This window comes from Podarcis pityusensis (genome assembly GCF_964106645.2).
Source record: "Podarcis pityusensis genome assembly, chromosome: 13".
Lineage (NCBI taxonomy): Eukaryota > Metazoa > Chordata > Lepidosauria > Squamata > Lacertidae > Podarcis > Podarcis pityusensis.
In genome coordinates, this window is record NC_138038.1 from 42,618,599 (window position 1) to 42,759,729 (window position 141,131).

General features: G+C 43.7%; 5 protein-coding genes across 5 annotated transcripts in view; all 5 read left to right on the plus strand.

The window, feature by feature from the left end:
- The window catches only part of LOC308461340 (vomeronasal type-2 receptor 26-like), a 4,789-nt gene extending 1,716 nt beyond the window's left edge, over positions 1-3,073 (plus strand). Inside the window, exons 3-4 of the mRNA XM_080978194.1 lie at positions 793-919; positions 2,155-3,073. Coding sequence (XP_080834320.1) covers positions 793-919; positions 2,155-3,056 — 1,029 coding nt within the window. The 3' untranslated portion in view covers positions 3,057-3,073. The remainder of the gene's footprint in view (positions 1-792; positions 920-2,154) is intronic.
- A 13,081-nt stretch (positions 3,074-16,154) lies between these two features.
- LOC308461348 (vomeronasal type-2 receptor 26-like) lies at positions 16,155-21,165 on the plus strand. The gene is made up of 4 exons (XM_080978202.1): positions 16,155-17,009; positions 17,533-17,760; positions 18,773-18,899; positions 20,153-21,165. Exons 1-4 carry the CDS (start codon positions 16,173-16,175, stop codon positions 21,052-21,054), a joined length of 2,094 nt encoding a protein of 697 aa, XP_080834328.1. The 5' UTR covers positions 16,155-16,172; the 3' UTR covers positions 21,055-21,165.
- A 12,016-nt stretch (positions 21,166-33,181) lies between these two features.
- On the plus strand, positions 33,182-38,924 carry LOC308461370 (vomeronasal type-2 receptor 26-like; the record flags this gene model as incomplete). The annotated part of the gene is made up of 4 exons (XM_080978240.1): positions 33,182-34,038; positions 34,563-34,790; positions 35,813-35,939; positions 38,023-38,924. The coding sequence occupies exons 1-4, from the start codon at positions 33,202-33,204 to the stop codon at positions 38,922-38,924; spliced, it is 2,094 nt and encodes a 697-aa protein (XP_080834366.1). The 5' UTR covers positions 33,182-33,201.
- Positions 38,925-52,358: 13,434 nt separating this feature from the next.
- On the plus strand, positions 52,359-57,791 carry LOC308461895 (vomeronasal type-2 receptor 26-like; the record flags this gene model as incomplete). Its single annotated transcript, XM_080979063.1, has 5 exons — positions 52,359-52,418; positions 53,344-54,204; positions 54,999-55,226; positions 56,372-56,498; positions 56,890-57,791. Exons 2-5 carry the CDS (start codon positions 53,368-53,370, stop codon positions 57,789-57,791), a joined length of 2,094 nt encoding a protein of 697 aa, XP_080835189.1. The 5' UTR covers positions 52,359-52,418; positions 53,344-53,367.
- A 3,379-nt stretch (positions 57,792-61,170) lies between these two features.
- LOC308461896 (vomeronasal type-2 receptor 26-like) lies at positions 61,171-121,644 on the plus strand (the record flags this gene model as incomplete). The annotated part of the gene is made up of 12 exons (XM_080979064.1): positions 61,171-61,403; positions 62,355-62,646; positions 64,208-65,068; positions 67,366-67,593; positions 68,818-68,944; positions 105,245-105,399; positions 113,314-113,426; positions 113,970-114,261; positions 114,871-115,671; positions 117,083-117,310; positions 119,132-119,258; positions 120,746-121,644. The coding sequence occupies 12 exons, from the start codon at positions 61,171-61,173 to the stop codon at positions 121,642-121,644; spliced, it is 4,356 nt and encodes a 1,451-aa protein (XP_080835190.1).
- Positions 121,645-141,131: the final 19,487 nt, after the last annotated feature.

Genomic DNA, 141,131 nt, shown 5'->3' on the forward strand with positions numbered 1-141,131 from the left:
TAGATAATTCCAAAGAGATTCAATCTTGCATAAGCAATGATCATTCACCTGCATGTCTACTCACTGTCTTTTAAACTGCAGGTTACTATGTAGAACATGACCGATGCATCCAAGTACCAGATTAAGAGCCAAAAGCTTGCTGCTAGAAGCCACAAAATGAGTAAAGGAAAATATTTTATTAAGGATGATACAAACAGAACACAGAGAGCATTCATGTGAATATGGGTACTTTGATCTAGGTCAAATACCAGTTTTTCTATGAAAAGGCCTCTAGACAGGAGTGCAGGGTTTTTTCCCAGCCAATCAGGGCCTCTGCATATATTTCGCCTGCACAAGAGGTTGTACGTGGTGAAAGACCAGGAAACTATGAAGTGGATGATCTGTTTGACCTTGAAGCAATCTGACATCAGAGAGTGCTCACAAGTGATTAGTTGGAGTAACTAAATGGGTTTTCCTTTCCTCTGGAAGACTGCAACCTGAATCTTAAGTAAAAAGAGAAATATATATTAAAATAAGGGTGCCATAGCTCTTGGATAGCTTCATGTAAATGTCCAGAATTTTTGTTGTTTTGGCATTCACCAAGATTGCATTCCTCAATAATGCCTTATTCCCAGAACAATAGAGGGGATATCAAATTACTCCAAACATTACAATTACTAAAAAAAATTGCCATTCCACATATCGCTGAAATGCTGAGTCAGCTTCGTAACATAGAGAGGGGCCCAGGAACATGAAGATTTCCAGACTCATTGTTCTCTTGCTGACCCTTCTGCTCTTTCATTTACGGAATAGACTCGGCCTCTTTCTGTCTGTACTGAGAGATGTCTTCCAGGATCCAGCAAGAAAGTGAAGGAGGGACAGCCCCCTTGCTGCTACGATTGCATCCCATGTGCAGAGGGGAAGATTGCAATCCAGGAAGGTAGGAGGAATAAATAGATTAAATAGATCCAGACTCAGCACTAATAACTGAAAGGTGTCGTAAGGACGGCTGAGTTTACTTTTCAAAAGAGATAATCTACTGTGTGTGTGATCCTGCCTCTTTCTGATCATTGCCTTTCAGATAGTTTAAATATGCTAATCAAATGAGAATGACCATGCATTCAGAGTAGTTCGATGGTATGTGGTTCAAAGCACTTCTTCTTCTTCTTCTTCTTCTTCTTCTTCTTCTTCTTCGTCTTCGTCTTCGTCTTCGTCTTCTTCTTCTTCTTTGGCAAGACCCACAAACCAGCTTCTTGTTAGAATAAAATTCACACTGAAACAGAATCTTGGTTTAAGGCTATTGGGCAAAATTTTGGGCCACAACTTTATTGATTACAGAAATGTGAGTGGTATTGGCTGAGGCATTGGCAAAGGGCTATATCAGACCCCTTTGCAGGAAGTCAGTAAGGGTAAACCACCCAAAGAGGAAGCCACATCAGGGGAACCCACCTGCATCTCTCCTCGGTGTCCCCAGAGGCCTGCCATGGCCCCTCAAGTGGACTTCAGACAGGATCCAGGCCCTGGATTCCTTTAACAGAATACCCTTGGTCAATGGAGGGGCAGGAGATGGCTGACCTCCCCTTCTCCACAAATCAATGAGCCAATGCCTCACCGCCAAACCTTACAAAGTTGTGAAGTCCTGCCCGGCTCCCGATGGCCGCGCAGAGCTGCCTGCTGTCCCGGGCTCAGCGCACTTCTCCTTATCGCCAGCCCCACAAGCTCGGGGGACAGCGGGTAGGCGGAGCGCGCCTTCCCGCTGTTCCCCGACCTGGTTCTTCCAGCCCTGCACCTGGGGGGGAAATAATTTTTTTCCCTTTATTTCCCCCCAAAAAAACTAGGTGCGTCCTATGGGCCGGTGCGTCCTATGGGGCGCAAAATATGGTACATAACCTGAAGCACTATTTCTGGGTTAGCAGAGTCTGTAACTTGAAGCGCATGTAACCTGAAGCGCATGTAACCTGAGGTACCACTGTACTTTTCCCCTCACGGTCTCATGTGGTTTATTGGCATATCCATGACATAGAGAAAGCTTAGATTGCAACAACACCACATTACAGAGCATCAGGCAGTACTAAACATGTGCTTTGATTTAAACAGAGCTCTTTTCTTCTCAGACAGAAAGTCAACATTTCAGGAAGCTAAAATATATGACCTAATATATTCTTTTTCCACCAGATATGAATGACTGTCATAAATGCCCAGACAAAGACTATCCAAGCAAGAACCGGGATGCATGTCTACCCAAGGACATAAGCTTCTTGTCTTATGAAGAACCCTTGGGCATCAGTTTGGCCTCTTTCTCTTTTTTCCTTTCCTTGATCACAGCTCTGGTACTAGGTATATTTATGAAACACCATGACACACCCATTGTCATTGCAAACAACCGAAACCTCACCTACGCTCTGCTCATCTCTCTCCTGCTCTGCTTCCTTTCTGCATTGCTCTTCATTGGCCGACCTGAGAAGGTGACGTGTCTCCTCCGACAAACAGCTTTTGGCATCATCTTCTCAACTGCTGTTTCTTGTGTCCTGGCAAAAACCTTCACAGTGGTTTTGGCCTTCATGGCTACAAAACCAGAATCCAGGATGAGGAAATGGGTGGGGAAAGGACTAGGCCACTCCATTCTCCTTTCCTGCTCCATAGTCCAAGCAGGCATATGCACTGTGTGGCTGGCAACCTCTCCCCCATACCCAGATGTGGACATGCATTCAATGACAGAACAAATGATACTAGAATGTAATGAAGGGTCTGTGGCCATGTTTTACTGTGTCCTCATCTACATGAGCTGCCTGGCCACTGTAAGTTTTGCTGTGGCTTTCCTTGCCAGGAAGTTACCAGACAGTTTCAACGAAGCCAAGTTTATCACTTTTAGCATGTTGGTCTTCTGCAGTGTTTGGCTGTCCTTTATTCCTTCCTACCTGAGCACCAAGGGAAAATATATGGTAGCTGTGGAGATCTTCTCCATCTTAGCCTCTGGTGGTGGGTTGCTGGGTTGCATCTTCTTCCCCAAATGTTACATTGTCATTCTGAGGCCTGAGCTGAACAATAGGGAACAGCTAATAAGGAAGAAAAATTAAAGAAATGAGGAACCTGTCATCTGCTGTATTTTGTGTTTTTCTCTGTGTTTACAGTAGAATAGTTGGAAATATAAGTTCAGCTGCTCCCCTTAACAATTCTTTCTAGACTCCAAATTCCCATAGTTGAAATTTCCTTTGTAAAATTGACTTATTTGCTTTGAGGAAAACAATCATACATTTGTTGTTGTTTAGTCGTGTCCGACTCTTCGTGACCCATGGACCAGAGCACGCCAGGCACTTCTGTCTTCCACTGCCTCCCGCAGTTTGGTCAGACTCATGTTTGTAGCTTCGAGAACACCGTCCAACCATCTTGTCCTCTGTCGTCCCCTTCTCCTTGTGCCCTCAATCTTTCCCAACATCAGGGTCTTTTCCAGGGAGTCTTCTCTTCTCATGAGGTGGCCAAAGTATTGGAGCCTCAGCTTCACAATATGTCCTTCCAGTGAGCACACAGGGCTGATTTCCTGAAGAATGGATACGTTTGATGTGCTTGCAGTCCATGGGACTCTCAACAGTCTCCTCCAGCACCATAATTCAAAAGCATTAACTCTTTGGCGATCAGCCTTCTTTATGGTCCAGCTCTCACTTCCATATATCACTACTGGGAAAAACATTATTCTCTTGTAGCATGTGTTGACAAGGTAACAGAGCAATTCTTGTCAAAATATAAATGTAAGCAAATCTGTATCTAGCCTTAATTCTCACAGCTTTCAGCATAATGTGAAACTGTACTATTGCAGCCATGGAATATTTGAGTATTCATTTATGGTCTATTGTTCTCTACTGCTCACCATCAGATTTCATCATCAACCTATCCATACTCAAGATCGTAGAAATGTACTTCCGGGGTGGCGCCATTGGTAATGGCGGATTCCCTCTGATCCGGAGGGACTGGCTCTATGGAAAACGGGTCTGTTCCGCTACAGCGAAGTGGGGACACTTTAAAAAATCACAGGCAGATGAAGCCTGCGACCATGGGACTCGGCGGGCACCTTTCGCACCCCCCCCCCAATTCGTAAAGGAACCCAATTTCGGGCTCCGGAGCGAAGAGGGGCATGTGGCGCGGTGCTGAGAGTCAACTGCTGCTTCCGTGGAGCGAAGCCGCACAGCCGTTGCCGGAGAGCGCTACCTTTTTCCTGGGACAATTTGGCTACAAAAACAACTACCCATGAGTAGATTAAGTTTGGACAATTGGACCTGAAACAACAACCTGTGAGTAGAACGGAAAATTGGATTAAGAAATTCCTCTTAATTTGGCACTGAAGCGGGAAGGTCTAAACAGGAAGTCAGCCTTCCATTTCTTGTAGATAGATTAAAGCAAAGACATGGCAAACTAGAGTTCAGAAAATCGTTTGTAAAGGATCAACTTTCATAATCTAAAATTACTGAACCCCCTTCAGAAGCAGGAGAAGAGGGGGGATTTTTTCCGGATTGTTTAAACCTGCAGAAGAGAGTGTAAAGAAAAGTAATTTTCCACCGTCTTGAACCTGGGAGCGGAGTGTCAGGACAGACGTTTTTGGGAAGTTCATTGACTATAGACAAATGTTTTTGACAGACAGTTAAAAGAAGAGAAACATAGTGATTCCATTGTTCTCCTTCGCATTTTAAAGGAACAAATATTGACAAAATATCTGAAAAAGGAAACTTTGTTGTTAGATCTGCTTTTTAAAAAAAAGAGAGAGAGAGAGAGATGGATACAAATAGAAGTTCTTCCCCTAGAGGGAGCTTGTGAAACTGTTATTAAATTTGAACTGGGGAGCTTCGCAGCTGCAATAGATTAAGATCGTGGGAACAGACTTCTGACCTTGCATAACAATGTACTCAGAGGCTCTGGTTCGTGCTTTCTGCAAGACAAGTGCTTTATTGGAACAGTTACATGAGAAGACGGATTTGATGACTGTTGCGATCAGAAATTTTGGACAGGTAGTGGGTATCTATATAGAACCCACCCAGGAATCAACTCAGGAGTGTGCTCTGACAGTTCAGATGAGGGAGGAGGTTGTTGCTGGACCTCGGGTGGCAGAGATGGAGGGAGCTGTGGCCCAGCAGGAACATGAGTTGTTGGATCTGACAAATGAACTTAGAAAAAGCCAGATTTGGAGGGATAGAGTTTTGTTTGGCTTGGAGATGGGGGGCTGGGTAGACCCCCCTATGCAGGGATGTTTTGACTTTTCAAGTCTGGCAATGGGCCGTGAGGAGTTTGGAGTTGTGGGGGTCCTCAACTCTGGAGGGACCTTGAAACATGCTTTTAAATACCACATGGAGTTCAGTGTGGACTATGGAAAAGGGGATGATCTGTCGAGAAGGGACAAAAATACTGTCAAGTTGGAGTTTCCACGAGTGAAAGGAGCAGGAGACAAAGTAAAGTACAGGTATAAATATGAAGAAGATCTGCGGATGGGACATGGAAGAGACTTAAGGGCCTCGGACATCAGATTACCAGGTTAATGAACTAGATGGATGGGATAGAAAGGACTGACAAAACCCGAGACCAGGAGGAACAGACATTGGATGAAGATTGGAAGAAAGTTTTAAAATTTTTATTTGGGATTGTTTTCTAAAATTAATGAGTATTAGAAAAATGTTGGAACGAAACTATTTGGCTTTAGCAGAAAGGTTAAAAAGAACTATGTAAGAATATGCTATGGTTATGAGAAATTGGTATAAATAAGATCTAAGTTTTAAGTTTTAGGGTCTTTTATAGTAAGATAAGGTTAAAATAGATTAAGGTATTTTAATGACAGAATATTATGAAAAATGGAAAGGATTTGCTGTGATAATTAACAACTAGAATACAAAAAAGGGAGGGGTGAGGAGGTCGATGAAATAAGGTAATGACAGTTAAGGATTTGGGAATATTGGATCTGTTTTTAAATTTTTGTGGTTTATTTTTGCTTTTTGATTTTGATGTGTTATGTGTTTTGTTTTTGTTTTTTGATTTTGATTTCTATCGATTTTTATTGTTTGATTGCTGTTTGTTTTTCCTTTGGTTTTTCCTTCTTTTTCTCTTTGTTTTTTCTCTAATTTTAAAATTCTTAATAAATATCATTTTTTTAAAAAAAAAAAAAAGATCGTAGAAATGTAAGATGATTCTCTTGAGTCAGGCCAATGGCCCATCTTGTATGGTAGCCTGTACTCACACTGACCAACCAGATTGCTGTGGGAAATAGAAATACTTTATTGTAACTGTACCACTTGTTTACAGTGAGATTAAACCTTCAAGAGAGAGCCAGTGTGGTGTAGTGGTTAAGAGCGGTAGTCATGTAATCTGGGGAACCGGGTTCGTGTCTCCGCTCCTCCACATGCAGCTGCTAGGTGACCTAGGGCCAGTCACACTTCTTTGAAGTCTCTCAGCCCCACTCACCTCACAGAGTGTTTGTTGTGGGGGAGGAAGGGAAACGAGAATGTTAGCCGCTTTGAGACTCCTGAAGGGGAGTGAAAGGCGGGATATCAAATCCAAACTCTTCCTCTTCTTCTTCTTCAAGCCGTATCCAAAAGCAAATGCAGTGTCTCCACCATTCCTTCCTATGGCAGTGAGTTCCATAGATTATCTATGTACTGTGAAATAACATACCCCCCATTGAATTGGGTTCCCTCCCCCCAAGATTTTGTCTGAATCAGGTCTCCTTGGTGAAATTCAGAGAACTAGATAAGAAAATGTGAATGATTTCTGCCCTGGTGCTTGGAAAAGATGGCAACAAAGAACCATGCACAGTTCACTGGGCAAAGCATTCGATAAAGCCACAACTGAAACGTTTTATTTTCACCAACACAAGTGATGGATCAGAACACTATATTCTTAACACAAATATGTATTCAGTTACAGATAGGTAGCCGTGTTGGTCTGCCATAGTCAAAATAAAAAAAATCCTTCCAGTAGCACCTTTAAGACCAACTAAGTTAGTTCTTGGTATGAGCGTTCGTGTGCAAATATGTATTGTATTTGTGGAAAGTATATTTTTGGACTTTCCACTGACTGTTGGCATCCTTCAGCAAATGTTTGATGAGCAGATAAAATTGATTAGATCTAACCATGATGAATGGAGAATAGAAGTAAACCAGAGCTTAATCAGATTGAAAGTAGAATTAAATAGGACAAAGAGACTTCAGATTGCATCTGTATTCCCATAATGGACCTCAGCTTTCTAGAATCCAGGCTTAACCTCTGAATTATACCTCCTGTTATACAGCTCTTAAGGGCACAAAGCCACAGCTTTCCCTAAATTTCAACCATAAACCAGAGCCTACATTGCCAGCTTGTGCTCACTTTTCTGGGAGCAAGGCCCATTAAATCTTAAAACACTTATTTCTGAGTAGACATCTGTACTGTTATAGAGCAAGCGAACTATGCTTGTTAATGAGTGTCTATAAGATTATGCCCCCCTTGCAGAAGGTCCAGGTATTCAAGTGGTGACAGGAATGGACAGAAGTAGGGCAAATAATGATGATAATGATAGTAAAAATTTTATTATTTATAACCCACCCATCTGGCTGGGTTTCCCCAGCCACTTTGGGTGGCTTACAGCAGATATAAAAACACTGTAAAACATATTATTTCTTATCTTGCTATCTGCTTTCCGTCCCCCTAGTGCAGGGATGGGAAGCCTATAGCCCTCCAGATATTGCTAGACTACAGCCCTCATCATTGCTGACCATTTTCCATACTGACTGGGGTTGGTGGGTTTTGGAATCCATCAGCATCTGAAGAAGCCAGAGACATCAGCATCACTGAATGCATTTGGATGCAGAATTAAAATTCACCAAAAACCTGGAAAGTCAGGCTCAGCAACTTTGGGAATCTTATCCACCCTCAGCTGCATCTGGATGAACTGTGGGGTCCTCTCCAGAGTTACAGAGGCATTTGCCCATGGGGGTGTGGGCAAGCGTGTGTGCCTAGGCCATTGCGGAAGGAGGCTGAGAGGAAGGGGACACAACTGTAATCCCCCAGAACAGCCAAGAGTGGCCATTGCACACATACCACATGGCTGGTGTGAATCCAGGTCCACTCAGCCAAATTCCAAGATGCTGACCACACCATGCTAATTTTGGAGTCTTCTATCAGCAACGCTCTCATTTTCTCAGCCATTTTCCAGGATGTCTTTCAGATTCACCCATGTTCTTTTTGCTAGGTCACTTGGCTTTCCTGGACCTCTGCCTATCCTCCTTTGCCATCCCAAGATCTCTCTTGGATTTCCTTGCCCAACATCAGATCATCTCCTTCCAGAGCTGCATGGCACAAATCCTCTTTCTCCGTGTGTTTGTAGGCAGTGAGATGCTCCTGCTGGTAGCCTTGGCAATTGACCGGTATGTGGCCGTTTCCCATCTCCTCTGTTATGCTTCATGAGCCGGCGTCATTGCATGGCACTTCTCCTTGCCTCCTAGGCTGGTGGGCTCCTCCATGGCACTGTGCAATTGCGTTTCATCATTAATGTGCCTTTCTGTGGGCAAAATCAAGTGGACAGCTTCTTCTGGGACCTCTCCATGGTCATCAAGTTGGCTTGCATGGACACAAATCCCTTGGAAGTCATGATGGTCACCAACAGTGGAATTTTGTCACTAGTTTCTTTTATTGGCCTGCTCATCTCATATGGATTCATTCTCTACACAATCTGCTCCCAGGGTCCCACTGAAGAAACCACCAAGGCTGCCTCCACATGCACCTCTCACCTCATTGTGGTCACCATATATTTGGGCCCTGTTTGTTTATTTACCTGCCTCCATCAGCCCAGTTCATGATCGATAAAGTGATTTCTGTCTTCTGTATCTGTGTCAGCCCCTTGCAAAACCCAACCATATATGCTTTGAAGAAGAAGGAGAAGGAAGTCATTCTTTATATTGCACACTTTGGAACAATAGACTTTGCTTGAGCCAAGTCGAGGAAAGACAGGCACAGATTGTCCCATTATGGGGTGAGATACGCAGTGTGGACTTCCGGGGTGGCGCCATCGGTAATGGCGGACTCCCTCTGATCCGGAGGGACTAGCTCCGCGGAAAACGGGTCTTCCCGCTACGGCGAAGCGGGGACCCTTTCAAAAATCACAGGCGGATGAAGCCTGTGACCATGGGACTCGGCGGGCACCTTTCGCGCCCCCCCAACTCATAAATGAACCCCGTTATGGGCTCCGGAGCGAAGAGGGGCCAGTGGTGCGGTGCTGAGAGTCAACTGCTTCTTCCGTGGAGCGAAGCTGCACAGCCGTTGCCGGAGAGCGCTGCCTTTTTCCTGGGACAATTTGGCTTTTAAAACAATTACCCGTGAGTCACTTAATTTTGGACAATTGGACTTTAAATAACGACCTGCGAGTAGAAAGGAAAATTGGACTAAGAAATTCTTCTCAATTTGGCACTGAAACGGGAAGGTCTAAACAGGAAGTCAGCCTTCCGTTTCTTGTAGATAGATTAAAGCAAAGACATGGCAAACTAGAGTTCAGAAAATCGTTTGTAAAGGATTAACTTTAATCATTTAAAATTGTTGAACCCCCTTCGGGAGCAGGAGAAGAGGGGGGATTTTTTCCGGACTGTTTAAACCTGCAGAAGAGAGTGTAAAGAAAAGTAATTTTCCACCGTTTTGTACCTGGGAGCCGGGTGTCAGGACTGACGTTCTTTGGGAAGCTCATTGACCATAGACAAACGTCTTTGACAGATAGTTAAAAGAAGAGAAACATAGTGATTCCATTGTTCTCCTTCGCATTTTAAAGGAACAAATATTGACAAAATATCTGAAAAAGGAAACTTTGTTGTTAGATCTGCCTTTAAAAGAAAAGAACAAATAGAAGTTCTTCCCCCAGAGGGAGCCTGTGAAACTGTTACTAAATTTGAATCGGGGAGCTCTGCAGCTGCAACAGATTACGATCGTGGGAACAGAACTCTGACCTTGCAGAACAATGTATTCAAAAGCTCTGGTGCATGCCTTCTGTAAAACAAGTGCCCTATTGGAACAGCTACATGAGAAGACGGACTTGATGACTGTTGCGATTGGAAATTTTGGACAGGTAGTGGGTAACTATATAGAGCCCACCCAGGAATCAAATCAGGAGTGTGCTCTGACAGATCAGATGAGGGAAGAAGATGTTGCTGAACCTCGGGTGCCAGAGATGGAGGGAGTTGTGGCCCAGCAGGAACATGAGTTGTTGGATTTGATAAATGAACTTGGAAAAAGCCAGATTTGGAGGGATAGAGTTTGGTTTGGTTTGGAAATAGGGGGTTGGATAGACCCCCCCTATGCAGGGATGTTTTGACTTTCCAAGTCTGGCAATGGGCCGCGAGATGTTTAGGGTTGTGGGGGCTCTTAATTCTGGAGGGACTTTGAAACATGTTTTTAAATACCACATGGAGTTTAGTGTGGACTATGGAAAAGGGGCTGATTTGTCGAGAAGGGTCAAAAACATTGTCAAGCTGGAGTTCCCACGAGTGAAAGGAGCAGGAGACAAAGTAAAGTACAGGTATAAATATGAAGAAGAGCCGCGGAAGGGACATGGAAGATACTTAAGGGCCTCGGACATAAGATTACCAGGTTAATGCGCCAGATTGATGGGATAGAAAGGACTGACAAAACCCAGGACCAGGAGGAAGAGACGCTGGATGAAGATTGGAAGAAAATTTGAAATTTTTTTTAATTAGGATTGCTTTATAAAATTGATGAATGTTAGAAAAATGTTGGAACGAAATTATTTGGCTTTAGCAAAAATGTTAAAAGAATTATGTAAGAATATGTTATGGTTATGAGAAATTGGTATAAATAAGATGTAAGTTTTAAGTTTTAGGGTTTTTTATAGTAAGATAAGGTTAAAATAGACTAAGGTAATGTAATGATAGAATATTATGAAAAATGGAAAGGATTTGCTGTGATAATTAACAACTAGGATACAAAAAAGGGAGGAGTGAGGAGGTCAATGAAAGAAGGTAATGACAGTTAAGGATTTGAGAATATTGGATTTGTTTTTAAATTTCTGTGGTTTATTTTTGCTTTTTGATTGTGCTCCGTTACGTGTTTTGTTGTTAATTTTTGATTTTGATTTTTATCAATTTGTATTGTCTGATTGTGGTTTGTTTTTCTTTTGTTTTTTCTCTTTCTCTTTCTTTTTTGTTTTTCCTGTAATTTTAAAATTCTTAATAAATATCATTTTAAAAAAAAGAGAGAGAGATACGCAGTGTGATCCGGAATTTTCAGGGTTTGAGTGGTGGGTGGAAAGACTGCCAGGGTCTATTTCATGACCATGTTCCCTTCAGAAACTTCTGCTTAGCAGCTGGTTTGGGGGAGAATTCGATCCAGCTGGTTTCATGGTGCTCCTATGCAAGCAGCACCCATCGGGATTCAATTCCTGTTCTCATCTGGGGGTGGAGGAAGGGGACAAATCATCTCCTTTTTTAATACATGAAATAACACAAAAAATATAAATTAAACTTTGATTGCTGTGCACGTATTGCATTTTTAGTATAGATGTGTGTGTTATGCTATAATAACATATTCCCTTTATTCAAAAACAATTGCCTCTCCATATCCAGGGAGAGTTTTCTGTCTAAACAGCCACAGGTTCCCTGAACCTGCAGTTGCCAGTTTGTTACAGCCAGGATATTTAATTATTAATCACCCATCCTTCACCCTATTAAAAACAGTTTAAAACAACATTAGACAATCTTTCAGGTTTCTAGGTCCCAGGCTTTAGGCACCAGTACCTGGTGAAGTCATTTGGGTAATGGGTGCAGAAAATGGCACAAATATGAAGGCTTTACACAGTCCCATCACCCTCAGCCTGGAGTGACCAACCAGGCAGGACTCAAGGTAATTTTGTGTGCAGGTAGAGCTAATGGGGTACCCAGAATACATCACTCATTCGGTACTTGGTGAGGCGCTACTTCACCCAACACTTGAAGACTGGGATTACACCCAATGGCTTAACCACCAAAATTTTTGACGTTTTGCAATTAGGAAGGCAAAACCTCCAGGCCAGCCGATTTCTCTACAGGCAAATTCCTTCCCAGCTCCGAATATGGCACCCGTAAGCAACCATAGTAAGGTCAGCAGGCAGAAGTAAAATAAAGTGGTTAAACGGAATGACGCTTTGGGAGAAAACCTGTGTTAGATCATGACCTGAAAAGGAAAATACATTTTATAAGCACGATAATTAATTGACCTGAATTGTGAATAGAAGTAAAAAGGGAGGGTGGGAGGGTGTTGCTCTTCACCCAGCCGTGCTGTGAGAGCCTCCTGCAACCGCCCTTTTAAGTCTCACTGCCAGGCCAGACAAGACAGCAGCCAATGGCCACAGCCAGCAATGCACTGCCCTCCAAGAGGCACCAGTGAGTGGCCCATTTATGGTGCCTTTTGGGTTGGAAAGACCCGTCCCTTTGAGATCCACCAGCCAAGGAGAATTCCCCTCCAAAGGCCAGCAAATTTGTGTGCCTAGGCCATCGGGGAAGGAGGCTGAGAGTGAGGAAACGCAACTGTCGCCCCCTGGAAAAGTGGTGAGGGGTCATTGCCACATGGTTGATGTGGATCCAGGTCCACTCAGTCAAATTTCAAGATGCTGACAACACCGTACTACATTTTGGAGTCTCCATTGTTTACAAGGTCTTCTATTATGAACTTCTAACATCACCAATACACCACTGGTCCCTTATTATCCACTGAAAGGCAATAAAACACAATAGTTCTGAATATGTGACAAACACATTTTCTTCTGCAATTCCACAGGGGTTCGCAAGCATTGAATAAATAACTAAATTCCAGCTTGGTTATTAACAGGGCTATAATTAAATCTGCTGCTCCTCAAAATTCCCTCTGGACTTTCAGGGGCCACTTGCAAAAGTAACGGAAAGGATACTAACATTATCCAGAATAATTTAAATAGGGTCTGGGATCCACAAGTCTGATCATTCATACTCCCAGATTGCATCGTCTCAGAAACTTAACTACCATTCAAATGAGACAATTTTTATTTTGGAGAAGCTAATTATAATATTGCCAGAGAAATCATGGGTTCCATGTAGAACAGACAGTTGCCTTTGTATTGAGAATGGTGGTTTTAGTTTTCTGGCTGCTGGAACTGATTTCTTACAATGTATGTCTGGCTCACATAGCGAAATGCATCCTCCAATGTCCACACCATCCACTTCACACGTATCATCAGCCAGGAGAGTTCCTCATTGGTGGCATTGTTTCCCATGGTGGATTCTTCTCCTCTCCAGCAACATTCACCGAGGAACCCCCACCAGCGCTGCCTGAAGAGCTTGTGTAAGAACTAAGCCACTCATTTATTACATTCATGTAATGATCAAACCTAGAGTTGCAGCCTCAGAATAATGACTGAGACTGCAAACTTTCACACTTTTACCTAGGGAAATCCACTTTAGATATGAATGGAATTATGCTGGGGCAAAAAATAGGAAGGAATCTCTTGTGAATTAAGAGAATACAGGCGAAATTCCCATTTCTGGATAGAGAAATGTATGAAAATGTATTGAAATGTATGCATGTTTGTGTGTCTGGGAGAGCCCATTTGAACAGCAAATTTTGATAGACTTTATCTGAACTACTGGAGTGTTAGTAAGAATGATTTTTTAAAAAACTGAAGGTTCATATACTTTCATTTTCTATTAGTATTTTCTATTAGCAACCCCTAATCTAGATACTATTAAACTTAAAATATTGGAAAACTGGGACAAAAGTAACAACATGAAATTCAATAGGGAGAAATGCACAATTCTAAGATGAGGAACACTTGGCTTGCCAGTAGTAAATGTAGAAAGGTTCAAGGGATCTGCATCAACAGAAGTATAGTGTCCTGATCAAAGGAAGTAATAATACTGCTCTATTCTGCCTTGGTCACCTGGAGTCCTGTATCCAGTTCTGACCACCACAATTTAAGAAGGATACGTATTAGCAAGCTGAAATATGTACAGAGGAGGGCAACAAAGATGGTCTGGAAACCAAGCCTTATGAGGAATGGTTGAGGGAGTTTGATATGTTTAGCTATGGTGAGACTGAGGGGAGGAATGATAGCCATTTTCAAATATCTCAAGGGCTGTCACCAGGAAGATGGAACACACTTGTTTGTTTTTTGCTCCAAATCAGGGTGTTCAAGTTACAAGAAAGCAAATTTCAACTAAACATCAAGAAGAACTTTCTACTGATAAGAGCTATTCAACAGTAGAACGGGCAGAGTGTAACCCCCCCTGAACTTAGTATGATTAACTATTGTGTAAAAGGAAGTTGAAGTTCCTGCTGATACAGTTTGCAACTCTCATTCTAGGGTGGTGACTAAGGGTTACCAGCACATCGTGGCCTTGGCATTTGCAGTCAAGGAGATCAACAAAGACCCTCACATCCTACCCAATATCACCTTGGGCTTCCACTTATATGACAGCTATATCAGTGCAAGGAGCACATATCTTGCCACACTGCTGCTTTTATCCATGGTGAAGAAATTTGTCCCTAACTATATATGTAATGTTGAAAATAATCTGACTGGGGTCATTGGCGGACTGGATTCTGAAATCTCCTTTTATGTGGCCACTGTTTTGGATATCTATAAGATTCCGCAGGTAGGACACCTATGTAAAGGTAAAGGTACCCCTGCCTGTACAGGCCAGTCGTGTCCGACTCTAGGGTTGTGCGCCCATCTCACTTAAGAGGCCAGGGGCCAGCGCTGTCCGGAGACACTTCCGGGTCACGTGGCCAGCATGACAAAGCTGCATCTGGCGAGCCAGCGCAGCACATGGAAACGCCGTTTACCTTCCCGCCAGTAAGTGGTCCCTATTTATCTACTTGCACCCGGGGGTGCTTTTGAACTGCTAGGTTGGCAGGCACTGGGACCGAGCAACGGGAGCGCACCCCGCCGCGGAGATTCGAACCGCCGACCTTTTGATTGGCAAGTCCTAGGCACTGAGGTTTTACCCACAGCGCCATCCGGGTCCCTATTAGGACACCTATGTACAATACCTCTATTAGCTTGCGTAGAGGAAGAGGTTCCTCAGCATCAGTTCTGGGTGAAGATGAAATTGCAAGGAGAACTATGTACACCACCTTGAGATCCTTGGAAAAGAAAGATGGTACATAATTGTAATATAAGGAAACAAACAGACAGACAGACAAACCTGAATAAAGGGGAAGGTTGCAATACCTGTAAAAATATGTAACCTTCCCTATCTTACACACACATTTAGATCACTTACAGTATATAACAAATGCCACTGATGGGAGAGTGGGCTTCTCTCTCACCAACAGTTTATCATTATGCATCATTTTCTGTTTAGTTAGGAGGGTATCTGAAATGAGTTGCTGAGGGAGAGGGATAATTGTTTACTGGATAAAAGCAATAATATTTTAGGTGCCAATGGAAAAATTAGTGAGGAGGGCATGTCAAATAAGTAGCTGGGGAAGTGGGGGAAAGGGTAACAGCTAAAAAAACCTCCTACAAGTAGGAGCCAGTACAATAACTATTCCTCTTTAGCAGACCCGACATAATTAAAGACACAGAGAGGTTATGGGAAATTGTAGATAGAATCCAGTTACGCAGGAGAAAAGTAATAGTAGATAGCAGCTGATTCACAAGTGAAATAAATGTTCATAAATAAAGTCTGAGAAGAATCAGCACAGTTTTGCTGTGTGATGGGGCATGTGCATCATGAAGAAGAAAGACGAAGCTCCAGAGAAGAAATGTGCATCTAACCCAAGTTGCAATTCTGACAAAACCAGAAAATGTCCAGGAAATCTGCTGTTTGGGGCATGGTATGTTCCCCCATCCAGTTTTATACATTTTAGAAGACCATGCCAAATTTTGCAATGACATAAAATAGTTTGTTTGTTTTTAAGTGAAGTAGACACAATGCCCTACTCCAGTCATCAATGTGTAAACAAGGTTCATAAAAATAATATAAAACAGACACATTTCCCTCTCCATTCATCAAATCAAAGGTTTAAAAATGAGAAAAGGGAGATGATCCCAATTTTCAGCCCATCTGCATGTGTGTCTTTTGTAAAACTAAGAGAGAGACAAACAAACCTTGAAACTAACTAACAGGATTTGCCTAATAATATATATGAATACTGTGAAAGGAATCTACTTTGTCTCTTCTCTTCTTCCATTTACTTTTTAGCTCATTTATGGCTCTGTTCCGGTGATGAATGATAAAAGCCCAGGGCTTCGCTTCTACCAGATGGCAGCCTCAGAAGCCCTTCAGTATGAGGGAATTCTCTCTTTGCTTCTGCATTTCAGGTGGACGTGGATTGGACTCATTACAATGGACAATGACAACGGAGAAAGATTTGTGCAAACCATCTCCCCAATATTTACCAAGAGTGGTGTCTGCTTTGCATTCCTGGAAAAAGTCCCCAGTTTAAGTTTTATTTCTGAAATTGATGGCATGCTACAACAGGGGACAAGTATAAACCATAAAATTTTTAGCAGCACAGCTAATGTAATAGTTGCCCATGGAGAATCTTATTCCATGGCAACTTTTAGATGGCTTCCATACCTATCAGAACAGGATGACATGGCATATAATATAAAGAGTAAAGTATGGATAACAACTTCCCAGGTTGAGTTCACTTCATTTGTCATTCAAAGGAACTGGAATGCAGGAATATTCAATGGCGGTATATCCTTTGAGATTCACTTCAGAAACCCACCAGGATTTCATCAATATGTTGTGCACAGAAACCCTTCCAGCCCAGATGGGGACGGTTTTATCAGGGACTTCTGGCAACAGGCCTTTGGATGTGTATTCCCAGATATGACTTCAGACAAGGTGGAGGGGAATATTTGCACCGGAGAAGAGAAGCTGAAGAACCTTCCTGGATCATTTTTTGAAATGAGCATGACAGGCCACAGTTACAGTATCCACAATGCTGTCTATGCCATGGCCCATGCTTTACATGCTATGTTTACATCCAGACTCAGGCACAGAGGAATGGCGTATGGACGGAGAGGGAAGAATCCGAATCCACAGTTTTGGCAGGTAATCGGCTAAACATCCTCAACTGGAAGAGGCCTGTTATTCCCCCACAAGGTATGGGTTTCCACAGTGTTGTCACCTTGCTCATTCATCTCAGACATGAAAAAGTGCTTCTATGAGAGAAATTTTAAGACCACTGAGATGCCACTGCATTCACAGATAAGAAGCAGTGGTAGAGGTCAAGAGAGATGTTCAGCATTCTCTGTATCCCATATACACCAAATCCTCCCTCAGATCACGTGATCATATACCACTGTGGTGTCTCCTGTGATGAAGAGGGAAAGAGGAAAAGAAGTGTGGGGCTGGGGAGATAAAGAAAGCTGTAAAAATGGGAGAGGGGAGAGAGGGATGTGGAAGAGAGAAAATTGGTGGTCTCTCCATGCTTGGACCTGAAGCCACTGACACTTGGCTGATTCACCCCCACCAATTGCTGTAGGTTTTTCCTACAGGAAGAAAAAAAAAATGCTTTGCCCTGCATTAGACTGCAGCCTTTTCCAAACAATTGCCTTTTCTGTTTTCAATCTAGCTCCATCACTTTCTGAGAAGCATCTCATTTAACAATACGGCCGGAGATGTGGTCTTCATCAACCAGAATGGAGAGGTGGTATCTAGCTTAGATATTGTCAATTGGATAATATTTTCCAACCAAAGTTTGCTCCGAGTGAGTGTTGGGAGGATAGATCCGCAAACTTCTCAAGACCAATCATTCATCCTTGATGAAGATGCCATAACATGGCACAGTTGGTTTAATCAGGTAGGACCACATTATTAGATCATTCCAAAGAAATTCAGTATTGCCTAAGCAATGATCATTCACCTGCATGTCTACTCACTGTCTTTTAAACTGCATGTTCCTGTGTAGAACATGACCAATGCATACAGAGAGCCAGTGTGGTGTAGTGGCTAAGAGCAGTAGACTCGTAATCTGGTGAACCGGGTTCGTGTCCCCACTCTTCCACATAAAGTTGCTGGGTGACCTTGGGCTAGTCACACTTCTCTGAAGTCTCTCAGCCTCACTCACCTCACATAGTGTTTGTTGTGGGGGAGGAAGGGAAAGGAGAATGTTAGCCGCTTTGAGACTCCTTAGGGTAGTGATAAAGTAGGATATCCTATCCAAACACTTCTTCTTCATCCAAGTACCAGATTAAGAGCCAAAAGCTTACTGCTAGAAGTCACTAATGGAATAAAGGCAAATGTTTTGTTTTATTTTATTATATTTACAAATATTTTATAAATATTTCTTAACAATTATAAAATACTGGTTTTTAACTGAGGAAAAGAGGATAACCCACAAGATTTTGCCTTTCTTGCTAAAAAGTGGGGAACTGCTATGTAATCACAACACCTTACACATCCCAGAACAATAGAGGGAGTATGACATCACTTCAAACATTACTACTACAGTGGTACCTCGGGTTAAGTACTTAATTCATTCTGGAGGTCCGTTCTTAACCTGAAACTGTTCTTAACCTGAAGCACCACTTTAGCTAATGGGGCCTCCTGCTGCTGCGGCGCCGCTGGAGCACAATTTCTGTTCTCATCCTGAAGCAAAGTACTTAACCTGAAGCACTATTTCTGGGTTAGCGGAGTCTGTAACCTGAAGCATATGTAACCCAAGGTACCATTGTACTAAAAATATATAACCATTTTACAAATTTCTGAAATGCTAACTCAGCTTAGTAACATAGAGAGGGGCCCAGGAACATGAAGATTTCCAAACTCATTGTTCTCTTGCTGACCCTTCTGCTCTTTCATTTACGGAATAGACTCGGCCTCTTTCTGTCTGTACTGAGAGATGTCTTCCAGGATCCAGCAAGAAAGTGAAGGAGGGACAGCCCCCTTGCTGCTATGATTGCATCCCATGTGCAGAGGGGAAGATTGCAATCCAGGAAGGTAGGAGGAATAAATAGATTAAATAGATCCAGACTCAGCACTAATAACTGAAAGGTGTCGTAAGGACGGCTGAGTTTACTTTTCAAAAGAGATAATCTACTGTGTGTGTGATCCTGCCTCTTTCTGATCATTGCCTTTCAGATAGTTTAAATATGCTAATCAAATGAGAATGACCATGCATTCAGAGTAGTTCGATGGTATGTGGTTCAAAGCACTTCTTCTTCTTCTTCTTCTTCTTCTTCTTCTTCTTCTTCTTCTTCTTCTTCTTCTTCTTCTCCTTCGTCTTCGTCTTCTTCTTCTTTGGCAAGACCCACAAACCAGCTTCTTGTTAGAATAAAATTCACACTGACACAGAATCTTGGTTTAAGGCTATTGGGCAAAATTTTGGGCCACAACTTTATTGATTACAGAAATGTGAGTGGTATTGGCTGAGGCATTGGCAAAGGGCTATATCAGACCCCTTTGCAGGAAGTCAGTAAGGGTAAACCACCCAAAGAGGAAGCCACATCAGGGGAACCCACCTGCATCTCTCCTCGGTGTCCCCAGAGGCCTGCCATGGCCTTAGCCCCTCAAGTGGACTTCAGACAGGATCCAGGCCCTGGATTCCTTTAACAGAATACCCTTGGTCAATGGAGGGGCAGGAGATGGCTGACCTCCCCTTCTCCACAAATCAATGAGCCAATGCCTCACCGCCAAACCTTACAAAGTTGTGAAGTCCCGCCCGGCTCCCGATGGCCGCGCAGAGCTGCCTGCTGTCCTGGGCTCAGCGCACTTCTCCTCATCGCCAGCCCCACAAGCTCGGGGGACAGCGGGTAGGCGGAGCGCGCCTTCCCGCTGTTCCCCGACCTGGTTCTTCCAGCCCCGCACCTGGGGGGGAAATAATTATTTTCCCTTTATTTCCCCCCAAAAAAACTAGGTGCGTCCTATGGGCCGGTGCGTCCTATGGGGCACAAAATATGGTACATAACCTGAAGCACTATTTCTGGGTTAGCAGAGTCTGTAACTTGAAGCGCATGTAACCTGAAGAGCATGTAACCTGAGGTACCACTGTACTTTTCCCCTCACGGTCTCATGTGGTTTATTGGCATATCCATGACATAGAGAAAGCTTAGATTGCAACAACACCACATTACAGAGCATCAGGCAGTACTAAACATGTGCTTTGATTTAAACAGAGCTCTTTTCTTCTCAGACAGAAAGTCAACATTTCAGGAAGCTAAAATATATGACCTAATATATTCTTTTTCCACCAGATATGAATGACTGTCATAAATGCCCAGACAAAGACTATCCAAGCAAGAACCGGGATGCATGTCTACCCAAGGACATAAGCTTCTTGTCTTATGAAGAACCCTTGGGCATCAGTTTGGCCTCTTTCTCTTTTTTCCTTTCCTTGATCACAGCTCTGGTACTAGGTATATTTATGAAACACCATGACACACCCATTGTCATTGCAAACAACCGAAACCTCACCTACGCTCTGCTCATCTCTCTCCTGCTCTGCTTCCTTTGTGCTTTGCTCTTCATTGGCCGACCTGAGAAGGTGACGTGTCTCCTCCGACAAACAGCTTTTGGTATCATCTTCTCAACTGCTGTTTCTTGTGTCCTGGCAAAAACCTTCATGGTGGTTTTGGCCTTCATGGCTACAAAACCAGAATCCAGGATGAGGAAATGGGTGGGGAAAGGACTAGGCCACTCCATTCTCCTTTCCTGCTCCATAGTCCAAGCAGGCATATGCACTGTGTGGCTGGCAACCTCTCCCCCATACCCAGATGTGGACATGCATTCAATGACAGAACAAATGATACTAGAATGTAATGAAGGGTCTGTGGCCATGTTTTACGGTGTCCTCATCTACATGAGCTGCCTGGCCACTGTAAGTTTTGCTGTGGCTTTCCTTGCCAGGAAGTTACCAGACAGTTTCAACGAAGCCAAGTTTATCACTTTCAGCATGTTGGTCTTCTGCAGTGTTTGGCTGTCCTTTATTCCCTCCTACCTGAGCACCAAGGGAAAATACATGGTAGCTGTGGAGATCTTCTCCATCTTAGCCTCCGGTGGTGGGTTGCTGGGTTGCATCTTTTCCCCCAAATGTTATATAATTATTCTGAGGCCTGAGCTGAACAATAGGGAACAGCTAATAAGGAAGAAAAATTAAAGAAATGAGGAACCTGTCATCTGCTGTATTTTGTGTTTTTCTCTGTGTTTACAGTAGAATAGTTGGAAATATAAGTTCAGCTGCTCCCCTTAACAATTTTTTCTAGACTCCAAATTCCCATAGTTGAAATTTCCTTTGTAAAATTGACTTATTTGCTTTGAGGAAAACAATCATACATTTGTTGTTGTTTAGTCGTGTCCGACTCTTCGTGACCCCATGGACCAGAGCATGCCAGGCACTTCTGTCTTCCACTGCCTCCCGCAGTTTGGTCAGACTCATGTTTGTAGCTTCGAGAACACCGTCCAACCATCTTGTCCTCTGTCGTCCCCTTCTCCTTGTGCCCTCAATCCTTCCCAACATCAGGGTCTTTTCCAGGGAGTCTTCTCTTCTCATGAGGTGGCCAAAGTATTGGAGCCTCAGCTTCACAATATGTCCTTCCAGTGAGCACACAGGGCTGATTTCCTGAAGAATGGATACGTTTGATGTGCTTGCAGTCCATGGGACTCTCAACAGTCTCCTCCAGCACCATAATTCAAAAGCATTAATTCTTTGGCGATCAGCCTTCTTTATGGTCCAGCTCTCACTTCCATATATCACTACTGGGAAAAACATTATTCTCTTGTAGCATGTGTTGACAAGGTAACAGAGCAATTCTTGTCAAAATATAAATGTAAGCAAATCTGTATCTAGCCTTAATTATCACAGCTTTCAGCATAATGTGAAACTGTACTATTGCAGCCATGGAATATTTGAGTATTCATTTATGGTCTATTGTTCTCTACTGCTCACCATCAGATTTCATCATCAACCTATCCATACTCAAGATCGTGGAAATGTACTTCCGGGGTGGCGCCATTGGTAATGGCGGATTCCCTCTGATCCGGAGGGACTGGCTCTATGGAAAATGGGTCTGTTCCGCTACGGCAAAGCGGGGACCCTTTAAAAAATCACAGGCAGATGAAGCCTGTGACCATGGGACTCGGCGGGCACCTTTCGCGCCCCCCCCAATTCGTAAAGGAACCCAATTTCGGGCTCCGGAGCGAAGAGGGGCAAGTGGCGCGGTGCTGAGAGTCAACTGCTGCTTCCGTGGAGCGAAGCCACACAGCCGTTGCCGGAGAGCGCTACCTTTTTCCTGGGACAATTTGGCTACAAAAACAACTACCCGTGAGTAGATTAAGTTTGGACAATTGGACCTGAAACAACGACCTGTGAGTAGAACGGAAAATTGGATTAAGAAATTCCTCTTAATTTGGCACTGAAGCGGAAAGGTCTAAACAGGAAGTCAGCCTTTCATTTCTTGTAGATAGATTAAAGCAAAGACATGGCAAACTAGATTTCAGAAAATCGTTTGTAAAGGATCATCTTTCATAATCTAAAATTACTGAACCCCCTTCAGAAGCAGGAGAAGAGGGGGGATTTTTTCCGGATTGTTTAAACCTGCAGAAGAGAGTGTAAAGAAAAGTAATTTTCCACCGTCTTGAACCTGGGAGCGGGGTGTCAGGACAGACGTTTTTGGGAAGTTCATTGACTATAGACAAATGTTTTTGACAGACAGTTAAAAGAAGAGAAACATAGTGATTCCATTGTTCTCCTTCGCATTTTAAAGGAACAAATATTGACAAAATATCTGAAAAAGGAAACTTTGTTCTTAGATCTGCTTTAAAAAAAAGAGAGAGAGATGGATACAAATAGAAGTTCTTCCCCTAGAGGGAGCTTGTGAAACTGTTATTAAATTTGAACTGGGGAGCTTCGCAGCTGCAATAGATTAAGATCGTGGGAACAGACTTCTGACCTTGCATAACAATGTACTCAGAGGCTCTGGTTCGTGCTTTCTGCAAGACAAGTGCTTTATTGGAACAGTTACATAAGAAGACGGATTTGATGACTGTTGCGATCAGAAATTTTGGACAGGTAGTGGGTATCTATATAGAACCCACCCAGGAATCAACTCAGGAGTGTGCTCTGACAGATCAGATGAGGGAGGAGGTTGTTGCTGGACCTCGGGTGGCAGAGATGGAGGGAGCTGTGGCCCAGCAGGAACATGAGTTGTTGGATCTGACAAATGAACTTAGAAAAAGCCAGATTTGGAGAGATAGAGTTTTGTTTGGCTTGGAGATGGGGGGCTGGGTAGACCCCCCTATGCAGGGATGTTTTGACTTTTCAAGTCTGGCAATGGGCCGTGAGGAGTTTGGGGTTGTGGGGGTCCTCAACTCTGGAGGGACCTTGAAACATGCTTTTAAATACCACATGGAGTTCAGTGTGGACTATGGAAAAGGGGCTGATCTGTCTAGAAGGGACAAAAATACTGTCAAGTTGGAGTTTCCACGAGTGAAAGGAGCAGGAGACAAAGTAAAGTACCGGTATAAATATGAAGAAGATCTGCGGATGGGACATGGAAGAGACTTAAGGGCCTCGGACATAAGATTACCAGGTTAATGAGCTAGATGGATGGGATAGAAAGGACTGACAAAACCTGGGACCAGGAGGAAGAGATGTTGGATGAAGATTGGAAGAAAGTTTTATATTTTTTATTTGGGATTGTTTTGTAAAATTAATGAGTATTAGAAAAATGTTGGAACAGAACTATTTGGCTTTAGCAGAAAGGTTAAAAAGAACTATGTAAGAATGTGCTATGGTTATGAGAAATTGGTATAAATAAGATTTAAGTTTTAAGTTTTAGGGTCTTTTATAGTAAGATAAGGTTAAAATAGATTAAGGTAATTTAATGACAGGATATTATGAAAAATGGAAAGGATTTGCTGTGATAATTCACAACTAGAATACCAAAAAGGGAGGGGTGAGGAGGTCGATGAAATAAAGTAATGACAGTTAAGGATTTGGGAATATTGGATCTTCTTTTAAATTTTTGTGGTTTATTTTTGCTTTTTGATTTTGATGTGTTATGTGTTTTGTTTTTGTTTTTTGATTTTGATTTTTATCGATTTGTATTGTTTGATTGCTGTTTGTTTTTCCTTTGTTTTTTCCTTCTTTTTCTCTTTGTTTTTTCTCTAATTTTAAAATTCTTAATAAATATCATTTTTTTAAAAAAAAAGATCGTAGAAATGTAAGATGATTCTCTTGAGTCAGGCCAATGGCCCATCTTGTATGGTAGCCTGTACTCACACTGACCAACCAGATTGCTGTGGGAAATAGAAATACTTTATTGTAACTGTACCACTTGTTTACAGTGAGATTAAACCTTCAAGAGAGAGCCAGTGTGGTGTAGTGGTTAAGAGCGGTAGTCATGTAATCTGGGGAACCGGGTTCGTGTCTCCGCTCCTCCACATGCAGCTGCTGGGTGACCTTGGGCCAGTCACACTTCTTTGAAGTCTCTCAGCCCCACTCACCTCACAGAGTATTTGTTGTGGGGGAGGAAGGGAAAGGAGAATGTTAGCTGCTTTGAGACTCCTGAAGGGGAGTGAAAGGCGGGATATCAAATCCAAACTCTTCCTCTTCTTCTTCTTCAAGCCGTATCCAAAAGCAAATGCAGTGTCTCCACCATTCCTTCCTATGGCAGTGAGTTCCATAGATTATCTATGTACTGTGAAATAATATACCCCCCATTGAATTGGGTTCCCTCCCCCCAAGATTTTGTCTGAATCAGGTCTCCTTGGTGAAATTCAGAGAACTAGATAAGAAAATGTGAATGATTTCTGCCCTGGTGCTTGGAAAAGATGGCAACAAAGAACCATGCACAGTTCACTGGGAAAAGCATTTGACAAAGCCACAACTGAAACGTTTTATTTTCACCAACACAAGTGATGGATCAGAACACTATATTCTTAACACAAATATGTATTGTTTTTGTGGAAAGTATATTTTTGGACTTTCCACTGACTTTGGCATCCTTCAGCAAATGTTTGATGAGCAGATAAAATTGATTAGACCTAACCATGATGAATGGAGAATACAAGTAAACCAGAGCTTAATCAGATTGAAAGTGGAATCAAAGAGGACAAAGAGACTTCAGGTTGCATGTGTATTCCCATAACGGACCTCAGCTTTCTAGAATCCAGGCTTAACCTCTGAATTATACCTCCTGTTATACAGCTCTTAAAGGCACAAAGCCACAGCTTTCCCTAAATTTCAACCATAAACCAGAGCCTACATTGCCAGCTTGTGCTCACTTTTCTGGGAGCAAGGCCCATTAAATTTTAAAACACTTATTTCTGAGTAAACATCTGTACTGTTATAGAGCAAGCTAACTAGGTTTGTTAATGAGTGTCTATAAGATTATGCCCCCCCCCCTTTCAAAAGGTCCAGGTATTCAAGTGATGACAGGAATGGACAGAATTAGGGCAAATAATGATGATAATGATAGTAATAATTTTATTATTTATAACCCACCCATCTGGCTGGGTTTCCCCAACCACTTTGGGTGGCTTACAGCAGATATAAAAACACTGTAAAACATATTATTTCTTATCTTGCTATCTGCTTTCCGTCCCCCTAGTGCAGGGATGGGAAGCCTATAGCCCTCCAGATATTGCTAGACTACAGCCCTCATCATTGCTGACCATTTTCCATACTGACTGGGGTTGGTGGGTTTTGGAATCCATCAGCATCTGAAGAAGCCAGAGACATCAGCATCACTGAATGCATTTGGATGCAGAATTAAAATTCACCAAAAACCTGGAAAGTCAGGCTCAGCAACTTTGGGAATCTTATCCACCCTCAGCTGCATCTGGATGAACTGTGGGGTCCTCTCCAGAGTTACAGAGGCATTTGCCCATGGGGGTGTGGGCAAACGTGTGTGCCTAGGCCATTGCGGAAGGAGGCTGAGAGGAAGGGGACACAACTGTAATCCCCCAGAACAGCCAAGAGTGGCCATTGCACACATACCACATGGCTGGTGTGAATCCAGGTCCACTCAGCCAAATTCCAAGATGCTGACCACACCATGCTAATTTTGGAGTCTTCTATCAGCAACGCTCTCATTTTCTCAGCCATTTTCCAGGATCACTGTCTTTCAGATTCACCCATGTTCTTTTTGCTAGGTCACTTGGCTTTCCTGGACCTCTGCCTATCCTCCTTTGCCATCCCAAGATATCTCTTGGATTTCCTTGCCCAACATCAGATCATCTCCTTCCAGAGCTGCATGGCACAAATCTTCTTTCTCCATGTGTTTGTAGGCTGCAAGATGCTCCTGCTGGTAGCCTTGGCCGTTTCCCATCTCCACTGTTATGCTTCATGAGCCGGCGTCATTGCATGGCACTTCTCCTTGCCTCCTAGGCTGGTGGGCTCCTCCATGGCACTGTGCAATTGCGTTTCATCATTAATGTGCCTTTCTGTGGGCAAAATCAAGTGGACAGCTTCTTCTGGGACCTCTCCATGGTCATCAAGTTGGCTTGCATGGACACAAATCCCTTGGAAGTCATGATGGTCACCAACAGTGGAATTTTGTCACTAGTTTCTTTTATTGGCCTGCTCATCTCATATGGATTCATTCTCTACACAATCTGCTCCCAGGGTCCCACTGAAGAAACCACCAAGGCTGCCTCCACATGCACCTCTCACCTCATTGTGGTCACCATATATTTGGGCCCTGTTTGTTTATTTACCTGCCTCCATCAGCCCAGTTCATGATCATAGAATCATAGAATCATAGAGCTGGAAGAGACCACAAGGGCCATCGAGTCCAACCCCCTGCCAAGCAGGAAACACCATCAGAGCACTCCTGACATATGGTTGTCAAGCCTCTGCTTAAAGACCTCCAAAGAAGGAGACTCCACCACACTCCTTGGCAGCAAATTCCACTGTCGAACAGCTCTTACTGTCAGGAAGTTCTTCCTAATGTTTAGGTGGAATCTTCTTTCTTGTAGTTTGGATCCATTGCTCCGTGTCCGCTTCCCTGGAGCAGCAGAAAACAACCTTTCTCCCTCCTCTATGTGACATCCTTTTATATATTTGAACATGGCTATCGTATCACCCCTTAACCTCCTCTTCTCCAGGCTAAACATGCCCAGCTCCCTTAGCCGTTCCTCATAAGGCATCGTTTCCAGGCCTTTGACCATTTTGGTTGCCCTCCTCTGGACCCGTTCCAGTTTGTCAGTGTCCTTCTTGAACTGTGGTGCCCAGAACTGGACACAGTACTCCAGGTGAGGTCTGACCAGAGCAGAATACAGTGGCACTATTACTTCCCTTGATCTAGATGCTATACTCCTATTGATGCAGCCCAGAATTGCATTGGCTTTTTTAGCTGCCGCGTCACACTGTTGGCTCATGTCAAGTTTGTGGTCAACCAAGACTCCTAGATCCTTTTCACATGTACTGCTCTCAAGCCAGGTGTCCCCCATCTTGTATTTGTGCCTCTCATTTTTTTTGCCCAAGTGCAATACTTTACATTTCTCCCTGTTAAAATTCATCTTGTTTGTTTTGGCCCAGTTCTCTAATCTGTCGAGGTCATTTTGAAGTGTGATCCTGTCCTCTGGGGTGTTAGCCACCCCTCCCAGTTTGATGTCATCTGCAAATTTGATCAGGATGCCCTTGAGTCCATCATCCAAGTCGTTGATAAAGATGTTGAATAAGACCGGGCCCAAGACAGAACCCTGTGGCACCCCACTAGTCACTCTTCTCCAGGATGAAGAGGAACCATTGATGAGCACCCTTTGGGTTCGGTCAGTCAGCCAGTTACAAATCCACTGAGTGGTAGCATAGTCAAGACCGCATTTTACCAGCTTCTTTACAAGAATATCATGGGGCACCTTGTCAAATGCCTTGCTGAAATCAAGGTAGGCTACATCCACTGCGTTCCCTTCATCTACCAGGCTTGTAATTCTGTCAAAAAACGAGATCAGGTTAGTCTGACATGACTTATTTTTCAGAAATCCATGCTGACTATTGGTGATCACAGCATTCCTTTCTAGGTGCTCACAGACTGTTTGCTTAATGATCTGCTCCAGAATCTTCCCTGGTATTGATGTCAGACTGACTGGGCGGTAATTATTTGGGTCCTCTCTTTTCCCCTTTTTGAAAATAGGGACAACATTTGCCCTCCTCCAGTCTGCCGGGACTTCGCCTGTTCTCCAGGAATTCTCAAAGATGACTGCCAGTGGTTCTGAGATCACATCTGCCAGTTCTTTTAATACTCTTGGATGCAGTTCATCTGGCCCTGGAGACTTGAATACATCTAAACTAGCCAAGTATTCTTGTACTATCTCCTTAGTTATTCTGGGCTGTGTTTCCTCTGCTGAATCATTTGCTCCAAATTCTTCAGGTTGGGCATTGTTTTCTTTATCGGAGAAGACTGAGGCAAAGAAGGCATTGAGGAGTTCAGCCCTTTCTGTGTCCCCTATTTGCATTTCACCATCTTCTCCTCTGAGTGACCCCACTGTTTCTTTGTTCTTCCTTTTGCTACGAACATACCCATAAAAGCCTTTTTTGTTGCTTTTAACCTCTCTAGCAAGCCTGAGTTCATTCTGTGCTTTAGCTTTTCTGACTTTGTGTCTACATGTGCTGGCTATTTGTTTGGATTCCTCTTTGGTGGTTTCCCCCCTTTTCCATTTTTTGTACACATCCTTTTTAATCTTACATAGTCTTTCACTCAGTTCAAAACCAGTATTTAATATTAAGTGATGTATCAGAACACTCTATACTTAATACATATATGTATCATATATGTGACAAGTATATTGTTGGATATTCCACTGACAGTTGGCACCCTTCATCAAATGTTTGATGAGCAGATAAAATTGATTAGATCTAACCATGATGAATGGAGAATGCAAGTAAACCAGAGTAAGCCCCATTAAACCTTAAAACATTTATTTCTCTGTGGACGTCTGTGGACTATGCTTGTTAAGTATTGTCTGTAAGATTATGCCCTCCTTGCAGAAGGTCCAGGGTATTCAAGTGGAGACAGAAATGGAAGGAAGTAGGACTAATAATAATAATAATAATAATAATTTTATTATTTATAACCCACCCACCTGGCTGAGTTTCCCCGGCCACTTTGAGTGGCTTACAGCAGATATAAAAACACAGGCAAACATATTATTTCTTTTCTTGTTATTTGCTTTTAATCCCCTAAAGTTTGGCTTTGAAGCCTATAGTCCTCCAGATATTGCTAGACTACAGCCCTCATCATTGCTGACCATTTTCCATACTGGCTGGGGTTGGTTGGTTTTGGAATCCATCAACATCTGGAGTGCCACACATCCCCAACCCTTGCCCTAGTGGAAGTGAAGCAGAATACATATTTAAAAAATAAAATTCAGAAGTTTGCAGAAGAAGCCAGAGATATCAGCATCACTGAATGAAGGTGGACACTGAATTAAATTCACCCAAAAGGCTAGAAAGTCAGGCTCAGCAACTTTGGGAATCATGACCACCCTCAGGAGCACCTGGATGAACTGTGGGGTCTGAGAGATTTCAGGAATACTTTTTCTCCCTAAGTTTCTAGCTCATGGAGGCTGACAGAATCAAGAGAGATTTTACACAAGGCTCTATAAAAGGAGTCATACAGGAGGACCTGGAGCACCAACTCAACCTCTCCAGAATCACAGGGGCATTTGCCCTTGAGGGTTTGGGCAAACATGCATTCCCAAGGCACAGGGGAAGGAGGCTGAGAGCCAGGGGACACAACTGTAATCCTACAGAACAGCAATGAGCAGCCATTGCAGACATGCCATATGGCTGGTGTGAATCCAGATCCACTCAGCCAAATTCCAAGATGCTGACTACACCATTCTTCATTTTGGAGTCTTCATTGGCTACAAGGTATTCTATTATGAGCTTCTAACGTCTAATTTCACCCATACACCACTGGTCTATTATCATCTAATGAAAGGGAAAATAAAATAACAGTTCTGAATATTTTCTTCAGCAATTTTCTTCTGCAATTCCACAGGGAATCCCGAGCATTGGATGAACAACTACACTCCTGCTTGGTTATTAACAGGGCTATAATTAATATGCTGCTCCTCAAAAATCCCTGTGTATTTTCTCTGGCCACTGGCAACATAACACAAAGGATACTACAACTTAACCAGAATTCTTTAAATACTGTCTGGGATCAGCAAGTCTAATTTTGGATACTCCCGTATTGTGTCCTCTCGGGAAATTAATCTATTATTTAAATGAGACAATTTTTATCTTGGAGAAACCTATTCTAGTATTGCCAGAAAAAACCATAGTTTCTGCATAAAACAAATAGTTGCCCTTGTATTAAGGATGTTGGTTGTAGTGATCTTGCTGCTGGAACTGATTTCTTACAATGTATGTGAGGCTCACATAGCAAAATGCAGGCTCCATGGTCGAAAACATCCACTTCACACATATCATCAGCCAGGAGAGTTCCTCATTGGTGGCATTGTTTTCCATGGTGGCTTCTTCTCCTCTCCAGCAACATTCACTGAGGAACCCCCACCAGCACTGCCTGAAGAGCTTGTGTAAGAACTAAGCCACTCATTTTATTACATCAAAGGAATGATCAAACCTAGAGTTGCGGCCTCAGAATAATGAGTGAGGCAGCAAATGTTTACCCTTTTACCTGGGGGAATCCAGTTTAGATATGAATGGGACTTATGCTGGTGCAATAAAATGGAACAAATGTCTTGTGAATTAAGAGAATATAGGAGAAATTCCCATTTCTGAATAGAGAAATGAATACTGAAATGTATGCATGTTTGTGTGTCTAGGAGAGGCCTTTTGAGCAGCCCATTTTGCTAGACTTTACCTAAACTATTAGAGTATTAGTAAGAATGTATTTTTAAAAACCTGTTCTGAAGCTGAATGTCCTTATGCTTTCATTTTCTGAACTTAGACTAAGCTTTGTTTCAGCACTGAAAGGTACTTATTAGTAAGTATAGAATTCAGTGAATTCCAACGACCATCACTGACTCACGAAAATGAAGTCACTGCAGGGAGAGACCAGAGAGACCAGAGACTTTGTAAGTGTCAGAAAAAGACCTCAGACATGTAAGGGAAAACCTCCCATTACCCCACATTAGCAACCCCTGATCTAGATACTATTAAGCTTAAAACATTTTAAAACTTGGACAAAAGTAAGAACATGAATTACAATAGGGACAAATACACAAATCTAAGATGAGTAAAACTTGGCTTGCCAGTAGTACATGTGGAAAGGTTCAAGGGATCTGCATCAACAGAAGTATAGTGTCCTGATGAAAGGAAATAATAATACTGCTCTATTCTGCCTTGGTCACCTGAAGTCTGTGTCCAGTTTTGATCACCACAATTTAAGAAGGATATTGACAAGCTAGAACATGTGCAGAGGAGGGCATCAAAGATGGTCTGGAAACCAAGCCTTATGAAGAACGGATGAGGGGGTTTAGTATGTTTATCTAAGATGAGATTGAGGGGAGGAATAATAGCCATTTTCAAATATCTCAAGAGCTGTCACCAGGAAGATGGAACATGCTTGTTTTCTCTTGCTCCAAATCAGGGTTTTCAAGTAACCAGAAAGGAGATTTCAAATAAACATCAGAGAGAACCTTCTAATGATAAGAGCTATTCAATAGTGGAACAGACTGAGAGTTAATCCCACTGAACTCAATATGATTAACTACTCTGTTGATATGTAAAAGGATACATCTTTTGAAGTTCCTGCTGATACAGTTTGCAACTCTCATTCTAGGGTGGTGCCTAAGCTTTACCAGCACATTGTGGCCTTGGCATTTGCAGTCAAGGAGATCAACGAAGACCCTCACATCCTACCCAATATCACCTTGGGCTTCCACTTATATGACAGCTATATCAGTGCAAGGAGCACATGTCTTGCCACACTGCTGCTTTTATCCATGGTGGAAAAATTTGTCCCTAACTATATATGTGATGTTGAAAGTTATCTGGCAGGGGTCATTGGGGGACTGGATTCTGAAATCTCCTTTTATGTGGCAACTATTTTGGATATCTATAAGATTCCGCAGGTAGGACACCTATGTACAATACCTCTATTAGCTTGCATAGAGGAAGAGGCAGGTTCCTCAGCATCAGTTCCGGGTGAAGATGAAATTGGAAAGACAACCATGTACACCACCTTGAGTTCCTTGGAAAATAAAGGTTGTACATAATTGTAATATAAGCAAACATTCAGACTGACAGACAGACAAACCTGAATAAAGGGGAAGGTTGCAATAGCTGAAAAAATATGTAACTCTCCCCTGTCTTACACACACATTTAGATCACTTACAGTATATAACAAATGCCACTGATGGGAGAGTGGGCTTCTCTCTCACCAGCAGTTTTTGGTTATGCATCATTTTCTCCTTAGTTAGGAGGGTATCTGAATTAAGCTGCGGAGTAAAAGGGGGAATTGCTTACTGGATAAAAGAAATAAGATTTTAGGCGCCAGTGGAAAAATTAGTGAGGAGGGCATGTCAAATAAGCTGTGGAAGTGGGGGAAATGCTTACAGCTACAAAAACCTTACAGGTAGGAGCCAGTACAATAACTATTCCTCTTTAGCCCACTGGACATAATTAAATATATAGAGAAGTTATTGCAAACTGCAGATACAATCCAGTTCTTCAGGAGAACACTAAAAGTAGTTAGCAGCTGATTCACAAGTGAAATAAATGTTCATAAATAAAGTCTGAGAATAATCAGCACAGTTTTGCTGTGTGATGGGACATGTGCATCATAAAGAAGAAAGACGAAGCTCCAGAGAAGAAATGTGCATCTAACCCAAGTTAGATGAGTTGCTGTTGGAAAAGGGAAATTGCCTGCAATTCTGACAAAGCCAGATAATGTCCAGGAAATCTGTTGTTTGTGGCAGGGTATGTTCCCCCATTCAGTTTTATGCATTTTAGAAGACCCTGCCAAATTTTCCAATGACATAAAAAAGTTTGTTTGTTTTTAAGTGAAGTAGACACAATGCTCTGCTCCAGTCATCAGTGTGTTAAAAAGATTCCTAAAAGTAATATAAAACAGACACAGTTCCCTTTCCAGTCATCAAATTAAAGGTTTAAAAATGAGAAAAGGGAGATGATCCCAGTTTTCAGCCCATCTGCATGTGTTTCTTTTGTAAAACTAAGAGAGAGGCAAACAAACCCTGAAACATTAGCAAAGGGCGTATTAGACTAACAGGGTTCACCTCATAATGTATATGAATACTGTGAAAGGAATCTACTTTGTCTCTTCTCTTCCTCCACTTACTTTTTAGCTCATTTATGGCTCTGCTCCGGTGATGAATGATAAAAGCCCAGGGCTTCCCTTCTACCAGATGGCAGCCTCAGAAGCCCTTCAGTATGAGGGAATTCTCTCTTTGCTTCTGCATTTCAGGTGGACATGGATTGGAGTCATTGCAACAGACAATGACAATGGAGAAAGATTTCTGCAAACCATTTCCCCAATATTTACCAAGAGTGGTGTGTGTTTTGCATTCCTAGAAAGAATCCCCAGTTTAAGTTTTATTTCTGAAATTGATGGCATGCTACAACACGGGACAAGTATAAACCATAAAATTTTTAGCAGCACAGCTAATGTAATAGTTGCCTATGGAGAATCTTATTCCATGGGAACTTTTAGATGGCTTCCATACCTATCAGAACATGATGACATGACATACAATATAAAAAGTAAAGTATGGATAACAACTGCCCATGTTGAGTTCACTTCATTTGTCATTCAAAGGAACTGGGATGCAGGAATATTCAATGGTGCTATATCCTTTGAGATTCACTTCAGAAACCCACCAGGATTTCATCAGTATGTTGTTCACAGAAACCCTTCCAGCCCAGATGGGGACGGTTTTATCAGGGACTTCTGGCAACAGGCCTTTGGATGTGTATTCCCAGATATCACTTCAGACAAGGTGGAGGGGAATATTTGCACAGGAGAAGAGAAGCTGGAGAACCTTCCTGGATCATTTTTTGAAATGAGCATGACAGGCCACAGTTACAGTATCCACAATGCTGTCTACGCCTTGGCCCATGCTTTACATGCCATGTCCACATTCAGACTTAGGCACAGAGGAATGGCGTACGGACGGAGAGGGAAGAATCAGAATCCACAGTTTTGGCAGGTCATAGGCTAAACATTCTCAATTTGAAGAGGCCTGTTATTCCCCCACAAGAGATTGGTTTCCAAAGTGTTGTCAACTTGCTCCTTCATCTCAGACATGAAAAAGTGCTTCTATGAAAGAAGTTTGCAGACCACTGATATGTTACTGCATTCAAAGATAAGAAGCGGCAGTAATGGTTGAGAGAGATGTTCAGCATTATCTCTATCCCATATGCTCCAAGTCCTCCCTCAGATCATGTGATCATACACCACTGTGGTGTCTCCTGAGATGAAGAGGGACAGAGGAAAAGAGGTGGGGGTGGGGGAGATAAAGAAAGGTTGTAAAAAAAGGGGAGAGGGAGAGAGAGGGGTGTGGGAAAGAGAAAATTGGTGTTCCCTCCATTCTTTGACCTGAATCCACTGACACTTGACTGAATCACCCCCACCAATTTCTGTCGTTTTTTCCTACAGGAAGAAAAAAAAATGCTCCACCCTGCATTAGACTGCAGCCTTTTCGAAACAATTGCCTTTTCTGTTTCAATCTAGCTCCATCACTTTCTGAGAAGCATCTCATTTAACAATACGGCCGGAGATGTGGTCTTCATCAACCGGAATGGAGAGGTGGTATCTAGCTTAGATATTGTCAATTGGATTATATTCTCCAACCAAAGTTTGCATAGAGTGAGAGTTGGGAGGATAGATCCGCAGGCTTCTCCAGACCAATCATTCATCCTTGATGAAGATGCCATAACATGGCACAGTTGGTTTAATCAGGTAGGACCACATTATTAGATCATTCCAAAGAAATTCAGTATTGCCTAAGCAATGATCATTCACGTGCATGTCTACTGTCTGTCTTTTAAACTGCATGTTCCTGTGTAGAACATGACCAATGCATACAGAGAGCCAGTGTGGTGTAGTGGCTAAGAGCAGTAGACTCGTAATCTGGTGAACCGGGTTCGTGTCCCCGCTCTTCCACATAAAGTTGCTGGGTGACCTTGGGCTAGTCACACTTCTCTGAAGTCTCTCAGCCTCACTCACCTCACATAGTGTTCGTTGTGGGGGAGGAAGGGAAAGGAGAATGTTAGCCGCTTTGAGACTCCTTAGGGTAGTGATAAAGTAGGATATCCTATCCAAACACTTCTTCTTCATCCAAGTACCAGATTAAGAGCCAAAAGCTTACTGCTAGAAGTCACTAATGGAATAAAGGCAAATGTTTTATTTTATTATATTTACAAATATTTTATAAATATTTCTTAACAATTATAAAATACTGGTTTTTAACTGAGGAAAAGAGGATAAGCCCCAAGATTTTGCCTTTCTTGCTAAAAAGTGGGGAACTGCTATGTAATCACAACACCTACACATCCCAGAACAATAGAGGGAGTATGACATCACTTCAAACATTACTACTACAGTGGTACCTCGGGTTAAGTACTTAATTCGTTCTGGAGGTCCGTTCTTAACCTGAAACTGTTCTTAACCTGAAGCACCACTTTAGCTAATGGGGCCTCCTGCTGCTGCGGAGCCGCTGGAGCACAATTTCTGTTCTCATCCTGAAGCAAAGTACTTAACCTGAAGCACTATTTCTGGGTTAGCGGAGTCTGTAACCTGAAGCGTATGTAACCTGAAGTGTATGTAACCCGAGGTACCACGGTACTAAAAAAATAAAACCATTTTACATATTGTTGGAATGCTGACTCAGCTTAGTAACATAGAGAGGGGCCCAGGAACATGAAGATTTCCAAACTCATTGTTCTCTTGCTGATCCTTCTGCTCTTTCATTTACGGAATAGACTCGGCCTCTTTCTGTCTGTACTGAGAGATGTCTTCCAGGATCCAGCAAGAAAGTGAAGGAGGGACAGCCACCTTGCTGCTACGATTGCATCCCATGTGCAGAGGGAAAGATTGCAATCCAGGATGGTAGGAGAAATAAATAGATTAAATACATTCAGACTCAGCACTAATAATCGAAAGGTGTTGTAAGGATGGCTGAGTTTACTTTTCCAAAGAGATAATCTACTGTATGTGTGATCCTGCCTCTTTGTGATCATTACCTTTCAGATAGTTAAATATGCTAATCAAATGAGAATGACCATGCATTGAGAGTAGTTGGATGGTATGTGGTCCAAAGCACCACTTCTTCCTCCTCCTCCTCCTCTTCTTCTTCTTCTTCTTCTTCTTCTTCTTCTTCTTCTTCTGACATGGCAAGACCCCCAAACCAGTTCCTTGTTAGAATAAAATTCACACTGACACAGAATCTTTATTTAAGGTTATTGGGCAAAATTTTAGGCCACAACTAAATGTGAGTGGTATTGGCCCTGGAATCCTTTAACCAGGCCCTGAAATCCTTTAACGGAATACCCTTGGTCAATGGAGGGGGAGGAGATGGCTGACTTCCCCTCCCCCACAAATCAATGAGCCAATGCCTAACCGCCAAACCTTACAAAGTTGTGACGATTGCTAAGAGGTAGGCGAAAGCCAAGTGGCCATTGCCAATCTGCCAAATGGAAACATTCCTACCTGGCCCCGGGCCCAAGACAGGTGACCAACCAAAGACAAAGCAAGGCCAGAGGACACATAAAATAAAGGGAGGGTGGGTGGGTGTGAAGCAGTGTGAAGCAGGTTCCTGACACGCCTCACGCTGCAGCTTTTATATCCCCCCACAATCACCCCACAGAAAAATGATTGGCCAAAAAGCTGGGGTGATCGTGGTGCCACCCTGGCATGATGGCGTTGCTCCACCCACGCTGGGGGGGGGACCGGGTTGGGGGCCTGACCGCAACCAGGAGCACCCTTAAAAATGATCCCACTTCTGTTTCTTCGATTACTCATAGCCGAGTAAGATTGTCTTCCATAAGCAAAGTTTTCACAATGAGTCCATAAGTGACTGTGGAGGCAAATTCTGGATCCACATGTCCTTCCACAGTGGGGATATTGGTTTCCGGATCAGAGTTGATCATGCATGCCTTTCTCTTTGCACATTTCTACCTTGCGTCCTTAGCATATCTAGAGGGGGCTGTGGCACTCCTTCTGACTTACACAGGCTGCACCCTGGCTAGTGTGAATAAACATTCAGATGGCAATGGCACTGGCTGTGGCACTTACAGGACACCATACCTCTGAACCAATTAAATTCAAGAATAGGGCAGTACAGATAATTATACCATATAAGGTTTTGACATACTGAGCATGCTTGGACTGTGGTCAGACTATTCACGGTAACTAGAGTGAAATAAAATACTGAAGTGGAAATCTAATTCTGCAATAAAATTTTAGCAGAAAACGAGGAAGCTCCTTTATTTAAACTGGGAGTCAGTATGCATGCTCACACTGTTTGTAATTTGGACCAATCATAAGGAGACAACAAAGTGCCTTAAGAGGAAATAGGGTGAGGGAAACAAAGCGTTTCAATTGGATAGGAAATTTAAACTTAATGGAATGTGTGGAATTTGTGCCAAACGTATAAAACTGTTTCGAAGTCTTTGTACGACGTTTAGTTGTTTTAGGTTAGTTAGGTTAATTATTCCCAGGTGAACCTTCTGCGCAGAATTAAACATTTTGGACTACAGTGGTACCTCTGGTTACATACTTAATTCATTCCGGAGATCCATTCTTATCCTGAAACTGTTCTTAACCTGAAGTACCACTTTAGCTAATGGGGCCTCGCGCTGCCGCTGAGCCGCCGCGCGATTTCTGTTCTCATCCTGAAGCAAAGTTCTTAACCCAAGGTATTATTTCTGCGTTAGCGGAGTCTGTAACCTGAAGCATATTTAACCTGAAGCGTATGTAACCCACCACTGTACTTTTCCCCTCACGGTCTCATGTGCTTTAGTGGCATATCCATGACACAGAGAAAGGTTAGATTGCAACAATACCACATTGCATTGCATAAGACTGTACTAAACATGTACTTGGATTTAAACAGAGCTCTTTTCTTCTCAGACAGAAAGTAAACATTTCAGCAAACTGAAATCTGTGACCTAATATATTTGTTTCCCCCCAGATATGAATGACTGTAATAAATGCCCAGACAAAGACTATCCAAGCCAGAACCGTGATGCCTGTCTACCCAAGGATATCAGCTTCTTGTCTTATGAAGAACCTTTGGGCATCAGTTTAGCCTGCTTCTCTCTTTTCCTTTCCCTGATCACAGTTCTGGTACTAGGTACATTTATAAAACACCATGACACACCCATTGTCATTGCAAACAACCGAAACCTCACCTACACTCTCCTCATCTCTCTCCTGCTCTGCTTCCTTTGTGCTTTGCTCTTCATTGGCCGACCTGACAAGGTGACGTGCCTCCTCCGGCAACCAGCTTTTGGTATCATCTTCTCAACCGCTGTTTCTTGTGTCCTGGCAAAAACCTTCATGGTGGTTTTGGCCTTCATGGCTACAAAACCAGAAGCCAGGATGAGGAAATGGGTGGGGAAAGAACTAGGCCACTCCATTCTCCTTTCCTGTTCCATAGTTCAAGCAGGGATATGCACTGTGTGGCTGGCAACCTCTCCCCCATACCCAGATGTGGACATGCACTCAATGACAGAAGAAATTATACTAGAATGTAATGAAGGGTCTGTAACAATGTTTTACTGTGTCCTCATCTACATGAGCTGCCTGGCCACTGTAAGTTTTGCTGTGGCTTTCCTTGCCAGGAAGTTACCAGACAGTTTCAACGAAGCCAAGTTTATCACTTTCAGCATGTTGGTCTTCTGCAGTGTTTGGCTGTCCTTTATTCCCTCCTACCTGAGCACCAAGGGAAAATACATGGTAGCTGTGGAGATCTTCTCCATCTTAGCCTCTGGTGGTGGGTTGCTGGGGTGCATCTTCTTCCCCAAATGTTACATAATCATTCTGAGGCCTGAGCTGAACAATAGAGAACAGCTAATAAGGAAGAAAAATTAAAGAAATGAAAAACCTGTAATCTGCTGTATTTTGTGTTTTTATCTGTGTTTACAGTAGAACAATTGGAAATATAAGTTCAGCTGCTCCCTTTTATAATTTTTTCTAGAGTCCAAATTCCCACAGTTGAAAATACATTTGTAAAATTGACTTATTTGCTTTGAAGTAAACAATCATACATTTCCACATACATTATTCTCTTGTAGCATGTGTTGACAAGAAGACTCAGAGCAAAACTTGTCTCACACTTTCAGCATAATGGGATCTGTGAAACTGTACTGTTGCAGGCCATGGAATTTTCAAGTATTTATTGATTTTCAAGTATTCATTCTGAGTTCAAGTAGGCGACATCCACATCGAAATGGTTCACCTTCCAACTTCTTTGTGCAGCAACAGCTAAGAGCATGCGCAGAGTTTCACTTCTGGAAGTCGGAGAATACACTTCCGTGAAATGGACTCCTTTCCTCTGCATGAAACCTCTTGCCTTGTACTCTGGTTCACCTGACTCTGTGGGTTTAAGGCGATAAACCCATCTGCAGCAAACAGCCTGTTTGCCACCCGGCAAATGTGTGAGGGAGAACACACCTAGAGACTCCATTGAGTTCATCTCCTTCTGCATCGCCTCATGCCATTTGCTAGCTTCTTCCTGAGGCAACTTCTGAACATCCTCAAAGGATTCAGGTTCACACCTAGCCACACCAACCCACACACTAGTGGCTTCATACCTGTCAGGTGGCTTCCCCTTGGTTGACCTCGCTGATCTCCTCAGCGCAAACTCTGGGCCCCCCCTCTGACTCACTGGGGCCAGCCAAACCATCCCCTGTCTCAGAGACCTCCCCCTCTGACCTGCTGCGCCTTTTGTGTCTCACAACTGGACCTGTAGGTGAGGACGGCTCAAACTTGACAGAACTGTGTAGGGGTCTTGGGACTTCTCTTTGGAGGGGTTCTGAGCCTCTCCCTTGGGGACTCCTGTTCTGAACTCTGTGGCTGCGGACTCTGCTCCCCAGCAACAGATTCAGCTTCCTCCTCCTCTTCTTCCTCATCTGAGTCAAACTGCTCTGAAAGAACATCTGGGTTCCCATGTACGCCTTTCCACCCATTTTGCTCACAGAACTCAGCACTTCCGCTAATAAACAGCCGAGACTGATTGCCACTGGGATATGCAAAACGCCACACCTTGGAACCCGGCTCATAGCCTACAAAGATCATCTTCTTGTACCTTGGTTCACCCTTTCTCTGATTGGCCTTTGGGATGTGGACCTAAGCCTCACAGTAAAACACACAAAAGAAATCCACCTTGGGCTTCTTACCGTGCAGCAGAAAATAAGGCATGTCCCCTACACTTGAATTGTACACTCTATTCTGTATGAAGCACACTGTTTTATACCTCTCCGCCCAAAAATGCTGTGGGAGACCAGAGTCATAAAGCATGGCATTAGCGGCTTCCTGCAGCGTTCTATTTTTACGCTCTGCAACACCATTCTGTTGGGGACTGTGTGGTGCTGTTAGCCTGTGGCTGAATCCCTTCTGTCGGAAGAAATTCTGCAGCGCAGAACCGGTGAATTCCGCTCCATGATCACTCTGAAATGAAACAACCCTAGTGGAAAAATGCAGCTCTACTGCTGTGATCCAATCTCTAATCAGTGCAGCTGCTTCACTCTTGTGTCAAATTGTAAACAGCCACGTGTTCTTCGAAAAATCATCAATGATCAGAAGAATGTACTTTGATCCACTTAAAGAAGCTACCTGCATGGGACCACAAAAATCTGCATGAACCAGCTCAAAGGGTTTGCTGGTCTTCCTTTCTGACCTGGGATAAGTACATGTGGTAATGTGCTGGTCCCGGGGGGAGGTTACCGTGAGGCGTGGTCAGAGTCTGGTCCTGGGTCAAGGGTCTGGAGACAGTCCACAAAGGGCGAAGCGGGGTCCGAAGCAAGAAGCCGGGCGTGGTCGGGAACTCCGGAAGAACAGGTCTGGGTGCTGGCAGAAGCAGGTTTCCAATGACGTTCCTCCCGCAACCTGGGACTGGGCTGACTGGCCTTTATCTCCTCTGAGGCCAGGGGCGGTCCTGGCCCACAAGTGACCCGCCTCTCCTGGCCTTAAGGCGAGCACTCCTCCTGAGAGAACCCAGTTCCCTCCGCCTCTCTGCCCTGAGCCTCTGCAGCTCAGGAGAGGCTGGAGGGTTACTGGACCCAGGGGCAGCTTCACCACCCCCTGAAAGGGCTGGGAGAGTTGCACCTGCAGGCAATGGATCCTCAATCACCCCCAGAGCCAGAGGGGATGCATCTGGTGTCTGCTCCTGAGGATCCGGCACAGGTGCAGGCCCTTCAGACTCAAGCCCCTGCCCCAGCTCAGCCGGCCCTGAAGGCGGGGACTCCTGTGCAGGCTGGGACTCCTCAGATTCAGCTTCTGAATCAGATTCCCAGACCATCACACCATCCCCCCCTCCCAGGCCACCCCCCAACCGAGGGTCCCGACACGGCTTGCTGTGGTACGCCGCATGGAAATCATGGAGGCAGGCAGGTGCGTGGACGTTGGCTGCTGGTTCCCAGGAACGGTCCTCAGGTCCATACCCCTTCCAATCTATGAGATACTGCAGCTTTCCCCTGTTCTATCGGGAGTCCAGAATGCATTCTACCTCGTACTCGGGCTCCCCCTGAACCAAAACTGGCTGCGGTCAGGGACGGTTCAGGTGGAACTCTTCAGACGGGGCCACCGGACTCAGAAGGGACCTGTGGAATACCGGGTGAACCTTCAGGGTTTCAGGCAACTGGAGACGGAATGCCACAGGCGTGACCTGGTCCATGATGGGAAATGGGCTGGTGAAGCGGGCGTCCAGCTTCCGCGAAGGCCGGGAGGGGTGGAGGTGGCGAGTAGAGAGCCATACCAGGTCACCGACATGTTGTTCAGGCCCCACCTGGTGGTGGCGGTCGGCCTGGGCCTTGTATGCCTCCTTGGCCTGGCGCAGTTGCTCCATCAATAGTTGTTGCTGAGACTGGAGCTCCTGAAGCCACTCTGTCACCGCAGGGACTGGGGATGCCGGCAGCACATCCGGGAACAACCGCAGATGGTAACCGTAACTGGCCTGGAATGGGGTCTGCTGAGTGGAGGCATTCACCGCGTTGTTGTAAGCAAACTCCGCCAATGCTAGGTGGTCGACCCAGTCATCCTGCTGGTAGCTGCAGTAACACCGGAGGTACTGCTCCAGCACTGCGTTTGCCCGTTCCATCTGGCCATCGGTCTGTGGGTGGTAGGCTGACGATAGACAGACCTCTGTCCCGAGGGTCTGTTGCAATGCTCGCCATAAACGGGATGTGAACTGAACGCCCCGGTCAGACACCACATGCTCAGGTAGGCCATGCAGGCAGAAGACATGCTGAAGGTATAGCTGAGCGGTTTCCTTAGCTATGGGTACGGATGGGCAGGGGGCACAGTGCACCATCTTAGTGAAATGGTCGGAGAAAACCAGGAGGCAGGTACAGCCATGAGACGGGGTAATTCCACCAAAGTCCAGCGAAACCGTGTGCCAAGGATGTGGAGGGACTGGTAACGGCTGAAGTAGGCTGGGGGGGTCACCCAGTAGGGCCCTTGGCCCACCGGAAGACATCACAACCAGTGACGTAGCGAGCCACGTCAGCCTTCAGGCGGGGCCACCAAAACTCACGGCTTATCAGATGGGTTGTCTGATACCGCCCAAAGTGTCCTGCTGCTGGGGCATCGTGGGGCATCCGGAGGACCTCAGCCCGCAGTGGCCCTGGCGGGATGTACAGGCGACCGTGGTGCAGCAGTAGGCCCTGGTGCAAGACCAGCCCCGGATTCTGAGGGCATGACCCTTCAGCCAGTTCCAGGAGTCATTCTTCAGCCCAAGCGTCGACCCACTGCTGTTCCTGCACCCGAGCCTGCAGTGGCTCAGCCTCCTGAGTGGCGGTGGTAGGATCATGGTTGGTACTGCTTGCTATACCGTGTCTGCGATGTCTTCGGGTTTCCGGGACAGGGCATCCGCCTTCTGGTTTTGGGAGCTAGGGATGTAGTGGATCCGGAACTGGAACCGGGAGAAGACCAACGCCCACCGGATCTGCCTTTGGTTCAGCTTGCGGGTGGTCTGGAGGTACTCCAGGTTCCGGTGGTCGGTTCTCACCTCCACCGGGTGTCGTGCCCACTCAAGATGGTGGCGCCAGACCTCAAAGGCCACCTTGATGGCCAGTAGTTCCCGCTTCCACACGGTATAGTTACACTCCGCCGGAAGGAGCTGGCGGGAATAGAAGGCGCAGGGTAACAGTGGCGCATCAGGTCCGTGCTGCTGGGACAAGACGGCACCGAGAGCCGTGCTGGAGGCGTCAGTCTCTACCACAAAGGGTCGAGGGGGATCAGGATGTTGCAAGATCGGCACCCTCTGGAAACAGGCTTTCAACCCCTGAAACGTCTCCTCTGCCTCCTTGTCCCAGGAAAATGACGTCTTGGGGCACAGCAGCTGGGTCAACGGGGTGGTGCAATGAGCATAATCTGCAATGAAGGTCTGGTAATAGTTGGCGAACCCCAGGAATCGCTGTAGGTCCTTGCGGTTCCGAGGTGCCGCCCATTCCCGAACCGCTGCCACCTTCCCAGGATCCATCTGCACCCCATCTGGAGAGAGTCGTGACCAAGGAAGTCCACTGACCGCTGATGGAACTCGCACTTGCTGAGCTTCGCATACTCCCGCAAGCGTTGCAGCACAGTTCAGACATGACCCTCATGGCGAGCCGGGTCACGGGAGAAAATCAGAATGTCATCTAAGTACACCACCACGTACTTGTCTAGCAAGTCCTGGAAGACATGGTTGATGTACCGTTGGAACACAGCCGGCGCGTTGCACAATCCGAAGGGCATTACCAGGTATTCGAACTGCCCATACCGGGTCCTGAATGCTGTCTTCTACTCATCCCCGGCTCAGATCCAAATTAAATTGTAGGCCCCCCGGAGGTCTAGCTTGGTGAACACCTGTGCCCCTTGCACCCGCTCCAGCAACTCTGAGATAAGGGGCAAGGGGTACCGGTCTGGGATAGTAATCTTGTTCAGGGCCCAGTAGTCATGGCAAAGACGAAGCTCCCCACACTTCTTCTTAACAAAGAGCACTGGAGCAGCGGTGGGCGAGGTGGAAGGCCGAATGAACCCACGCTCCAGGTTCTTGCGAAGGAAGTCCTGCAAAGCTTCACGCTCCGGCTCCGTAAGAGAGTATAAGCGACTCACAGGCAGGGGCGCCCCAGGCTGGAAGTCTATGCTGCAGTTGAAAGACCGATGAGGTGGCAGCTGGTCTGGCCCCCGTTGCTCAAACACGTCTTGGTAGTCCTGGTAAACAGCAGGGAATGTTGATGCAGCCTCCTCAGTGGGGGCGGCTGCTAGCTTATCGGACCGAGCATGGGGACACGGGTCTGGGAAGCACACAGTCCGATTGACCCAGTCAATCTGAACATTGTGAGACTCTAGCCAGTCCATCCCGAGCACCAGAGGAAACCGGGGCATGGTAGCAATGTCCAAAGTTCGCACCTCCCGGTGCTGCTGGTGACACAGAACCAAGGGCTGTGTCTCCTGAGTAACGGCGCCCAAGCGCAGGAGCCGCCCGTCAATTGCCTCCACCTGTACCGGTTCCGACTGATCCTGCAGTGACACCTGATGATGGGTGGCAAAGGCAGAGTCCATATATGAGCAGGTTGCCCCTGAATCCACCAGAGCATGGGTGAGAATCCAGGGCCCGCCAGGGGGGTATAGGCGCACCAGAACCATGAGGTGTCGCAATTCCACTGGTGAGGGCCTCTCTTGCATGGTTTGGGACCCCAGGTATCCAGGGCCTTCGGCTACCAGGGTTGGCGGTTTCCCTGTGGCCAGCATCTTCTTGGGACAGGATCGGGCGTAATGTCCACTCCCACCACAGTAAGGACACAGGTTCCCCTCCCGACGCCGCGTCTTCTCCAAGCGGGAGATGCGAGGTCACACTGCCCCGAGCTGCGTTGGCTCGTCCGGCAACTCGGCTGTGGCTGTGGACCAGCTGGGAAGGAGCTGGGAGCTGGGAGCTGGGAGTGCTGGCGGTCTCGGGCCTGGCGACGGTCCTCCAACCGATCGTCTATCTGCAGGCTCAGCTGAATGAGGGCGTCCAGTGTGGTGGGGCAATCCATTGTGGCCAGCTGGTCGAATATCTTGTCCGACAGTCCCTCAAGATACTGGTGCTGAAGTGCAGAGTCATTCCAAGACAAGTCCTGTGCCAACAGCCAAAATTCTGTGGCGTAGGCGGTGGCTGTGGACTTGTCCTGTCTCAACCGACGAATCGCCCGATTGGCTTGGCTCCCCCTCAGAGGGTTGCCAAACGCAGTCTCCAAGTGGTTACAAAACCCCACATAGTCTGTTAGCAAAGGAGAGTCTTGCTGAAGCAGTGGCAAAGCCCACTTGGCCGCCTGGTCCTTTAACAAACTGATCAAGAAGTGCACCTTGGTGCGATCGTCAGGAAAATTCCGGGCTCGCCCCTGAATATACAGCTTGGCCTGGGCGAGGAACATGGGAAAGCTGGCCGGGGTCCCATCAAATTTCTCTGGCAGGGCCACTGGGTACTTGCCAGAAGCGGGGGCGTCAGCCCCAGGAGCCGGTAAGGCGTCCAACCGCTGCTGAAGCACTGTAACCGCATTGCTTAGCTGCTGAACGGTGTAAGTCAAGGCCTGGTTCTCCTGGGCCAATGCCACCAACACAGCTGCCTGGTCAGCCATGGCTTCTGGCTTTTCCCGAACGCACCCCAACGAAGGGGGAGTGCGAGTGGGCGGGAGCAAACTGCTGGTCCCGGGGGGAGGTTACTGTGAGGCGTGGTCAGAGTCCGGTCCTGGGTCAAGGGTCTGGAGACAGTCCACAAAGGGCGAAGCGGGGTCCGAAGCAAGAAGCCGGGCGTGGTCGGGAACTCCGGAAGAACAGGTCTGGGTGCTGGCAGAAGCAGGTTTCCAACGACGTTCCTCCCACAACCTGGGACTGGGCTGACTGGCCTTTATCTCCTCTGAGGCCAGGGGCGGTCCTGGCCCACAAGTGACCCGCCTCTCCTGGCCTTAAAGCGAGCACTCCTCCTGAGAGAACCCAGTTCCCTCCGCCTCTCTGCCCTGAGCCTCTGCAGCTCAGGAGAGGCTGGAGGGTTACTGGACCCAGGGGCAGCTTCACCATCCCCTGAAAGGGCTGGGAGAGTTGCACCTGCAGGCAATGGATCCTCAATCACCTCCAGAGCCAGAGTGGATGCATCTGGTGTCTGCTCCTGAGGATCCGGCACAGGTGCAGGCCCTTCAGACTCAAGCCCCTGCCCCAGCTCAGCCGGCCCTGGAGGCGGGGACTCCTGTGCAGGCTGGGACTCCTCAGATTCAGCTACTGAATCAGATTCCCAGACCATCACAGGTAACCTTTGATTGCTTGCACGCTCTGCAATCTAGGAATTTGTCACACCCCTTAAACTTGCACCCCACCGTGTTCTCAGATGCTTTCTTAATGTAAGACCAGGAAACATGGGAAAATCTCATGTGCCACAAGTGTAAACCATTGTCATGTGGTGGTACGTTTGCGCACTGCACTTGTGCCTCTTCAGGGGGCTCTGCAACAGCTACATTAGCAATAGGCATTTCCACCACGAACAGTCTATCTCTGCACTCAGCATTGTACAGCTTCTTGCCATCCCTGAAAAAAGAGCACATGTTATTAGCAAGCATTATATCAAAACCGTCAGCAACGAGGGCAGACACAGATAAAGGACAATTTGCTATCTCAGGAACCACGAATGCTTGCACTTCATGATCTATAAAAGAACAATACAAAAAACCAGTCTCAGTTAATTGTCTCTTGGAGCCATCATCCAGTGACACAAAATGTCCACTTTTCACAGACTTGCAGTTTCGAAGCAAACCAGCAGAGGGCATGAGAAAATGCGTGGCTCCAGTGTCCACAACAAAAGACAAAGTAGCTCTTTGGCTGCCTTCCAACGTTGCCATAGAGACGCTGTTCCCCCGACTGGGGCCTTTGCTGTTTCCCAGAGACACCATTGATGCTGTGAGGTGATAGAGAGGCTTCTCCTTGCCTTTCTCACTCTGGCCTCCTTGTTTCCCACGTCTCTGCTGGGAACCAGTTCTTGAACTGCCACTTATCTGCTTTGTTGACATTCCTTTCCAGCCACCATTCCGGTGTCCTTGCATTCCTGGGCCTCTAGAGGACAATTGTGGACCAGCTGTCCACTGCTTCCACAACGAAAACATCTTTTGGAAGCAAAAGCTTTCACACAGTCCTCACTGCTCCGGGCTGCCCCTCCACTCCTTCTTGGGTTGCAGCCTGTGCTCTCTTTCACAGCCCTCTGGCATTTCGATTCCTCATCAATCAATCTCCCACTTATATATTCCAACGTAAGATCATTCAGCGGCATCATCTCCATCGTTAGGTCTAAGTTCTCATAACATCTGTCCAAGGAGCTTAACAACGCATAAGCCTTAAGTTCATCTGGGAAGGGCACATTGAGCTGACGCAGCTTGCTGAAAACAGTCAGCATCTGGACAATGTGGTCACATACCGATTCCCCTGGGGACAGCCTCTTCTCAAACAGAGTACGTATGACATCTTTGCCCTAGCTGTGGTCCTTTGGTGTATTCTAGCCAAAGCAGACCAAATTTGGTGACAAGTTCGCAAACCGTCTATGTGAGGAAGTTGTGATGATTCCATAGCCATCACAACATGGGACATGGCTTTCTGATCCCTCCTCGATGCGCACACTGCCCTCTCTATCTCAACAGCATTTGCACCGGCTCCAGCAGGCACTAGGTCAGCCTGTGTACATTCCCAAAACTGTTTTCCTCCCAGCCAGAAGTACATCTGCCTTGCCCAGTCTTCCCAATTTGAGCCATTAAGCCTTTCAAAAGGCACAGTAAAAGTTCACACTGTTGATCTGCAGTAATCTTCCCCCCAGGGCTAAAGCTTACTCACTCTGTTTCAGCTGCCAGCCCCTCGAAGATGCTTCCTTCAGCTAGCTCCTCTGCTTCACCAGCGAACTCAGAACTGCCTTTGTCCTCTCCAGCAGGAGTTCAAAGCTGGCAGCCTTTCTTGTACTCAATTCTCACACTTGGCAATAAAACATTGGCTTCCATAACCTATTGTAAATAAATCTGCCGTCCAGCTGTTTCCTCTTGCGCACACTCTGAGGAAAAAATGACCTAGGCAGGAAATATTCAGAGACGCAGCAGTTTGCCTTCCATGTGAGGAAAAAGGAGTAATAAAGTCCAGAGACAGCTTCTTCTATCTATAAAGCGTTTATTTACAGCAGTGAATCACCTTCAGAGCTTTCCGACATCCTCTCTGTGCAGAAAGCACTCTCAGACTAAAACCGAAAGCAGCTCACACAATAAAGCCTGTGATGATAGCAATAGCGTCGTGTAGACACTCCTCCCCCCAGATACAGAACATCAAGGAGGTTAACCCTATAACCACCATACTCTACAGGTCTATTGTTCTGTACTGCTCACAGTTAGATTTCATCATCAACCTATCCATACTCAAGATTGTAGAGATGTAAGATGATCCTCTTGAGTCAGGCTAATGGCGCATTCGCGTACGGCAGCCTGTACTCACACTGACCAACCAGATTCCTCTGGGAAACCTTCAAGCTGTATCCAAAAGCAAATGCACTGTCTCCACCGTTGTTTCCTATGGCAGTGAGTGCCATAGTTTATCTATGTACTGTGAAATAATATACCCCCCATTGAATTGGGTTCCCTCCCCCCAAAATTTTGTCTGAATCAGGCCTCCTTGGTGAAATTCAGAGAACTAGATTTCTGCCCTGGTGCTTGGAAAAGATGGCAACAAAGAACCATGCACAGTTCACTGGGCAGAGCATTCGACAAAGCCACAACTGAAAAGTTTTTTTTTCACCAAGACAAGTGATGGATCAGAACACTATATTCTTAATACAAATGTGTATTATATATGTGGCAAGTATATTGTTGGACTTTCCACTGACTGTTGGCATCCTTCAGCAAATGTTTGATGAGCAGATAAAATTGATTATTCCTAACCATGATTGGAGAATACAAGTAAACCAGAGCTTAATCAGATTGAAAGTGGAATGAAAGAGGACAGAGAAACTTCAGGTTGCATCTGTATTCCCATAATGGACCTCAGCTTTCTACAATCCAGGCTTAACCTCTGAATTTATTCCTGTTATACAGCTCTTAAAGGGCACAAAGCCACTGCTTTCTCTTAGTTTCAACTGTAAATCAGAGCCTACGTTGCCAGCTTGTACTCAGTCTGGGAGTAAGGCCCATTAAATCTTAAAACACTTATTTCTGAGTAGACATCTGTACTGCTATACAGCAAGGTAACTATGCTTGTTAATGAGTGTCTGTAAGATTATGCCCCCCTTGCAGAAGGTCCAGGTATTCAAGTGGAGACAGGAATGGAAGGAAGTAGGACTAATAAAAATAATAATTTTATTATTTATAATCCACCCATCTGGCTGTGTTTCTCCAGCCACTTTGAGAGGCTTACAGCAGATATAAAAACACAGTAAAACATGGAAATAAAAAGGGAGGGTGGGAGGGTGTCGCTCTTCACCCAGCCTTGCTGCGAGAGCCTCCGGCAACCGCCCTTTTAAGCCTCACTGCCAGGCCAGACGAGACAGCAGCCATGGCTACAGCCAGTAAGGCACTTCCCTCCAGGAGGCACCAGTGAGTGGTCCATTTATACTGCCTTTTGGGTTGGAAAGACCCCTCCCTTTTGAGATCCATCGGCCAAGGAGTATTCCCCTCCAAAGGCCAGCAAATGTGTGTGTCTAGGCTATCGGGGAAGGAGGCTGAGAGTGAGGGAACGCAACTGTCGCCCCTGGAAAAATGGTGAGCAGCCATTGTTCTCATGCCACGTGGTTGATGTGAATCCAGGTCCACTCAGCCAAATTCCAAGATGCTCACAACACCATACTACTTTTTGGAGTCTCCATTGTCTATAAGGTTTTCTATTATGAATTCCTAACTTCTAACTTCACCAATACACCACTGGTCCCTTATTATCTTCTGAAAGGGAATTAAACACAATAGTTTTGGATATGTGACAAACACATTCTCTTCTTCAGTTCCACAGGGGTTCGCAAGCATTGAATAAATAACTAAATTCCAGCTTGGTTATTAACAGGGCTATAATTAAATCTGCTGCTCCTCAAAAATCCCTGCAGACTTTCAGTGGCCACTTGCAAAAGGAACACAAAGGATACTAAAATTAACCAGAATAATTTAAATAGGGTCTGGGATCCACAAGTCTGATCTTACACACTCCCAGATTGCATCGTCTCAGGAAACTTAATTACCATTCAAATGAGACAATTTTTATCTTGGAGTAGCTAATTATAATATTGCCAGAGAAATCATGGGTTCCATGTAGAACAGACAGTTGCCTTCGTATTGAGAATGTTTGTTTTAGTGTTCTTACTGCTGGAACTGATTTTTTACAATGTACGTCTGGCTCACATAGAGAAATGCAGGCTCCAAGGTCCACACCATCCACTTCACACGTATTATCAGCCAGGAGATTTTAACATTGGTGGCATTGTTTACCATGGTGGCTTCATCTCCTCTCCCGCAACATTCGCTGAGGGACCCCCACCAGCGCTGCCTGAAGAGCTTGTGTAAGAACTAAGTCACTCATCCATTACAACAGAGAAACGATCAGACCTAGAGTCACAACCTGAGAGTAATGACTACGGCTGCAAACCTCTACCCATTTACCTAGTAATAACAACTTTGCATTTCAGTGGGACATATGCTGATGCAAAAATCCATAGGAATGTCTTGTGAATTGAGAGAATAATGTAGAAGCTCCCATTTCTTGATATGAAAATAAATATAAATGTATTGAAACGTATGCATGTTTGTGTATGTGGGAGAGCCCTTTGAAAAGCCAATTTTGATAGACTTTATCTAAACTAAAAGTAGAGGTAAAGGGACCCATGACCATTAGGTTCAGTCGTGGCTGAATCTGGGGTTGCGGCACTCATCTTGCTTTATTGGCCGAGGGAGCCGGCGTACAGCTTCCGGGTCACGTGGCCAGCATGACTAAGCCACTTCTGGCGATACAGAGCAGCATACGGAAACACCGTTTATCTTCCTGCCAGAGTGGTATCTATTTATCTATTTGCACTTTGACGTGCTTTCGAACTGCTAGGTTGGCAGTAGCTGGGACAGAGCAATGGGAGCTCACCCCTCCATGGGTATTCAAACCGCTGACCTTCTGATCGGCAAGTCCTAGGCTCTGTGCTTTAACCCATAGCGCCACCCACATCCCTATATTTATCTAAACTACTAGAGTGTTAGTAAGAATGAATTTTTAAAAACCTGTTCTGAAGCTGAATGTTTCATTTTCTGATCTAGGCTAAGGTTTGTTTCAGCACTGAAAGGTACTTATTATGAAGTATAGAATTCAGTGTATTCCAATGACAATCACTGCTTCATGAAAAAGAGGTCACTGCAGGGAAAGACCAGAGACTGTAAGTGTCAGGAAAAGACCTCAGGTGTGTACAGCAAGACGTCCCATTGGCCCCACATTAGCAACCCAACCTTAAAAGATTGGAAAAATGGGACAATAGTAACAACATGGATTTCAGTAGAGACAAATGCACAAATCTAAGATGAGGAACACTTGACTTGCCAGTAGTACATCCACATGTCAAGGTCAAGGGATTTGCATCAACAGAAGTGTAGTGTTCTGATCAAAGGAAGTAATAGTACTGCTCTGTCCTGCTTTGGTCACCTGAAGTCTGTGTCCAGTTCTGATCATTACAATTTAAGAAGGATACATATTAGCAATCTGGAACATATGCAGAGGACGGCAACAAAGGTGGTCTGGAAACCAAGCCTTATGAGGAACGGTTGAGGGAGTTTGGTATGTTTAGCTATGATGAGACTGAGGGGAAATATGATAGCCATTAAAAAATATCTCAAGTGTTCTCACTAGGAAGATGGAACACACTTATTTTCTCTTGCTCCAAATAAGTGTATTAAAGAAATAAGAAAGGAGATTTCAACTAAACATCAGGAAGAACTTTCTTCTGATAAGAACTATTCAATAGTAGAGCAGACAGACTGTAACCCGCCCCCCCAACTCAATATGATTAACTACTGTGTTGATGTGTAAAAGGATACATCTGTTGAAATTCCTGCTGATACAGTTTGCAACTCTCATTCTAGGGTGTTGCCTAAGCTTTACCAGCACATCGTGGCCTTGGCATTTGCAGTCAAGCAGATCAATGAAGACCCTCGCATCCTACCCAATATCACCTTGGGCTTTCACTTATATGACAGCTATAACAATGCAAGGAACACATATCTCGCCACACTGCTGCTTTTATCCGTTGTGGAGAAATTTGTCCCTAACTATATATGTGATGTTGAAAATAATCTGACTGGGGTCATTGGGGGACTTGATTCTGAAATCTCCTTTTATGTGGCCACTGTTTTGGATATCTATAAGATTCCACAGGTAGGACACCTATGTACAATACCTCTATTAGCTTGCATAGAGGAAGAGGCAGGTTCCTCGGCATGAGTTCAGGGTGTATCAGCAGTTCAGGGTGAAGATGAAATTGGAAGGAAAACCATGTACACCACCTTGAGATCCTTGGAAAATAAAGGCGGTACATAATTATAATATAAGCAAACAAACAAACCTGGATAAGGAGAAAGGCTGCAATACCAGGAAAAAAAAAAGTCTCTCGTCCTTTCTTACACACACATCAAGAACACTGATATCCCAAATGCCAATGATGGGAAAGTGGGCTTCTCCCTCACCAGCTGTTTTTGGTTATGCAGCATTTTCTGCTTAGTGTGGAGGGTATCTGAATTGAGTTGCTGGGGAAAGCAGAAAATTGCTTACAGGATAGAAGCTGACAAGTACGTGCCAGTACTAAAATTAGTGATCTGGGCATCTCAAAAAAGCTGCTGGGAAAGGGGAGCAGGAATTGTTTACAGCCAAAAGAACTGATAGGTAGGTGTCGATACAATCATTATTCCACTTTAATGCACCAAACCAATTAAATTCACTGCGAGGTATGGCAAATTGCAGATACATTCCAGTTCTTCAGGAGTACAGTAACAGTAGTGAACAGCTGATTCATAAGTGAAATAAATGTGCAGAAATAAAGTCTGAGAAGAGGCAGCACAGTTTTGCTGTGTGATGGTGTATGTAAATCATGAAGAAGAAAGAAGAATCTCCAGAGAAGAAATGTGATGGTCCCAGTTTTCGGCCCATCTGTATGTGTGTCTTTTGTATAATTGAGAGAGAGGCACACAATCCGTGAAAAGTTGGCAAAGGGCATATTTGACCTAACAGGGTTCACCACATAATGTATATGAATACTGTGAAAGGTATCTACTTTCTTTCTTCTCTTCCTCCATTTACTTTTTAGCTCATTTATGGCTCTGCTCCGGTGATGAATGATAAAAGCCCAGGGCTTCCCTTCTACCAGATGGCAGCCTCAGAAGCCCTTCAGTATGAGGGAATTCTCTCTTTGCTTCTGCATTTCAGGTGGACGTGGATTGGAGTCATTGCAACGGACAATGACAATGGAGAAAGATTTCTGCAAGCCATTTCCCCAATGTTTACCAAGCGTGGTGTCTGCTTTGCATTCCTAGAAAGAATCCCCAATTACAGTTTTATTTCTGAAATTAATGGCATAATACAACAGGGGGCAAGTATAAAGCATAAGATTTTTAGCAGCACAGCTAATGTAATAGTTGCCCATGGAGAATCTTATTCCATGGCAACTTTAAGATGGCTTCCATACCTATCAGAACATGATGACATGACATACAATATAAAAAGTAAAGTATGGATAATAACTTCCCAGGTTGAGTTCACTTCATTTGTCTTTCAAAGGAACTGGGATGCAGGAATATTCAGTGGTGCTATTTCCTTTGAAATTCACTTCAGAAACCCACCAGGATTTCATCAGTATGTTGTGCACAGAAACCCTTCCAGCACAGATGGGGACGGTTTTATCAGGGACTTCTGGCAACAGGTCTTTGGATGTGTATTCCCAGATATCACTTCAGACAGAATGGAGGAGAATATGTGCACTGGAGAAGAGAAGCTGGAGAACCTTCCCGGATCACTTTTTGAATTGAGCATGACAGGCCACAGTTACAACATCCACTGTGCTGTGTATGCCATGGCCCATGCTTTACATGCCATGTCCACATCCAGTCTCAGACAGAGAGGAATGGTGTATGGAGGGAGAGAGAATAATCTGAATCTACAGTTTTGGCAGGTAATAGGCTGAACATCCTCGACTGGTAAAAAGGTAAATGGACCCCTGACCATTAGGTGCCAGTCACGGACGACTCTGGGGTTGCGGTGCTCATTTCGCTTTACTCATCATGGGATCCGGCATACAGCTTCCGGGTCTTGTGGCCAGCATGACTAAGCCCCTTCTGGCGAGCCAGAGCAGTGCACGGAAATGCCATTAACCTTCCCGCCAGAGTGGTACTTATTTATCTACTCGCACTTTGTGCTTTTGAACAGCTAGGTGGGCAGAAGCAGGGACTGAGCAACGGGAGCTCACCTTGACTGGTAGGGACCTGCTATTCCCTCACAAAGTATGAGTTTCTGAAATGTTGTCAGCCTGCTCATTCCTCTCAGAGAAAAAAAGGCATTTGTATGAGAGATGTTTGGAGGCCACTGATATCTTATTGCTTTCACAGATAACAAGTAGTGGTAATAGTCAAGAGAGATGTTCAGCATTCTCTCTATCCCATATACACCAAATGCTGCCTCAGAGCAGGTGGTCACAAACCAATGTTTTGTCTCCTGGGATGAATGTGATAGAGGAAAAGAAGTGTGGTGGGGGCAGAGAAAGGAAGGCTGTAGAAAGGGGAGAGGGAGAAAGATGTGGGAGAGTGACAATTTGGTGGTCTCTGCATCCTTGGACCTGACTCCACTCACAGTTGACTGTATCACCACCCACCACTTGCTCTAGGTCCTGCCCACAGGAAAAAGATACCTCAGTTCTGTATTAGAACTGCAGCCATTTCCAAACAATTGCCTTTTCTGTATTCAATCTAGCTCCATCACTTTCTGAGAAGTATCTCATTTAACAATACTGCAGGAGATGTGGTCTTCATCAACCAGAATGGAGAGGCAGCATCTAGCTTGGATATTATCAACTGGATTATATTCTCCAACCAAAGTTTGCACAGAGTGAGAGTTGGGAGGATATATCCACAAACTCCTTCAGACCAAAAATTAACCCTTGATGAAGATGCCATAACATGGCATAGGTGGTTTAATCAGGTAGGGCCACATTGTTAGATAATTCCAAAGAGATTCAATCTTGCATAAGCAATGATCATTCACCTGCATGTCTACTCACTGTCTTTTAAACTTACTGTGTAAAACATGACCAATGCATCCAAGTACCAGATTAAGATACAAAAGCTTACTGCTAGAAGCCACTCAAGAAGTAAAGGCAAATAATTTATTAAGGAGGATACAAAACAGAAGAACCCTTATACTACAAAATACAGTTAAACTAGGTTAACAGTGCAAATATACCTTAGGGACACACAAGCAGAGAGCCTTCATCTGAATATGGGTGCTTTGATATAGGTCAAATACCAGTTTTCCTATGAAAAGGCCTGGAGACAGGAGTGCAGGGTTTTCCCCCAGCCAATCAGGGCCTCTGCATATATTTTGCCTGCACAAGAGGGTGTACATGGTGAAAGACCATGAAACTATTAAATGGATGATCTTTTTGACCTTGAAGCAATCTTATATCAGAGAGTGCACACAAGTGGTTAGTTGGAGTAACTAAATGGGTTTTTCTTTCTTCTGGAAGACTGCATTGTGAGTTTTAAGTAAAAATAGATATCTATATTAAAATAAACAAAAACATTAGGATATCTTTACATTTAGAAAACACTGATTTTTGACTGAGTTAAAGAGGATGCATTAATAGATAAGCCTAAAGATTTCACCTTTCTTGCTAAAATTTGGAGGAATAGGGTGGTTGGGAAAGGGAGGTATAATAATACCAGAGGAAGAAAATGGGAACCGACAGCAGCAGGTGCAGGAGACCGCTAGTCTTCTAAGTTCATAAGTGGAAGAGGTGGAAGCAGGAGAAGTGGTGAAGATTGAGAGAGTGAAGGAGAGAGCTGAGAGGAAAGATGTAAAGAACAAGTGACTGAGCATTAGGAATGGATACATTAGTCTTTAAAAATGAGTTATCTCAAAATACGTATTCAAAAGTATATATTTTTCTTAACATGCTGAGAATTGTGTTGCAGCATTCCAAGGGGTATTGTAGGTCCTGGATAGCTTCATTAAAATTTATGTATTTGTCTGGAATTTTGGTTGTTTTGGAATTCACCAAGATCGCATTCCTCAAAAATCTCTTATTTGGAACTCTTCCGCATTCTGCTCTTTCATTTATGGAATAGACTCGGCCTCTTTCTCTCTGTACTGAGAGATGTCTTCCAGGATCCAGCAAGAAAGTGAAGGAGGGGCAGCCACCTTGCTGCTATGATTGCATCCTATGTGCAGAGGGGAAGATTGCAAACCAGGATGGTAGGAGAAATAAATAGATACAATAGAGCCTGCTTCTTTGCCTTTAAGATTGTCTAAATTTGTTAATCAAATGAGAATGCCAATGCATTAAGAGTAGTTGGATGGTATGTGGATCAAATCATATCTAGAGGAGGTCTTACCACTCCTTCTGATTTACACAGGCTGCACCCAGGCTGGTGTGTATAAACATGGAAATGTCAATGGCCCTGGCTGTGGCACTTACAGGACAACATAGCTCTGAACCAACTAAATTCAACATTACCGCATTGCAGAGCATCAGACAGTACTAAACATGTGTTTTGATTTAAACACAGCTCTTTCCTTCTCAGACAGAAAGGAAACATTTCAGTAAGCTGATATGATATGAGCTCATTTCTTTACATTTTTCCAGATATGAATGACTGTCATAAATGCGCTGACAAAGACTATCCAAGCAAGAACCGTGATGCATGTCTACCCAAGGATATCAGCTTCTTGTCTTATGAAGAAACTTTGGGCATCAGTTTAGCCTGTTTCTCTCTTTCCCTTTCCTTGATCACAGCTCTGGTACTAGGTATATTTATGAAGCACCACGATACACCCATTGTGATTGCAAACAACCAAAACATCACCTACACTCTCCTCATCTCTCTCCTGCTCTGCTTCCTTTGTGCGTTGCTCTTCATTGGCCGACCTGAAAAGGTCACATGTCTCCTCCGGCAACCAGCTTTTGGCATCATCTTCTCAACTGCTGTTTCATGCGTCCTGGCAAAAACCTTCACTGTGGTTTTGGCCTTCATGGCTACAAAACCAGAATCCAGGATGAGGAAATGGGTGGGGAAAGGACTAGGCCACTCCATTCTCCTTTCCTGCTCCATAGTCCAAGCAGGCATATGTACTCTGTGGCTGGCAATCTCTCCCCCATACCCAGATGTGGACATGCACTCAATGACAGAAGAAATCATACTAGAATGTAATGAGGGGTCTGTGGCCATGTTTTACTGTGTCCTCATCTACATGAGTTGCCTGGCAACTGTAAGTTTTGCTGTGGCTTTCCTTGCCAGGAAGTTACCGGACAGTTTCAACGAAGCCAAGTTTATCACTTTCAGCATGTTGGTCTTCTGCAGTGTTTGGCTGTCCTTTATTCCCTCCTACCTGAGCACCAAGGGAAAATACATGGTAGCTGTGGAGATCTTCTCCATCTTAGCCTCCGGTGGTGGGTTGCTGGGTTGCATCTTTGCCCCCAAATGTTATATAATCATCCTGAGGCCTGAGCTGAACAATAGAGAACAGCTAATAAGGAAGAAAATTTAAAGAAATAATAAACCTGCCCTTTGCTGTCTTCATGCTTTTTTGTCTGTGTACAGTAGAACATTTGGAAATATATGTTCAGCTGCTGCCTTATATAATTTTTTCTAGAGTCAAAATTCCCATAGTTGAAAATTCATTTGTAAAATTGACTTACAGTGGTACCTTGGGTTAAGAACTTAATTCGTTCTGGAGGTCCGTTTTTAACCTGAAACTGTTCTTAACCTGAAGCACCACTTTAGCTAACGGGTCCTCCTGCTGCGCTGCCGCTGCACAATTTTTGTTCTCATCCTGAAGCAAATTTCTTAACCTGAGGTACTATTTCTGGGTTAGCGGAGTGTGTAACCTGAAGCGTCTGTAACCTGAAGCATCTGTACTTTGCTTTGAGGGAAACAATAATACATTTACACATACATTATTCTCTTGTAGTATGTATTGTCAAGAAGACTGGGGTGGAATCTAGACACACATAAAATACATGAAAATCCTTTCCCCCCCAAAAAATGTTTTGAAACATGTATTGCCATAGCTCACCATCGCCATCAATTTCACATTTGTATAATGCACTTTACAACACACTTGAAACATTTTATTTCCAGCTGTATAGTTGAGTCCTGAGAGCAATTATTGTCAATATATTGTTACAAGTAAATCCATATGTGATCTTAATTCTCAATCTGGATTGATCAGGAAAAAGGTATTTTCACAAGATATGTGCAGGCTTCACCTCCACCATTCAATTTGGAGCCTGATTCGGTGATTCACCCCTCTCTCAGACAGAATCGGTTTGTCCCTGATTTGATTTAGAACCATGAATCCACATTGACATTTGGAAATCGAATATTCAGAAATCCCTTTGACATGAACATCCAGGGAAGGCAAAGGAGAATAAAGGAAGTGGCAGTTGATTAATGCAACCAATTTGAAATGCTTGCCTGACACTGTTGCAGATGCTACACAATACCCATTCTGTGCTTTTGAGAAATAGTCCTTTTAGTGTGGCAGCAGCTATATTCTGGATCTCGCTGCCTACTGACATCAGGCAGGTGCCTTCACTGTTTGATTTTCAGCACTTGCATAGAAACTTTTTGTTTTGGCAAGCCCATGCAGACATGGAGATGTTGATGTTTTACAGCTTATTTTAATTATTTTTCAAAATGTCTTTAACTACTTGTCTTTAAGTGTTTTTATTCATAATTTTAATATTTATTGTAAACCACTTATAGTAGAGGTTTTGTTACAATTAAGCAGTGTATACATTTCATTAAATAAAAAAGTTTAAAAATATATCATTAGCTCAGTATCTGCAGCCTTCCTTGGGAAGCCCCCTTTTAAAGTCTGTTTTCTGAAAGTTATCTCATAGATTACAATGATGCAATTGGGCTGAAGCTTCTGGACAGCTGTGAATTAACCCACTGCCCTTGGGAATCAATATTGGTTTTCACCTGCCATTCATCCAGCCCCAAATCATCAGCCAAGGCAGAGCTTTGCCTTTGCTTACTTTTGATCAATTTGTAAGATTGCAGAGGTGTTTTTTCTTCTTTTTCTGCAGGAAAAAAGGCTTGCAGCACAAGTCACAATGTTCACCATATCCTGCTCCCTGTATTTCCTGGGCCAAATGCATTCTGGGATGTCTGAAAATATAATATTCTTCCTGTGGGTATTCTGCCCTAAGAAAGAGCATGTAGAAATTCTTTCAGCTTCTATGAGTAGAATCAAGTGTCTCCCCCCCAAAAAAAGTTATATGTGCAAAATCAATTGACCAGTTCAGAAAGTTAACAAAAGCAAGTTGAGTTCCCAGAACTGAAAATATTCAAATTAGACTGGCCCCAAAGGAAGGAAAATGGTTCAATGGAAATGTCTAGTATCTTTTCTTTGTTTTTCATAGTTGTAAGCCCAAATGCCAAGCTCTCATCCAAGTAATCGGACAGAGGCACCAGCTTGCAAGGGCAATTAATGGAGCCAACATTGTGCATACAGAGCTTCAATGGGCAGCAGCTCCTTCTCTTCCTTCTGTAGCTGCCACTGGTGGGAGGCTGCTTTGACCCTTCTTCCCCTCCACAGCAGCAGCAGGAAGAGCAGGAGCTGGCCACTGCTTCACCTCCATGCTTTTTGGACATTGGGGGAGCAACCCCCAAAAATGGAAATGGAAGGGCTCAGCCCCCGGGAGCTGGTGCCCCTGTAAGTGGAAATGGAAACTTCTGTTAAAGTTTAATTTAGTTTAGCTTAGTTTTGCAATTCCACAGAGAATTGCCGGATTTCAGCTGATTATTATCTCCCCTCTAATTATCAAAAAGACAGTAACTAACACTTCCACTTATCACACTCCTCACTCCCTAAGAACTTCCATTAGACCCTACCAAATCTAATGAGACAGTCTGTCAATGATAGTATAAATGAGAGTTCCCCATTGCCAGGGACTGGCTAGATGCAGAGGAGCAGTGGGGGGCACTAGCTGGGAATCGCTCAAGGGAAGAAGGCTTGGGGCCAGGGAATTGGTGGTGGGGCAGTGATGAGTGGTCAGAGGGAGATGAGGGAGCAGACTGGGGGGAGGAGGTGTCAGAAGCTGAAGAGGTAACAGGGTTTTGTGAGCTGGAGGAGGCTGAGGCAAAGAGCAGTCCAGACTCAGGGAAAGAAACCCTGGAGAGGAGGGGATTTTGGCAGTTGTGTGAAGGCAGGAACCTTTGTGTGGTGTAGTGGTTAAGAGCAGTAGACTCGTAATCTGGTGAACCGGGTTCGCGTCTCCACTCCTCCACATGCAGCTGCTGGGTGACCTTGAGCTAGTCATACTTCTTTGAAGTCTCTCAGCCCCACTCACCTCACAGAGTGTTTGTTGTGGGGGAGGAAGGGAAAGGAGAATGTTAGCCGCTTTGAGACTCCTTCAGGTAGTGATAAAGCGGGATATCAAATCCAAACTCTTCTTCTTCTTCTTTGGTCCCTGCCACATTGGGGCAAGACCTGCTGGGAAGTGTTGCAGTGATCACTAGGCCTGTGCTTCTTTTTGTTTCTTTGAATTAAGAGTTAACTTCTCTGACACTGTTCTTTATTGCTTGACTCACGTTTGTTTCTGACTCCTGACACCCAGATGTGGTGCCCTCCAAATATTCTGGACTACATCCATTGCTAGTCAATAAGGGATGGTGGAAATTAAAGTACAAAACATCTGGAGAGTGTTATGAGAAGGCTGGTATAAATATGCAATAACAACTGGTGTTAGGGACTAAAAGCCAGCAAGGATTCACTAGTATGATCAGGATTAAAAAATAATAATAACTCTGGGATTCACACATATTGGCAGACTAAATGGCATATATGTTCTGGCAGTTTTTTTTCTTAGAGGCTCTAATGATACTGCTATGGTTAGAAATAGGGGGATTTTGGTGTGATGGTAATGGTCAAGATGGTGGTGCTACTGGTCTTGAAATTGATGCTGCTTCCTTGTGTAGTATGCAAGACTCACATTGCTAACTGCCATATCCACAATCCACACACTCCATCACACCTGTATCACCAGGAAGGTAATCTCATCATTGGGGCTATTGCATCTCATGGCATCCTCAACTACAATTCAATAGCCTTCACCCAAGAACCCCCACCAATATTACTTGAAGACCTTAAGTAAGGACTTAATATTTTCATATTGCATTTTGATTCCTTCTTTTCTCCCTTTTATACCATGGTAAATAAGTGGGATGATCACTTGTAGCAATACCTGCAAAGTTGTGCTGTCATCTGCAAATAATTTTCCAGACCCCTCAAATTGGATTGGTTGTCTCCTTGGTTTTTCCCCATTGGTTTTAAAAAGAGAGCACATAAGAGGACTCAGATTCCTTTTGAGGAAATTCCAAGCAGATATTTGAAGGGCTGGTCCATCACAAAGAGCCTTGTGCATTGCATCTAGTACTCAAAATGCCCTTATCCTTCATGGGTTTGTCTAATATAAACTAAGTTTATCCCATGACACATAGTTATAATGTGAGCCTTATGATGTAGTACAACATTCCTACCCCCCTGAATGTTCCACTTTTCAGCTCCATTGGCTTGACCCTTGATGTGGTATTACAAAGATGGGAGAAATAGGTCTGTCCTTTCTCCATATTGTACCTTATCTTGGGACCCTCTGTCATGCCATTCCTCTGATTTCATTATCTTCTACAACTTTGTTAAATAAATAATGTCTTCATTAATCATTAATCTTTTAAGGGTCTTTTTATTGGTAATTTATAGTGGTAATTGTGGTATATTGGTAATTTATTGGTAATTTATAGTGTGGAATAATAATTTTATGCATATAAATTTATATGTCTCTCTGTGTTAAATAGCATCTCCCAAGGATTTCAAATCATATAGCTTCTTTTAGGAAAACCAGCTGTAAATAACTACCTTACCAAGAAAGTATAAGATGTGTCTGTTTTTCACCTATCTAATCTTTGTGTTGACGATAAGGATTGCCTTAAGCATATATTCTTATATAAATACTATAATGAAGAGGATGATATAGAACATAGTTGTGAAAGATTTAGGTAGTGGGACATATCCTTCTGATACAAAATGCAACTTTCTTTCTAGTGCGGTGCCTAAGAATTACCAGCACATCCTGGCTTTGGAATTTGCAGCGAAGGAGATAAACGAAAACCCTCAGCTCTTACCCAATGTCACTTTAGGTTTCCGCATCTATGACAGCTATTTCAATGCCAAATGGACCTCTCATGCCACAATGTTACTCATATCCACACTGGAAACATTTGTCCCTAACTATATCTGTGACATCAAGAAAAACCTTTTAGCCATCATTGGGGGACTGGACATCCAGACTTCTCTTCAAGTGGCAACAGTCTTGGATATCTATAAGGTTCCACAGGTAGGATATTTCTCACTCTCTGTTCTGTATGGAAATTTACCATATCAGTGTTGAACTATGTAGTTTGGAGAAACAAATGTGTACATTCCGAGTAACCAGAGGGACATATCTCAGTCTCAGAAATAATTCATTAATGAACACGTAATGTGTGGTCTGTCTCACTTCATACTGTTATGAGTTTGGGGTGGTAGTGTCTAGACTCCCTTAAATCTCTGAATTCAGTAAAGGGTTAGAAATTAAGCAAACTCTTAACTCCCTGGATCCAGTAAGTGTTGGAAATAACACAGGCCATCTTCCGCATGAGGTAGTCATCTGATAATAGCTGAGTCATTAACCTAACAAAAGGTAGGCAGATGGGCCATCAGGGGATTCTGTGTCTGTCAGCAAAATTGAATGAAGCCCCTCCCTAAGATAAAAGGCCAGTGGTATTTTTTGGTATTGTGATTGGTAGTATTGTGACCTAACAAAGCTGTGACATGCTGCAGAAAGTAGTCAGAGAGCATGGCTGCTTGCTGTTTTGGATCCAAGACTGCTGCACCTATAGGAGAAGCAGGAGACCCTCTTGGAGTGTAGTGCTATAGACCCCTTCATCATAGGCTCCGATTGTATATATGCATATATAAACCATATAAAACATCACAGTGTCCACTACATTCCAAAAGCAAACACAAACCCCAGGTAATCACGTGGACCCTTCGAATCTCACACCACGCAAACATGGGGGGGGTTTAACAATACTTTCACCTGAACACATGTAAACATGGAGGGTGAGGGAGAAATGGTAGAAGAAGAAGAAGAAGAAGAAGAAGAAGAAGAAGAAGAAGAAGAAGAAGAAGAAGAAGAGTTTTGATTTGATATCCCGCCTTTCACTTCCTTTAAGGAGTCTCAAAGCGGCTAGCATTCTCCTTTCCCTTCCTCCCCCACAACAAACACTCTGTGAGGTGAGTGGGGCTGAGAGACTTCAAAGAAGTGTTACTGGCCCAAGGTCACCCAGCAGCTGCATGTGGAGGAGCGGAGATGCGAACCCGGTTCCCCAGATTATGAGACTACCGCTCTTAACCACTACACCACACTGGTAGGCACAACAGCGAAACAAAGAACTTCATTTGAGGCATTTTGAATGTGGTGGAGCTATAGAAAATTGCTGCCTACCCCTGAAGAATAACCTCTGTCATTCCGACAACAATTAAACAGTTGTAGGATTTGGATAAAATATGAGAGAATTCAGGGAACTTCTCATCTTCTGATAACTTTTGCCTCTGCTGCAAGATATATATGCATTATCTTCTTATAGTTAAGGCTCTAAAGATGGGGCATTTTGAGCCAAATGGTGTCCTGTGTGGTTGCAGTTCTCTCCTAAACAATGACTCTATTAGAAGTTCTTAAAAAATGTCATTGTTCCCTCTGTCCATTCCATGCAAACCTAGCAGTTATATACATCATAGCATTGTTGTAAGGACTGTTGATATAACATGTTTCAAGTGCACTAAGTAGTTAAAACTGGTCCATTTAAATGGCTATTGTGTATGCCACTTTCTTCCATCCCCACATTTCTCTTTAGTTCGTATATGGCTCTGCACCACTGAGGAATGATAAAACCCCAGGATTTTCATTCTACCAGATGGTCCCCAAGGAAGACCTTCAATATCAGGGGATTCTCTACTTCCTTCTGCATTTCAGGTGGACTTGGATTGGGACCCTTACCTTCAATGATGAATATGGAGATAGATTTATACAAACTGTGGTTCCGCTTTTCTCCCAGAGGGGTATCTGTTTTGCCTTCACAGAGAGAACTCAGAAAATCAGTTTTGTCTCAGAATTTAATGATTTGTTTAACAAGGGGGCAAAAATTCATGATAATATAATGAATAGCAAAGCCAATGCAGTTGTTGTCCATGGGGAATCGTATGCTATGACATTTTTCAGATGGTTGCCATACCTATCAGAAGGAGAACAAATGCCAAGTCAGCCAAAGGGTAAGGTGTGGATTATGACTGCCCAGATGGAGCTCACTTCATTTCCCTATCAAAGGACTTGGGACACCGAAATACTCCATGGGGCTCTCTCATTCACAACTCATTCTAATGATCCACCAGGATTTCACCAATTTGTTGATAGCAAAAATCCTTCCAGCCCAAAAGGAGATGGCTTTATTGTGGAGTTCTGGCAACACGCATTCGGTTGCGTATTCAGAAATCACATTGCTGGCAATGTGGAGGGAGATAACTGCACTGGGGAAGAGAAGCTGGAGAACCTTCCTGGTCCTTTCTTTGAAATGAGCATGACCAGCCACAGCTACAACATCTACAATGCTGCCTATGTTGTGGCTCAAGCTTTGCATGCCATGTCTACATCCCGAGTCAAACATAGACCAATGGTAACCAGTGGAGGACTGAAGCTTCAGCATCAACATTTGTGGCAGGTAATGAGCCGAACATCTCCATTTAACTGTTTGCCTCTTCACTGTGTACCACTGAAGAAGGAACCTTTGAAAATGGAATAAATACCAGAAGCCCACAATTGGTACTAATTTTCTGATCAGGGCAACTTTAGAATATAAATATAATAGCAACTTGGGCTGGATGGACAATATTAGGATCAAAATATATTAGAGCTTGGGAGTCTCTGGAAACAGTTGTGTCAGTTAGAAAGAAATGGAATATGATAGCTAAGAAAAATAGAATTGACCTATTTTCCCTTGCTAAATTGACTTTGTGAAGCAACCTAACTTTTAAAAAATGATGATAAGGAAAAATTGGATGGAAGCATACATATTGTCAGTGAAGCTCAGATGCTGACAGGAGGAGAAGAAGCAGGCACAGGGAGAGGACAGTTAACAGAAGAAGCAGAGAGGAGGGGGAGAGCAGCTGTAATCTGAGCTCTGACCAAAGGGACAGACAGATGCGTGAGAACTACTATAGTGGGCAAAACGTTGGAATGCAGGAAATATGCTCTGCCAAATCTCGTAGGATTACAAAAGTGGCAGATATGTGTGAAAGATACCGGAAGAGAAGGTGGGGGCTTCTGTGCTGGGGAAGGGGAAGGAGCTTAGTCCGGGCAACTCCATCTTCTGGGGAGGACGATGAGTGGAGGAGCTCTGTCTTAGTTTGTTGTTTAGCAATAAATCTGAAATAATTAACAGCCAGAGTCGTCTTGCGTTTGTGGGAGAGACCAAGCTATAACACATATAGACTTTGGATCAACTGACTGATGAGGAAACTTCTATAGCAAAGGTGTCAATGGACCTTACAGTATGATTTACACAGGCAGCGACCATTTTGTGCGCATTCAATTGGCACATGAACTCTGACTTGCAGGTCATTTTGGACCTGAAAAAGGGCGGAACAGGAAGAGGAACGGGGTGGAGCAGGGAAACAGTGGAAGACTAGGACTTATGTGTGCTCTGCTGACACACAAAATGATCCAGAGCACACCCCACACACAAAGAGGGAACTGCCTGTACAACAGAAAATAATATTTAGAATTTATTGGACTCCACTACATTTTTAAAATGTTTATCTAAGACTTCATGTTGTTGGAGATGTACTAAGGATAATTCTTCTTTAAAGCACATGTTTTTACAATGTCCTACACTTATTAAGTTTTGGCAGAAAGTAGTGGATTATATAAATATGACTGTGAAGGAAAATTTAAAATTTTCAGAGGAAAATGTTCTTTTGAATTACATATTCTTCATATGGAATTTGACAACTGGGCAACATAAATAGATTCTTTGTGTCCTTACTGACATTGATGCAGTGGAAAGATAAATGTCTGGCTCTTTTTAATCAATGGATTGAAGATATGACTACATTTACAACAGATTACTTAAAGGCAAAGACATGGACAAATAAGCAATTTTTTTCCAAGCAGTCTACCATATATATAATATAAGTTCCTTTCACAGATATATATATTTTATGGACACTTCCCCCTAATATATGCACTTCTATACACATTGTTTGATTTGAGAACTGCACTGCAAAGTTCAGAGACATATGAATTTGAAAGCATAATTGTATTTCAGTTCACATATTTGTTCCAAAAGTCGGAACTGAGTATTAAAATGCAGACAAAATTGTTTTTCTCCTGCATACCTACTCCTTGGAATTCTAAGAAAAGTTTGAAATGTGTTATTCCTTGCAGATCCTGTATAACGTTGTCCTCTTTGTGTGTGTACCTTCTCTGTACTCCTCCCTAACAGAGAGTCTCTCAGCATTCTGAGGCTCCTAAATGATCTCAGTCCTCATTGGGATGTTTGGAGGCTTGTGCCCTCCTCAGGGTTTCTTTCCCCAAAGCCTTACTTTGTACCTCTGTAAACTTTGAAGTTCCCCCAAGCCTGTTCATACCTACCTCTTACATGTGGGTGATGTTCTTTTGGTTACAGACAGAATCAAATTTATCTCTGAACTTGGCATTTAGAAGGAATGATACAGAAACCCACTACACACACACACACACACACACACACACCATGAAATCCACAGAGCCATCACTTTCATTAACTTTCCAATGTTTATGGTTGTCTGTTAATTTCTGAAACAGACTGCCACAATTCTTGAAAATCTGTAATTGAAAATAAACTTCAAAAGATGAGAAGAAAATTGCTTCCATCCAGAATGGATACTTAAAGAGTTCAACCTGAAAGATGCAAGACCTCATTATCCCTTCCTGAATTTCAGCCTTGATTAAATTCTTGCCATTTTCTTTTCAATACAGCTCCACCATTTTCTGAGGGGTATCTCGTTTAACAATAGTGCTGGGGACACGGTTTCCTTTGACCAGACTGGGGAGATAGTAGCCGGATTTGATGTCAACAACTGGATTGTTTTTTCAAACCAATCCTTTAAAAGAGTGAAAGTTGGGAAGATGGACCCCCAGGCTCCTCCAGACCAAGCTTTCACTATCAACGAGGATGCCATAACATGGCATAACTGGTTTAACCAGGTCAGCTATTTGTGAAGATTCCAATTTTGAATGCGTATAACATATGAAGTATACTGTATTTTTTGCTCTATAAGACTCACTTTTTCCCTCCTAAAAAGTAAGGGGAAATGTGTGTGCATCTTATGGGGTGAATGCAGGCTGCGCAGCTATCACAGAAGCCAGAACAGCAAGAGGGATTGCTGCTTTCACTGTGCAGCGATCCCTCTTGCTGTTCTGGCTTCTGAGATTCAGAATATTTTTTTTCTTGTTTTCCTCCTCCGAAAACTAGGTGCATCTTGTGGTCTGGTGCGTCTTCTAGAGCGCAAAATACAGGTACCTTCAAATTCCACCCAGTAAGCCAGACTAGATGATGCGTGAAATATTTGGCCTGCCACATATCTGTGTTTCTTGTAGGTAAAAAACTTCACGAGCACTATAATAACCACAATAAGTCCTATTACCTCTTACTGTTATATCTCTAGATAGAACTAGAACATAAACTGCATGAAGTCACCCACAACTCCTCAACAGAGATTTGGGGTGCCTTCAGACTTTCAATATTTGCTGGTGGCACTGTGGTTTAAACTACTGAGCCTCTTGGGCTTACCAATCAGAAGGTCAGCGCTTCAAATTCCCATGACGGGGTGAGCTCCCATTGTTCTGTCCCAGCTTCTGCCAACCTAGCAGTTCGAAAGTATGCCAGTGCTAGTAGATAAATAGATACTGCTGAGGCAGGAAGGTAAATGGCATTTCTGTGCACTCTGGTTTCTGTCACGGTGTTCTGTTGCACCAGGAGCAGTTTGTCATGCTGGCCACATGACTCTGAAAGCTGTTTGTGGACAAACCCCATAGTCGCCGTTGACTGGACTTAACTGTCCAGGGGTCCTTTACCTTTTTACCTTTACCTATTTTGTGATACTGATTCAAGCATATACCAGTAATTTCAGGTTTGCACTATTAGATTGTCCCTATCAGCCTAGAAGAACAAACCCACTTATACAAAAATAACTTTTAGTTCTTGGGAAAGGGATGGAGAAGTGCATGGGAAAGTGGACTAACTGAATAATGGGAAGACAATCACCGTATAAGCAAATCAGAAAGAATGCTTAAGAAACAGGTAATCTGAGGGTTTTTTAAAATGTAGTAAAACACAAAACCTACTAAGAGCACTCAGTTTTGTTCTTCCTTTATTATTCTGTATTATTCTGAGAATTATATATATTTTCCTCTTTCACTTCAAATTAGACACAGCCTAACTCTGTATGTACCGATAGTTGCCTTCGTGGTTCTAGCAAGAAAGTGAAACAAGGAGAGCCATTTTGCTGCTATGACTGCACACCTTGTCCAAAAGGGAAGATTTCAGGCGAGGAGGGTAAGAAATATATGGTACAGATTTATATCTGGTTCCCTGAAACTGAGAGCAACATATGTATAAAACCTGTCAGGGAATTGGGGGCTGAGAAGGGCGAAATGATGGGGAAATACTCTGATCGTAAGTAGTTGTACCTCTTCAGAGGAGGGGGAGGACAAAGGGTTGTCAGGAAGCAATGAATCAGAGAGGGGAGAGCAATTTCCAGGGCTTAGCCCTTCACGTAACAGAGGAAGGAAAAGGGGAGGGCTCCGGAAGTGGTTATGCTGGAGAAAACGAAAGCAGCAGCCAGTTGCTGCAACTAATCCGAATGAGCCGGATGTGCTCTGAGAGCTCTGTGTGTAAATAGAAAAATGGAACTAATTAAACCTGTAAAACTGGCTGGAGGCCAGAATCATCTTTGACAAAAAACACATATTCACCAAGCTTTCTGTTCTCAGTTTTTGAAGCAAGGTAGAAAGATTTGGGTGGCAATGGACTTAATGGTTAACCTAACATATTTTTGCACACAGTTTCATTTCATTAACTTGCATTATTTTAAAAAATAAGTCCTGTTTTAAAAATGTAAATCTGCATATTCTCTCAATATGCATTTAGCTGTATCATTGTTCATCAAAGTCCTATTCAAATGTACATTTTCCCCATGAAACATATTTAGATGTAGATTTTAAAACATTAAGCTACAGAATATCGTCTGGAAAAACCTGGCTAGTTCCTGATTTATGTGAAGTCGATCAGGAAGGGTTTCCAACCCTGCTACATTTCCTGCTGCTGATTGGCTGTCTGAGCAGTATGAGCGCAATCATTTACCATCTTTACATTTTTCTTCTCCTGATGTCCCCCCCCCGAATCCTAATTACGTAGTCATGAAATGGTTTTTTATTATTTGTTTATAAAATTTAATAAGAAAAAGAAAGAAGGAAACAAGAGTTAGTGTGTTGGTGAGATTAATACATTGAGGTTAATACAAAATATTTTATTTCTCAGACATGAATGACTGTTATGAGTGTGAAGTTGAAAAATATCCAAACAAACATCGGAATTTATGTATTCCCAAGCATGCAACTTTCTTGTCCTTTGAAGAACCTCTGGGCCTCAGCTTAGCCTGTTCTGCTCTTTCCTTTGCTTTCATTACAGCACTAGTACTTGAAATATTTGTGAAGCACAGGGACACTCCCGTTGTGAAAGCCAACAACCGGGACCTCACCTACGCTCTGCTCACCTCCCTCTTGCTTTGCTTCCTTTCTGCATTATTGTTCATTGGACATCCTGACAAGGTGACGTGTCTCCTCCGACAAACTGCTTTTGGCATCATCTTCTCAGTGGCTGTTTCTTGTGTGCTGGCAAAAACCATCACTGTGGTTCTGGCTTTCATGGCCACAAAACCAGGATCCAGGATGAGGAAGTGGGTGGGGAAAGGACTGGCAAACTCTATTGTCCTTACCTGCTCCCTACTCCAAGCACTCATCTGCACTCTGTGGCTGGTGATCTCTCCTCCATTCCCTAATGCTGACATGAAGTCAGTAGCTGAAGAAATTGTACTGGAGTGCAATGAGGGGACGGTGACCTTCTTTTACTGTGTCTTGGGCTACATGGGCTTCCTAGCTTTGGTCAGTTTCTGAAATATACTCAGAGTCGCAAAGTGATTTCATGCTCTTTATTCAGCTCATAGTGGTGAGGAGGAATGAATAAATGTCCCCTCACAGTATCTGCTTTATATACATTATTTACACAATGGGCTGCACATGATTGGCTAATTCTGGAATTCTACTGTAAGCCAATCAGGTTGTGGATTCACTTCTATCTGGAGCAGGATTGGGTGGTTCCTGCCAACCAATCATACTGCTGCATTGTTCTAGGACCAATCAGACTGCTGCATTCTGAATCCTATTGTTCTAGGACCAATCAGACTGCTGCCTTTTGGATCCTATTGTTCTAGGACCAATCAGACTGCTACAGTTTGGATCCTATTCAACTCAGTACATAACACCCCTCCCCTCTAAGTTCCAGTCCTGCCCGGGAGGTCGCATTCATAGTCCTCAAGGTATGCCGGCGGCCTACGTGTGCGTTGTGGCCTGGGGTGTTCCCTGGTCCGGGCTCCGGGTTCTGGCTCGTGTTCCAAGGATGCTGGCTGTGATGCGGCTGTTTGGTCTGGTGCAACCGGCTCGCTCAGTCGTGGTTCTGGTTCCGGTGTCCTTTCGGCCTCACGGGTCCTCTCTGTATTTACTGATTCTGCCTCTCCTGCTGGCCCCTCCTGCTCTATGGGCCTCACTGCCCCGCTGTTCCCTTGGGACTCCTCTGACCTGTCCTCCTCCTGGTTTTCTCCCGGGAATCGTCGCCGTATCTGGTCGCAGTGGCGGCGCCAGCATTGCCCCCCATCCGTTAGCACCTCGTACGACACGGGGCCAGTGACCCTGGTGATTGTGGCGGGTACCCATGCTGGGCCTGCCCCAAAATTCTTTGCGTACACTGGGTCCTGGGCCTCGAAGGTCCGGGGGTTCCTGCCTTCCCCCACCACTATCTCATCCTGAGCTCTATCGGGGTGAAGGCGGTCCAATCTGATTGCAAGGCGCCGACCCATTAGTAGTTCAGCGGGGCTCCGGCCAGTCGTTGAGCTGGGGGTGCTGTGCTGTGCTAGAAGGAATGTGGCAAGGCGGTACTCCCAGTCCCCTTGCGTCATGCGGCGAAGGGTGTCCTTGGTGGTCCGCACCATGCGTTCTGCTTGGCCATTGGTGGCAGGGTGGAACGGCGCCGAACGGATGTGGCGGATGGCGTTCTGCGCTGTGAAGGTTTGGAATTCTCCTGACGTAAATGCAGTCCCGTTGTCTGAGACGAGAGTGTCAGGGAGCCCGTGGGTTGCAAACAGCCTGCGTAGTACCCGGATGGCTGCGGACGTGGAAGTGGACGGTACCAGTGCGACTTCCAGCCATTTGGTGTAGGAGTCCACCACTATGAAGAATGTTTTCCCCTGAAAGGGGCCAGCGAAATCCACATGCAGGCGTGACCATGGTGCTCGGGCGGACTCCCAGGACTGGACTGGGGCCCTTGGGGGATCTGGGCGGGATTCTTGGCAGGCCTGGCAGTGTTTGACCCAGGCCTCTATCTCTCCATCGATCCCCGGCCACCACACATAACTCCTGGCAAGGGCCTTCATTCTTACTACCCCTGGATGTGTCTCGTGTAGGGCTGTGAGGACCCTTTTGCAGAGGGGCTGGGGAACAACGACTCTGCTTCCCCATAACAGGCACCCCTTGTGGGCCGACAGTTCATGTTTGCGGGTTGTGTAGCCGGCGAATTCTGGCCCGGGGCTGCTGCTGGGCCATCCCCTCCACACCCAGTCCAGGACCCGGGAGATGACCCTATCTTTCTTGGAATGGTGTGCAACTTCTTGTGCCTGAATGGGGCGGTCGGGAAGCAGCTCCAGGCTCATAACCTCTTGTGCAGGTGCTGGGTCAGGGCCTGTTTCCGGTAGTGGTAGCCTGCTGAGGGCGTCCGCATGGCCCATCGCCTTCCCAGGTCGGTGAATCAGTGCATACTGGTAGCTGGCAAGGAAAATTGACCACCTGAGGACGCGAGGAGACAGCACTTGGGGGGTCTGCTTTTCGGGGGCAAACAAACCAAGCAACGGCTTGTGGTCAGTCACCACGGTGAAGGGCCGCCCGTACAAGAAATCATGGAATTTTTTTACTCCCTTTACGATTGCCAGACCCTCCTTGTCGATTTGCGAGTAGTTCCGCTCGGTTGTGTTGAGTGTCTGGGAAAAGTACGCCACCGGTACCTCTCTTCCATCCGGGAGTTGGTGCCCCAGGACAACTCCAATGCCATAGGGTGAGGCGTCGCATGCTAGCACCACCGGCAGCCTCTCGTCGAAGTGTGCCAAGACCGAGTTTGAGACAAGCAAGTCCTTGACTGCCTGGAATGCGGCCTCCTGGCGCTGGCCCCACACCCAAGGGGCCCGCTTGTCCAGGAGTCTGTGTAGGGGCTCCGCTACCGCCGCCTTGTGGGGAAGGAAGGAATGGTAAAAGTTCAATAGCCCCAAGAAGGCCTGAAGTTCAGTCTTGCTCTTGGGCGCTGGGGCATCACAAATGGCCCGTACCTTGTCCCCAGTCGGGTGGACCCCTTCTGCGTCCACCATAAATCCCAGAAAGTCCACCTGAGGCACTCCTAGTAGACATTTTTCCCGCTTCACCTTGAGACCCGCCGTCTGGAAACGGTGCAGAACGGTGCGGAGGCGGTCCTCAAACTCCTCTGGTGTGGGGCCGGCAATCAACACATCATCGAAGAAGGGGGTGACGCCAGGAATCCCTTTAAGGAGAGAGTCCATTATATTCTGGAATATGCCTGGTGCCACGCTGACACCGAATTGCAGCCGCTTTACCCTGAACGCTCCTCTGTGCGTCACAATCGTCTGTGCCTCTGCTGTGGCCTCATCTACTGGCAGCTGTTGATATGCTTGGGCCAAGTCCAGCTTGCCAAAAATTTTCGACCCAGCCAGGGTGGCAAGGACATGGCTGACCACTGGCACTGGGTATGCGTGGGCCGTGAGGGCCTTGTTTATGGTACATTTGTAGTCTGCGCAGATGCGGACCGAACCATTAGGCTTGACGGGTGTGACGATTGGGGTTTCCCAGGGAGCATTAGGCACCGGCTCCAGCACTCCTTGCTCTACGAGTCGGTCCAATTCCTCGTCTATACGGGGTTTCAAGGCGAACGGGACCCGGCGGGCCTTGAGCCTGACCGGTCGTACTGCGGGGTCAAGCTGTAGCGCAATGGGGGGGCCCGTATACTGTCCCAATTTCCCATCGAAAACCCCTGGAAATTCCTTGCATATGGCGTCCACGTCCACTTGTAAGCTAGTGTGGTTCACCCCGGTGACAGCTAGCCCCAGTGGTCCAAACCATGCCAATCCCAGTAAGCTAATGTAGGGGCCCTTGACCACAAGCAAGTCCAGTTGCCGCGTCCGCCCTCGGTATTGCACCCTGAAGGTCCCCACCCCCATTGTGGGGACCTTACGTTTCTGGAAGTCCCGGAGGGTGAATGGGGCCGGCCTGAGTTTGGGACCCCCAGTGGGACACAGTTTCCTTAAGGTCCTTGCCGAGATTATGGATAGAGTTGAACCCGTGTCAAGCTCCATGCGGCATGGGGCCCCCTCTATCTGTACCTCTACATAAATTTTCTCTACGTTGGGGTGGGGCAACTGGTATACCTGGAAGTCCGTGAGCTCCGTCGAGTTGCCTTGGTGCGTTGGGCCCCGGGACCTGGGGCTCTTGGATTGGTCATCTGATGCCTGGTGTCGGGTGGGCCGAGCCCGACACACCCGGGCGATGTGTCCCGATTTTCTGCACTGCCTGCACTCTGCGTTGCGGAAACGGCAGGTCCTCCTCTCGTGACTCTCCCCGCAGCTTGCGCAGTTCCCTCCTTCTCGTCGAGGCAGCTGTGGTCTGTGCGCTGCTTGAGTGCGCTGCTGTACTCGGTGCACCTCCTCCCTGTCGGATCCTGAGTCGTCGGTGAGGTCTTCATGGTGGACCCTCGGTTGGGATGGCAGGCTCGGCCGTGCCTCTTGGGTCGACCTCTCGGCAGCTTCTGTTGCCAGGGCCTCCTCCAGAGCGACCTGGAACGTTAGGTCCTTCTCAGCGTAGAGGCGTCGTTGCAGCTTCTCATCCTTCAGGCCACCGACGAGGCGGTCACGAAGCATGTTCTCCAGCTCTGAGAAGTTGCAGAACCGGGCGGCTTGGCGGAGAGAGGTCACAAACCCAGTTATGGTTTCCCCAGGGGCTTGCCGCTTTGCGTAGAAGGCATTTCGACGAGCCACCACTGAGGGCTGCGGCGAAAAGTGCCCCTTCAGCTGTTCCATTATTGTTTTGTATGGAACAGTAGCGACGTCTTCAGGCGCAAGGAGAGCCCGGGCGATTTCAAACGTCTCCTCTCCGCAGACGCTGAAGAATATCGCCCTCTTCTTGGCGTCTTCTTCGTCGGTGACCCCTTTGGCTTCTAGGAGGAAGGTGAAACGGGAGGCGTACGCTTCCCAGTCTCCAGATGCTGGGTTGAATGGCGAGAAGCTGCTGTTGGCTGCCATTCTGAGTTCCTTGTGCCCCGGAGCTGAAGCCTGGATACACGGTGCGAGGCAGCGGTGCGGCAGTTGGCGGTGCTGCGGTGCTGTGTGTGGCAGTCAGCTCAGCGGGATCCCACCTTCGTCGCCAGTGAAATATACTCAGAGTCGCAAAGTGATTTCATGCTCTTTATTCAGCTCATAGTGGTGAGGAGGAATGAATAAATGTCCCCTCACAGTATCTGCTTTATATACATTATTTACACAATGGGCTGCACATGATTGGCTAATTCTGGAATTCTACTGTAAGCCAATCAGGTTGTGGATTCACTTCTATCTGGAGCAGGATTGGGTGGTTCCTGCCAACCAATCATACTGCTGCATTGTTCTAGGACCAATCAGACTGCTGCATTCTGAATCCTATTGTTCTAGGACCAATCAGACTGCTGCCTTTTGGATCCTATTGTTCTAGGACCAATCAGACTGCTACAGTTTGGATCCTATTCAACTCAGTACATAACAGTTTCACTGTGTCTTTCCTTGCCCGGAAATTACCTGACAGTTTCAACGAAGCCAAGTTCATCACTTTCAGCATGTTGGTCTTTTGCAGTGTTTGGTTATCCTTTGTTCCTACCTACATGAGCACAAAGGGGAAATACATGGTGGCTGTAGAGATCTTCTCTATCTTAGCCTCCAGTGCTGGCTTGTTGGGTTGCATCTTTTGCCCCAAATGTTACATTATTTTGCTGAAGCCTGAGCTGAACAATAGGGATCTCTTAATTAGAAGGAAGTCTTGAAGAATGCATGAGAGTATCTATTTTCTATATTGTATAGGCCGGGAATTTGTGTCCAACCATTGCATTGTCACATTGTCTAAATGAGGAATCTAGGGAGGGGCGGTCATTGTATGAAACCAAACCCACTGGTCAAATGTGCTGATCAAGCTGGAACAGCAAGAAAAGGAACTGAGCAGGGATTATTAATGAAAAACTGAGAACGATCTGAGGAGCCTGTTATAATGAAACACCTCAAGTGAGTTGGAGATAGGGAAACAGGAGTCCAGCGCATCTATCACTGTTTGATGCAGAAAGTGAGGAGACTCCAATGAACTCCACATTTACACCTTCATGCATGGAAGTAGGATCCCTCTTGGAGAGTGTTGGGGTCACATTTATAATACATCTAATGAAATAACATACTTATACAGGGATTTGCTACCTTTAAATATAACTCCTTCTAATGGTATAAAATCATTCATCATACATGAGCAGCTCAAATTCTGCTATTGTGTATTTTATCGTTTAATATTATATCAATCTATATATTATTAAGAATTCAGGCTGGGATGGGGAGATGTAGGCTGCAAGTGAGTTCCTTATAACTCTTGGGTTATAAGCCTGATTCTGAGTTGAGATTGCAGTAAGCTTTATTTTACTTTGTCTTAAAACAGCAGTGTTTGATGTCTGTTTAAATCCAAGGCTACACCTTTAGGGATGTTAATGCTGTGAACCCCTCCATCATAGGCTCAGGTCATATGTATGTATAAATAAATAAATAAAACATGTATCTTAAAAAGTCACAGTCTCTGCTGTGCATAAAAAAACAAAGACAAAGTTTGGATCAGGGCCTGAAGCCCCAGCAATCTCACACCACTTAGAGATTGGGGTGGAGTGCAAGAATAAGTTTGCCTGCCCTTAAATTATATTCCCATTTGTAAAGCACAAAGAAAGGGAAAGGGAAAAATAAAAACTTATTTCTGGCACAACCGTTTAAATTTTGGCAAGGAAAGATGTGACAAGATGAGATAAGGAAAGTGAGATGCAGGAATAACAAGAGGTAATATTGAGCACTGCCGACGAATTACAAATGTCTTTCCCTGTTGGTGGAGACATTACCCATGCCTCATCTTAGTTTCTCCAGCATAAAATGTGATGCTTTTCTCCCATCCATTGGCAAGACATGGAGACCAACTCATGCAATTGTTGTTCATGCATGTGAACTTTGAAAGGAATGTAATTAGGGGGGAAACTCCGCTCTCCCTAGGTTTCTTCTTTCCAGGTCAGAATTTCCAGAGGCCAGTACTACAGTCAAAGATGTTCCTTTCCTCCCTCTCTTGAGACCAAAGGGTTGTATTTCCAGTATTTTTTCCTTCTTGTTTATTATTGTAAGCCAAAATCTTATGCAGCTAAGAGGATATGAAAACTTCTGTTAGGAAAGATGCAAAAATTGACTATCTTCCCTTTAATTATCAAAATAACTGTAATTAAAGTCCCCACTTGTCTAACCAACTCATGGACTTGCTCAGTACACTATCAAAGCTAATGAGGAAGTCTGTGAAAGGTACTATAATTGAGCCTTTCAAAGCCTGGTGCCCTTGGACTGTATTGGATCACAAACCCATCAAATGCAGTCAGCTTTGAATGCTGTGAATTGCAGTCTAAAATATCTGAAGGATATAAGGTTGGATAAGCCTGATAAAAATATATCACTCCAGCAATCACAGCTAGACCTAAGAATCATAAAGAAGCAAGGATCCATCAGTGTCATCACTATTCCCACCCACTCACAGTTTTCACAGTCTGGATTTCAGATATATGAGCAGACTAAAAGGTCAACTAGGTCAAACTACTTCAGTCTCATAAGCTGTAATAGTACTAGGGGCATCTTAGTGCATAGGGAAAAGTAGTACCAAGGATGGTGGCATTATTGGTCTTGCTGCTGATTCTACTTCCTCATGCAATATGCAAATCAACCATTGTTAAATGTCATGTCCATGATCCACACACTCCACTTCATCAGTATCATGCGGAAGGAGACCTCATCATTGGTGGCATTGCCTCTCACAGCATCATCATCTCCATTTCAATACCCTTCATTGACAAACCCCCACCAACATTGCTTGAAGAGCTAAAGTAAGACCTGGATAATTTCTCTTTTGCATTTTTATTCCTTCTTTGGACAATGAAGCAAATCAGTTTAAGAGGTGGGGTGGCTAAACGGTGGTCCTGAAGTGGTTGTTTGACTCCAACAGTTGCAGCCAACAATGTCCATTGATAATAATAGAAGCGTTAACAATTTATATCAGGAATATTTTAAAGTCTGTGCTCCCTTACGATAGAATTTTCCCCTATCTGCCTTTTCTGCCATTGTAGGCAAGGAGGAGGATCACTTGTAGTGATAGCTGTTCAAGATAATTTAAATAATTGCAGTAATAAAAAATACAAATGAGCAATGCTTTTTCCTTAAAAAAAAAGTTTAGTTGTACCCTCATTTTCCTACTTATATTGAAATACTGCCCCTCAATGAGACCAAACTTAGATTCACAAAATGTTTTGGGGGTATGTGTACCCCTATGTCTCCCAAGAAAGAAAGCAGTGCTAATGAGGATAGTGTAGAACTGAGTTGTGATAAATTTACAAAGAGTTACATGCCCTTCTGATGGAAAATGAAACTCTTTTTTTAGTGTGGTGCCAAAGAATTACCAGCACATCCTTGCCTTGCAATTTGCAGTGAAGGAGATCAATGAAAACCCTCAGCTCTTACCCAATGTCACTTTAGGCTTCCGCATCTATGACAGCTATTTCAATGCCAAATGGACCTCTTATGCCACAATGTTACTCATATCCACACTGGAAACATTTGTCCCCAACTACATCTGTGACATCAACAAAAACTTGATAGCCATCATTGGGGGACTGGACTCCCAAACTTCCCTTCATGTGGCAACAATCTTGGATATCTATAAGGTTCCGCAGGTGAGATATGCATCTCTTTGTCAAGTTATGGGAACTTAAGATATCCAAATAGATTTTGATAAATCAATGTGCACATTTCAAATAATCAGGCATGCCATGCTAATGACAGAGCCAAGGTAAGAGATAAAGCCTTGATAACACATAGGTTATTGCTTCAGATGTCCCTTTTGGCCTAGCCAGTTCCTGACATATGATAACAGCTGATTGGCAGGTGAGAATCGCTTGGCTTAGCAAAAATAGCATGCACAGGCCAAATGGTGAGGATTGGAAGGCCCAACTGGAGATTGCCCCAGTGATGCTTGTATTACACAAATCTAATACCTAAAAGCTATTGTTGCTTCTGTCTCTTTCTCCTCCTCCAACAACTATGTTTAGCTCATATATGGCCCTGCTCCAGTGATGAATGATAAAACCCCAGGCCTTTTCTTCTACCAGATGGTGCCCAAGGAAACCCACCAGTATAAGGGGATCCTGTCTTTGCTTCTGCATTTCAAGTGGATATGGATTGGAATCCTAACTTTCTATGATGAGAATGCAGAAAGATTTCTGCAAACTGTGGTTCCACTATTTTCCCAGAGTGGCATCTGTTTTGCCTTCATAGAAAGAAGTCACACATTAACTTACGTCACTGAAATTAACAATATGTTTAAACTGGGGGCAAAAATTAATGACAAAATAAACGATAGCAAAGCCAATGTAGTCTTGTTTTATGGAGAATCATATACTCTGGCATTTTTTAGATGGTTGCCTTACCTATCAGAACTGGAACAAAGTTCAAATAAGCCAAAAGGTAAAGTGTGGATCATGACAGCCCAGGTAGAGCTCACTTCTTTTGTCTATCAACGGACTTGGGATACAGAAATACTCCATGGGGTTCTCTCATTCACAACTCACTCAAATGATCCACCAGGATTTCGTCAGTTTGTCAAGAGCAAAACCCCTTCCAACCCGAAAGGAGATGGCTTCATTTTGGACTTCTGGCAACAGGCATTTGGCTGTGTATTTCCAAATCAAGTTGTTGGCAGTGTGAAGGGAGATATTTGCACTGGGCAAGAGAAGCTGGAGAATCTTCCTGGTCCTTTCTTTGAAATGAGCATGACCAGCCACAGCTACAACATCTACAATGCTGTCTATGCTGTGGCCCATGCTTTACATGCCATGTCTACATCCCGAGTCAAACACAGACCAGTAATGATCGGTGGAGGAGTCAAATTTCAGAATCAGCCACTGTGGCAGGTAATGGGCTGAACACCCTGAAAGAGGTTCAAAACATGTTCTGTTTGCTTTTCTATCTATTGTCACTTTCCTATGTAACCCCAGCAAGGGTCACCAATGTCGGTGCAGCAATGCTCTTGAACAGGGGTCAGCAAACTTTTTCAGCAGGGGGCCGTCCACTGTTCCTCAGACCTTGTCGGGGGCCGGACTATTTTTTTGGGGGGGGGGAATGAACAATTTCCTTTGAGCCACAAATAACCCAGAGATGCATTTTAAATAAAAGCAAACATTCTACTCATGTAAAAACATGCTGATTCCCAGACCGTTCGTAGGCTGGATATAAAAGGCGCTTTGGCCGGATCCGGCCCCCGGGCATTAGTTTGCCTACCCATGCTCTTGAAATCTTCCCCATCTGCCTCCAAAGCACCTTCCTCTATTCACTGCCCTTTGGCCATGAGATTGTTGCTTTATCTCTCTTGACATGCAAATACAGTATTGGTTTTTCTACAGATATCACCATATTGTCTGCAAATGCTTTCAGTTGATATTGTCTCTTTCCCAATCTTATGTTTTACTATCTTGATTACTTCTTATTCTTTGCACCAGTACTTCTAAAACTCTTATAAACAACAAATGTGACAATGGGCAGCCTTGTCTCATTCCTTTAGTTATTTTACAGTTCTCAGTCAGGACACTATTTACTATCAACTTAGCTGACTGTTTTGTATATATTGCCTTAACTCCTTTTATAAAAGTGTCTCCACAACTCATATGTTCTAAGACTTTAAACGTAAAATCCCTGGAGCGATTATAAAATGCTTTCTTGGCATCGAGAAACATTAAACCCAATTGTTTTTCATTTCTCACTTGCAAGTATTCTCATATATCAATTACATTTCTAATATTATCTTTCATTTGTCTTTTTGGGGAAAATCCAGCTGGTCATGGTGGATTACCTCTTTTAATACCTGTTTCAACCTATTTGCTAATATGTTTGCAAAAAGCTTATAATTATTATTCCACAAAGATATAGGTTGATAATTTTTTTTTTTTTTTGCTGGTCAGAATCTCTGTCTTGTTTAGAAATCAAAGTTATATAAGCATTCTTCCAGGATTCTGGCAGCTCCCCTGTATTTAAAATCATATTCATAATGTCCTTTAATTGTTGTATTAGATACTTCTGCAACTTCTTATAGTATATTGCTGAAAGACCATCAGATCCTGGTGCTTTCAAAGGCTTTTCCTGTAAAATTGCTTGCTGTAATTCCATCATTGAAACCGGTGCATTCAAAGTTGTCATTTTATCGGACTTCCGGGGGCGGCGCGAACGGCAATGGCGGTCCTCTTCTAATCGGGAAGAGGAGGCTCCGCAGAAACTGGGTCATCCGCTACGGCGAAGCGGAGACCCACTTTGGAAAACCACAGGCGGCAAGAGCCTGTGGTCTCGAGGCTCAGTGGGCGCCAGAAGCGACCTCCCAAATGTCAAAGGAACCCCGTAAGGGGCTCCGGAGCGTGGAGGGGGGTGGCGGCGCTGTGAGCCATTTCGCAATCTGCGGAGCGAAGCCGCGCTGCCGCTGCCGCTGCCGGTGAGCGCTGATCCCTTTTCCTGTAAAATCTGGATCCGGAATCAAAACCAACCTATTCGTGAGTAAAGACTGAATCACTTTAAATTAGAGACTAAAAGTTGAATTAAAAGATTTGAACTTGGCTGAGAGCGGAGAGACGTGGAAACAGGAAGTCCGTCTTCCGCTGCCATTGAACTTTAAAAAGCAAAGAGCTGGAGGAGTGGAGGCTGAAAAAAGAACTTTTAACTTTACTGATCTAAGCACCCACTGAACCTGCAATCTAAAGTAAAGATTTCAAGTTTATGATTTGGAATTATTATTTGCATTTGACTTTCCTTCTTTTATTGGATTACAATTAAAAGGTGAAACCCAGGGTCCGGAACTGCCTGAGATCTGAGAGACTGAGCTGTCAGTATTGCAGATTTGGATACTGTATATTGGAACTTGCAACAATCTGAGGGTACTTAGACCTCCTAATTTGAAACATTTTTTGGAGACCAGTAAGCACTGTTTGAAACAAAGTGACTATTAATATCAACTCTGCTAAATACTTGTACTTGAAGGTTCTTGGACATTAAATTAGACTCTGAAAGACATTTTAAGCTCCCTCTAGAGGATTGGAGATTTAAAACAGTGACTTTACATTTACTTTCGATTCCCCGGCTGCTTGCTTTCTCTGGGCCTATCTATTCCCATGGGAATAACTCAGTGTGACCTTGACTGATAGATAACGTTGGAATGAGTGGCACAAGAAGAAGAGGAAGAGTTAGACAAACAACTTTGACAACTCTAACCTCAGCCTCACAGACACGTAGATCATCTGTACCTACTCTGCCTTCAGAAGTAGAAGAAGTTGCCCTGTCACAGGCAAAAGAGGGAGAAATAGAGCAGTTACAATTGGAAGATATGGCCTCAGGAGCATCTGCTTCTATTTTAGAGAAAATTTTTGAAAAATTGGAAGTTTTGGACAAGAAAGCAGATGAGCAAACAGCAAAGATTGACCAAAATACAGAATGCCTAAATAAATTAACTGGACAAGTGGCACAGAACACACAAGCAATTGGACAGTTGACGGAGGCTACAGCAGAAAATCGGAAATTGGCTGAGGATACCAGACAAAAATTAGAAAATTTAGAACAAGAGGTAAGACCACTCACCAAACAAGTAGGGGAACATCAGATTTATCTCTCTATGATAGAACTGCGAAATCGTGAGAATAATTTGAGGATTAGGTCGTTACAAGAAGCAGAAGAAGGAAACCTAGCTGAGTTTTTAACCAAAGAATTCTCCAAGTTCTGGAATTTAGAGGAAAAGGATTTTAAAATTGTGTCAGCCTTCAGGCTTGGAAGATTTATAAAAAAGGAGAGGCCCAGAGACTGCCTGATAACATTGAGATCAAAGGAGGAAAGGGACAAGATTTTGGGCCTACACTACGGAAAGTCACTGGACATTTTGGACAGAAGAATTGAAATTTACAAAGATATTCCTAGACAACTGTTGGACCTTAGAGCCGCCTATTCTGAACTTGCCAAATTATTAAGGAGCAACGCAATTGCTTTCAGGTGGGAATTCCCCCAAGGAATATCCTTTACCTTTAGAGGGAAAAAGGTCAAAATTAGAACATCGGAAGAGAGAGACAAATTTCTGTCTACATACGGAGAGGACCTTCAAAAAGGAATTGAACTACCTTCTGGGCCTGGGGCAACGCCAGTACCAGCACCTGTGGAACCTGAAGATCCTGTGAATAAGATACCACCCCTTGAAAAATAATCAGATTAATTCAGGATGTCTCTGCAACTGTTGAGCTGGAATATAAATGGTTGTAACATTCCGGAAAAAAGGAAGAAAATATTTCATATATTAAAAAAAGAACAATTGGACATTATTTGCCTACAGGAAACACATGTGACAAGGCTCCACAGAAAAGTGTTAATAAATAAAAGATTGGGCCAGGAATTTATATCTTCGGACAAAGTGAAGAAGAGAGGTGTGGTGATATATGCGAAAGAGAGCCTGTCACCCAAATTCTTATTTAAAGATGAACATGGAAGAATTTTGGCAATTGAGATACAACACCAAGGAGAGAAACTGTTGATATTAGGAATCTATGCACCTAACGAAGGTTAATCGGAATTTTACAAGAAGTTGCATGAGACTATGCTGGATTATCTGGACTACAACAACATCATAATGATGGGAGATATGAATGGGGTCGTATCAACTAACATGGACAAGTCACAAAGTCAAAATGTCACAAAAGACGGCAGACTACCTAAAACTTTTTTTGAAATGACAGACAATATGGACTTGATTGACATCTGGAGGACAAAGAACCCACTAGGAAGAGAGGGAACATTCTTTTCTGAAGCCCAACTGACCTGGACAAGAATCGACCAAATATGGATATCTAGAGGCCTGGCACCTAAGGCCAGAAAAGTGGAAATCTGCCCAAAGACCTGTTCCGACCATAATGCAGTAAAGATGGATATGACACTATTACCAACCGGCTCTTTTAGATGGAAGATGAATGACAATTTGTTCAGAGATCAGGAAATTACCAAGAAGGCCCAAAAAGTTTTGAAGGACTATTTTGAGATAAATATGAATACTACGGTGGAAAAAAGAATCGTCTGGGACGCAAGTAAAGCTGTAATGAGGGGATTCTTGATACAACAGAATGCCGTAAAGAAAAGGACACAAAATGAGAAAAAAGACAAAATCCTGGATAAAATAAAAGAATTAGAGAAGAAGTTAAGATTAAATCCGAAGTGACAGCCAACTCTGAGAGAAATTAAACTTTATCAAACACAATATTCTAAATTGATAAATCAGGAAATAGAATGGAAGGTCAAATTAATGAAACAAAAAACGTTTGAGTCGGCGAATAAATGTGGAAAACTGCTAGCTTGGCAGTTGAAGAGAAGACAAAGATTAAATACGATTACAAACTTAGAGATTGAAGGAAAAAACATTCAGAATCCTGTGGACATTAGAAAGTGATTCCAGAGATACTTCAAAAAACTATACACCCAAGGGCCGCAAGACGAGGCTGAGATTAAACAATTTTTGGCAAAAAATGGACTATCCAAACTGTCACAAGAAAATAGGACAATCCTGAATTCCAAAATAACACGACAAGAGATTGAACAAGCCATTCAGAACATGCAACTGGGCAAGTCCCCAGGGCCAGATGGGCTGACCTCCAAGTACTATAAGACATTAAAAGACTATTTGATACAACCTTTGACGGAGGTCAGCAATGAAATTTTGGAGGGGAAGAGGGCACCGGAGTCGTGGAAGGAAGCGTTTATCACATTAATACCAAAGACGGAAGCTGAAAAGACACAACTTAAGAACTATCGTCCCATCTCTCTTTTAAACGTGGATTACAAAATATTTGCAGACATTTTGGCAAGTAGACTTAAAAAAGTTTTAAACGAAGTAATCCATAAGGACCAGGCAGGCTTTCTCCCAGGTAGACATTTGTTTGCTAATACAAGGAACATTATTGACATTTTGGAACTTTTGCAAACAGATATAAACACAAAAGCAGTTTTAATTTTTATAGATGCGGAGAAGGCCTTTGACAACATCTCCTGGAAATTTATGATGGGAAACTTGAAAGAAATGGGAGTGGGACGGGGTTTTGAGAATGGGATTGAGGCGATATATTCAGAGCAGAAAGCTAAACTGATAGTTAACAATGTGGTTACAGAGGAATTTAAAATTGAAAAAGGAACACGACAAGGTTGCCCTATTTCCCCTTTGTTATTTATCTCGGTTCTGGAGGTGCTATTGAATATGATCAGAGGGGACCGGTTGGTGGAAGGAATTCAGGTCGGACAGAAACAATACAAATTAAAAGCCTTTGCAGATGACCTGGTTTTGACCTTGCAGGAGCCAGAGTCTAGTATGAAAAGAGTATTACAACTGATTAATGATTTTGGTCGGGTGGCTGGATTTAAATTGAATAAACAGAAAACTAAAGTTTTGGGGAAAAACTTAACAGATACAGAGTCAGAACGGTTTCAGAAAGAGACAGAACTTAATGTGGTTAAAAAAGTAAAATACCTAGGGGTAAACATAACATCAAAAAATCTAAGTCTATTTAAGGATAACTATGAAAAATGCTGGGCAGAAATTAAGAGAGACTTAGATAGTTGGTCAAAATTGAAACTTTCTTTGTTAGGCCGAATTGCTGCTATTAAGATGAATGTATTGCCAAAGATGTTGTTTTTGTTTCAAACACTTCAGGTTTTGGACAAGACGGAGTGCTTTCAGAAGTGGCAAAGAGATATTTCTAAGTTTGTCTGGCAGGGCAAAAAGCCCAGAATTAAGTTTAAGATATTAACCAATGCGAAAGAAAGAGGGGGCTTTGCCCTGCCAGATCTAAAGTTGTATTATGAGGCCGCAGCGTTCTGCTGGCTAAAAGACTGGCTACTTCTTGAAGACACTGACGTGTTGGATTTGGAAGGGTTTAACAATGCTTTTGGATGGCATGCATATTTATGGTATGACAAGGTTAAAGCAAATAAGGCCTTTAAGAACCATATTGTCAGAAAATCACTGTTTAATGTCTGGACAAAATATAAAGACTTGCTGGAAAATAAAACTCCAAGGTGGCTTTCACCTTTGGAAGCTAAGGCCCGAAAAAGACCCAATATGGAGGCTAAATGGCCTAAATATTGGGAAATATTAGAAAAAGACGGAGACAATTGGAAATTGCAGAGTTTGGAGAAAATGAAGGATAAAGTGCGAGACTGGTTACATTACGCTCAGATTAAAGAAGTTTTTAAAAATGACAAGAAACTAGGGTTCCAGGTGGAGAAATCGAAATTAGAAACAGAATTGTTAGAACCAAAGACTAAGGTACTTTCAAGGATGTATAACTTGCTGTTAAAATGGAATACACAAGATGAAACGGTCAAATCGGCTATGATAAGGTGGGCACAGGACATTGGGTATAATATTATGTTTGAGGACTGGGAAAGGTTGTGGATTATTGGATTGAACTTTACTGCATGCAATGCTTTGAAAGAAAATGTAATGAAAATGATATATAGATGGTATATGACCCCAGTCAAACTTGCAAAAATTTACCACCTGTCTGATAATAAGTGTTGGAAATGTAAAGAGAGTGAAGGAACATTCTTTCACCTCTGGTGGACCTGCCCTAAAGTGAAGGCGTTCTGGGAAATGATTTATAATGAACTGAAAAAGGTATTTAAGTATACCTTCACTAAGAAACCAGAGGCCATTCTTTTGGGCATTGTCGGCCAAGGGGTGGTAAAGAAGGATCAGACATTTTTTATGTATGCAACAACAGCAGCAAGGATACTTCTCGCAAAGCACTGGAAAACTCAAGATCTACCCACACTGGAAGAATGGCAGATGCAACTGATAGACTATATGGAACTGGCCGAGATGACCGGCAGAATCCGTGACCTGGGAGAAGAGAAGATGGAGGAGGATTGGAAGAAATTTAAGAATTATTTACAAAAACACTGTAATTTGAGTGAATGCTAAGCAGGATGCTAGATCACAAATAATTGAGCACCACTAAACTAGATGATTTAAGATAATAAGTGAAATTGAGAAAACATGAACTATTTTGAGAATTATAAGATTATAAATATACAGATGGGATATAAGAATGCAAATAAGATAATAAATTGCTGACAAAATGTTATAACGATGAAAGTGGGAGCGGGAGATGTGAGGAAGACCAAAGAAAATGTGAAATTATGTTAAGATATATGTTACATTGTTTATTATGTTTATTTCTATTGTAAACCCCAATAAATATTTAAAAAAAAAAAAACAAAGTTGTCATTTTATCTATTGGTATTTTAGACATTCCACTGTCCTATAGATGTTTTTGCATTTCATCTAAATTACCCCATTTCCCACAAAATAATTCCGTATAAAAACACACAAATTGGTCTCTTATTTCTTTAGGACTTTCCACAACTCTACCTGCTACATTAATTTTATTTATACAGGCTATCGCTTGCCTTTGTTCTCATTTGCCATGCGAATAATTTCCCTGGTCTATTAGCCAGCTCAAATTGTTTCTCAAATTTTGTCTCCTGTTTCAAATTGATTTCAAAATAATCTTTTAATATCTCTGCCCTTTTCTAATATATCTTTAACTTTTAATAAATTCTCATTTGATTTCCCTTTCAATGGGGAATTTTGCCCTCTTTTTAATTCCATAATAATAGAGCATCCACTTTTTGTCAATAAAGGTTTTATGGCTCTGTGTTCAGATGCTGCTGGAGATCATAAAAATCTGTAATTTAAAATGAACTTTAAAATGTGAGAAAGTCTTGGCTTAAATATTATACATATAAAAATAGAAGAAAGGGAAAAAAATCTGCTTTACTCCAATGTTGATATTTCAAAACAATTCCAAAAAATATGGAGAAAATAAAAATCTTTGTCAGGATATTGGGATATTCCATAAATTTGACAAAATCAGAGATTTTACCAATAGGGCCAAGGGCTACATTGTATAGAAACCATCAGTTTAGGATGTGCAAAGACTTTATTAAATACTTGGGTATAATGATTTCATCAGATATAGACCAAATTGTAAAATTAAATTTGAATCAAATTATAAATGAGATTTCTTTTGATATTGAAAGGTGGGGACCTCTAAACCTCTCCCTTTGAGGGAAAGGTTAATGTCCTCAAAATGAATGTTGTTCCAAAGCTTTTATACATTCTAAGAGGATTAACAAAATATATTCCCAAACTATACTTACAAAAAATAAATCAGCTATTTAGATCATGCCTGTGGGGTACAAAGCCACCAAAACTATCACTAAATAAAATGCAACTTCCAAATAAGGAAGGCAGTTTTGGGTTCCCAAATCTGGAACTGTACCACCAGGCTTACCTGTTGAGTAAGACTAATTGTTGGAGAGCTAGCATGATTCCCAATTGGGCTACTCTTGAATATAGTTTCTTTGAACCTCTTGAAGGGTGGACTAAACTCGGCTCCAATTTTATGAGATATCCTATTATCCCGGAGACTATTACAGCACCTATAAAAATTTGGATGAATACAAATAAAAATAATGATGACCCCTATCAGCATGAGAAATTAACAATATGAGCCAACCCAAAATTAAAAATTGGAAATCAAGTAATAATTTGGCAAATTGGATGAAGAAAGGGTATTTTGACATTGAATCAATTAATTGATGAAAATTACAAATTTGTGGAATATAAGACTTTGCAAGTAAAGTACGGATTAACCAGTGAAACACAATGGCAATACATCCAATTGAAACCTGTGTTGGAAAGGCAGTTTGGCCCTGACGCTATTGCAGCATCGGAAACACCCATGCTGCTACAAGATTTAATCTCTGCAACAAAAGCAAAAAACCCTACACTTGCACTATATAAACTCTACTCAACAGGAGAAATACGATTTAGAATATGATAGACAAAAATGGAGTGAAGAGTTAGGGGTACAGATGACAAATGATATATGGGAGTCAAATATAAAATCAACAGAAATAGCCTCTATGGATCTAAGACTAAGACTTATTCAACAGAAAATAATATTCAGAGTCCACTGGACTCCAGCAAAACTATACCAGAAGAAAATAACAAGTGCAGACAATTGCTGGAAATGTGGGAGTAAAAATGTGAACTTAATACACATGTTTATTAACTGCCCGATTATAAGATCGTTTTGGTGTGAGGTGAGGAGGAATAAAAAGAAATTGTTATTTATGGGAACTGAATTTAATTCTAAATTATATTCTGGAAACGTGGGAGATTTCAAGGGGTCAAAAAAAATTGGATGTACTGTGCTATATTGGAAGCAAAAAACCTTGTTTTGATGAAATGGAAGAGCCGCAAAAAGATTCCATTGATCACATGGATTGATATATGGACAGATTTGTTGTTGTTGTTTAGTCGTTTAGTCGTGTCCGACTTTTCGTGACCCCATGGACAGATTAGCTACATACAAACGAATTGTATGACGACGCAAAATAAGAATGGATAAATATGAAGAAATCTGGAACGAATATTTAAGTGATAAGGCGAATAGTGGTGGGAAGTAGAGGGAGGAGAGAGAGGTGGGAAAGTACTGTTGTTGTTTTTAAAAAGGTATAGTCATAGGTATATCAGTGTATCCAAATCTGAATTGTCAAATTGTGCTATTACTCTTATTATGGTGTTTGTAGTATATGTCTTTTGCAGTTGATGTTTGTATCGAAAAATTGATTAAATATTAAAAAAAAAAAAAAAACTTGCGATGAAAGTGAACATCATGATTGTCCCTTGCTGAATTGAAGCCTTTCTATACTTTCTCTTCCTTTTTCTATCTAGCTCCATCATTTTCTGAGGGGTATCTCATTTAACAACAGTGCTGGAGATAAGATTTCCTTGGACCAGAATGGGGAGATACTAGCTGGATTTGATATTACCAATTGGATTCTTTCCTCAAACCAATCCTTTCAGAGAGTGAAGGTAGGAGGGGTGGATTCCCTGGCTCCTCCACAGCAAGTGTTGACCATCAATGAGGGAGCCATAAAATGGCACCATTGGTTTAACCAGGTAGGATGCAAACATAAGCCATTTGTTAATGCGAACACTTTAACATAACATACAAATATAATTTCATTGTGCATTTTTCAGCCTTTATAAAATCAAATTAAAAATAGCACAAGCTATGTATTAATGTTATAAGCTAAATGCACAGCCTCTATACTGGTTCCTGTTACACTGAAAATGAATATATTAACTGACAATATGAAGAAGTGAATTCTAAAAAGATTTTGTTGATATTCAATATATTGTTATGAGTTTGATGGATCAGTCTGGGTGAAACCCTGTGCTGAACTAGTTTAAATAAAGCCGTAATTTAAAATGTTTAAATAAAGCCATATATATTAAAGACACTGTGGTCTCCACTGACCTTCAATAAAAGGAAATCAAACTCCTGCGTAAATCACCCCAGATTCTCTCACTGCTCAGAGGCTGGTATGCCATATAACAATATAAATACAAATTGTACCCAATGGGCCAACCTAGATAGTATCTGAAATATGTGGGCTGCCACACATCTGTGCCTATGTCCCAAATTTATGACAATGCTTTGATAAGGAACAAACATGATGTGACATCAACTTTTACTTAAGTCCCATAACAAAAGCTTAATCCCTATAACCTCTGGTTGTTATATTCCTAAAGGTAAAAGTACCCCTGCCCATACGGGCCAGTCGTGTTTGACTCTAGGGTTGTGCGCCCATCTCACTTAAGAGGCCGGGGGCCAGCACTGTCCAGAGACACTTCCGGGTCACGTGGCTAGCGTGACGAAGCTGCTCTGGCAAGCCAGCACCAGCGCAGCACACGGAAACGCCGTTTACCTTCCCGCTATAAAGCGGTACCTATTTATCTACTTGCACTTAGGGGTGCTTTCGAACTGCTAGGTGGGCAGGAGCTGGGACCGAAGGACGGGAGCTCACCCCGCCGCGGGGATTCGAACCGCCGACCATGCGATCGGCAAGCCCTAGGCGCTGAGGTTTTACCGACAGCGCCACCCGCGTCCCAAACTATATTCCTAGACAGAAGTAAAGAACCAAGTAAGGTCTTTGGTGTTTAAAATGTTTTGTACAATATCATCAACAAGGGAGTCCTTACATCTCCCTGTACCTTGGTACCCTCTGGCAGTCACTAAGGATCATTTTCAAGGGCATCTGAATGCTCCCCCTTTGATACTGATATGAAGCCCACAGTTGAATAGCTCAGTGGAGTTACCTGCCATCACTTATAGAGCAGTGGCTCTCTATTGTGGCTTGCTAAAAGACTCAAGGCAAGGATGTGTGATGATAATATAATACAGATTGCACAAAAACACATTGGATCACACCACACAGTTTGTTTAATTCACAAGATAATTTTAAAAATAGAATTGCATTAAGATAAAAAATAAAAGGTTGCTTCTAGCTCCCATATGCTTTAATGGGCAAGGAATACATTAATTATGTTGTTCAATTGTTCGTTTCTCAAAAATCTATTAATAGTTTTATAAAAAAGTAAAGCATTTGAACGTGTTTGAACGACTCTGACCTTTGTCAACCAATGAAAGTGTGTCATTCTTGACAAGCCTGAACAAATTGCATCAGTGGTTTTCACCAAAATTAGAAAGAAACCTATCTATGGCTTGCAGGTACAAATATTTCAGTAAAACAGGGGTCCATTTGGAATTGTAGTCCCAAACATCTGGAGGGCCGGAGTTTGCCTGTGCTTGCTATAGAGGATATAAAAAACATTACTATCCACAAAAGTAACTGCAAAAAAACAACAATTTATTGGAGTTTGCACGTTGAGTCAATGGAAAATGCCAGAAAATGAGTCAAAATGGAATTGAAACAACCTATTAAATGAATTCCTGAAATGAATGCTGTTGTTCTTTTGCAAATCCCTTTTAAGGAAGAGCTTAACTTTTCCTTTTAGCTTTTCTTTGAACCCACTTATTTTAAACATATATATCTCTCTCATTTGTGTATTAGACACAGCCTAAGTCTGTATGTACTCAGACCTGCCGCCCTGGTTTTTGCAGGAAAGTGAAGGAGGGGGAAGCATTTTGCTGCTATGATTGCATCCCATGTCCAGAAGGGAAGATTTCAGACAAAGAGGGTAAGAAATTTACTGCATATATTTATAGCTTGTTGCCTCTAATGGAGAACATGCATATGAAATCATGCATTCACCAAGATTCCATTTGACAGTTTATGAAATATTGAGAAATCTTGCTGAAGAGGGACTAATGAAAGTGTGTGTGTGTGTGTGTGTGTGATAATTTGTGGTTGTGGATGTTGAATGCTGTTAATAAGGAAGAATCCTATAGAAAGATCCACCAGGATTAGTATAAAGTGGATTTTCAGATGAGCCAGGAGGGTTCTGTAACAGCTGGAAGTATGTAATCATATCGCCCTCATCCAGGCTTACAAATAATATATTTTTCCTTAAAATAATATTTGAATGTGCATTTACTTTCTGGTAACATATTTAAACATGTATTCTGATGCACTTCAACTTCAGAGAATTGTGTCGTAATGTTTGATGAAGTGTGAAACAGAAAACAGTTAAAAGGTGTTGATTAGGTCATCAAATGTAGAAATTAGCAAAGACTGAATTACACTATCATTCCTTAATTAAGGAGTAAGTAAGTGTGAGCGGGTGGCGCTGTGGGTAAAACCTCAGCGCCTAGAACTTGCCGATCGTATGGTCGGCGGTTCGAATCCCCACGGCGGAGTGAGCTCCTGTCGTTTGGTCCCAGCTCCTGCCCACCTAGCAGTTCGAAAGCACTCTTAAGTGCAAGTAGATAAATAGGTACCGCTTTATAGCGGAAAGGTAAACAGCGTTTCCGTGTGCTGCGCTGGTGCAGGCTCGCCAGAGCAGCTTCATCACACTGGCCACGTGACCTGGAAGTGTCTTCAGACAGCACTGGCCCCCGGCCTCTTAAGCGAGATGGGCGCGCAACCCCAGAGTCGGTCACGACTGGCCTGTACGGGCAGGGGTACCTTTACCTTTACCTTTACTAAGTGTGAACAACTACCAAGTGTGGGCAAGGTTCTGAAGCGAGTGGTCACAGACCAGATCCAGGTGGTTTTGGAAGAAACTGATCTTCTGGATCCATTTCACTTGGGGTTTAGGCCTGGTTATGGCACAGAAACTGCTTTATGATGACCTCTGTCAAGAGAGAGACAAGGGAAACATGTCCCTGTTCATTCTTCTCAACCTCTCAGCAGCTTTCAATACCATCAACCATTGTATCCTTGTGGAGCGACTCTCCGAACTAGGGTTGGGTGGCACTGCTTTGAGGTGGTTCCAGTCCTTCTTGGATGGTCGTTCCCAGAGGGTGTTACTTGGGGGATGCTTTTCAGCCCCGTGGAACCTTCAACGTGGGGTTCCGCAGGGCTCAATCCTTGCTGAGATAAGATGGCGCCCGGCACGCTTCCCCTGTGCCGAAGGACGCTTGTGTCGATAGGAAAAACCTGAACTCTTAGCAGAGTTCTTAGCAGAGTTCTGCAGCGGTAGAAAGTGTTGCCTTGTGTGTGGATAATAAATCAGACTGAACGCAGGCTTCTTGCTAATCTCTAACAGCCTTTAATGAGAAGAAAAACATCATAAATCAGTCCCGGTGAGAGAGCAGGCATCCTTCTCGCCTCTCGGCCAAAAACGAAAGGAAACTCACACACAAAGAAAGATTCCCGTATGTGAACCAAACCACGCCTCAGAATGTGAGACGTCACACAGAACTGTTTAACCCTGTAAGTTCTGGTTCTCCTCACAGCCCCTCTCGTCTCGCATCCTGAGGGAAAACTGTGAGTATAACTCACCCCAAACACAACCCTTCACAGAACTCCCTATGTCGCTGGAAGGTCAAGGGTTTGGTAAACCCATCAGCTAGGTTCTCCCGGCTCGAACAATACTTGAGCTGTATCCAACCTGCTTGGACACTCTGACATACATTCTGGAAACGTATGTCCAAATGCTTGGTTCTGGACTTGAACTGTCCAGATTCTGCCAACCTAAGACAAGGTTGATTATCTCCCCAAACAGTTATGGGCAAGTAACAATCCCCACAGATCTCTTGGATCAAGCACCGGTAGAAGTCCAACTCCCTGCATAAATCCGACAATGCACTGAACTCAGCCTCAGTGGAAGAAAGTGCAATAAGACTTTGCTTCCGGGACTTCCACCCAACCAGGGATTGCCCGAACTTTACCACCAGCCCAGACACAGACTTCCTGTCCCCAAGAGATGCCCAATCACTGTCACTCCAGCACGTAAGCCGTGCGTCACCTTCAGCTGACAACGTGAGGCAAAACTCTTTGGTATCCTGCAAATACCTCAACACTCTCTTGATGCCTTGCCAGGCATTCACACTGGGCTTTGTAGCCTCCCTGCTGAGCAGATTCACAGCAAACACTATGTCTGGTCTGCTCTACTGCTCTACTGAGAGAGATACAACAGACTCCCTAGCGCTGACTGAAACACCTCAGGGTCTTGGAACTCAGAACGCTCCCCAAGCTGACTGTCCTTCATGAAGTTGATCTCCATGGGCGTTCTGACCCCTGCACAGTCAGACATCCGGAACTTCTCAAGCAACTGCTCAATCTTGCTTTTCTGACTGAGCAAAAAACTCCCGTTCTCAGACCTGTCTATCCTAACGCCTAGATAAACCTGAACGAGACCAAGGTTTTTGAGCTTAAACTGCTTACCAAGCTCTTTGGCAAAAACTTGCACCTGTCTATTTGTCTGTGCCACGTACAGAATATCATCTACGAACACCAGAATTGCCTCCTGTGTCTCTCCTGACCCCTTCAGGTACAGGCAACTGTCTGCAAGACTCTTCTGGAAACCCAAACTTCCCAGAGCTTCATTCAGGCACATGTTCCAATTTCCAGCTGACTGTTTCAAACCATAAATTGACTTGTGCAGCTTCCACACAACACCTGGCTCATTGCCCTCAAACCCTGGAGGAGGTAGCATGTACAGATCCTCCTTCAGATCTTTGAGCAGCTACTGCTAAAAGCACGTGCAGAGTCTCACTCTGGGAAGTAGGAGCATACACTTCGGTGTAATGCAGCCCCCTTCTCTGCGTGAACCCTCTGGCTACAAGCCTCGCCTTGTACTGTGGTTCTCCAGACGCTGTGGGCTTAATCCTGTAAACCCAACGACAGCTCATAGCCTGCTTGCCCTCTGGCAGCTTCGTGGTGGAGAACACACCTAAGGACCTCATTGAGTTCAACTCCTTTCCCATTGCCTCTTGCCACTTCCTGGCTTCTTCTTCAGGCAACTGTTGAACCTCCTCAAAACTCTCCGGTTCGCACTGCGTTAAACCAACCCACATGCTAGTGACCTCAAACCTCTCAGGTGGTACCCCCTTTGTAGCGTGTGTGGAACGTCTGAGCACTGTCTCAGGTGCTCCCTCTGACCCACTGGGGCCAGCTAGTGTGTCCTTGTTATCAGAAGACTCCCCCTCGACTTACTGCGTCTTCTGGCCTTCTGCACTTTACTAATGGGAGATGAAGGCTCACTTTTGGGCTCTCTTTTAACAACCTGTGGAGATGCCCCTCCCTGTTCTTGACCCTGGTCAGAGACCTGGTCCTCATCAACAGGTTCAACTTCTAACTCTTCCTCCTCAGCAGAATCAGACAGACACTCTGAGAGAACGTCAGGATTCGCATGAATCCTTGACCAACCACTCTGCTCACAGAACTCAGCACTCCTGCTGACTAGAATCCTGGACTGATCACCTTCTGGATAGGCAAACCTCCACCCTTTTGTCCCAGACTCGTACCCATAAAAGATCATTTTCTGGGACCTTGGGTCACCTTTCTTGCGTTGAGCCTTTGGCACAAGCACCCAAGCTTCGCAACCAAACACACGGAAGAAATGCACCTTGGGCTTCTTCCGGTGCAGCAGAAAATGGGGTGTGTCTCCTACAACAGAGCTATAGGACCTGTTCAAAGTGAAGCTGGCAGCTTTCCAAGCTTCGGCCCAAAAGCTCTGAGGCAAACCAGAGTCAAACAGTAGAGTGTCAGCTGCCTCAGCTAGCGTTCTGTTCCTGCACTCCTCTACGCCATTCTCCTGAGGAGAAAAAGCAACCGTCAACTTGTGACTTATCCCCTTCTGGCGGAAGAAACTCTGCAGAGCAGACACGGTGAACTCTCCGCCTCGGTCACTCTGAAAGCTCTGCACCTTGGTGGAAAACTGTAGTTCCACCGCCTCAACCCAGTCTTTGATCAGTTGCACCGCCTCGCTTTTCTGTTTCAGCGAGAAGATCCAGCCGTTCCTCGAAAAATCATCTGTCAGCGTGAGCGCATACCTGGCTCCGCCCAGACTCGGCACTGGCATGGGTCCACAAAGGTCTGTATGCACTAGCTCAAAAGGCTTTGTGGTTACCCTCTCCGATCTGGGATAACTGCACTTTTTATCTTTGCTCTTTTGCATTCCCTACAATCCAAGAATTTATCACATGCTTTCATCTTGCAACCCTCAGTGCATTCTGGCATCTTCTGGATATATTTCCAACAGCTATGCGACATTCTCCTGTGCCACAAGTGAGCACATGAATCATGTGTGGGAACGTTAGCACACCACACCTGTGCTGTCTCAGCGTTCCCCTTACCCTCCAGAGGTGTCTCCAGAACAAAGAGGTTGTTCTGACATGCAACATTGACCAGTTGTTTCCCACCCCTGGAAATAGAACAGACATCATTTTCAAAGCAAACCTTATAACCCTCCTTTACAAGAGCAGATACAGATAAAAGACAACACTTCATTCCTGGCACAACATAGACTTCCAGCTCTGCCTGTAAAAAAGAAACAAACACATTGCCAACAGTGGTTAATTGTCTCTGTGAGCCATCAGCAAGAGTGACTGTTTTCCCAGTTGAAACAGCCTTGCAGTTCCACATTTCGCCACTAGATGGCGATGGCATCAGGTGATGGCTGGCTCCTGAGTCGATGACCCAACGCAGCATGCTGCCCTCATCGGAGTTGTCCTTCAGCGTTGCCATGGAGGCAGCTAGGTGATAAGAAGAACCGTCCTTCTCACTTCCTCTGTCACGTCCTCCCTTTGCATTCCCATGCTGGCCTCCTCTCCTAGACTGGCTGCCATGGAAACCTGGCTGGCTGCCACGAGGACTTGGCTGACTGCCATGGGAAGCGACCTTGGAGACATCCTGCCCGGCCTCTCTAGCTCTCCTCGGACAGGACCGACGCAGATGGTCAACAGACCCGCAGACAAAACAACGACGAGTGGAAAAAGCCTGAACTGTGCCTTCTGGCTTGGCCCCCCCTCTGTTACTGGCAGGGCACCCTGCGCCAGCTCGGCCCTCTCTGAGACGGCGTTCCTCCTCGTCACACAAACGCCCAGTCACGTACTGCAGCGTAAGATCCGCTGGATTCATCGATTCCAAAGTTAGACACAAATTGTCATAACTTTTGTCCAAAGAGCTGAGCAAAATATAAACTTTCAGTTCCTCAGTAAAGTTGACTTGCAACAGTCTCAGTTTGTTGAAAACAGAGAGCATCTTAGTCACATACTGTCTGATGCTATCATCAGGACACAGCTTCAGCTCAAACAAGCTTCTGGTGGTGTGGATCTTTGCCTCAGCTGTGGTCCTGTGGTGCACTCTCTCTAGTGCCTGGTAGGCCTCCTGGGCAGTCTCAAGACCCTCCACCAAAGGTAGCTGTGAGCCCTCCAAACTGAGCACTATAGCTCCTAGGGCTTTCTGGTCTTTCCTCTGTGAGGCTTGGGCAGCTGCAACAACCGCTGCTGCAGCTCCGGCTGCAGCTTGCTGTGGGGGCCCTTGGGTCACCTCCCACAGACCCTTGGCTACCAGCCAGGCCTTCAGCTTCCTTGACCACTCCTCCCAGTTGCTCCCATTTAATTTTTCAAAGGGGACTGAGAATGACTCCTGTTCATCTGCCATCTTCTCCCCCGGGGCTGAGCCTACTTACGTCACCAGCAGCTCCTCTTGGCACCTGGTCCTGAAGATGAGATCCTCCCCAGCAAGCTTCACTGCCTCAAACGTTAGGCAGGGGCTCCAGCTGGCTTCTCCCACACACACAGGCACGACGTGGCAACAGCTTCCAAAGCTTGGCTAGCTCCCATAACCTGCTGAGGTAAGATGGCGCCCGGCACACTTCCCCTGTGCTGATGGACGCTTGTGCCGATAGGAAAAACTTGAACTCTTAGCAGAGTTCTGCAGCGGTAGAAAGTGTTGCCTTGTGTGTGGATAATAAATCAGACTGAACGCAGGCTTCTTGCTAATCTCTAACAGCCTTTAATGAGAAGAAAAACATCATAAATCAGTCCCGGTGAGAGAGCAGGCATCCTTCTCGCCTCTCGGCCAAAAACGAAAGGAAACTCACACACAAAGAAAGATTCCCGTATGTGAACCAAACCACGCCTCAGAATGTGAGACGTCACACAGAACTGTTTAACCCTGTAAGTTCTGATTCTCCTCACAATCCTATCCGTCATGTTGTTTAACATCTATACGAAACCGCTGGGTGGGGTTATTTGGAGGTTCGGAGTACATTGTCAGCAGTATGCTGATGACACTCAGCTCTATTTCTCCTTTACATCTGCAGAAGAGGCAGTGGAAATGCTGGACCAGTGTCTTGCCTTGGTAATGGACTGGATGAGGGCCAACAAACTGAAGTTCAATCCAGATAAGACTGAGGCACTGTTAGTGTGTGGTTCCCTAGACAAGATGGCTGGGAGATCACCTGCTCCTGATGGGGTTATACTTCCTCTGAAGGAGCAGATCGTAGCATAGGGGTACTCCTGGATCCTTTGCTGTCGCTCAGGGCTCAGGTGGCCTCAGTAGCCCAGAGTGCCTTCCATCAGCTTCAGCTGGTGACCCAGCTATGCTCCTATCTGGACTGGGATACCCTAACTACTGTTGTCTATGCTCTGGTAACTTCAAGGTTAAATCACTGCAATGTGTTATATGTAGGACTGCCTCTGAAGACGGTTCAAAAACTTCAGCTAGTGCAGAATTCGGCAGCCAGGTTGCTCACTGGAGCAAGACAGTTTGACCATATTACACCGATCCTGGTCCAACTGCTACCAATTAGTTTCCGGGCCCAATTCGAAGTGCTGTTTTTGACCTATAAAGCCTTAAATGACTCAGGACCGCAATACCTCAAGGACCGCTGTCAGGGAACTGCCATCGGAAGGAAGAGAGGTGAAAGGGCTCACACAGGTTGGGAGAGACTCAGCAGCTGAAGAGGGAACCAGTAGGGGGAGAGGAGGTGAGCTGAGGGAAAGTGAGCTGGAGGGATGGCTCAGAGACACTTCCAGCGAAAACAGTGGGGAGGTTTCAGGACCTCCTGTAGGGACACCCACTCCTCGCCGGAAACTGTCACGCAGAGAGTCCAGAAGACGTGTTTCCGTTAAGGAGCTTTTATGTTGGAAGCGATTCCGAAAGCAACCACTGTCGGAATCTGCCAGCGACTGACGGAGCCATGTTTAAGGGGCTCCGTTACAGACAGAGGTTTGCAAACTTGACCAAACTCTGAGGGACTTGGATTTTACACACAAGCAGCTCATCGTCCCATCACAGCATTCCGACAGTCTCCGTGAGCAGCTTGTGCAGGAGAAGGCATCATGAGCAACCCAGCCGGAACCGGAGAAGCAGGAGCTGGAGCGGGTCCAAGCCTGGAAGAAAGGTACCGGGCGTTGGAGGTCCAGCTAGCGCTGCAGACGGCGAGGCTCGAGGAGAGGAGGGCTCAAGATGCAGAGAAGGGGAAAACCACCCCGCTCGCCAGAAAGTTGCCAGGATTGGTACAGAAGTTTGGAGGGGAGCCCAAGGACTATCATGCCTTTAGGACAGAGATGCAATATGCCCTTAATCTGCAGTTTGGTGACTTTCCCGACGAGGAATCGCGGGTGGCTTTTGTGATTGGGCATCTCGAAAAGGGGGCGAAAGACTGGGTGAGGCCCCTGATGGCAACTAATAATGACATCCTGAAGGACACGAGGAAGTTTTTTCGTGCCATGGATCTGATGTTTTCCAGCGATATTGAGCAGGGAGTGGTACGCAGACAGTTAATGGCGTGCAAACAGGGGAGCCGATCTGTTCGTGAGTACTGGACTGAGTTTACCATGTTGATCCATAAATTGGGGTGGGATCTATCGGCGGAACCCATTCAAATGCTCTTTGAAGAAGGGCTTTCTTCGGCTGTGAAAGACGAACTTTCCCGGGCGCCCAGGGCGGAGTCTATGGACCAGCTGACCAAATCAGCGCTGACCATAGGGGCGCGCCAAGAGGCGAGAGCCTTGGAGAGGCGGGAAGGGAAGGGGGAACGTTGGAGGGAGCTTTGCATTCCAGAGATTCCAGAGCCACCGTTCCCGCCGGGAGAGCCGATGGAAATTGGAACAGCGCGCGCGCGCGCAGTTTCAAAGCCCAGTGAAGAGCGGAAGAAGGAGGGGAAGGGCGCCAAGAAATGTTATCTCTGCCAACAGCCAGGTCATTTTGCCAGAGTCTGCCCCCAAAGAAAGGAATGGCAAGGAATGGCGGGAGCTGTTGGGGAGAGGGAGGAAAAGGTAGTGGAGCAAGTAAAAGCCAACGCCTGGCTGCCACCGTCAGGGCACAGCAGCCAGGCCAAAGAGCAGTGAAAGTGCCCACGCCGGAACCTCCTAAACCCGCCCTAGTGATAGAGGTGTTACTAGAGCTGCCTAACGGACACCCACTAAAGATAAAGGCGCTATTGGACTCAGGCAGCTCCTGCAATTTCATGAGTAAGGAGTTTGCTGCTGAGCACCAGATACAGACTATCCCTTTAAGTAACCCTTTGCAGGTGACCACGATCGATGGAAGGGAGCTGCTGGGAGGAGAAGTCAGCCAGCAGACCGTCCCAATGATAATGAGGGTAGCAAGACACACTGAGCTAATAGCGTTTAATGTGGCTACCTTGGGAGGAGCTCCCATTATTTTGGGGATGAGCTGGCTAGCGTTACATGATCCGCTAGTGGGCTGGCATCAGAGAGTGGTCTCCTTTGGGTCAGCACATTGTCTAGAACACTGCAAAGAGCGGGAGGCTCAAGGAGGGGCCAGAGCCACTCTAGCAGGGACGGAAGTAACGGAGAAGGGGAAGGTTCCCCAACAATACGCCGACCTGAGCAACGTCTTCAGCGAGAGGGAGGCAGACCAACTACCCCCACATAGACCCTTTGACTGTCAAATCAATTTACTCCCCGGGGCACAGCTCCCTGTAGGCAAGCTGTACGCCATGTCAGACAGAGAGATGCAGGAGCTAAGGGAGTTCATTGACAAGAACCTGAAGAGAGGGTTCATCAGAGAGTCCAGGGCGGTGGGGGGCAGCCCAGTGTTTTTTGTGGATAAAAAAAACACGGACAAACCTAGACTTGTAGTGGACTTCAGGGCCTTAAATGCAGTGTCAGAACCAGTGACTTTCCCGATGCCCAGAATTGATGACATTTTGACAAGGGTCAGGAAGGGAAAGATTTTTACTAAACTGGACCTGAGGGGGGCGTACAACCTGATACGAATAAGGAAGGGGGATGAATGGAAAACCACCATGTTCACCCCTTTGGGGGCATTTGAATATTTAGTTATGCCCTTCGGCTTACAAGCAGGCTCCGCGTGCTTTCAATCGTTTATGAACCACGTCCTGGGGCCTTTGCTTTACAAGAATTGTGTGGCCTTCTTAGATGACGTGTTAGTATATTCAGAGAATGAGGAGCAGCATGTAAAAGACGTCAGGGAAGTGTTGGGCAGACTGCAAGCCAATCAGCTGTGGGTGAAGCTAGAGAAGTGTCAGTTTCATGCCAAGGAGGTGGAATTCCTGGGGTACCGCTTGTCGGACAAGGGATTGGCCATGGATCCTGGCAAGGTCCAAGCGGTACTGGAATGGAAAACACCGAAAACAAGGAAGGATGTGCAAAGATTCCTTGGATTTGGAAACTTCTATCGGAAGTTCATCAGAAATTTTGCCCACTTGACGGCGCCCATTACGGACTGTCTCAGCAGTAAGAGGAAATTCGTTTGGACGGCGGAGGCGGAGCGAGCTTTTGAGGAGCTGAAAAGGGCGTTCGCTTTGGAAGAACAGCTCCTGCATGTGGATTTACAAAAACCGATGCGAGTGGAGACGGACGCATCAGACCGGGCTGTGGGGGCGGTGCTTCTGCAGCCTGGCAAGGAGGAGTCGGAGTGGAGACCGTGTGCCTTTTTTTTGTGAAAGCTGAACAAATCTGAGAGGAACTACACGGTGTATGACCGAGAACTACTAGCCATTCATGAAGCGTTCAGGAGATGGAGGCATTTATTAATTGGGGCACAACATAAGGTGCAAGTGTGCACGGACCACAAGAACTTAGAGTATTGGAGAACGGCACGGGTGCTCAACCAACGGCAAGTGAGATGGGCCCAGGAGTTCTCCAAATTCCACTTTGAAATTTGTTATGTGCCAGGTCCAGAAAATGTTAGGGCGGACGCTCTCTCACGCAAACCTGAATATTTGGAAGGGGAGGGGGCACCCGAAGAGAGACATGTCATCCCAGAGGACTGCTGGGTGTGTGGGGCGGCATTGGTGGGGCAAAGAGAACTGGTAGAGGAAACAGAGAATGGTGAATACGCCCAGAATAAGCTCAGAGGTCTTAGGGGTGAGGGAGAGGAACCAGGGGGTTTCGAGGAAAGAAATGGAGCTTTGTATTACAAAGGGGCACTGTATATCCCTGAAGGAGACTTAAGGGGGAGGGTACTCAAGCAGTTGCACGACAGCCCCACGGCGGGGCATTTTGGACAACACAAAACCATGTGGTTGGTCACCAGGGAATTTTGGTGGCCTAAGGTGAGGGAAGATGTACGGGAGTATGTAAGAGGGTGCGAGCAATGCCAGCGAGCCAAAGGGGAGAGGCGGGCGCCGGCGGGGCTATTAGAACCCTTACCAACCCCAGAACGACCTTGGGAGGCAGTGTCGATAGATTTTATGACTGATCTGCCGAAGTCCATGGGGAAAACAGCCATCATGGTGGTGGTAGACCTACTAACAAAGATGTGCCACTTTGTAGCCTGCTCGCATGCAGTCACGGCGGAAGAGACAGCGAAGTTATTTGTAGAACACATTTTTAGGTTGCACGGGGTGCCATTGAGGGTGGTCTCAGACCCAGGAAAACAATTTACTTCCAGGTTCTGGAGGAAGCTCATGAGCTTACTGCAGGTGGAGGTCAACTTTTCGACTGCCCGGCACCCTGAAACCAACGGGCAGGCGGAAAGAGCAAACGGTGTCCTCCAGCAATACCTGAGGTGTTATGTCAATGACAGAGAGAATGACTGGGTAAAAAAGTTGGCGCTGGCGGAATTTGCCTACAACAATGCCGAGAATGTGTCCACAGGGATGAGCCCCTTCTTGGCTAATTATGGGTGTCATCCCAGGGGTTTCCCAGGGGGAGAAGGGGAGAGATGGAGCGTCCCGGCAGCCGAGCATTTTGTAGAAGAAATGGAAGCAATCCATCGTCAGCTCCAACTCAACTTAGAAAGGGCGAAGGAAGAATACAAGAGGCAGGCAGACAAGAACCGAAGGGAAGGTGAAACCATAAGGGTGGGAGATAGGGTGTGGCTGTCAACCCAAGGGTTGCCGTTCAAAGGAGGTTGTAAGAAATTAAGACCCAGGAGATTGGGTCCCTTTGAGGTCATTCAACAGGTCAACCCAGTGGCTTTCAGGCTCCGGTTACCCAACCACATGAAACTGCACCCAGTATTTCACAGGTCGTTACTGTCACCGTATGGGGGGGACGAGAAGGGATGGCCACTCGGGGACCGGTCATAGAAGAAAGGGAATGCAGCAGCCATGTGGCAGAAATCCTCGACGCCAGGTGGAAGGGGGATCAGGTGGAGTATTTGGTAGCGTGGGAAGGAGAACCGGAGTCAGAAAACACTTGGGTAATGGCAGAAGATATCAATGACGAGGTATTGATAGAAACGTTCCATCAAAGGTTCCCAAGGAAACCTCAGCCTGTGGAGAGGTTCCGGAGGGAATACTTTGGGACCACCGATGAGGAGGAGGAGTTGGAAGGATTCCCGGACTCGGAAGGGGAAGGGGAGAAGGACTCTGAGGAGGAGGAGTACTTCGAGACCAGGAACCGCAACAGGTGGAGAGAAGTGTTCGAGACATCGGAAGATGAAGGAAGTTCATTCCGGGGTTTTGCCTCCTCACCGCCCGTAGAGGAGAGGGCGGGAGGGGGTGAAGGGGGCCCTGGAGGGGAGGTGGATGTCAGGGAACTGCCATCGGAAGGAAGGGAAGTGAAAGGGCTCACACAGGTTGGGAGAGACTCAGCAGCTGAAGAGGGAACCAGTAGGGGGAGAGGAGGTGAGCTGAGGGAAAGGGAGCTGGAGGGATGGCTCAGAGACACTTCCAGCGAAAACAGTGGGGAGGTTTCAGGACCTCCTGTAGGGACACCCACTCCTCGCCGGAAACTGTCACGCAGAGAGTCCAGAAGACGTGTTTCCGTTAAGGAGCTTTTATGTTGGAAGCGATTCCGAAAGCAACCACTGTCGGAATCTGCCAGCGACTGACGGAGCCATGTTTAAGGGGCTCCGTTACAGACAGAGGTTTGCAAACTTGACCAAACTCTGAGGGACTTGGATTTTACACACAAGCAACTCATCGTCCCATCACAACCGCCTCTTCTCATATGAACCTACCCGGTCCCTGAGATCATCTTCTGAGGCCCTCTTTCGTGCGTCTCCTCCTCAAGTGGTCCGGAGGGTGGCTACATGAGAATGGGCCTTCTCTGCAGTGGCTCCCCATCTATGGAATGCCTTCTTAACCAGGCCGTTGGTTGATCTTATTGTGAGACCTTCACAACGGGGTGTATAAATTGAATGAATGAATAATAGAACAGTGACAGAAAATTTTGAGTTGGCTTCTAGCTGTAGATCAAGAAGTGTCGCTGTGGCCCTCGTGCTTTTTGTCAGTATTCTACATTGGATTGCTGAAATGGGCATGGGTCTATCATTTTTAATATTTATTGTTTGGAACTCCTTGAACACTCTGTAAATCATTTTCATTATGTATTATCAAGGTCCTACTTTAATTTTTAAAAACTAGTCCAAAATTTTGAAATAAAATAAAAAAATAGAGGAAGAGTAGTGGCATGTTGATCATAATTTTTGGGATTAAACACCATGTTTTTCTTTCTCAGACATGAATGACTGCTATGAATGTGAAGATGAAAAGTATCCAAACAAAAATAGGAATATATGTATTCCCAAGAGTAGAAGTTTCTTGTCCTTTGAAGAACCTATGGGCCTCAGCTTAGCCTGTTCTGGTCTTTCCTTTGCTTTCATTACAGCACTGGTACTGGAAATATTTGTGAAGCACAGGGACACTCCCATTGTGAAAGCCAACAACCGGGACCTCACCTACACTCTGCTCATCTCCCTCCTGCTTTGCTTCCTTTCTGCATTACTGTTCATTGGATATCCTGACAAGGTGACATGTCTCCTCCGACAAACTGCCTTTGGCATCATCTTCTCAGTGGCTGTTTCTTGTGTGTTGGCAAAAACCATCACTGTGGTTCTGGCTTTCATGGCCACAAAACCAGGATCCCAGATGAGGAAGTGGGTGGGGAAAGCACTGGCAAACTCTATTGTCCTTTCCTGCTCCCTTATCCAAGCACTCATCTGCACTCTGTGGCTGGTGATCTCTCCTCCATTCCCTAATGTTGATATGAAGTCGCTGCCTGAAGAAATTGTACTGGAGTGCAATGAGGGGACTGTGACCTTCTTTTACTGTCTCTTGGGCTACATGGGCTTCCTAGCTGTGGTCAGTTTCACTGTGGCTTTCCTTGCCCGGAAATTACCTGACAGTTTCAACGAAGCCAAGTTCATCACTTTCAGCATGTTGGTCTTTTGCAGTGTTTGGTTATCCTTTGTTCCTACCTACATGAGCACAAAGGGGAAATACATGGTGGCTGTGGAGATCTTCTCTATCTTAGCCTCAAGTGGTGGGTTGTTGGGTTGCATCTTTTCCCCAAAATGTTACATTATTTTGCTGAAGCCTGAGCTGAACAGTAGGGAACACCTAATAAGAAGAAAATCCTGAAGAAATAAAAAATCTGTGTCACTGGTTATAATATCTAGCAAAGCAATTTGCTTGTATCCCTGAAAAGAAGCACCCAGGCTACCACCCCACAGGATTTTGTTAGGATATTTCCGTTCCACCTTAAAAGGGAGCACGCTTTGTGAGTCAGAGTCTGCGTATTTCCTGTTCACAGGATGTTTATGTTTTCTGTTGCTTTCATTTTCTCTCTCTGTGTCGTAGACACTAAAGCAGGCAGTCATGTTTTTCTGTGTTCTGATCAACGCTGAATAAACTTGTAAATAATGCTCTCCTGAGTGCAACTTTTGGCTGTGCTAATTGCTGATAGAGTGTGCATGAGCTCTGGAATGTGGCAAGATAGTTTCTAGAAACTCATGTCGCTGCGTGCCTACGGGAGGTCGATGGATCGTCCGGCAGACGGCTTGGGGGCCATGATGGACTTTATCTCCCTGGCAGTATCCCAACAACAGGTTTCGGGCCCAGATTCACAGCACTTACAGGAGAGTAAGACTGCGACAGACTGCTGAAAGGTATGTGGAGGAAAAGCAAAAGTAAGGCTTTTCTGTTTGCCGTGGCAAGAGCTTTTGATGTCCGGCAGGACTAATGGATCTGGAAGCCGCGCCAAAGGCTTCGTGATTAATGAGCTGCTGAGATAAGACGTCTCTGAAGTGAATAAGACTCACAGCTCAAATAAAAAAGCTGGAATGGAGTTTTTCCAAGCTTCTGAGGCTGCTGAGTGCCCAAAGTTAAATCGGCACAACTACCAGACCTGGGCAAAATGGTGTGAGAGTTTGCTGCGTCAGTTTGGAGTGTGGCATACTGTGTGTGAGGCCCCTCCAGTTCCTCTGACAGATAGATGGAGGGCCGAAAATTTAAAGGCGATAGACATAATAGTCTTGTCCGTCTCTCTGGAGGAAATTAAAACGTTAGCTGGCAATCTGACTGCACGTAAGATGTGGAATGCTTTGAAAGTAGCCCACCTGCCAGTCATCCCAGCCTAGAGTTTGACTGCATCGGAGGTCCTGGCTGTTTCCCAGAATGCGAGTGAATGCAGGGATGCTGAGGGCACCGGTTGCAAACTGCAGGGGGAGCTGACTGTCACGTCATCCCAGGCAGCATTCCAGCCTCCAGGGGGAGCCAAGGAGTCGGCAGCTGAGAGCTCTGTTTCTCATGGGAGCCAAGGTCATCGCCTTTGCAGAGGCCGGAAGGGCAAAGGTAAACAGAGGCAGACGCCTGCAGATGGCCAGAAGCAGAGGGAGGGTGAAGAGCCCACGCCAGAGGAAAACAAGGCTTTGTTTGCTGGCACAGCTTCACCAAAGGCTAGAGGCAAGTCTGATGGCCAGGAGCAGGGGGGCAAGCTGCAAAAGCCCACGCCGGTGGAAAACAAGGTTTTGCTTGCTGCAAAGGCTGCTCCAAAGGCCAAAGCCGGGTTTGTTGTTGATTCAGAGAGTACCCGCCATGTCTCAAAAGACCGCCATCTCTTTATCTCCTTCAAACCTCAAGAAGGTGAGATCCACCTGGCTGATGGAAAGACGTTGCGAATCGCTGCAGAAGGGACTGTGAGACTGGCAAGTCTGCACACGACCATCAAAGATGTACTGTATGTTCCAGGTGCTGCAGACAATTTGCTCAGTGTCCCACAGCTGACTGGGCGTGGTTTTGAGAATTCCTTCAAGAGGAGCGTCTGTGTCATCAGAAAAGGCAAAGAGGACATTTTGCATGCAAAGTTTATGGATGGCTTGTTCTGTATAACTTATGACGACAATGGTGCTGTTGTGTCTAATGTTGATTCTTGTTGTGTTGCACAAACTAACAAAGTTCTTCATGCAGGATGCATTCACGATGCACACAGAAGGCTTTGTCACTTCTCTTGGAAGGCACTGGCCAAGATGCCAGAGATGGTTGAGGGTTTGAACATCAAACCCTGTAAATTTCACATGAAATGTGTATCTTGTGCAGAGAACAAGGTGAAGGTTGCTCCAAAAGGCAAGGAGTCTAGCAGGCAGGCTTCCAAACCCTACCAGCTAGTGCACGCAGACCTGGTTGGTCCACTTGCGCCCTCTTTGGGTGGAGCAAGGTACTTCATGGTTCTAATTGATTCTTTTTCCAGGTACATTCATGTGTTTATGCTCGAGCAGAAATCGCAAGCGTTTCCTAAGTTCAAGGCATTCTGTGCTTGGTTGGAGAATGTTCACGGTAAACGTATTGGCTGTCTGTTTACTGATCGAGGCGGAGAGTTCACTTCTTAGCAGTTTGAAGCTTTCCTGACTGAGAAGGGAATCCAGCATGACTTGTCAACGCCTAGATCGCCATGGATGAATGGGCTTGCGGAGCGAGCAAATCAAACGTTGCTGCAAGGAATGAAAACATTGTTGCATGATGCCAATCTCTCTGATAAGTTTTGGGGGGAGGCTCTGTCGAATTTTGTTTACACTTATAATCGCAGATTGTCATCACCTATTGGTTGTACCCCCTATGAGAAGATGTTTGGTAAGAAACCCAACATCAAGCACATGAGAATCTTTGGTTCTGACATGTGGGTACACACCCCACAAAGCAACAAGCTTGGGAAGCGTGGGGCACATGGTTTGTTCATGGGGTACAAAAAAGGTGCATACAGGGTATGGATGACTGACTCTAAGTCCATTAAGTTCACAAAGAGTGTTGAGTACAATCCTAAGTGGGGGGAAAATGTGGGAATTTTCCAGAGTTACCCAGAGGAGGATGAAGGTGATGTCAAAAAAGCAGCTAAAGCTGAGGAAGCTGCTGAGGATGATGATGATGATGATGATCAGAGTTCGGATTCCAGTTCAGTGGGCGGCGCTGCTGCTGATGTCAGTGACAGTAATGACACAGCAGACTACAAGAGAGCAAAGGCCTCAGTCAGACCATCTGATGCGTCTGACAATGAACTGGAAGAACCACTGTTCACCATTGGTCACTTTTCTCCTAAAGAGGAGATGAGTCCAGAAGACTTGTGTCTAGTACGCAGATCTGAAAGAGCCACGAAGGGCAGACCTCCAAAGAGATTTGCTGATGAGTTTGCTAAGACGGCAACTGCTGTTCTTAGTAGCTCAGAGAAGGTATGGGAACCTTCAAGCTTCAAAGAGGTTCAGGAGTTAACCTCTAAAGATGCTGAGCCTTGGCTTAATGCCATGAAGGCTGAAGTTGATTCCTTGAATAGGAACCAAACTTGGGAGTTGGTACCGGTAGTCCCAGGAATGAGACTGGTTGGCAGCAAATGGGTCTTCAAGGCCAAGACAGACCAGAATGGCAAGGTAGTTAGACACAAAGCCAGATTGGTTGCCAGAGGTTTTTCACAGGTACCAGGACAGGATTACCACGAGACCTACTCACCCACCGTCAAATATGAGAGCATTCGGCTGATGCTCAAGATAGCTGCAGAGGAGAAACTGCATGTTTCCCATCATGACATTAATACAACTTTTTTGTATGGGATTCTGGGGGAGGAGCTGTTTATGCTTCCACCTGACAGGATGCAGATACAGAAGGGAATGGTCTGTAAACTGCGGAAATCCTTATATGGTCTCAAGCAGAGTGCCAGGTGTTGGAACACAAAGCTCACTGAGAAATTGCTTTCTCTAGGTTTTCACCAGGGCAAGGCTGATCCATGTGTGTTTGTCAAGGAGGAGGGGCAAAACAAACTGTATTGTTTATGTTTTGTTGATGATCTTCTGATGTTTTGGAAGAATCAGGCTTTGTACCAAAGCACCCTAGCTCAGCTGAAGGAGCACTTTGACATGAAGGATCTTGGTGAGGTATCCAACTGTCTTTCTCTGCAGGTGGAGAGGGACCAAGCAGGTAATTTTCTGGTACACCAAACACAGAAAATTGCTGATGTATTAACCAGGTTGAATTTGGTTGATGCAAACCCAGCAAACACACCGATGGTGACAGGTTACCAGGTAGACAGTACTGCTGAAGCGTTTTCTGACACAACGCTGTACAGATGCATTCTAGGCAAGTTGAATTTCATTGCTAGATGCTCAAGACCTGACATAGCTGTAAGCTGTAACCTGCTTAGCAGACATGCCAACAATCCTACTGTTCAGGATTGGAAAGCTCTGAAGCGCATAGCCCGCTATTTGAAAGGGACTATGCACTACAGGCTGAGGTTCACCAGTCAGAAGACTGGAGGTCTTGAAATCTTTGCAGATGCAAGTTTTGGAAGTGACACCACGGATGGTACAAGCACTTCTGGAGTATGCTACATGTACAACCACTGCCTGTTTGACTGGTTGTGCAAAAAGCAGACGACAGCGAGCCTAAGTTCCTGTGAAGCAGAACTCAATGCTCTGTCATTTTCACTCATGGATTGTGAATGGTTGATGCAACTGTTTAAGGACATCAGAGTTTCTGTGAAATGTCCTGTACAAGTGTATCAAGACAATAGATTGTGTTTGGCTTTGCTGAACTCGGAGAGTTGCAAGCAAAGGACCAAGTACTTGCAGATTAAGCTACATCGTGCAAGGGAGTGTATTCAGAAAGGACTCATTCAGGTGTCCTACATGCCAGGAAATGAAATTCCTGCTGATCTGTTGTCTAAGGTTGTTAACAGAGAACAACTTAAGGTTTATGTACAAAGGTTGCAATTGGGTTGAACCACAGGTACTACAGGTTACACGGAAAGGGGGAGGATGTTAGGATATTTCCATTCCACCTTAAAAGGGAGCAGGCTTTGTGAGTCAGAGTCTGCGTATTTCCTGTTCACAGGATGTTTATGTTTTCTGTTGCTTTCGTTTTCTCTCTGTGTGTCGTAGACACTAAAGCAGGCAGTCATGTTTTTCTGTGTTCTGATCAACGCTGAATAAACTTGTAAATAATGCTCTCCTGAGTGCAACTTTTGGCTGTGCTAATTGCTGATAGAGTGTGCATGAGCTCTGGAATGTGGCAAGATAGTTTCTAGAAACTCATGTCGCTGCGTGCCTACGGGAGGTCGATGGATTGTCCGGCAGACGGCTTGGGGGCCATGATGGACTTTATCTCCCTGGCAGTATCCCAACAGATTTAACCCTTAGGCTTCAGCACTGTACTATTCTGCCCTCATGCTCTTTCCCACAACTTTTCCACACTAGAGATGAACAGTTTTACCCTGTCTAATCCCATCTTATTTTTCTGCATGTGGCTGTGTTAATATACATCCTGCCCCACTCCAGTGGAGATTTTTAGGATAAGTCGGTGGCTATCCCTTAAACAGCACATAAAAACCCCAAGTACTATAAGGTTTATGAAGGACCTAGCACTGTTTAATGAAGAAGGTCGGGAGATTCCAATGAACTCCACACTTACACCCTCATGCATGGTAGTAGGATCCCACTAGGAGAGTTGGAGTCACATTAGAATACATCTAATGAAATAAAATTCCTATACAAGGATCTTCTACCATCAAATATTACTCTTTCTAATGGTATACAATCATTCATTGCACTTGAACAGCTTATATTCTGCTATTTCTTGGTCTTGGTCTTGTGTATTTTAGCTTTTAATATTGTATCATTTTATACACTGTTATGAATTTGGGCTGGGACAATGAGAAGTAGGCTGCATGTAAGATCCCCTGGATCCAGCAAGTATTAAAATATATAAAATTTAAGCGAGGATACCTCCCTGTGTTGAGATGATTGCCTGGGTGATGGGCCATTAGGAGAACAAAAGAAAAGAGGCTGTATGAAAGACATGAAATGGTTGGGGCTCCTCTCTCAATTGGTTGGAAGGACAAAGCCTGGGTTTAGAGTTGGTAGTTTGCAGCGATGTGACATGGAAATAAAGCAGAAAGCTGGAGAAAGAGGCACAGAGCAATGTTTGATATCTGTTTGAATCCAAAGGCTACAGCTATGACAAAAAGTACACTATTAAGGGGTGCTAATGCTGTGAACACATCCATCATAGGCACAGGTCGTATATATGTGGAAATAAACCATATATCCTAAAAACGCCACCGTCTCTGCTGTGCCTCATTCCAAAACTAATCACAAAGGCTGGGTGAGCACATAAAGCCCCAGGACTCTCACACCACATAGAGATCAGGGTGGTGTGCAAGAATAAGTATGTCTGCTATTAAATTGTATTCCCGTTTGTAAAGCGCAAAGAAAGGGAAAGGGGAAAAATAAAAACGTATTTCTGGCACAACCGTTTAAATTTTGGCAAGGAAAGAAGTGACAAAATGAGATAAGAAAAAAGAGGCACAAGAAGAGGTAATATTGAGCACTGCCAATGAATTAGAAATGTGTTTCTGTGTTGGTGGAGACATTACAAATGCCTCATTTTAGTTTCTCCAGCATAAAAACTGGAGTTTTTCTCCCATTCGTCGGCAAAACAAGGAGACAAACTAATGCAGTTGCTATACTTTCATGTGAACATTGCATGCAATGTAAGTAGTGGAAGAAACCTCTCCGTAGGTTTCTTCTTTCCAGGTCAGAATTTCAAGAGGCCAGTGCTGTGATCAAACATGTTCATTTTCTCCCTCTCTTAAGACCAAAGGGTTGTCTTTCCAGAATTTTCTTTCTTATAGTTCATTATTGTAAGCCCAAACTGCATGCAGCTAAGAGGAAATTAAAACTTCTGTTAAGAAAGACACACAAGTGACTATCCTGCCTTCAATTATCAAAAGAACTGTAATTAATGTTCCCTCTTGTCTAACCACCTCATGGACTTGCACAGAACACTATCAAAGCTAATTGAGAAAGTCTGTGAAAGGTGCCATAATTGAGCCTTTCAAAGCCTGGTGCCCTTGGACAGTTTTGGATCACAACCCCATCACCTTTAGCCAGCTTTGAATGCTGTGAATTGTAGTCCAAAAATCTGAAGGATACAAGGTTGGAGAAGCCTGATAAAAATATATTACCTCCACCAATCACAGCTAGACTTAGGAATCAGAAACAAGCAAGGATCCATCAGTGTCATCACTTTTCTCTCTCCAGTTTTCAGTCTGGATTTCTGACATAAGAGCAGACTAAAAGGACAATTAGATGAGACTACTTCACTCTCAAAAGCTGTGATAGTACTAGGGGGATCTTAAGAGTATAGGGGGAAATTGTACTAAAGATGGTGGCATTATTGGTCTTACTTCTGTTTCTACCTCCTCATGTAATATGCAAATCTCAAATTCTTAAATGCCATGTCCATGATCCATATACTCCACTTCATCAGTATCATCAGGAAGGAGACCTCATCATTGGTGGCATAGCCTCTCAAAACATCATCGTCTCCAGTTCAGTACCCTTCGCTGAAAAACCCCTACCAACATTGTTTGAAGGGCTAAAGTAAGAACTGAATAATTTCTCTTCTGTATTCTGATTCCTTCTTTGGGCACCGGAGCCATTAGTTATAGGAGAACGGTAGCTAAACTGTGGCTCTGGACTCCATCAGTTCCCATCAACAGTGTCAATCAATAATAATAGGCATTGTAGTACCACTTTCCCCACTAAATCAAACATTCAGGTATCATATGAAGACATGTAATATTGTTGTGGAAATAACTGCATCACTTTTGCTTCCAGATCCCAAGACAATGAAATAAGGGCAGGATTTCTACACAAATTATGAAGCCTGCCTTAAAAATGTAGACCAGGAACATTTTGAAGTCTGCATTCCACACCCATAGAATTTCACGTCCATCCCTTTTCTACAATTCTAGGCAAGGAGGATGACTTGTAGTGATACCTGTTCAATAGTTTCCTCAACTGAGAAAATAGTTAAATAACTGCAGTAATAAATAATACTAATGAGGATTATGTAGAACTGAGAAATGATAACTTTACAAAGTGTTACATACTCTTCTGATAGAAAATGAAATTCTCTTTTAGTGTGGTACCTAAGAACTACCAGCACATCCTGGCCTTGCAATTTGCAGTGAAGGAGATCAACAAAAACCCTCAGCTCTTACCCAATGTCACTTTAGGCTTCCGCATCTATGACAGTTATTTCAATGTGAAATGGACCTTTTATGCCACAATGTTACTCATATCCACACAGGAAACATTTGTCCCCAACTACATCTGTGACATCAAGAACAACTTGATAGCCATCATTGGGGGACTGGACTCCCAAACTTCCCTTCATGTGGCAACAATCTTGGATATCTATAAGGTTCCACAGGTAATATATATATACCTCTGTCAACTTATGGGAACTTTGCACATCAAGATAAATTTGGATATATACAGTTCTTTTTTTCTGGGTGGATGCAGGGGTACTCATACCCCTAAATATTTTGTGAATATTTGTACTTTTGTCCATTTACTGTATTTATTGTTCTCGATTTGAACTTTAAAATGGTGATTTTCCTGAGTCAAAATGACAGTACCCATAAACTTTTCTTTTAAAAAAAGCACTGGATATTTAATGCGCACATTTCAAATAACCATGCTTATCCATGGTTATCCAAGCTAAGAGATAAAGTCTTGATAGCATGTATTGTTTTGCTTCAGACATTCCCTTTGGCCTAGCCATTGACTGCTATATGATAACAGCTGATAGGCAGGTGAGTGTCACTTGGCTTAGCAAAAATAGCATGCACAGGCCAAATGGCGAGGATTACAAGGCCCAGTGTGAAGTTGCCCCAATGTTGCTCTCAATACATAAATCTAAAAAATAAAAGCTATTTCTGCTTCTGTCTCTTTCTCCTACTATCACAACTACGTTTAGCTCATATATGGCCCTGCTCCAGTGATGAATGATAAAACCCCAGGCCTTTTCTTCTACCAGATGGTGCCCAAGGAAACCCACCAGTATAAGGGGATCCTGTCTTTGCTACTGCATTTCAGGTGGATATGGATCGGGATCCTAACATTCTATGATGAAAATGCAGAAAGATTTGTGCAAACTGTGGTTCCATTTTTTTCGAAGAATGGCATCTGTTTTGCCTTCATAGAAAGAAGTGACAAACTTACTTATCTCACGGAAATGAATGATATGTTTAAACTGGGGGCAAAAATTCATGACAGAATAAATGATAGCAAAGCCAATGTAGTGTTGGTTTATGGAGAATCATATGCTCTGGCATATTTTAGGTGGTTGCCTTACCTATCAGAACTGGAACAAAGTTCAAATAAGCCAAAAGGTAAAGTGTGGATTATGACAGCCCAGGTGGAGCTCACTTCTTTTGTCTATCAACGGACATGGGATACAGAAATACTCCATGGGGTTCTCTCATTCTCAACTCACTCAAATGATCCACCAGGATTTCATCAGTTTGTCAAGAGCAAAACCCCTTCCAACCCGAAAGGAGATGGATTCATTTTGGACTTCTGGCAACAGGCATTTGGCTGTGTATTTCCAAATCGAGTGGTTGGCAGTGTGAAGGGGGATATTTGCACTGGGCAAGAGAAGCTGGAGAATCTTCCTGGTCCTTTCTTTGAAATGAGCATGACCAGCCACAGCTACAACATCTACAATGCTGTCTATGCTGTGGCCCATGCTTTACATGCCATGTCTACATCCCGAGGCAAACACAGGCCAGTAATGATCAGGGGAGGAATGAAGCTTCAGAATCAGCCACTGTGGCAGGTACTGGACTGCACACCCTTCCTCAAAGAGGTTCAAAACATGTTCTGTTTGCCTTTCTATCTGTCCATTTGGTTAACTGTCATTATCCCTATGCAACCACAGCAAGGGTCAGCAATGTGGGTGCAGCAATGGTCTTGAAATCTTCTCCAGATGCCCTCAAAACTACTTCCTCTATTCACTGCCCTTTGGCCATGAGATGCACATAGAGCTAAATGGGAACTTCTTCACATGCTTTTCTAGCTTCACTTTCAGCCCACTGGACTTCGCTGCCTATTAACATCAGACAGAGACCTTTACTGCATTCATTTCGGCACCTGCTTAAAACATTTTTGATTAGGCAAGTCACATGGGTGTTGCCGTATTTTAATCTCCTTACATTATACTTCTTTCAGAAACAACCGCTATGGCAGGTACTGGGCTGAAAATCCTTCCTGAAAAAGCTTCAGAAGCCTTTGGTTTTATACCTTTGCTAATTGTAACTTTTCCTATGCAACCATAGCAGGGGGCAGCAATGTGGGGGCAGCAATGCTCTTGAAATCTTCCCCAGGTGCCCCCAAACCACTTCCTCTATTCACTCCCCTTTGGCCATGAGATGCACATGGATGCTTTATCTCTCTTGAAATGCATTTAAAGCCAAATGGGAACTTCTCCACATGCTTTTCTAGCTTAAGATTCATCCTACTACAGGTCCCTGCCTATTGACATCAGACAGACACCTTCACTGTATTCATTTAGGCACCTGCTTAAAATATTTTTGCTTAGGCAAGGCACATATTTTACGTTCACATTCCTTGCATTTTACTTCTAATTTTAAATCTTTTAAATCTCTTCTTTTAAACTGTTGGAACGTAAAGTAGAAATACTGAAAGAGAACAAAAGAAAATGAATTCCATCCAAGTATGATATAGCCAACTTCTAGATTTTGCCTTTACCCCTATTCCTTCTTCAACCTGTTGCTTCAACTATTCATACCATCCTCTCAGATGAGCATGGGGCTGATTTCCCATTGACTTCTGAAGTTGGAGTATCAAAGGTGTAATATATCACATAGGAGCATCAAAGGTATAATATATCAAATAGCACAGCATATAAAGTCTATAGAGAGCAAAGTGATATATTTTAGACAACAAAATGAACAGAGCACCCACTTTCCTGTTAATAAAGTTTTTAATCACTGTGTGTGCATTTGCTGCCAGAGATCATAAAAATTTGTATTTGAAATTAACTTCCAAATGTGATAAATTCTTGGCTAATATAATATAATATAATATAGCCATCTATATATATATATAGATGAAAACTGCTTTCTTCCAAGGTGGATATTTGGAAACATGACATGAAAGTGAACATCATGTTTTTCTCTTGCTGAATTGAAGCCTTATCGATACTTTCTCTTTCTTTTTCTATCAAGCTCCATCATTTTCTGAAGGGTATCTCATTTAACAACAGCGCTGGGGATAGGATTTCCCTGGACCAGAATGGGGAGATACTGGCTGGATTTGATATTACCAATTGGATTGTTTCCTCCAACCAATCCTTTCAGAGAGTGAAGGTAGGAGGGGTGGATTCCCTGGCTCCTCCACAGCAAATGTTGACCATCAATGAGGGAGCCATAAAATGGCACCATTGGTTTAACCAGGTAGGATGCGAACATCAGCCCTTTGTAACACTGAACACTTTAACTTAACATAAAAGGTAATTTCATTGCACATTGTTCAACCTTTATAACATTGGATTAAAGTTAAAACAAGCTATGAATTAATGTTATAAGCTAAATGTACAGTCTCTATACTGGTTCCAGTTACACTGAAAGTGAATTAACTGACAACTTGAAGAAGTGAATCCTAAATAGATTTTGATGATATCAAATATATTGTTATGCGTTTGGAGGATCAGTCTGGATGAAACCCTGGTTCACATTACAATTCTGGGCTCCTGCACCAGTGAGGGGAGAATAAATAAAGGGAAGTTTGCTGGACTAGTTCCTTTGTCAAGCGAATGTCTTTGACTGCCTAGTTAAGACCTATAGATTGCAGATATAAATACAGTATTTCAGTTTCAAAAGGTCCTTATGTCAATTTTCAGCACTTTCGCCACTGTGGCTCTTTTTACAAAATTGGTTTAAAGTTTTGACACATTTGTACACCTCACAAGTCAGATTATGCATGCCATGTTTCAAGGTTTTAGAATGAGCACTCACACGTTACATTGTGGGTGCCTTTTGCGGGATCACATGAGGTGGTACAGTTCCCAGGGAATTTACTGGCAAACAGGGACTGGCCTGCCTCTCAGTGTTCATTTTTAGAGGTTCATGCCCATCCTCAGTAGTCAAGTTTCATTGCCGGGAGGTGGGGCCAGTCCTATATATATAAGGGGGTGGAGCCGACAGTATCCAGGCAGTTGGCTCAGGAGCTTCACCCACGCAACCCTCCCTTAGTTTAATGTTTTATTGTTTGCTGGTTAACTTTTTCTTCCTGTTTAGTGGGTGCTGATGCAGTCTATGTCTGGTTGCTGTTGAAGGACCGGGAATAAATTTTCCTGCATTGGCAGGTTTTGTCTTCCCCGTAGCAATTAGTCACAACTTTGGAGGTTATGGCCTTGGGTGGAATCCTTTAGTCTTTTCTTCCCTATATGGGGGGGCGGGGGGCTGAAGTGGTGAGTCACACCCCTGCAGTGGCGATTCCAGGGTCCTCCTCTTAAAGGGGTTTTATATATGGGTGTCATTGGCCATACATTGAAAGGTCATCAGTGAACTACCCTGCGTGTGGGGATATGGGCTTGGCTGCCTGCTACACTTACATCTCGCAGAGCACCCCCATATCCCATTTACCCTGATGTGCCCCAGTTCCCCCAGCTGGGGGGCTGGGAGGGATACATGCCCAAGGTCTAAGCCAAGGTCTTCCTACATTTGGAAGTTTAATAAAGTTGTGGCCTAATTTTAATTCCATATAATGGTGTCAGAGTCTTTATTCCTTCCTTATGATCCCTGGGGACTGGGGCTGTCGCTGCTTGGTCACACAATAGCAAGTGTGTAACACTGAGGCTTTACATTTGTAGACGTCACAAGTCAGATTATGCATGCCATGTTTCAAGGTTTGGAATAACAGGTGTATAACTCTGAGGTTTAATTTTCATTAAGCGACACCACCACAACCCTTTAATGCCACTTTGGCAGAAAGAGGACTATAGAGGATATTAAAAACAGTACTATCCACAACAGTAACTGCAAAAAACACACACACACAAACCACCACCAATTTATTGGAGTTTGCACATTGAGTCAAAGGAAAATGCCAGAAAATGAGTCAAAATGGAATTGAAACAACCTATTAAATGAATTCCTGAAATGAATGTTGTTGTTCTTTTGCAAATCCCTTTTAAGGAAGAGCTTAACTTCCCCTTTTAGCTTTTCTTTGAGTCCACTTATTGTAAACATCTCTCTCTTTCATTTGTGTTCTAGACACAGCCTAAGTCTGTATGTACTGAAAGCTGCCGCCCTGGTTTTTGTAGGAAAGTGAAGGAGGGGGAAGCATTTTGCTGCTACGATTGCATCCCATGTCCAGAAGGGAAGATTTCTGACCAGGAGGGTAAGAAATTTAGTATATATAACATGCATTCATCAAGATTCCTTTTGACAGTTCATGAAATATTGAAAAATCCTGCTGAAAGAGACCTAAGGAAAGTGTATGTGTGATAATTTGTGATTGTAGATGTTGAATGTTATTATTAAGGAAGAATCCTGTAGCAAGATCCACCAGGTTGAACAGGATTAGTATAAAGTGGATTTTCAGATGAGCCGGGAGGTTTGTGTAACAGCTGGAAATTTGTCATTATACCTCCCTCATGCAGGCTTTGCTGAGTGATATGCTTCTTAAACTGGTGTAAGCCTTAAAAGGGGAGTATTACAGGGGTTGAAACGGGGGGGGGGGTGTACTTAGAATACAATGCATGAAGCCCATTCAGCTTGGTCACTTGACCTGGAAACCCAGCGCAGATTAAGCCAATAAAACACTATTTTAAAAGCTTGTTTTCTCTCTCACGAGCTTTGGCTCACTAAACCAGCAGCAGCCATGCTCCTGAATGGATTTTGGATCTGGTGTACTTTATACCAGGGATCAGCAACCTTTTTCAGCCATGGGCTGCCCCTCTGTCCCTCGGACCATGTGGGGGGATAGACTATATTTTGAAAAAATAATAATGAAGGAATTCCTATGCCCCACAAATAACCCAGAGACGCGTTTTAAATAAAAGAACACATTCTACTCATGTAAAAACACGATGATTCCCGGATTGTCCGCGGGCCGGATTGAGAAGGCGATTGGGCCACATCCAGCCCCCAGGCCTTAGTTTGCCTAACCCTGCTTTATGCCATCTTAATTTCTGCCAGGCTTGCATTATGTCATATTCTTGGCATGGATTTTCTCCCTAAATGTGATATGTTCTTCTACAGAAGATCTTGAAATCTGTTTTGACACTTTGGCTAGAGTTGACTCAATCCCTGTAACTTTCACAAATTTTTGCCCATGATTTGTTTGATTGATTACATACTTAATCATGCATTTTCTATCAAAATGTGTGTAAGCATATATATTTTTCTTCACAAATAATATTTGAATGTGCATTTACTTTTTGGTAACATAATTAAACATGTATTTTGATGCCCTTAAACTTCAGAGAATTGTGCTGTAATGTTTGGAGACGTTTGAAATATATAAAACCAGAGAAGAGTTGAAAGGTGTTGATTAAATCTTCAAATGTAGAAATTTGCAAAGTTTCAATTACACAATCACTCCTTAATGAAGAAGTAACTAAATGTGAGCAACTTGAACAGTGATAGGAAAATTTGAGTTGGCTTCTAGCCGGAGATCAGGAAGGGTCTTTGTGGTCCTACCTCTTGCATTTTGCCTGAATCAGTATTATACATCGGATAGGTGAGAAGAGAACGGTTCCATCAGTTGTTTTTTTATTCTTTGAAACCCCTTGTACACTTTTAAAATCATTTTAATTATGTATTTACCGGCAGTGGGATGCTGCTCATATTTTTGGGATTAAGGACCATGTTTTTCTTTCTCAGACATGAATGACTGCTATGAATGTGAAGATGAAAAGTATCCAAACAAAGATAAGAATATATGTCTTCCCAAACGTGCAACCTTCTTGTCCTTTGAAGAACCTCTAGGCATCAGCTTAGCCTGTTCTGCTCTTTCCTTTGCTTTCATTACAGCACTGGTACTGGAAATATTTGTGAAGCACAGGGACACTCCCGTTGTGAAAGCCAACAACCGGGACCTCACCTATGCTCTGCTCATCTCCCTCTTGCTTTGCTTCCTTTCTGCATTACTGTTCATTGGATATCCTGACAAGGTGACGTGTCTCCTCCGACAAACTGCTTTTGGCATCATCTTCTCAGTGGCTGTTTCTTGTGTGCTGGCAAAAACCATCACTGTGGTTCTGGCTTTCATGGCCACAAAACCAGGATCCCGGATGAGAAAGTGGGTGGGGAAGGGACTAGCAAACTCTATTGTCCTCTCCTGCTCCTTTATTCAAGCACTCATCTGCACTGTATGGCTGGTGATCTCTCCTCCATTCCCTAATATTGACATGAAGTCAGTGGCTGAAGAAATTATACTAGAGTGCAATGAGGGGACTGCAACCTTCTTTTACTGTGTCTTGGGCTACATGGGCTTCCTAGCTGTGGTCAGTTTCACTGTGGCTTTCCTTGCCCGGAAATTACCTGATAGTTTCAATGAAGCCAAGTTCATCACTTTCAGCATGCTGGTCTTTTGTAGTGTTTGGTTATCCTTTGTTCCTTCCTACATGAGCACAAAGGGGAAATACATGGTGGCTGTGGAGATCTTCTCTATCTTAGCCTCCAGTGCTGGCTTGTTGGGTTGCATCTTTTCCCCCAAATGTTACATTATTTTGCTGAGGCCTGAGCTGAACAATAGGGAACACCTAATAAGAAGAAAATGATGAAGAAATCAGGGTCTGTGTCACTGGATATAATATTTAGTTCAGGGATTTGTATGCATCCCTTAAAAGAAGCACCCAGAATCCTCTTCAGGCAACCACTCCACAGGATTTAACCCTCCTCTGCTGTCAGTCAAAAAGTGGGAAGGAGATGGTGTGTCTCCTTTCCCTGTCCACTCCCAACTTTAATCAGAATTTTAAAAATACCAATTAAATATTAGGCCTTCCCCCAAATTGCTCTAAGGATGAATACAGGGCAGGGCAGTTGTTCCCTCGGTCTGCCCAATCCAGGACCCTAGATTTCACCCCCAGATCAAGTAGGGTGTGCAGATGCCCACTGAGCACTACTATTGCCTACATATCTCCACTACTTGCCCTCTTTCACTGCACTGATGCCCCTATATTCAGCAATTCCAGACCTGATTTTTCCTCTGCTGACTATGAACTCTGCATTTGTTATCATTAGGTCATGGCACTGTATTATTCTGCCCTTAGGCTCTGTCCCACAACTATTCAGCAGTAGAGATGAACAATATTACACTGTCTAATCCCATCTTATTTTTCTGCATGTGGCTGTGTTAATGTACATCCTGCCCCATTGTAGTGGAACACACAATATGGTCACCACCTGTATACGTAATTGCAACTGGCAATGACTTCGGCTGGCAGGCACTCATGAAGGCCTCTTGGGTTGGTTGCTGATATGCATGGTTTGCTGGTAAGTTGACAGGATACCAACCTAAGTGACATAAGAGCTCGGGCTTTTTTTCAGCCAGAACTCACTGGAACTCAGTTCTGTCACCTCTCAGGTGGGCGCCATTGCCATTATAAGAGAACAAGGGAGGCATTCATACAGAGTTTTGGCAATTCTTTTTCTAGAAAAATAGCACTGAGAAGGGTCATTCAGATGGATCCTTGGTGGCAATGGGCAGGAAGAGGGGCCCCCTCCTAGTGATCCTGTGGGGTTCCCCAGGAATGGTTCTCAACACGGGGCATTCTGTAACTAAGGGTTATGTTTCACCACTTTCTTTTTCACAATGAAGGAACTTTTATCTCTTCAGATTAAGAAGTATGAATGAATTAGAATATTAGAATTAAAATGCACCCATGTAAGTATTGTATTGCATTGATTATAACATAGTGCCTGAAATCTCATTTCCCCGAACCCATCTGTAATAAAAGTTTGCTCTTGAAATGTCGTGTTGTGAATTTCTGGGTTTAGAACTGTTTAGGCACATTTTCAGGGCACCATGAGTTTGACTCTCAAAACAGATCCACCTCTCATACATGTATGTTTTTAGAGGTTCATGGGTAAATTATGTGTGCATGCATCTCCCAGCACTTCCTGGGTATCTGCATAATAGCATAGCCAGAACTCCCTCCCCCCCACACCTTCTATATTGGTACATCTGACAACATTATTTTGTTGAGACCAGAACTGAATGATAGGGATCTATTAATTAGAAGGAGGCCTTGAAAAAAGCACAAGAGTATTTCTTTGCTTCAGTGTACAGGCTGGGAATTTGTGTCCATCCAACACATTATCACATTGTCAAGATGAGGAATGGGGGGGGGTCATTGTATAAGACCACACTCGCTGATCAAATTTGCTGATCAAGTTGGAACAGCTTGACAAGGAATTGAGCACAAAGTTATCAATGAGAAACAGAGAAAAATCTGGGGAACCAATTAGGAAGAGGCACCTCAAGTGAGTTAGCGAAAGGGAAAGAGAAGTCCAGAGTATCCATCACTGTTTGATACAGAAGGTCAGGGGATTCCAATGAACTCCAAATTTACACCTTCATGGATGGTAGCAGGATCCCTCTTGGAGAGCTTTGGGGCTACATTATGATACATTTAATGAAACAAAATTCCTATACAGGGATCTGCTACCTTCAAATATTACTCTTTCTAATGGTATAAAATCATTCATCATACATGAATTACCCATATTCTGCTTTTTCTTCTTCTTGCTGACTTGCAGTTTAGATTTTAATATTATATCATTTTATATACTGTTATGAATTTGGACTGGGACAGGGAGACGTAGACTGCATGTCAGATCCTTCTAATCCCTGGATCCAGAAAGTGTTAAAATATAAGCCAGGCTACCTTCCTGTGTTGAGGTGACTGCCAGGCTGATGGGCCATTAGTAGAATAAAGGAAAGGAGGCTCTATGTGCGACAGGAAATGGTTGGGACCCTGAATAGGCTGAAAGGAAAAAGCCCGAGTTGAAAGTTTGCACTGATGCGACGTAGAAATAAAGCAGCAAGCAGGAGAAAGGGTCAGAGAGCAATGTTTGAATTCAAGGCTACAGTTAAGAGGGGGGGGAAATAAAGACTTTAGGGGTTTTAATGCTGTGAACCACCACCACCCCATCATAGGTTCAGGACGTATATAATGTGTAAATAAACCATATATCCTAAAAATGCCAAACTCTCTGCTGTGCCTCATTCCAAAAGTAAACACAAATCCTGGCTGAGCACCTCAAGTCCCAGGAATCTACCACCACTTAGAGATTGGGGTGGTGGGCAAGAATCAGTATGTCCGCCCTTAAATTATATTCCTATTTGTAAAGCACAAAGAAAGGGAAAGGGGGAAATAATAATGTATTTGTGGCACAACTGTTTAAATTTTGGCAAGGAAAAAAGTGACAAAAGGAGAGAAGGAACGGGAGATACAAGAATAACAAGAGGTAAAATTGAGCACTGCCAATGAATTAAAAATTTGTTCCATGTTGGAGAAAACAGAATTTCAAGAGGCCAGTGTTATGATCAAACACGTTCATTTCCTCCCCCTCTTGAGACCAAAGGGTTACATTTCCAGTATTTTTTCTTCTTCTTCAAAATCTTATGCAGCTAAGAAGAAATAAAAACTTCCGTAAAGAAAGACACACAAGTGACTATCTACCCTTCAATTATCAAAAGCACTATAATTAAAGTTTCCGTTTATCAAACCACCTCATGGACTTGCACAGTACACTATCAAAGTTAATGAGAAAGTCTGTGAGAGGTACTGTAATTGAGCCTTTCAAAGTCTGGTGCCCTTGGACTTTTCTGGATCACAACCTCATCACCTGTAGCCAGCTTTGAATGCTGTGAACTGTAGCCCAAAACATCTGAGGGATACAAGGTTAGAGGAGGCTGATAAAAATATATTACCTCCAGCAATCACGGCTAGACTTAGGAATCAGAAACCATCAGCAAGGATCCATCAGCACTATCAATATTTTATTTTTTCCAGTTTTCACAGTCTAGATTTCAGACATATGAGCAGGCTAAAAGGACAATTGGGTCAAATTAATTCCATCTCAAAAGAAGTAATATTACAAGGGAGATTTTTGATTATACAGAGCAATTGTACCAAGAATGGTGGCATTGTTCCTCTTGCTGCTGATTCTACTGCCTCATGCAATATGCAAGCCTCCCATTGTTAAATGCCATGTCCATGATCCATACACTCCACTTCATCAGTATCATCAGGAAGGAGACCTCATCATTGGTGGCATAGCCTCTCACAGCATCATCGTCTCCAGTTCAATAGCATTCACTGAAAACCCCCCACCAACATTGCTTGAAGAGATAGAGTAAGAACTGAATAATTTCTCTTCTGTATTCTGATTCCTTCTTTGGGCACTGGAGTGATCAGTTTTAGAGGAGGGGTGGCTAAACTTTGGCCCTGCAGTGGTTGTTGGACTCCATCAGTTCCATCAATAATAATGGACATAGTAGTATAACAACATCTGGAGAGCCACTGGAGAGTTCTCCGTCCTTGACCTAGAGGCAGAACAAATGTTTCGGTCGAAGGAGATATGTTGTAAGAGAAATGTGATCAGGAGGAATTTCCACAAATCTGAAGAAAATGTTGCCACTTCCCCCACTGATTTAAACATTCAGGTATCATATGAAGACATGTAACATTGTTCTGTAAATAACTGTATCACTTTTGCGTGAGGGCTCCAAGACAATGAAATAAGGGTAGGACTTCCACACAGATGATGAAGCAGCATTAAAAAATGTGTATCAGGGACATTTTAAAGGCAATTTCTTCCCCCTTAAAAAAAAGTTAAATAAATGCTGTAAAATATAATACTAATGAGGATAATGTAGAACCGTGTTGTGATAAATTTACAAGGTGTTACATGCTCTTCTGATGGAAAATGAAACTCTCTTTTTAGAGTGGTGACTAAGAATTACCAGCACATCCTGGCCTTGCAATTTGCAGTGAAAGAGATCAACGAAAACCCTCAGCTCTTACCCAATGTCACCTTAGGTTTCCACATCTATGACAGCTATTTCAATGCCAAATGGACCTCTCATGCCACAATGTTACTCATATCCACACTGGAAACATTTGTCCCCAACTACATCTGTGACATCAAGAAAAACTTGATAGCCATCATTGGAGGACTCGACTCCCAAACTTCCCTTCATGTGGCAACAATCTTGGATATCTATAAGGTTCCACAGGTGAGATATGCATCTCTTTGTCAACTTACGGGAATTTAACACATCTAGATATATTCTGATAAATGAACGCGCACATTTCAAATAATCACGTGGGCCACGCTAATGGCAGATCCAAGTTAAGAAATCAAGTATAGATAGCACATATATTATTGCTTCAGACATCCCTTTTGGCCTAGCCAGTTCCTGATAAATGATAACAGCTGATTGGCAGGTGAGTATCACTTGGCTTAGCAAAAAGGGCTTAGCATGGGCAACCCAAAGGGCAAGGATTAGAAGGCCCAATTGGAAAATGCCCCAACAGTGCTCTTAATACACAAATCTAATATAAAAAAGTTATTGTCGCTTCTGTCTCTTTCTCCTCCTACCACAACTATGTTTAGCTGATATATGGCCCTGCTCCAGTGATGAATGATAAAACCCCAGGCCTTTTCTTCTACCATATGGTGCCCAAGGAAGACCACCAGTATAAGGGGATCCTGTCTTTGCTTCTGCATTTCCGGTGGATATGGATTGGAATCCTTACTTTCTATGATGAGAATGCAGAAAGATTTGTGCAAACTGTGGTTCCACTATTTTCCCAGAGTGGCATTTGCTTTGCCTTCATAGAAAGAAGTCACAAATCTACATATGTCACTGAAATTAACGATATGTTTAAACTGGGGGCAAAAATAAATGACAGAATAAATGATAGCAAAGCCAATGTGGTGTTGTTCTATGGAGAATCAAATTCTGGGGCATATTTTAGGTGGTTTCCTTACCTATCAGAACTGGAACAAAGTTCAAATACCCCAAAAGGTAAAGTGTGGATTATGACAGCCCAGGTGGAGCTCACTTCTTTTGTCTATCAACGGACATGGGATACAGAGAGACTCCATGGGGTTCTCTCATTCACAACCCACTCAAATGATCCACCAGGATTTCGTAAATTTGTCCAGAGCAAAACCCCTTCCAACCCAAAAGGAGATGGCTTCATTTTGGACTTCTGGCAACAGGCATTTGGCTGTGTATTTGCAAATCGAGTGGTTGGCGGTGTGAAGGGGGATATTTGCACTGGGCAAGAGAAGCTGGAGAATCTTCCTGGTCCTTTCTTTGAAATGAGCATGACCAGCCACAGCTACCACATCTACAATGCTGTCTATGCTGTGGCCCATGCTTTACATGCCATGTCTACATCCCGAGGCAAACACAGACCAGTAATGATCAGGGGAGGAGTGAAGTTTCACAAAAAAACGCTGTGGCAGGTACTGGACTGCACACCCTTCCTCAAAGAGGTTCAAAACATGTTCTGTTTGCCTTTTATATCTGTCCATTTGGTTAACTGTCATTTTCCCTATGCAACCACAGCAGGGGTCAGCAATGTGGGTGCAGCAATGGTCTTGAAATCTTCCCCAGATGCCCTCAAAACCACTTCCCCAATTCACTGCCTTTTGGCCATGAGATGCACATAGAGCTAAATGGGAACTTCTTCACATGCTTTTCTAGCTTCACTTTCAGCCCACTGGACTTCGCTGTCTATTAACATCAGACAGAAACCTTCACTGTATTCATTTAGGCACCTGCTTAAAACATTTTTGTTTAGGCAAGTCACATGGGTGTTGCCGTATTTTAATCTCCTTGCATTATACTGCTTATTATTATTATTATTATTATTATTATTATTAGTTCAAAAACTGGATTTATTGTAATTTTTATTATTTTAAATATTTTAAATTTCTTCTTTTAAATGGTTTCAACTTAAAGTAGAAATACTGAAAGAGAACAAAAGAAAATGAATTCCATCCAAGCATGATATAGCCAACTTCTAGACTTTGCCTTTATCACCATTACTTCTTTAACCTGTTTCTTCAACTATTAATAGTAACCTCTTAGTGTCAGTATATGGAAACATCACAGCTGCAGACAGCCAGATTGTTGACATCACATGATGTGCCTATCTGTGGGAAAGAAGAATTTCCCAGGACGTTCACAGGCTGGATAAGTCTTTGTGAAGAGTGTAATTTGAAACCTTCTGACTGAGCATGTTCAGGAAGTTTGTCAGACTTGCTAGAAGAACTGAACTGAAAGGACGTGTTTTTCTCTAGTGCTGTAATGTCAGAAATAAACATCATGTAAATAGATTTCTGACTTATTTTCTTTCCCCTGCAGAAGCAGGAGGGAGGGGTTGTGCATTTTACCCACGCTTGGGAAAATGTCGCCTATCAAAATCTCCCTGGTCTGTCTGGATATCAGCCAGAGGAGGTTACCGGTAAGCAAGCTCCGAGGACAGTGAGAGGGGCCAGCCTCTATGGAGGGGGCTTGCAAACCGACACTTAGATGAGCATGGGATTGTTTTCCCATTTACCTCTGAAGTTGGTGTATAAAAGGAATAATATATCACGTAGCATAGCATATAGTGTCTATAGAGAACAGTGTGATGTATTTTAGACAACAAAATGAACAGAGGACCCACTTTCCACTAATAAATTATTAGTGTGTGTGCATTTGCTGCAGGAGATCTTAAAAATCTGTAATTTGAAATGAACTTCCAAATGTGAGAAATACCTGGCTATATATGAAAAGAAATCTGCTTTCCGCCAAGATGGATATTTGGAAACCTGCCATAAAAAGTGAACATCATAGTTATCTCTTGCTAAATTGAAGCCTTTTCTATACTTTCTCTTTCTATCCAGCTCCATTATTTTCTGAGGGGTATCTCATTTAACAACAGCGCTGGGGATAAGATTTCCTTGGACCAGAATGGGGAGATACTAGCTGGATTTGATATTACCAATTGGATTCTTTCCTCCAACCAATCCTTTCGGAGAGTGAAGATAGGAGGGGTGGATTCCCTGGCTCCTCCACAGCAAGCGTTGACCATCAATGAGGGAGCCATAAAATGGCACCATTGGTTTAACCAGGTAGGATGTGAACATCAGCCAATTGTGATTTTAAACACTTTAACATAACATACAAAGATAATTTCATTATACATTCTTCAGCCTTTATAAAATTGGATTGGAGTAAAGATTAAAGATAGAACAAACTATGTATTAATGTTATAAGCTGAATGCACAGCCTCTATACTGGTTCCTTTAACACTGGAAATGAATGTATTAATTGACAACTTAAAGAAGTGAATTCTATTGAATTCTATTCTATATATTCTATTGAATATATTGTTATGAGTTTGGAGGATCAGTCTGAATTCAAGCCTGGTTCCCATTCCGATCCTGGGATCCTGCATCAGTGAGAGGAGAACACATAAAGGGAAGCTTGCAGAACTAGTATAAATAAAGCCATATGCTTGAATGTTTAAATAAAGCCATATATGCTCAAGACTCTGTGGTCTCCACTGAGCTTACTTAAAAGGAAATCTAAGTCCTGATTCTCTCACTGCTCAGAGCCTGATGTAGCATATAACAATATAAATGCAAATTGCACCCAATGGGCCAACCTAGATAGTATCTCAAATACTTGGGCTGCCACACATCTGTGCCTATATTTATAACAATGCTGAGAGAAGGAAGAAACATGATGTGACATCAGCTTTTACATAACCCCCGTAACAAAAACCTAATCCCTATAACTTCTGGTTGTTATATTCCTAGATAGAACAAAAGAACAATGTAAAGTCATTGGTGTTTAATATAGAATCATGGAATCATAGAGTTGGAAGAGACCACAAGGGCCATCGAGTCCAACCCCCTGCCAAGCAGGAAACACAATCAGAGCACTCCTGACATATGGTTGTCAAGCCTCTGCTTAAAGACCTCCAAAGAAGGAGACTCCACCACACTCCTTGGCAGCAAATTCCACTGTCGAACAGCTCTTACTGTCAGGAAGTTCTTCCTAATGTTTAGGTGGAATCTTCTTTCTTGTAGTTTGGATCCATTGCTCTGTGTCCGCTTCTCTGGAGCAGCAGAAAACAACCTTTCTCCCTCCTCTATGTGACATCCTTTTATATATTTGAACATGGCTATCATATCACCCCTTAACCTCCTCTTCTCCAGGCTAAACATGCCCAGCTCCCTTAGCCGTTCCTCATAAGGCATCGTTTCCAGGCCTTTGACCATTTTGGTTGCCCTCCTCTGGACACGTTCCAGTTTGTCAGTGTCCTTCTTGAACTGTGGTGCCCAGAACTGGACACAGTACTCCAGGTGAGGTCCGACCAGAGCAGAATACAGTGGCACTATTACTTCCCTTGATCTAGATGCTATACTCCTATTGATGCAGCCCAGAATTGCATTGGCTTTTTTAGCTGCCGCGTCACACTGTTGGCTCATGTCAAGTTTGTGGTCAACCATGACTCCTAGATCCTTTTCCCATGTACTGCTCTCAAGCCAGGTGTCACCCATCTTGTATTTGTGCCTCTCATTTTTTTTGCCCAAGTGCAATACTTTACATTTCTCCCTGTTAAAAGTCATCTTGTTTGTTTTGGCCCAGTTCTCTAATCTGTCAAGGTCGTTCTGAAGTGTGATCCTGTCCTCTGGGGTGTTAGCCACCCCTCCCAGTTTGGTGTCATCTGCAAATTTGATCAGGATGCCCTTGAGTCCATCATCCAAGTCGTTGATAAAGATGTTGAATAAGACCGGGCCCAAGACAGAACCCTGTGGCACCCCACTAGTCACTCTTCTCCAGGATGAAGAGGAACCATTGATGAGCACCCTTTGGGTTCGGTCAGTCAGCCAGTTATAAATCCACTGAGTGGTAGCATAGTCAAGACTGCATTTTACCAGCTTCTTTACAAGAATCTCATGGGGCACCTTGTCAAATGCCTTGCTGAAATCAAGGTAGGCTACATCCACTGCGTTCCCTTCATCTACCAGGCTTGTAATTCTGTCAAAAAACGAGATCAGGTTAGTCTGACATGACTTATTTTTCAGAAATCCATGCTGACTATTGGTGATCACAGCATTCCTTTCTAGGTGCTCACAGACTGTTTGCTTAATGATCTGCTCCAGAATCTTCCCTGGTATTGATGTCAGACTGACTGGGCGGTAATTATTTGGGTCCTCTCTTTTCCCCTTTTTGAAAATAGGGACAACATTTGCCCTCCTCCAGTCTGCCGGGACTTCGCCTGTTCTCCAGGAATTCTCAAAGATGACTGCCAGTGGTTCTGAGATCACATCTGCCAGTTCTTTTAATACTCTTGGATGCAGTTCATCTGGCCCTGGAGACTTGAATACATCTAAACTAGCCAAGTATTCTTGTACTATCTCCTTAGTTATTCTGGGCTGTGTTTCCTCTGCTGAATCATTTGCTCCAAATTCTTCAGGTTGGGCATTGTTTTCTTTATCGGAGAAGACTGAGGCAAAGAAGGCATTGAGGAGTTCAGCCCTTTCTGTGTCCCCTGTTTGCATTTCACCATCTTCTCCTCTGAGTGACCCCACTGTTTCTTTGTTCTTCCTTTTGCTACGAACATACCCATAAAAGCCTTTTTTGTTGCTTTTAACCTCTCTAGCAAGCCTGAGTTCATTCTGTGCTTTAGCTTTTCTGACTTTGTGTCTACACGTGCTGGCTATTTGTTTGAATTCCTCTTTGGTGGTTTCCCCCCTTTTCCGTTTTTTGTACACATCCTTTTTTAATCTTAACTCAGTTAAAAGTTCTTTAGATAGCTACCCTGGCTTCTTTAGGCACCTTCCATGTTTCCGTCTCATTGGTATTGCCTGAAGTTGTGCTTTTACTATCTCCCTCTTAACAAACTCCCAGCCATCATGAAATCCCTGGTCGGGGTTCTTCCGTGAGCTGTCCGTTCCAAGGTCGCCTGCACATTCCCTGAGGACTGACTTTGCTGCTCGTCTTCATATACCTGATCGACTGTAATGAGGGAGAGATCCTCAAATGGAGTCTGCTCTTCGTCTTCCATGCTAGGGGAGAGGACCTCAAAGCGATTGCGTATTTCTAAACAATCAGAGTGAACCCTGGGCCTCCTATGTCTTTGAGTCACGTTTCTCCATGTATCTGGCTCCTGTGTTGGTGAACTAGCCTCCTTCTCAGGGGAGTCCCCTGTCTCCTCCTTGGTGGAGACGGTGTGCTCTGTTGCTTCCAAGAAGAGCTCCAGCTCTCTAATTCTTTGGAGCGTAGCTACACGTTCCTCCAGTTGCTGGACTTTGTCTTTTAAGAGGGCAATCAACATGCAATTGCTGCAGGTAAAGCTGCCTGCAACCTTTGGCAAGATGGCAAACATTGCACAGGAACCGCAGGCGACTGCAGCTGTTCCCTCCCCCTCCATCTTGAGAACGTGCCTTGGGGGTGGCTACAGCGGTCCTCCATCATAAAAAGCGTGAAGACAGGACAAATAACTCCCCCCCCAAAAAAAACCTAGGTCTCCCCCAACAAACGTTTGAGACTAGCTCCCCTAAATGTAAAAGATGGATCAAACTGCCCTGCAAGCTCTGATAAGCTCCTCCCACAGCTAATCACCTGCCTCAACAGAAACCCTGCCCCCTCTGACCTTTGCACAGGGAGAGCAGCTAATCAGCCACAAAGAAACACACACACAAGAAAACCCTTTTTGCACCTCAAAAAGGTGCATCCCACAATATAGTCTGTTCAATATAATCAACAAGGAAGTCCTTACCCGCTTCTGTACCTCAGTACCCCTTGGCTGTCACTATGAATCATTCTCTGGGGCATCTGAATGCGCCTCCTTCGATACTGATATTAAGCCCACAAATGAATAGCTGAGTGGAGAATTAGATGCCACCATCTACTGGATAGAGAGCAATGGCTCTCTATTGTGGCTTTGCTAAAAGACCCAAGGCAAGAATGTGGGATGCTGTAATACACATTGCTCAAAAACACTTTTGATCAGACCACATGGATTGAATTTTAAACAAAACATTTTGTTTGATTAAAAAGATATTTTAAAAAATAGATGGTTGCTTCTAGCTCCCATATTCTTTAATGGGCAAGGAAAACATTAATCATGTAGCTGAACTGTTACTTTTTCAGAATTCACAAATAAAAATAATAAAAAATTAAAACATTAGTCATCTTTGAACCACTCTGACCTTTGCCAAGCCAATGACAGCATGTCATTTTTGAGAAGCCTGAATAAATTCCGTCAGTGGTTTTCACCAAAATTAGAAAGCAAACCTATAGCTTGCAGGTATAAATATTACAGTAAAATAAACATTTAATTAAAAAAAGGGGGTCCATATGTCAATTTTCAACACTTTCTAAACGGTGGCTCCTTTTAAAAAATTCGTATGACTTTTTCACACATTTGTAGACCTCACAAGGCAGATTATGCATCCCACAATTCAAGATTTTAGAATAGCAGGTGTATAACTCTATCTGATGTCAACTTTGCATTAAGTGACACCACCACAATGTCACTGTGGCAGAAAGAGGTGTGCATACCTAGTCAGAGTCCTGACTAAAGAGGATGTTAAAAACATTACTATCCACAACAGTAACTGCAAAAAACAATGATTTATTGGAGTTTGCACATTGTGTCAATGGGAAATGTCAGAAAATGTGCCCAATTTGGAATTGAAACAACCTATTAAGTGAATTGCAGAAATGAATGTTGTTGATCTTTTGCAAATCCCTTTTAAGGAAGAGCTTCATTTCCCCTTTTAGCTTTTCTTTGAGTCCACTTATTTTATACATCTCTCTCTTTCATTTGTGTATTAGACACAGCCTAACTCTGTATGTACTGAGAGCTGCCGCCCTGGTTTTTGCAGGAAAGTGAAGGAGGGGGAAGCATTTTGCTGCTACGATTGCATCCCATGTCCAGAAGGAAAGATTTCAGACCAGGAGGGTAAGAAATTTACTGTCTATATTTATACTTTGCTGCCTCTAATCGAGAACATGGATATAAAATTATGCAATCACCAAGGTTCCTTTTTACAGCTTATGAAATATTTAGAAATCTGGTAGAAGAGAGACCTAATGAAAGTATGTGTGTGTGTGATAATTTGTGATGTTGAATGCTATTATTAAGGATGAATCCTATAGCAAACTGCAGCAGCTTGAATAGGATTAGTATAAAGTTGATTTTCAGATGAGCCATAATGAGCATTCTGTAACAGTTGGATATATCATATAGGGTTGAGACCACGGTGGGGGATATACTTAGCATACAACACATGAAGGCTATTCAGCATGGTCACATGATTTGGAAACCCAACCTAAATTAAGCTAATGAAAAGGGTGGTGTAACCCCAATGCTATTTTAAAAGTTTGTTTTCTATCTGACAAGCTTTGGGTAGCTCAATCAGTGGCAGCCCTGACCCTGAATGCATTTTGCATCTGGTACACTTTATGCTGTCTTAATTTATGCCAGGATTGCATTTCACCATCATCTTGGCATAGTGTTTGTCCTTCTTTGTGAAATCATCTTCTACAGCAGTCCTTGAAAGCTGTTTTGACACTTTGACTAGAGATGGCAGAATCCCTTTTACTTTCACATACTTTTGCCCACTATTCGGTTGATTTATTATATACTTAATTCCTACATTTTCTCTTGAAATGTGCTTAGACATTTATTTTTCCCTTACAAACAATATTTCAATGTCCACTTATTTTCTGGTAACATATTTAAACATTTATTGATGCCCTGAAACTTCAGAGAATTGTGCCGTAATGTATGGAGAAGTGTGAAATACTTAAATCCAGAAAACAGTTGAAAGATGTTGAAAGGTCATTGAATGTTGAAATCTGCAAAAACTGAATTACACAATCACTCCTTAATGAAGGAGTAAGTAAGTGGGAGCAACAAAAACAGTGACAGGAAAATTTGAGTTGCTTCTGTATGTAGATCAGGAAGTGTATCTGTGCCCACCCTTGAATTTTAACACCATCAGTATTCAACATGGTTTCATCATTTTCAACATTAATTGTTTTGAACTCCTTATATGCTTTTGTATTCACAAGATCAAACTTTAATTTTTAAAAACCGGTTCAAAATATTGAAAGAAACAAACAATAGAGGAAGTGGAGTGGCATGTTGGTCATTTTTTTTGGATTTAAGAACCATGTTTTTCTTTCTCAGACATGAATGACTGCTATGAATGTGAAGATGAAAAGTATCCAAACAAACATAAGACTATATGTATTCCCAAGCGTACAACCTTCTTGTCCTTTGAAGAACCTCTGGGCCTCAGCTTAGCCTCTTCTGCTCTTTCCTTTGCTTTCATTACAGCACTGGTACTGGAAATATTTGTGAAGCACAGGGACACTCCCATTGTGAAAGCCAACAACCGGGACCTCACCTACGCTCTGCTCATCTCCCTCTTGCTTTGCTTCCTTTCTGCATTACTGTTCATTGGATATCCTGACAAAGTGATGTGTCTCCTCCGACAAACTGCTTTTGGCATCATCTTCTCAGTGGCTGTTTCTTGTGTACTGGCAAAAACCATCACTGTGGTTCTGGCTTTCATGGCCACAAAACCAGGATCCCGGATGAGAAAGTGGGTGGGGAAGGGACTGGCAAACTCTATTGTCCTCTCCTGCTCCCTTCTCCAAGCACTCATCTGCACTGTATGGCTGGTGATCTCTCCTCCATTCCCTAATGCTGACATGAAGTCAGTGACTGAAGAAATTGTACTGGAGTGCAATGAGGGGACTGTGACTTTCTTTTACTGTGTCTTGGGCTACATGGGCTTCCTAGCTATTGTCAGTTTCACTGTGGCCTTCCTTGCTCGGAAATTACCTGACAGTTTCAATGAAGCCAAGTTCATCACTTTCAGCATGTTGGTCTTTTGCAGTGTTTGGTTATCCTTTGTCCCTTCCTACATGAGCACAAAGGGGAAATACATGGTGGCTGTGGAGATCTTCTCTATCTTAGCCTCCAGTGCTGGCTTGTTGGGTTGCATCTTTTGCCCAAAATGTTACATTATTTTGCTGAAGCCTGAGCTGAACAGTAAGGAGCACTTAATAAGAAGAAAATTTTCTTAAACTGAACATAATACATAGACTAGTTTATATCTGAAGAGAAATTCCAATTCACATATCGAACCATATCAAGCAAATTCTTTCTCAAAATCAAATCTTTGTTTAGAAAATGCCTTTAGAGCTCTTCAGTTTCCAAGCATATCTATGCAAAAAATGCAAATACGGATAAAATGAAGAAGATTTGGAATCCGAATCTCAGAATTGTACCACCAAGCATACTTACTGTCAGGTACACAATTCTGGAGACCCATAACTGAAAACAACTGTCCAAATGGGGCTGCTTTGGAATATTCTTTTCTAGCACCTCTAGAAAGATAGGCAGGACTTGAGTCTAAATACATTAATACTCAATATGCTATTGAAACAAACACTTTAATTCTAATGAAATGGCACCACATGTCCCCAAAATATAAAATTTACCCTTTCTTCCTCAACAAAATGACTTTGTGGGGAAACCCATCTTTAATAATCGGGAAAGAAATGGTTGTATGGAGGAGGTGGATCAATCAGTGTATATTAATGTTAGACCAGCTAATAAATGAAGAGGAGGAATTTAATACATATTCCATTTTAAGAGACAAATACAGATTGCCTACAAATGCTCAATGCAAATATCTCCACATATATTGAAGCAGTTGATTGATTCTTATGCAACAAAAAAGGTGGCCCTTGACATATATAAATCTTAGTTAGTAGCAAACTAATTTGATATACAGGCATTGAGGGAGGATTGGAATAAGGAATTAGAGACCTCAGTTTTGACCACACAGTTGGACACTGTTTTTAATGCTATAACAAGGGTGTCTGTGGACCTTAAACTGAGGCTCATACAACAAGAAATAATATTTAGAATATACTGGATCCCATGTTGTTTGCTTTAAAAAGGGCTATCTAAGGTATCTAACTGTTGGAGATGCAATAGGGATAATCCTATATTGAAAGGTTTTTGGCAGAAGGAAACTTAAACTATCCACAGAACTGTGTGGAACAACTTTACATTTACAGAGCAAAATATCCTCTTGAATTATACACAAAGTGCATGGAATAATATGAGTGGACTCTCCATGCCCTTACCACAGAAAAAAGACTGATACTGATAAATTGGGAAAAATAAACGTGTTGCTCCGTTCTATGATTAGATTGAAGAATTATATAACCTAAAACATGAAGAAATTTTCTCTTTCTCTTTTTTTCTCTTTTATTTACGTCTCACCGTGCTTAGTCCATATATAATTATGTACTTTTTGAGATTTGTATGCATCTCTGAAAAGAAGCACCCAGAATCCTCTTCAGCCTAACACTGCACAGGATTAAACCCTCCTCTGCTGTTAGTCAAAGTGGGAAGGAGATGGTGTGTCTCCTTCATCTGCCTGCTTCCAACTTTAATCAGAATTTTTAAAACACCAATAAAATATGAGCCCTGCCCCCAACTTGCTCTGTGGATGGATACAGTGCAGGGCCGTTGTTCCCTTCGCCAGCCCAATCCAGGGCCAAAGATTTCACACCCAGATCAGGTTGGCCGTGCAGATGCCTATTACCTGCAAATCTCCACTACTTGCCCTCTTTCAACATACTGAGTCCACCATCTTCAGCAATTCCAGATCTACTGTACCTGCTCACTGTGAACTCTGTGTTTGTTGTTCTTAGGCCTCGGCACTGTACTATTCTGCCCTGATAGTCTTCCCCACAAATATTCCATACTAGAGATGTAACAATTTTACCATGTCTAATCCCATCTTACTTTTCTGCATGTGGCTGTTAATGTATATCCTGCCCCATTCTAGTGGATATTTTTTAGGATAAGTTTGTGGAAATCTTTTTAAAAATGCACATAACAACAGTCACAAAAAATAACACACTGAGTACTATAAGGTTTATGAAGGACCTACTCTATCTTTTTTTCCCCACTTGCTTTCTTCAAAACTCTAAATCTGACAGATAATCTGGGTAAAAATGTTTTGCCATCCGTCTCAAACTAAGGAAGACTCAAGACACCAGTTTAAGTTGGGGAAAGGGGCACTGGGCAGGAAGAAGGGGCCCACTTCTAGTGATCCCATGGGGTTTCCCTCGAGTGGTTGAAACCATAGAAACTTCTGTAACTAGGGGTTATGTTTCACCACTTTCTTTTCCCCTTTGAATGAACTCTTCTCTTTTGAAATTATGGAGTATGAATGAATTAGAATATTAGAATTAAAATATACCCATGAAAGCATTACATTGGAATATTATAACATAGTTGCTGAAACCTCATTACCCACCACCCTACTGTAATAAAAGTTTGCTTTTCAAATTCTCTGTTGTGAATTTCTGAGTTTAGAAGTGTTTAGGCACATTTGAAGGGCACCATGTGTTTGACTTACAAAACAGAGCCACCTCTTTTATGTGTATGTTTAGAGGTTCATAGGTAGATTACATGTACATGTATCTCCCAACACTTCCTAGGCATCAGGATAAAAGCATAGCCAGAATTCTTCTCTTTATTAACTGAGTATTCCATATTGGTACATCTGCTCTACAATATTTGGTTGAGACCTGAACTAAACAATAGGGATTGATTATTTAAAAGGAAGTCTTGTAGAATGCATGAGTTTCACTTTCCTATATTGTATTGGCTAGAAATTTGCGTCCATCCATGACATTGACACATTGTCTAAATGAGGAATCTGGGGGAGGGGTCATTTTATGATACCAAACTCATTGATCAAATTTGCTGATGAAGCTGAAACAGCATGACAAGGAACTGAACACAAGGTTATCAATGAGAAACAAAGAAAGACCTGGAGAGCCAATTAGAAAGAGATACTCAAAGTGAGTTGGAGATAGTGAAAGAGTAGTCCAGCGCATCTATCACTGTTGATGCAGAAGGTCAGGAGACTCCAAGGAACTCCATATTGAAACCTTCATGCAGGGCAGTAGGTTCCCTGTTGGAGAGCTTTGGGGTCACATTATGATACATCTAATGAAATAAAATTACTATACAGGGATCTGCTACCTTCAAATATTACTCTTTCTAATCATATAAAATCATTTATTGTACTTGAACAGCTCATATTCTGCCATTTTTGTTCTTGCTGTGGTGTATTTTATATACAGTTATGAATTTGGGCTGGAATCGGGGAAAGTAGGCTGCATGTCAGATCCTTCTAATCCCTGGATTCAGCAAGTGTTAAAATATAAGCCAGGCTGCCTTCCTGTGTTGAGGTGATTGCTTGGGTGATGGGCCATTGGGAGAACAAAGGAAAGTGGGCTCTATTTTGAAGAAGAAATGGTTGGAGCCCCTCCATCATCTGGGTGGAAGGACAAAGCCTGCGTTTAGAGTTGAGAGTTTGCAGTGCTATGACCTGGAAAGCAGCAAGATTTCTTTTATTTTATTTTAAAGCATAAATGTTTGATTTCTGTTTGAATCCGAAGGCTACAGCTATGAGAAAAACTAGACCTTTAGGTGTATTAATGCTGTGAATACCACCATCGTAGGCTCAGGTCGTATAATATTGTAACATTTATAACATTTATTAATATTAGAACTTTCCAGGTCAGAATTTCAAGAGGCCAGTGCTATCATCAAACATATTCATTTCCTCCCTCTCTTGAGACCAAAGGGTTGTATTTTCAGTATTGTTTCCCATCTTGTTTATTACTGTAAGCCAAAGCCATATGCAGCTAAGAGGAAATGAAAACTTCTGTTCAGAAAAACACACAAATGACTGTCTTCCCTTTAATTATACAAAGAACTATAATTAATGTTCCCTTGTGTCAAAGCACTTCAAGGAATTGCAAAGTACACTGTCCAAGCTAATGAGAAAGTCTGTGAAAGGTATTATAACTGAGCCTTTCAAAGTCTAGTGTCATTGGACTGTTGTGGATCCCAACCCCATCACTTGCAGCCAGCTTTGAATGTTGTGAATTGGAGTGCAAAACACCTGAAGGATACAAGGTTGGAGAAGCCTTACAAAAATATATTACCTCCAGCAATCACAGTTAGGCTTAGGAATCAGAAACCAGCAAGGATCCATCAATGTCATCACTATTTTTTTCACCAGTTTTCACATTATGGATTTCAGACATATGAACAGACTAATAGGCCAATCAGGTCAGACTACTTCAGTCTCCAATGCTGTAAAATAACAAGGGGGATCTTTTTGTAGGGAAAGATTGTGCCAAAGATGGTGGCATTGTTGGTCTTGTTGCTGACTCTACTTCCTCATGCAATATGCAAACCTCCCATTGTTAAATGTCATGTCCATGATCCATATACTCCAATTCATCAGTATCATCAGGAAGGAGACCTCATCCTTGGTGGCATAGCCTCTCACAGCATCATCGTCTCCAGTTCAATAGCCTTCACCGAAAAACCCCCACCAACATTGCTTGAAGAGCTATAGTAAGACCTTGATAATTTTACTTCTACGTTTTGTTTCCTTCTTTGGACACTGCGGAGATTAATTTTAGAGGAGGGGTGGATAAACTGTGGCCGTGCAGTGGTTGTTCGACTCCATGAGATCCAGCCAAGAATGTCCATCAATTATAATGGATATTGTTGGACAACAGCACCTGTAGGCCACAGTTCTCCACCCTTGTCCTAGAGGCAGAACTACTGTTTGGATCAAAGGAGATATGATGTGGGAGAAATATGGTCAGGAGGATTTCCACTAGTTTGAAGAAATTTTTGCCAGTTCCCCCACTGAATTAAACATTCAGGTATAATATGAAGACATGTAATATTGTTCTGTAAATAACTGCATCACTTTTGCTTTAGGGCCCCAAGAGAATGAAAAAAGGACACAGATTATGAAACCAGCATTAAAGATGTGGATTAGGGACATTCTGCACTCCACTCCCATAGAATTTTCCCCTACATCCCTTTTCTACCATTTTAGGCAAATAGGAGAAACACTTGTAGTGATACCTGTTTAAGAGTTTCCTCCCCTGCAAAAAAAAAAAAAAACAACCTTAAATAATTGCAGTAAAAAATAATACTAATGGGGATGATGTAGAACTGAGCTGTGATTAATTTGCAAAGTGTTATATGCCCTTCTGATAGAAAACGAAACTCTCTTTTTAGTGTGGTACCTAAGAACTACCAGCATATACTAGCCTTGCAATTTGCAGTGAAGGAGATCAACGAAAACCCTCAGCTCT

Coding starts and splice junctions, on each gene's coding strand:
- LOC308461348 (XM_080978202.1), top strand. CDS start 16,173: ATGAATGATAAAAGCCCAGGGCTTCGCTTCTACCAGATGGCAGCCTCA. Junction 17,761..18,772: donor GGCACAGTTGGTTTAATCAG/GTAGGACCACAT, acceptor TTTACGGAATAG/ACTCGGCCTCTTTCTGTCTG. Junction 18,900..20,152: donor GAAGATTGCAATCCAGGAAG/GTAGGAGGAATA, acceptor TTTTTCCACCAG/ATATGAATGACTGTCATAAA.